This window comes from Podarcis tiliguerta (genome assembly GCF_965153285.1).
Source record: "Podarcis tiliguerta genome assembly, chromosome: 7".
Classification (NCBI taxonomy): Eukaryota; Metazoa; Chordata; class Lepidosauria; order Squamata; family Lacertidae; genus Podarcis; species Podarcis tiliguerta.
Window position 1 is genome coordinate 341726 of NC_139540.1, and position 138619 is coordinate 480344.

The 138619-nt window shown below is 57.7% G+C and overlaps 2 protein-coding genes across 27 annotated transcripts in view; both read right to left on the bottom strand.

Moving 5' to 3' along the window:
- Positions 1 to 2198: 2198 nt before the first annotated feature.
- On the bottom strand, positions 2199 to 117234 carry PLEC (plectin). 26 transcript variants are annotated; one of them, XM_083448893.1, is made up of 38 exons: positions 117072 to 117234; positions 114984 to 115024; positions 114311 to 114418; positions 105787 to 105988; positions 39322 to 39383; positions 38286 to 38300; positions 37687 to 37776; positions 35320 to 35397; positions 35102 to 35194; positions 33607 to 33773; positions 30993 to 31108; positions 30699 to 30805; positions 30490 to 30609; positions 29593 to 29688; positions 28851 to 28978; positions 28343 to 28436; positions 28069 to 28223; positions 27403 to 27712; positions 26764 to 26841; positions 25907 to 26068; positions 25713 to 25817; positions 25312 to 25407; positions 24971 to 25096; positions 23836 to 23988; positions 23579 to 23733; positions 23036 to 23162; positions 22724 to 22907; positions 21727 to 21884; positions 21404 to 21582; positions 20370 to 20508; positions 19221 to 19577; positions 18726 to 18809; positions 18515 to 18619; positions 17593 to 17691; positions 12651 to 16031; positions 4545 to 11622; positions 3790 to 3945; positions 2199 to 3296 (listed from the first exon to the last, which is right to left on the bottom strand). In XM_083448893.1, exons 1-36 carry the CDS (start codon positions 117217 to 117219, stop codon positions 5257 to 5259), a joined length of 14184 nt encoding a protein of 4727 aa, XP_083305019.1. In that variant the 5' UTR covers positions 117220 to 117234; the 3' UTR covers positions 2199 to 3296; positions 3790 to 3945; positions 4545 to 5256. The 26 variants fall into 26 exon arrangements, with proteins under 26 accessions (XP_083305019.1, XP_083305028.1, XP_083305026.1 ...); XM_083448902.1 differs by lacking the exon at positions 38286 to 38300; XM_083448900.1 differs by lacking the exons at positions 12651 to 16031; positions 38286 to 38300.
- A 9367-nt stretch (positions 117235 to 126601) lies between these two features.
- The window catches only part of PARP10 (poly(ADP-ribose) polymerase family member 10), a 16406-nt gene continuing 4388 nt past the window's right edge, over positions 126602 to 138619 (bottom strand). Inside the window, exons 4-10 of the mRNA XM_083448949.1 lie at positions 135954 to 136807; positions 134033 to 134245; positions 132864 to 132984; positions 130333 to 131292; positions 130050 to 130189; positions 128295 to 128469; positions 126602 to 127209 (exon numbers count right to left, since the gene is read on the bottom strand). Of these exons, the coding sequence (XP_083305075.1) occupies positions 126908 to 127209; positions 128295 to 128469; positions 130050 to 130189; positions 130333 to 131292; positions 132864 to 132984; positions 134033 to 134245; positions 135954 to 136807 (2765 nt within the window). The 3' untranslated portion in view covers positions 126602 to 126907. The remainder of the gene's footprint in view (positions 127210 to 128294; positions 128470 to 130049; positions 130190 to 130332; positions 131293 to 132863; positions 132985 to 134032; positions 134246 to 135953; positions 136808 to 138619) is intronic.

The following is a 138619-nucleotide window of genomic DNA, read 5'->3' on the forward strand; positions in this document are numbered from 1 at the left end:
GCCTAAGGAGAGCTGGACGGAGGGATAGACAAGAATCTAAAATAATGGTGCATGTTACTGTGGAGCCCACCTCAGGACCCGTGTTTTTGGGGCGTGTGCTTTCTACCTTGTTCATAAACGATCCAGAGTTAGACGTGAGCCGTGAGGTGGCCAACTTTGCTGATGACGCTCAATTATTCAGGGTTGATGGAAGAAAAAGGGTTTGGGCAGAGTTCCAAGAGGACCTCTCCAAAGGGTGCGAATGGGCGGTTTAATGGCAAATGCAGTTTGTGTTAAGCACCTGGGAAATGATGCACAGCAGGGCCCCATCCTGGTTCCCTAGATATAGAAGTGTATCTGTGTGGCTCTGCATTGGCAGGTCCTGCTGACCTTATACTCCTGCTCCACACCTCCATGGTGTGACCACACTGGGAATACGGTGAGAAGGAGCTCAGAAAAGGGCAGCCAAGATGAGTCAGGGGTGGAAGATGGTCACTCTTCACTTGGGCAGGATTTGGGCACTGGCGGAGGAAGAGAAGTGTGGGGAGAGCACACCGCCCCTGGCAGCGTGATCCCGGTGGGGTGCCATCGTGGCTGCCCCCCCCCCCGCCCATGCTGGGCACCACTCCCCAACAGAAGGCATATGACGCTCCCGGGACACATGCTAGCCCCGCCCCCACCTGCTCTCCACCCAGCCACCCACCCCGGTGCCGAAGCATGAAGCTCCGCCACTGGATACGGGCACAGCTTGGGGAAAAGGGTACTCAATGGGAAGGTGGATGGGGCAGATTTGGCCCATGCCAGGTTCCCCTGCAGCTCCTGCCAGGAAGGGGTACCTGGTGAAAGAATCAGCAGACCCTTTCTGGATGGCAGTGTATTACTACCCCTGCCTGGCTTTAGTACAGCACAAAACATTATTTGGCTTTGAGTTTCTTAAACAGTGAATTGAAAGGACTTTTTTCTTCTTCCAAAAATGTCTTCATTTGCTATCCTTTTCTAAGTTTGACCTTAGATGGCCACCCTTCTTTCATGAAATGTCTTAGGTGCCCCAGTTGAAGACCCCCAAATTAAGGAGGAATGGGTTTCTAGTACCATAGAACAACCCTCAGGCATGCCACCCACCTCTATGGGGTGGGCACAGCGCCAGGGATCCCTGCCAGCCTGAGTGCCCAGGAGCTGCCAGCTGCAGCAGAGCCTCCAAGCTCCTCGTTAAACCCGAAGAGGCCCGGCTGTGCTTCCAAACAGCTACATTAGTGTAGTTTGCTCAAGGGAAGGAAAACCTCTTTGCTTTCTCTTGCCTTTGGAAAGGGGCAATGCAAGGAGCCAGGCTCCTGGTCTGCTGCCATCTGCTCCAGAGGAGCTGAGAGAGCCGCCTTTTATATGCCCTGGGACAAAGAGCGAAACAGGAACAGACCCAGGGGGTGGGCAGGAGGGAGGCAGGTCTGCCGCGTTCTGAGCCTGGCAGCTCCAGCAACATTGACACGAATATTCAGGCTCCCCAAATCCCACTGAGACCCATCCTAACCAGAGACGGCTTCCGCCTGATCTGTTCCCAGAATTAAAACATACCTGCTTCATAATCCCTCTCTCTTTTTTCAGAGTTTCGGCATTATTCACGCAGAGATGCTTGGTAACAGTTCATGAGCTTCTATGGATACTGATGGGATCTAACTCTCAAGGTTAGGTGAACTACAGGTCTTGGGAAGAGGGTGGGTTGCCTTGTGACCCCCTTGCGGGCTGCAGGCACGGTGGGGTGGGAGCCTGGGGCAAAGGGACCTTCGCAGCAGAGCCCACAACTCCTGCATGGCTTGTAGCTCCAGCCCTGGCGTGACTTTGAGATGGACTGCTTTGTTCCAGAGCACCAGGCTGCAAAGACGTGTTGCGAGGAAGGCATGGGAAGCGTCAAAGCCTCTTCTCCATGCCCAACCAAGAGGTGACTTCTCTGGGGTCCTGGGGTCACCCTTGCAGAGCAGCCCCTGACTCCAGGCCCATGGGGGAAACCCGGTCACTTACTCACCGGAGGTCTGAAGTTACTTTGGGAAGCTCTTGTGGAGAACGCTCCTTCTGGAAGCACCGCAAAGACCCCACAGCCAACTCCCCCGGGCTGGGACCCACCCAGGGGCTTTGAAGCGAGGAGGGCAGGGAGTTTGGGGCGCTAGGGGGGGCTCAGTGTCCTTGGAAGAGGAGCGAGTTGTCGCGAACAAACCACACGGAAGCCGTTTCATAGAATCTTCTTTACTGCCCCCGGTGCAGAGGGCCTGGTTCCATACTGCATGTTTTTACAAACACTTCATGGTATTTACAAGTCGCGGTTTAGTGTTCTGCCTCCCGAAAAACAGAGATGAGCCTGAACAGTTTAGTCTGAGAAGAACAAGGGCCGCCTCCGCTGCTTTGAGCAGAAAGAGGCAGGAGGGGAGCCAGGGGAGCTGGGGGGGGCAGGGAGAGAAGGGGGGCACCCCCAGCCTGTGCCAATGGCCGACACAGAATATGGATACAGGCTTGCTCGAGTTAATACATCATGCAAAAGCAAGAAAAAAACCAACCAACTGCATAATGAGAGAAGAATATAACATCAACAAATGCCAAGGAATGGGATGGCTTGATTCACATGGAGCAAATAAGGATGGGCTGGCGGAGAAGGACCTTCCGATGCCGGGGGGGGCACAGCATCCTCTTGGCTTCCGCAGGCAGGAGTTGGGGAGACTGCCCAAGGACACCCCCCACCCCGCAGGGCTGTGGCTCCAGCAACAACCCCCCCCCTCAGGACTGAGACCACCTCTACTCTACTGCTGCCTTTGCATCTTTTATTGCTTTGAAAGGAGGGCAGGAATGCCCTGTGTGAGCCCGGGAAAAGCACCCTGGCAGAGGAAGACGTGCCCCTGACCCTACTTATGCTGGAGGGTGGGGGGCAGGTGGGGGGAGGCAGGAGGCAGCACCCTCTGAGTTGCAGCAGGCAGGGTGGCCTTCCCGACGGCCTTGCTCCCCTGCCCACAACTGCCTGGCTGCCTTCCTCCAGAGCACCCCAGGGCCAGGGGACCAGCTCATCCGCGATGGGCAGAGGACCACTCCAGCTTTGCCAGGCAGCTGTTCCCAGGCCTAGGAGGAGGGTTCTTTGCGGCTGCACCTGCCTCCCTGCCCCTGCCCCCGCCTCCCTGGCCCCTGACCGCCGGCCACGGCCCCTGCTAGCTGCTCCGCAGCGGCTGCAAAGGGAGGGGGAAGGGTCTGCCTGGGTCCTCAGTGCTGTCCCACTTGCCCCAACACTGGGGGACGAGATCCGCGGCAACTGGGAAGGAAGTTGAAATGGACATCCAGCAACGCTAAATAAAGTGAAGAAAAAGAACAGGATGGGATGAGAGAGAAGAAGTCACACGTGACAATGATGCCATCACATCAAGCCAGGAAGCCACTGCCATGCTCAGCCCCGCCGGCTCCGTTGACCCCCGCCTGCCTGCCTGCCACTCCCCGCACGCGACGGACCCTGAACACCCTTCCAAGGAGGAGAAGAGGCTGAGGCTGCCGGCCAGAGACCGGGGGAGGAGCAATGGCCCATCAGCCTCAGAGCCCCAGAGGTCCAGGAGGAGAGAATCAGTGGGGAAGGGGGTGGCTCTTCCCCAGAACAGGGGGCCACTGTTCTCATTCTCAAGATCCGTGGGCAGCACTCTTGGCACTTACATATTCTATTTCTAGCTTCTCTGGGTCTCCCTCTCTGCAGCTCTGCCCACCTTCCACTCAGCACCACCTCAGCCCCCGGAAGCCAGCGCAAGAAGCTCACAGCCCAAAGTGGAAGGAGATTTCGAGCCCCGCAGTTACCTTTGTAGGCGAGAGCAGCGGAGGGAAAGCTGCCGCATCTGCTGCCGCCTCAGGGCCTCCTGCTGAGCTCCTCCAGGACTTGCTGACCTCAGAAAACCAGCTCAGGAGTTCTCCCAGCGACAGGGGGGCTTCTTTGGTGGGACTAGGAGAAAACGTCTGAGAGAAAGAGCGCATGTTATTACGAAGGAACACAAAGCAGGTGGGAAGAAAAAGCACAAGGACGGTGCCCGTTTCAGGGCGTGGCTGCTTCCGTAAGCACCCATCCTGCCACTTGCCCTCGGTAAGAAGAAAAAGCAGGACTCTGAAAGCATAAGACCCAGAAGAAGACGTAACCTTGGTGGTACCCGTGAGCATTCCCCAGGGGAGACAGCTTTTAGCAAGAGGCCAGGGAACAGACCTCGCTGAGCTGCTGTGGCATCAAGGGAGACCGTCCAGTTCTAACCTTTGCCTGTCCATGTTTTCGTACAGGGCGCTTCCCAGATACACAGAACCAGACAGATAGATAGACAGACAGACGTGCAGAGGTCACAGCCAGCTAAGAGCAGCCCACAGCAGTGCAAAGCTCCCCGTGTGCTGAGCGCGGCAAGCAGAGCCCCACAGAAAGCGCCAGGAAGGATCTGCAGGTTGGAGGCGAGGGCAGGGAGAAGAGATGGGCAGAGGGGGAGGCGTGGAGAGAGGCAGGCAGGCCCATCCGCAAGGCGGCAGCAGCAGCAGCACGGAGGGAGGAGGCGGCAGCAGTGCCAGGGCACACTTACGGTCTGAGCGCAGAGTCCAGGCAGCAGAGGGGAAGCCAGCCAGAGAGCAGCCGCGGTGGAGTGCAGACAGCAGTGGTCTTGGTCGTCCGGCCGAGGGCCCGTGAGAAAGAGCAGTCCAGGCATGGCGTTGGAAGCTTGTGGCAGCCGAGGGGGGCTGTGGGGTGCCCAGGGGGCGGTGGGGGCTCTCTTCCTTCCTGACTGGAGGCGGAGGGTGCAGCTTGCATAGGCAGGAGGTCAGGAGGCTCCTTGGCACGAGGGTCATCCTCTCCTTTGACGGAGGGAGCTGGTGGGGCTCCGTGGAGGAAGTCGCTGGCTGGTGAGGAGAAGGACAGAGCGCAGCTTCTGCTCAAAGGGCGGCATCCGCAGGGCCCTGCCTGGGGTTATTCTACTCTGCAGATGGTACAAAGAGAAACAAGCTCCCGGGTGGCTAAACTGAGGGCGGGGAAAGGATGGTGGAGGATGACGACGGAAATGCTCTCTCTCTTTCTCTCGATATACAAATACTGTCAGAACAATCATATATATTAATATATTAGTCTAGTCTTTTTTGGTTAAACTTTAGGCACTGCTTTGGAAGGAGATTGTGTTTTTAAACATTACAAAATAATAATAATAAAAATGAGAAGGTTAGCCAGCAGCTTTTCCACATGCAGAGCAGGATAAATGCAAAAGTTATCTCAGGCTTTAAGGAGGCAGGAGGGCTGGGAGCTCGTTAGGCCACGGGAAGCTGCGGCTGCCCCTGCAGTCCAAGAGATCTCCTGCTGCTGCTGCTGCCGCCTTCTCCTCCTCCGCAGCTCACGCTGTGGGGGGCCGAGATGCCAGCAAGGCTGGGGGGGACATCCGTGCTGCCGCCGCTGCTGCTTGGACCTGATGTGTATCTTCGGCCGTAGTTGGAAGAACTGTAAGAGGCGGAAGAGAAGGACATGGAGAAACCGGAGCCCGTCGCGTCAAAGCTCCCTCGCCTGGAGCCCGACCGGGATCCCGTTCGTGAGCCGGATCGAGACCCCGAGGTGGAGCCGGAGCCGCTGACATTGTAGGGGCTGTAATAGCCTTTGCTGGACTGGGAAGAGGCTTCCAGGAGACGCAGGCCAGTGCCCTCCTCTGTCATGCTCCTGTCCATGGCATCCTTGTAGGAGATCTTGAGCTTGGTTTTGGGGCAGGTCAAGTACTTGGAATAGGTGTTCACGTCCCGGAGCTTCTGGGCCGTGCGGGCATCGATGGTGCCCTTCTGCAGTGCCTCATCCAGGGGGACCCGGCCAGTCACCTCCGGCTCAATCAGCCCTCCAGTCAGATACTGCACCTCCAGGAACCGCTGGCCGGCCTCGTAGTACAGCCAGCCCTTCTTCAGGGCTTGCGCCGCGGACATCTTGGTCTTGGTTCTGGGGTCCTCAAAGCCGTAGAAAGCCTTCTGGGCGAGGTTGATCCTGTCCACCATGATCTTGTCCACTAGGCCTTTGTTAACGGCATCGGCGACGGAGAACTTCTCCCCGGAGCTCGGGTCAATGATCCCACCGGTGCAGGCCTGAGCCTCCAGCAGTCTCTGGCCAGTGATGTTGTCCACCAGGTTGCGGTGCATGGCCTCTGTGATGGAGACCTTCTCCAGGGTGTCTGTGTCCAGGATGCCGGCCACTGGGCCGGTCTCCTCTGTGGGGTCACTCCAGGAGGTCAGCTGAGCTCTCCCGTGGGCTGGGCTTACGGGGTAGGAAGAGGAGGAGCCGACGGAGGAAGATCTGGATCGGAACCCGCTCATGTTGCCAGACAACATGTCTGCAAACTCTGTGATGGACAAAGTGCCCGAGCGGTACTGGTCGAGGGCAGACTGGTCAATCAGTCCCTTCGCAATGGCGTCGTCAATGTCGTACTGCCTCCCTGACCTCCGGTCAATGATCATGGATTTGACAACCCCGTCCGAGGAGGAAATGGTGATCTCTTCCCATTCGCACTCCTGCTCAGAGAGCTCCAGATAGGTCTGGTGGTCAATGAGGCCTTTGCGGTAGGCTTCGTACACGGACATCTCCTTCCCGGTCTCTGGGTCAACGATCACCACCCTGCGCTTGCGGACAGAGGACTTGGAGGAAGTCTTCCTCTCCCGCTTCTTCTCTTTCAAAGGCAGAAGGCAGAGCCCAGTCTCGGGGTCCGTCATGCACCTCTCCATCAGCTGCAGGTAGGTCAGGTTCTCCTCAGTGTTGGGGTCAAAGAACCCCTTTGTGTCATCGCTAGGATCCAGGAGGATCTCATTCATTTCCTCATCAAACAGGCCTCTCTTGTATGCCATTTCCACAGGCAGGCGATGGCTCTCCTCTGGATCAATGATGCCTCCTGTGGCAATCTGAGCTTCTAGCAAACGGATCCCATGGTCTTTCAGGATCAGGCCTTTCTTCATGGCTTGGAAGAGGGAGATCATCTTGCCAGAGTAGGGGTCCTTGTAGCCTGTCACAGCCCTCTCTGCCGAAAGCAGCTTGTCCTTGAACTCGGGGCCCACAATGCCCATGCGCACCGCCTCCTCCACAGTCAACTTGAGGCTCTTGATGGGGTCGATGACATACCCAGTAGCTGCCTGTGCTTCCAGCAGCTCAAAGGCTGTGCCAGGACGGATGATGCCTTTCTTCATGGCCTGGTACACGGACAGCCTCTCCTTGGAGGAGTCCACGTAGACGCCAGCAATGCAGCTGGTGCCCTCCAAGAACCTCTGCAGGTTTTTGGAGACTTCTTCCACAGAGGTCAAGCCCTCCTGGAGGCGCTGGGCAGTTGCTTCATCCATGACTTTGGAGCGCACCAGCTCTTCAACCGAGATCTGCTTCCTCAGGCCCCTGAAGGTCAGCTTCCGAGTGTCACAGAGGGGCAACAGCAGGCAGCCATTGTTCTCGTCCTTCCTGCATCGCTTGAGGAGCTGTGCATAGCTGAGCTTGTCATCGGTGGAGGGATCCACATAGCTGCGGACCTCGCTGGGCTCAGACAGCCGGTCGTGCGTCTCCCTGTTAAAGTAGCCACGCTGAATGGCAATTTCTAAGGGTAGGTGGAAGCCCAGGTGTGGGTCTATTATGCCTCCAGTGGCCAACTGGGCATCAAGCAGCCGGAGGGCTTCTTCAGAAGGGATGAGATCCTTCTTCATGGCCTGGAAAAGAGAGATTTTCTGCTCGCTGTAGGGGTCGCGGTAACCGGTCACAGCTCTCTCGGCAGACAGGAGGCGGTCGTGCATTTCTGGGCCCACAACCCCTTTCCTGACGGCCTCATCAACAGTCAACATGTCATTTTTGATGGGCTCCACAATGAAGCCAGTGGCAGCCTGAGCTTCCAGCAAGGGCCGAGCCACCTCTGGGCTGATCAGCCCTTTCTTCAGGGCCTGGTAGATGCTGATCTTCTGTTTGCTGGATGGAATGTAGATTCCAGCAACACAGCCGGAGCCGTACAGGTACCTCCAGATGGTCTCGATCTCCAGGATCTCACGGATGGTCTTGGAGCCCTGCTTCAGTGCATTGTATATTTCCAGGGAGATGATCCTGGCCTCATAGAGGTCCTCAGCAGTGATGCGGCGGCGGACATAGTCATAGGAGGTGAGGTCTTGCTGCCGGATGATCTCTGTCTTCTCAATGATCTCGATGATGATGATGATCATGCGCTCCTTCGTCACCTTGCCGGAGCGGAACTCATCCATCAGCCGATTGCGTTGCTCCTCGGGGATCAGGTCCGAGTTCATGATCTCCCACAAGGACATGGAGGAGCCGGCCCTGTCTCCCACCGGAATGTCAACCTGGGTCTCCTCAAACACCTGCTTGGTCTCGGCCTCAGTGTACACCTGGGTGGTCTCCACCACGGTGGGTCTCTCAGGTTGCTTCAAGGGCAGCAGATAGAGGCCGGTCTCGGGGTCTTCAATACACCTCTCCTTCAGCTGCAGGTAAGTAAGATTCTCCTTGGTGTTGGGGTCAAAGAAGCCCTTGGTGTCATCTGTGGGGTCCAAGAGGGTTCGGTTCAGCGCTTCATCAAAGTAACCTCGCTTGTAAGCCACCTCCACGGGGACACGGTGGCTGTGCACGGGGTCGATGATGCCTCCGGTAGCGACCTGAGCCTCCAGCAGGCGGATGGCATGTTCCCTGAGGATCAGCCCCTTCTTCATGGCCTCAAAGAGGGAGATGGTGTTCCCAGAGTAAGGGTCCTTGTACCCAGTCACCGCCTTCTCGGCGGACAGCAGTTTCTCATGGAGCTCTGGTCCCACAATGCCAGCCTTCACCGCCTCATTGACGTACAGCTTCTGGTTCCTGACTGGGTCCACCATGAACCCTGTGGCTGCCTGGGCCTCCAGGAGGACAACTGCTGTGCTGGGCAGGAGCAGGTTCTTCTTCATGGCCTCATAGATGCTCAACTTCTCCTTGGTTTCTTCCACATACACACCAGCAATGCAGTCGCTCCCTTGGAGGTACCTCTTCACGTCTCCAGTCTCAGAGAGGTCCCTCACGGTCTTCTTCCCTTCCTTCAGCTGCTCATACTGGGCCTTGCTGAGAATCTTGGACTCCCAGAGCTCGCTGGCAGGCACAGGGGCACGCAAGCCACTGAAGGTCAGCTTCTCTTGCTTTTTGGTCTCAGTCTCTTCAATGATGGTGACAATTATTTTGATGACCCTCTCGATGGTGACTTTGCCGGATTTGAACTGCCGTATCAGCTCCCGCCTCTGCTCTTCAGTGAAATATTCGGAATGAATCAGCTCCCAGATTGTGACCGTTTTGCCCTTCAAGCTGCCAGCTGGGACTTCCACCACTGCCTTGCCAAAGGATTCCTTAGCCTGGCTATCGGAGTAGACCTCCTCCTGCTGAAGCCGGATGGCCTGGTCAGAGAGGGAGAGCAGGCGAAGGCCCGTCGGCTTGTCAACGTGGCATTTCCTCTGCAGCTGAGCGTAAGTGACCTTCTCCTGGGCGTTGGGGTCGTAGTAGAGCTTGGCATCGTCCGCTGGAGCAGACAACGTCTTGTGCATCTCTTCGCTGAAGTAGCCTCGTTTGCAAGCAACGTCAAGAGGGAGGCGGTGGCTGTTCACGGGGTCAATGATGCCCCCGGTGGCAAGCTGCGCGTCCAGCAGATGGACCCCTGTCTCCTTGGCAAGGAGGCCTTTCTGCAGTGCTTGGAAAAGCGAGACCACCTGCCCCGTGTAAGGGTCCTTGTACCCTGTCACAGCCTTCTCTGCAGACAGCAGCTTCTCATGCAACTCAGGGCCAACTATTCCAGATTTGACGGCTTCATCCACAGGGAGATACTCATTCCTCACGGGGTCAATGATGTATCCACTTCCAGCCTGGGCCTCCAGGAGCATCAGGACCACCTCTGGCTTGAGGAGGTTTTTCTTCAAGGCATCATTGAGCAGTAACTTCTGGCCTGTTGACTCTACCAAGATGCCTGCGATGGCGCTCGAGCCTTTCAGATACTTCTTGATGGCCTCATCGTTGGCGACATCCTTCACGGACTTCTTCCCCTGGTGCAACTGGTTGTAAAGATCCTTGTCAATGATTTTGCTCTCCAGCAGCTCGGCAGCTGGGACAGGCGCCCGGAGCCCATCGAAACAGAGCTGGCTCTTCTTCTCGCTCTCCTCCACCACTGTGATGACGAGCCGGATTATCTTCTCCACGGTGATCTTTCCAGTCTTGTACTGGCGCAGAAGGTCCCGCCTCTGCTCCTCAGTGAAATACTCAGAGTTGATGATTTCCCAGATGGTCACGGTCTTCCCCTTGAATTGGCCGAAGGGAGCGGACACTGTGGCTTTCCTGAAGACGTCTTTTGCCTCTTGGTCGGTGTAGACCAGCTCTCTGCCTTTGGCTGCTTTGTCTGTCAGCGGCAGCAAAGTGAGGCCAGTCTCCGGGTCGGTCACACATCTCTCCATCAGCTGCAAGTAAGTCAGGTTCTCCTGGGTGTTGGGGTCGAAGAAGCCTTTGGTGTCATCCGTGGGGTCAGAGAGGATCTTCTGCATCTCTTCGTCGAAGAAGCCTCGCTTGTAGGCCACTTCCACGGGCAGGCGGTGACTATTGATGGGGTCGATGATGCCTCCTGTGGCAATCTGAGCCTCCAGCAGCCGGATCGCGTGGTCTTTCACAATGAGATCTTTTGTCATGGCTTGGAAGAGGGAGATCTTTTCCCCCGTGTAGGGGTCTTTGTAGCCGGTCACTGCTCTCTCAGCAGACAGCAATTTATTGTGCAGTTCAGGCCCCACAACTCCCTCTTTCACAGCCTCGTTGACGGACATCCGCTTGTTCTTTATGGGGTCGATGATGAAGCCAGAGGCAGCCTGCGCCTCCAGCAGGATGAGGGCTGTGCCTGGGCTGAGCAGCTGCTGCTTCATGGCCTGGTAGATGCTCACTTTCTCGTTGGTCGGCTTAAGCACCAGGCCGGCGATGCTGTTGGTGCCTTGCAGGTACCTCCTGACGTCATCCCTCTTGGAGAGCTCCTCCACCGTCACCTTCCCCTTGGTCAACTTGTCCAGGTTCTTTCGGCTCAGGATGCCAGCCTCCAGCAGCTTCTTGGCAGGCACTTTCTGACGGATTCCATCGAAAGCCAGTTCTGGCTCACCGTTCCGAGAGATGCCATCTACCATGTCTCGGCCGTTGGGCACAGCCTTCGACTGAGGTGCCTGCGTGGATGGGACAACCACCTCCTGGGGAAGGTCGTCCGTCTGGATCATGATCTCCCTGGTCTGAGCCAGGGCCACCCGCTGCTCCTCCTGCAGCTTCTCCAGCTTCTCCCTCAGCTTCTGGTTTTCCTCTGCAAGAAGCTTCTCCTGCTGCTTCCGCTGCTTTTCCAGCTGCTGGAGCTCCTCCTGCTTCCGGCGGACATTCTCCTCGGCCTCGGCCTGCTTCTTCTTGGCCTCCTCCAGGGTGGCCGCCAGCTGCTGCTTCTCCTGCTCCATCTGCTTCTGCTGGCGCTCCTGCTCCGCCTTGAGGCCCTGAGCCTTGTGGACCTCGTCCTGGAAGAGCTTCTCCAGCTTGGCCTTCTCCTCCTCCACGAACCTCTCCTTCTGCAAGAGGATGTCCTTCTCCGACAGGAAAGTCTGCTGGAGGATCTGCGTCTCCTGCAGCATCTGCTCCTTCTGAGCCATCTGCATCTGGGGGCGGAGGGAGACAAAAGGGAGGTCAGTTGCCTTACACACAATATGCACACAGTGCCCAAAGAACAGTCAATGGACGCCGACACAGCAGGTTACATTCAAAGCCAGCACTGGGGGGTGGGGGGCACATGTTAAGGGCCAACCTGGCTGGCCCTGAGAGGCAGCACATGAGGACGTTAGGGAGTTACCACAATTTCCACGTGAGTAAACAAGCAGCGGGAGAGGGCTGGGGGCACAGAGGGACATCTGTTTTTAGTAAGACACTGTAGCCCTTCCTTGAAAAGTGGGACCAGGACGTGCTGGAGCAAATGGTGCCTTCTCTGGGTTAAGCGAGTCTTGTGCACACATCTGGCCTCCAGCTGCTCTTGGGCCCCAGCACAGACAATGGCCAGGAATCCAGGGGTGCTGGGTGGGCCACCACTTGCCCCAGCAAGTTTCCAAGAGGAATGTAGACATGGGAGTTGCCCAAAGGCAGCCTTTTCTCTTGACAGGTCTCTCCATGAAGGAGCCTGAGTTCAACTGTTCTGAGGAACAACAGCAGAACCCCGGCCCTTCTCTGCACAACATCCAGAATTGGGCTACCACTCCTCTCTCCCACCCGCCTGTGACTCCTAGGTGGTCTCAGGTGCAACAGAAGGAGGGGGCAGAGTGGACTGTAAAACCATGTCAGAACGTAGGGGGGGGGTCACATTGTTCAGTGCTCCTCTATGCAAAATGAATAATAAAGTAATATAAACTATCACAGAATGGAGCGGACTTTTATCCTTGCAGTCCAGTTTCGTTTGATATGCAGAGATTGTTTACACAGAGGAACATCTACTATCTAGACTGTGTTTTCATAAAAGGCACACAACCCTCTAATCAGATGTACAAAAGCCTGAGCAAAAATGTGACCCCCCCACCTGCCCTCTGAAGTGGTACAGCCCACCCTGCCCCTGGGTTGCTGAGTGGGTGGAGCTTCCATGTGCCTTCCTCCCCATGGGGGGCCCTGGGGGTGGGGCCTGGGGGCCCAAGGAAAGGGGTACCTCCTCGGCCTGCTGCTGCAGCCGCTCCGCCTCGCGCTTCAGCCTCTCCTTCTCCTGCTCGAGCTCCGCGATGGCCTTCCGCAGCGCCTCGGCATCCTGGTCGCTCTTCTGCCTCTGGATCTCCAGCGTCTGCACCAGCGTCACCTTCTCCCGCGTGGCCAGCTCCGTGTCGTGCAGCTTGCGACTGATCTCCTCCGCCTGCTTCTTGAAGCGCTTGGCCTCCTCCTCAGCCTTGGCCTGGGCCAGGCTCAGCTCAGTCACCTGCACCTTCAGGCGCTCGGCGTCGGCCGTGATCTCCAGCTGCCGGCGGCGCTCCGCCTCCAGGGTCTTCTGGAAGCCCTCGGCCTCCTCGGCCAGCTGCATCTGCATCTGCTCCTTGTCCTCCTGCAGCTTCTTGGCCTGCTCCTGGGCCAGCTCCTTCTGCTTCTGCAGCATCTCCGCCTCGGCCTTCAGCCGCGTGGCCTCCTGCACCGCCTGCATCTTCTCCTTCAGGATCTTCTCCGCCAGCGCCCGCTGCTGCGCCAGGTCCTCCTCCGCCAGCTTGCGCATGCGCGCGGCCTCCTGCGCCTCCACGCTCAGCCGGGCGGCCTCCTCCGCCACCTGCTTCATCTTCTCCGCCTCCTCCGCCAGGAACTTCTGGGTGTTGTCCTTGTCCTTCATGATGAGGATCTTGTTCTCCTCCTCAATGCGCAGCTTCAGCTTGACCAGCTCCTCCATCTGGATCTTCACCTTGAAGAGCTCCTCCTCCACCTGCGCCTTCTGCTTCATGGCCTCCGTCACCTCATTCTTCAGCCGCTGCTGCTCCTCCTCCAGGATGTTCTTCTGGTGGTCCGTCTCCTCCAGCCGAAGCTTGACCTTGGTCAGCTCCTGCTCCACCTGGGCCTTCTGCCGCAGGGTCTGCTCCGCAAACTTCTTGTGCTTCTCCATCTCGGCGTCTGCCAGCTGCTTCTGCTTGAGGGCCGCCTGCTCCGCCTGGGCCCTCCTGGCCGCCTCCAGCTCAGCCTCCTTCCGGAGCTGCTCCGCATCCTCCTGGGCCTTGGCCTTGGCTTGGGCCTCCTCCTCCGCCCGCTGCTTCATGTGCTCAGCTTCCTCCACCAGCTGCCGGGACAGGGCTGCATCCTGCTCCGCCTTGACCCGCGCAAACTCTGCTTCCTCGGCCGCCTTCTTGGCCCTCAGAGCCTCCTCCCTCAGCTTGTCCAGGATGCTCTGCTCCTGTTGCCTGCTCTGCAGCAGCTCCTGCTCCTTCTGCTGCACGGCGGCCAAGTGGGCCTTCTCTTCTGCCGCAATCCTTTTCTGGGCAGCCTCCTGGGCCAGCTGGATCTGCCTCTCGGACTCCTTCTCCGCCACCTCCTTCTGCCTCTTGGCCTCCTCCACCTTCGCCTTCAGCCGCTCCACCTCCTCCAGGGCTGCCTTGCGCTGGCGGGCTGCATCCTGCTCAGCAGCCAGGATCTGCTTGACCTTGGCTTCGGCCTCCCGACGGCGGTTCTCCTCCTCCAGGGCCAGTTGCCGCAGCCTCTCAGCCTCATTCTCGGCCTGCTCCTTGCTGCGCTGGATCTCCTCAGCGTTCTGCTTGATCTTGCCCAGCTCCAGCTCCAGGTCCGTCTTCCCCACAGAGGCCTTCTCAAAGTTGATCTTGAGGATGCGGATCTCCTCCTCGATGATGCGCCGCTGCTTGAGCGTCTCGTCCACGATGGTCCTCTGCCTCTCCAGCTCACCTTCAGAGGACTTCTTCAGCTGCGTGATCTTCTCCTCAATGTCCTGCTTGTGCTGGGAGGCCTGCTCCTCCAGCAGCCTCCGCTGGTAGGCCTCGTCCTCCGCCAGCCGCCGCAGCCGCTCGTTCTCGGCCTCCTTCTCCTTCAGGGCAATCTCGGCCTCCGCCTTCAGCCGCGAGGCATCATTGATGGCCGCCAGTTTCTCCTTGAGGATTCGCTCGGCCTCTGCCCGCTGCCGGGCGGCTTCCTCCTCTGCCAGCTGCCGCTGCCGCTTGGCCTCCTCCGAGAGGGCACGCAGCCGGGCCGCCTCCTCCGCCAGCTCCCGCAGCTTGTTGGCCTCGGCCTCCAGGATCTGCTTGGACTTCTCACTGGTCGAGCGGGTCTCCTCTTCTGCTTTGGTCTTGCTCCGCAGCAGCAGCTCCATCTCGGCCCGCAGCTTGGCCAGCTCCTCCTCCAGCTCCTTGCGCTTCTGGATGGCTTCGCTCACCTCATTCTTGAGGCGGAAGAGCTCCTCCTCCAGCAGCAGCCGTTGCTGCTCCCCGTTCTCCATCTCGGCCTTCAGGCGGATGAGCTCCTGCTCCGCCAGGAACTTCTGCTGGGCGGTGCCCTCGGCCAGCTTCCTCTGCTTCTCCAGCTCCTCCTCAGCCAGCTCCTTCTGGCGCAGGGCGGACTCCTCGGCCTTCGACCGCTTCCGGGCCTCGCGCTCTGCGTCCTCCTTCTGCTTCTCAGCCTCTTCCTGCGCCAGGGCCTTCTTGTGGGCCACCTCCTCCGCCTGGAGCCGCAGGCGCAGCGCCTCGTTGGCCTTCTGGCGCCACTTCTCCACCTCCTTCTCGGCCTCCTCGCGAGACGCCTCCGCGTCCAGCTGCAGCTTCTTCAGCCTCTCGGCCTCCTCCTGCAGGTGGGTGACCGTGATGTGCTCCTGCTGGAGGGACATCTCCAGCTGCGCCGTCTTCTCGGCGAAGGAGAGGCGCCGGCTCTGCAGGTCTGCCTCGGCGCTCTTCTGCGCCATCTCCTGGGCCACCTGCACCTGCCGCGCCTTCTCCAGCTCGGCCTGCTTCATTCGGCGCTCGGCCTCCTCCGCCTGCAGGCGCAGCTTCTGCAGGTCCTCCAGGGCCTTCTGCTTCTCGCGGGCGGCCTGCTGCTCGGCCTGCACCTTGCGCTTCAGCTCGTCCTCCGCCTCCTTCTTCTTCTGGGCCTCGTCCTTGACCTGCTTGCGCAGGCGCTCGGCCTCCTCCTGGGCCAGGCGCTTCTGGCGCTCGGCCTCCTCGGCGCTGTCCCGCAGCGCCTGCAGCTCCCCCTCCGCGGCCGCCTTCTGCTTCTCGGTGGCGTGCAGCTGCAGGCGGATGATGTGGATCTCCTCCTCCACCTTCCGGCGGTTGATCTCGGCCTCCTCGATCACCTTGAGCTTGGACTGGATCTGCGCGTCCGAGCTGAGCTTCATCTGCTTCAGCTCCTGCTGGATGGTTTGCTGCTGCTGCACGGCGTCCACGGCCACCAGCTCCCTCCGGCTGACCTCCTCCTGCATGCGGCGCTGCAGCTCCTGGGCCTCCCGCTCGGCCTGCGCCTTGGCCTGCGCATGGGCCTCCGCCAGCTGCTTCTGCTTCTCCAGCTGCGCCTCCACCTCGGCCAGCCGCTTCCGCTCCTCCTCCTTCAGCTTCTCTGCGGTTTTCTGCGGGGGGGAAGGGAGCAGAGAGGGGGGGGGAGAGAAAGAAAGATCACACAAGAGAGAGATTGGAGCAGGGGGTGAGCGAGAGGGGCGGCAGGGGTGGGGGGCATGGTGTGGCGGCGGTGGCGGCTCTTCCCAGGAGGCTGCGGGGAGACGTGTGGCAGTCGGGAGAAGCTGGCGCTCACGTCTCTCACTTAGTACGACAGGCAAGAAAGCAGGGAAGACCCACAAACCAAGGAAGACGAATGGATGGATGGACGGATGGATGGATGAAGAGACGGACGCAAGACGATGGCAAAGACACACACAACGGAAGACAAAATGGCTGCAGGACGAAGAGAGCAGTTGGCACACCTCCACCAGGCTCACCAGGCAGCGAGAAGCAAGGTGCCGTCCAGGCAGAGACCCCACGGACAGCCCAACTGTGGCAACAGGGAAGACCCATCCGCTCAGCCAAGGTGGGGAGGAGGAGCCAGCCCAACGTGGGGTGTGAGGCGAGGAAGGGCGCGGCGAGAAGGTGGAAAGCCCCATGGCCCCCAGGCGGCCCCCTGCAGGCTCACAAAGGCTGCCAACTTCATCAGCAGGTCCCAGGCCTGCCCCCCAGATGCCCCAAGGAAGACCTGCAGGGGGAGGCCAGGGGAGAAGTGAAGAACGCTTCACCGGGAGGAAAGCCCAGGGGTCCACTCCCTTGCTCCGCTCCCCATGAGGCAGGGAGGGAGGGGAAACGGAGCATGCACAGAGCGCACCACAGAAGCCCCGAATTCTCAGCCCTGGGAAGTGCCAAGAGGCCGGCAACTCCTGGCTGGAGGACGCAGGCGGTGGCAGGAACGGCAGATGATCGCAGCAGGGCAGCGGCGATGGCAACCCCCTCTCCATTCTCCTCCAGGTGGTGGGCAGGACTAGGACCCCCCCCCCCATCCCACTCCCAAAAACTCTCCTTCTCAGTTGCATCTGAATTTCTGCCCTTCCTTCTCAATCTACGAGGAACCACAAAGGGTTCGGCCCACAGGAGTTGCAGGAGGGGGGGAGGGAGGGAGAAGCAAGGTGTGCGCAGGGAACAGGGTCCATGTGGGGGGGGGGGGTGTCGGCATGCGCACAGTGGAGTACCTGATGCAGAAAAGGCCCGGATCCTCCTGGTTTTTAACCCTCCATTAGATCCCCAACCAATACAAACATCCCCCAAGACAAAGCACTGGCAAAGCGGCTGGACTTCCAGAGGGCAGAAATCAAGAGTTAGAAAGGTTACAGAGGAGCATTTCAGAGCAGAAGAGGAGAGGAGAGGAGGACCGGGCGGGAAGGAGCCCCGGCCCAAGAAGCAGGTGCAGCTGTACTAAGTGTGTATCTGGGAAGTGCCTCTGGCAGGCAGGACAGGCCCAGCGGAAGAGCCCCCCCCCCCGGCGGGTTAGGGGGCCTCGCGGTCCAGCGTTAGTCATGCGGAAGAGGCAGTCAGGCAAGAGGGATGCTCTGGCCCAGGATGGACCGCGAGGGGGGGGGCAAGGGAAGAAGGATGCAGCCAAGGCATGCTGCCCCCCCCCATCCCTCCTCCCACGGGCGGCGCACTCACCTCCTCCTGCTCCAGCCGCCGAAGCGTCTCCGTGATGAACTTGATGTACTGGCTGCTCAGCGTGGTCAGCTCACTGTAGCGCGTCCGCAGGTCCACGTACTGGGAGACCACAAAGCAGCAAGGTCACGGCGGGGTGGGGGGCGAGACTACAGCCCCCCAGGCCTTCCCCAAGCCCCTGACTGGACTCGGCCAGAGGGAACCACCTCAGAAGGCCTCTCCTGCTCCCCAGGGACGTGGCTAGTCGCCACCCAGGAGCTTCTCCTCCTCCTCCTCTGTGCCTTTCTCTTTCCAAAGCCATCCAAACTGGCAGCCATCACTGCATATCCTGGTGCAGTGAGTTCCACAGTTCTAAATATGCCCTGAGCAAAGGAGCCTTTCCTTTTGTCTTTTCTTGATCTCCTGCCACTTCTTTTAACCATGCAAGGCAGAGTGAGAAAAACATCTCTCTAAAGGCAAATATCTAGCACATGGTCAGAAGCCCATTTCCACTCATCCATCTTCAAATACCTCAAGGGCTGTCACATGGAAGAGGGAGCAAGCTTGTTTTCTCCTGCTCTGGAGGGCAGAATCCAAGCCAATGGCTTCAAGTTACAAGAAAGGAGATTCCCAGTGAACAGCAGGGGAAATTTTCTGACAGTAAGAGCTGTTTGACAGGGGGACGGTCTCCCTTGGGAAGTTGTGGACTCTCCTTCCTCGGAGGTTTCTAAGCAGAGCTTGGCTGGCCATCTGTCATGGACACTTTAGCTGAGATTCCTGCATTGCAGGGGGCTGGACTAGAGGACCCTTGGAGTCCCCTCCAACTATGATTCCATGGTGGGAAAACTCAATCTGCCTTACGGGGCACATCTCCACTGTGCCTGCTGCCCAGGATGGCTCCAGGGTCCCCCTCCCCCCAGCCCCCACCCAAGGGTGCCCCTCTCACCTCCTGGATGATGCTGTCCGAGGCCGACTGAACTTTTGGCTTCTTGGCTGGAGAGGCCACTGGCTCCACCTGCGCCTTGTAGGTCACCAGCTGGAGCTCATAATCCTTGCAAGAAGGGGGAAGGGGCAGAGGCAGCGTCAGCACCTGGGAGCCCCAACTCCCCTCCTCCATTTGCATGGGACCCCAGCCTCTCTGCCCCCCAGCTGCTCACCTTGATGGCATCTATGTATTGCTTGGCAAAGCGTTGGCACTCCTCCACTTTCTCCCGGTTGCGCTCACATTCCTCCAGGAGTTTCTAGGGAGACAAAGACAGCTGTCAGTAGCCCCGCAGGGAGAGGATGGGCAGAGAAGGGACCACGCTCTGGGCTGAGGAACGGCCACTGCCATGCCAACCCAGGGGATTCTGTGGGGTGGGGGGCTGTGCTTTAGTTAGTGGGCCACCAAGAGCCCTTCAGACAGCTTCACCCAGAGGGAAGACCAGGAGCAGCTGCTCAGAGCTTTTGCTCGGCATCGGCCTCTCGGTAGAAACCCCTAGTGAGCCACCCCACCGGGCGACATTGGCAGCCTCCCCACAGACCCAAGAGGGCCCCCACCAAAGTCAGCAGAGGACAGGCCACCACCAGGGAGGCCTTCCCACGAACAACGACACAGGCCTGGAGAGCCTCCGCTTCCCTCCGCGGTGAGATAGAGCTGCAGGCCGCCTCACCTTCTCCTGCAGCAGCTGCTCCCGCACGCCCTTGCTGCTGGTGACGGGGACGGCCTGGAGGCTCTCCTGGCGCTGCCGGGCGTCCTGGATCCACTGGATGAGGCTGTCGTAGCTCTCGCGGTAGTAGCGCAGCTGGCGCCCCAGCTGGTCCAGCTCCCTCTGGCGCAGGTCGATCTGGGCCAGGATGGCCTGCCAGCGCTCCAGCAGCTGCTGCACCCGCTCCCGGTAGCGGTCCAGGTCAATGTCCCTCTCGCTGTGGCCCTGCACCATCCGCTCGTTCACCTCGCTGGCCTTGCCCAGGTCGGCCTCCAGGGTGCTGAAGATGGGCTGGTGCCCTTCCACCTGGCCGCGCAGCCTCTGAGGAGGGAGACGCAAAGGGTCAGGCCAGGCCGGGGCCCCTCCCGTCTCCCCACCCTCCTGGCCCAAGCAAGCGCCAGAGCTAAGAGGCTTGGGGTTTCCCCCACAGGTCCTGATAGCTAGAGCAATAATCTGCCAACAAATTTGGGGTGCGGAACTGCAATGCCACGTGAGCGAGATGAATAAACCCCCAGCAATAAAAGATAGTGGGAGAGGATTTACCCCAGCAAATTATTTGTCAAAATTACAAATACCTAAATACAGACGGCCATTTACCCTCGCTAGATTCAACGTGCTGCCATCTGACTTATTGCAGGGCAGATCTGAGGGTAAAGCATAGGTAGAACAAGTCTGCCCCTGTGGCTTGATGGAGGTAGAAACTGTCACTCATGCCTTGTTACACTGCCGTTTCTACGGGGATAGACGCTCGGTATTTATTACCCCCGCTATGCAAAAATCTCCAAATGAATCCAAACTTCAATGTCTAAAATCCCTGGTAGAGGACAAGGATCCTGAGGTCACATTAAGGGTAGACAAATTCTGTGCGATTGCCATAAAACTTAGGGAACAAGCTGTGCTATCATAATGATTAAGGCATTAAATGATAATTTTAGGTTATATGTTAGTGACTAAGTTTTAATTTATATATTTTTAAACTGTTGCTATATCTGTATTGCCCCTGTTATACCTAATTACAAATTCAAATGTATCCCTATCTTGTTTTATGACTTCTTTGATATCGTATGTGGGCTGGAACTGGTCTGGGACTGAAATAATAAATTCAGCAGGCACCTTCAGCTCCGCCTTGGTGGCCTCCAGGGCCTTGAGGTCAGAGGGCACGGCTTGCACATCCTTCAGCTGCTCCTCGTACTTGCGGACCAGCTCCTCCGCCCCTTGGGTGCTGCGGATCACCAGGTTGATGGTCTTCAGCCTGTGGGGCGAGAAGAGGGGAGCTGGGGGTTTGCGCCGGAAGGGAAGGAGAGCCCAAGCGGCCTCCCATTTGCTCCAGACACCCGATAGCAGCGGGCAAAAGTTGTGACATGGGTGGTCGCTTAATAATAACAGTAATTTTATTATTTGCACCCCAGCCACTCTGGGCGGCTTCCAGCAAATATAAAAGCAGAATAAACATCCAACATTTTTAGAAAGTCCCTTCCCAGGGCTGCTTTCAGACGCTGCGTTTATTTGTGATGCAAATGAATGGCTGAATAGGAGAATTTTATGGGTTTGGCACAAAAGAAGGCAGCGCCACGTCAATTCAAAACAGCAAGAGAGCAAAACCCAGCCAGAGCGAAACGCCATGCAAAAAGGCCTGGAGCAAGAAAAAGTGATTTGCCTGGCACCAAAATGACCTTCAGGCAGGTGCTGAGACGCCGCAAGGGGGGTTACTACTGAGAAGGTACCTCCTAGGCACCTGCCATCGCTCACCTGGCGAGGGCACCCACAGAAGGGCCGGGGGGGTTGCGAGGTCAAGGACCAGGTGGGTCCATGTGGATGAGGCAACCCGCTTCCCCTGCAGAAGAAGAGCCAAGAGGCTCTCACTCCCAACCCCACAAATATCCCTTCCTCACAGGTTCATCTCCCAATGTTTTCCCAGGTTGGGCGAACACAGACCAAGACCAGTGAAAGAGCCGGTGGAAGGAAGAAGGGAGACAGTGGATGGAGGAGGCAAAAGCAGCCCCCTCATCCGGGCAGCAGGGGCAGAGAAGGCCCCCGCCAGACCCAAGGGAAGAGGGCACCAAAGGCCTCGGGAAGCGGAAGCAGCTCCTGGCCCCTCCCAGCTGCCCAGGTCGGCGGACAGAGTCCCAGGCGAGAGGAGGACCTACTTTTCCAGGTAGATGCTGGAGAGGCTGTACACCTGGTCCATCTTCTGCAGGGTGATGTCCAGCTCCGAGTGGAGGGTGGGGGCCGAGCTGGCCTGCTCTGGTTGCGCCAACACCTCCTCCGTCTTGGCGCTCACTTTGCCCAGGTTCTTCTTGATGCCCTCCAGTTCCAGGTGGATTTGCTAGAGGGAGGAGAGAGGGAGCAGAATGAAGACCGCAGTGAAGCCACAAAGCGGGGTCAGGATCCGCACTGGCAGTAGCAGCGTCAGACTCGGCAGCAGCTGCTTTCCTGCAGGGGCAGGAAGGGACGCATGGGGGGGCAGTACCTGCTGGTCACTGATGCGCTGGGCACACTCCTTGGCAGGGTCCTTGTCCAGCGGAGAGCGGATCTTGTGGATGGTGCGGGACTCGCAGCCCTCCAGCTGCAGGCGGATGTCCTTCAGCTGAGAGATGAAGTTCCTGCAGAGAGACTCCTCCTGCTCCCCTGCGGCCCCAAAGAAACCAAGTCCAGGTGAGTGGAGGGAGGAGCAGGCAGGCACAGCTTCCGTTGTGGGGAAGGGGCACAAGGGGGGAGAGGGGTCTCCTGGGCCAGGCCTCCAAAGCCAGCCTGGGGGAGGAAAGGGGGCTGGCCGGGGTCCAGTTGAGCAGGGATGGAAGGACAGTTGGAGAAACACCCTCGGCCTGCAACACCTCCTACTTGGGGACTTCCCTGGCTTTTTTCTGGCCCATGTAGGACCAGTCTGGGCAGCTGGCCTTGGTGAAGACTGGATGTTTTCATCCCCCCAAAAGTTTTTGATTTGCGTTTCCATTGAAATGAGGCTGTATTTTAATATTTTAATGTTGTATTTTAATCTTGTTTTTAAGTTGTATTTCAATTAATTTGTTTTTATATATTGGGTGTTAGCCGCCATGAGCCGAGTCTTGGCTGGGGAGGGCGGGGTATAAATAAAATTTATTATTATTATTATTATTATTATTATTATTATTATTGTCATGGGGAGGCAATTCAGGCAGGAGGGAGGGCACACAGAATTGTAGACTTTGAAGGAACTCAAAGCAAGACGAAGCAGCCCCCCAGGAACCTGGGAAGCAGGCAGGCAGGCAGGCGGCCTCGGAAGATGGTGGGCTTTGAAGTAGTGGCTGCCTGGCTGCCTGTCTCCAGCTGCGCCTCCTGCATTGCAGGGATTGGACAGGGTACCACTTGGGGTCTCTTCCTCCTCTACAATCTGATTCTATGTCTCTGGGGACCCGGGAGATTTGTTTGGCTGCAGATGCCAGGGAGCTTCCCCCCCCCCCCCATGGAAGAGCCACAGGGCGCCTCACCTTTCTCCAGGCCGCGCAGCAGCATCTCATACTTCTGGGTGCAGAGGGTGTATTCGCGCTCCACGTGCAGCCGGTCATCCGGCAGGAAGTTCTGGGAGTCCTGGCTGTTGCGCAGGAACTCCTGGTAGTGGGTCTCCATGCTGCGCAAGGTCTTCCGGTAATCCTCGGGGGGCATCGTCCGGAACTGGGGGAGGGGGAGAGGCCAGGTCAGGAGGGGGCCCTTCCTCTCCCCCCTCGAGCCCACCTTGCGGGCCCAACCCACCCACCCCTCCCTCCCGCCCCCCAAGAGGTTCCCTAGCGCCCGGTCCTCACCATGAGCAGCGACCAGGACTGGATCTGCTGGATGTCCCTCTGCAGGTACTGCCAGGAGAGGAGGCTCTGCATGTCGATGTGCAGCTGGTGCCAGAAGGTCAGCAGGCTCTGGTGGCTGCCCTCCAACCTGCGGGCAAGGAGGAAAAGGAGGCTGCAGAACCATCCTCCTCAAGTGGGGCCGGGGGGGCAGGGCAGAGGCCCTGGGGGGTGGATGGCCACTAGCTGTCATGGCTCTGCTTTGCCCTCCAGAGCTGCAGGCAGCAGTGCTTCTGCACCCACTGCAGTTGGGGGGTGTCTCTTGTGCCCACATCCTGCTTGTGGCTTTCCCACTGAGGCATCTGGTTGGCCACTGTGAGAAGAGGAGGCTGAGCTGAGGGCCCCCTGTGGGCCTGATCCAGCTCTTTTGATGTTTGCGTGAGTTTGCGGCAGTGGAAGCTTCAGCGATATCTCTCTCTCCGAGGATTTAATCACGGTTTCGAATCTGCCCCCCACGCCCTCAAGGAGAAAGGAAAGCAAGGGGGTGGGGGGGTGAGGCTGACTCACCTGCTGACGGCCTCCAGGGCCTCCTTGTTGGGTGGGGGCACCAGGAAGACGATGGAGGGCACAGTGGCCTCGCTCCCAGCCACGTTGAGCACCTTCCACTTGTAGGGCTGGGCGTTGCTGAGGAGGGTGCAGGAATCGCCCTTGTGCACCGTGATCTGGGGAGGGGGGAGGAAGTGAGCAGCCTCAAAAGACGCACCCCAGACCCAGTTTGCCGCCCCCACCCGGTTTCCAGACACGTGACCCCCCACCCCGCTCACCTCCATCTGCTTGTAGTCGCAGACAGCCTGGAGAGGCAGTCGTCCCTTGAGGGCGGTGCTGGGGCTGCGGGGCTTCAGCTGGACAATGGCCTTGGCTCGCTTGGCCAGCCCAGCCAGCTGACCCTGGTACTCAGCCAGGTGCTCCTTCTCCTCCTGGCATGGGGGGCACAAAGAGGGGCGGCAGGAGAGGGAGAGAGTTAGACTCATAGGGGAGTAGAGCTGGAAGAGACCCATAGAGCCCCCTAATGCCTGCAGGGTACGGAGGTGTGACCAGAATTTATGTAAAAGTTGAAAGGAGGCTTTGCCCCTCCAGCAGACATCATACAGCGCCCCCCCCCCCCCACACGACCAGTATCAGCACAATCACTCCTGCAAATGTCCCCACAAAACACTTCATCACACAGTTTCCTCCTATCTCTTTTCAAAGGGCCTCAGCTGCACATTACCAAATGCAACAATTCACTGATAAATGTATCTATGTAAGGCTCAATGGGAAAACTTCAGAAATTCATATAAAATCACTCCAGTATCAGATTTGCACCATTCCATTGTTCAGGAAAGGAATGGCTAGCAAGGGGGGAGTCTGGGATGTGGGCAGCCATAATCCCTCCAGCCTGAGACCACATACTCCGCAGCCTCCTTGCCTGGGAGAAAATCACTGGCATCCTGGCAAACGGGTGCCAGACAGGTAGTCATCCCACAGACAACAGAAGACCCTCCAGGAATGGATTGAGTTCTCGGACCTGACCGGGAATACCAGGAACTTGTAAATATATTCCTGTTGTATCACTCGGTGGGTGGTGGGCAAGGAGGGTTGGGGGGAAACCTGATGAACCAATTTCTGCCAGAAACCCCTCCCAGTTTGTGCCATATGCATAATGTATCTATGATGTGTGCATGATGCTTCACCAAAGGTGTTTATAGGGAAAAGGGAAAACTTATAAAAGAGGAAGCATCCCTTTTTTGGGGGTTCTCCCAGGCCACCGCATGGAAGTCCTGTCGCAAGAGTCTTGAAGGCCTACAGGCTGCTGTTTTGCTTCTACACTCCCAGCTGGTGTCTTTGTTTGGCTATCCAAGTGAGCCCAGGAAACGTCCTTTGACAGTGCAAGGGTGGGGGCGCAGGGGGCGCACTCACGAGGGAGTCCTGCAGCAAGTCCTCCAGGCGCGTCACCGTGATGGAGCGGTCGCAGACAAACTTCTTCCGCATGGTCTCCTGGGTCTTGCGCAGGAATTCCTCCGCCTCCTTCACGTCGGAGAAGAACTTGGGGAGAGACAGAGGGAGCGGCGGGTGAGGAGATGCCCAGCTGCGTCTGGCAGGAGGAAAGCTACCCAGAGGTGCCCCCCTCCTCCCCAGGGACAATTGGGGCCCAAAAGCCTCCGCAGGAGGGCAGCTGGCTGGCTGCAGGGGAGAAGGGGAGCAGCCCAGCCCCAGAGGAGTAGCAGGAGTCCTGCCCGGCCAGCCCCCCACCCACTTACCTGGAAGTAGGCGGTGTTCTCCTTCAGGTGGGCCTCAATGCAGCAGCACAGCTGGAGCATCCAGCTCCACTGGGTTTGCAGGGCAGCCTGGAAGGCCTGGAAAAGAGGGGGGAGAGAAACTCAGCCATGGGGCAGGACCTGGGGGCAGGAAAGTGGGGTGGGGCACACCCACCCAGCTCAGCTCCCCTGTGTCTTGTGAGACATTGGGGGGGTGGGTTGTGTGGCAAGACCCCCCCCCCCCGGAGAGATAATGCCAGCATGTGGCTGCCCGCCGAGGCCTCGTGAGGCCCACGTGGCAGAGGCAACCACAGCCATCACAAGCTGCAGCCGTCATGGGACCCGCTGGCAAGCCCCGCTCCCCACCGGGCCCCGATCCTGCCTGGCCGTGCGCCCAGCCCCACCTCCACAGTCTGCTTGCCCGGGTGCTCCTCCCTCAGCAGCCGGTCTCCCGTGCTCTGGATCTCCTTGATCTTCCGCTCCCGCTGCTCCAGCTCCCGCATCAAGCCCTGGGGACGGGGCAGAAAAGGCACAGTCAGCGGGTAAAGGGCGGCAGCGCCCCCAACCACCCCCCACCCCCGAGAGGACGGGGCCTTACGGAGTAGCTCTCCTTCTTGGCGGCCATGTTGCTGTTGCGCTCGCTCCAGTCATAGTTGACCTCCTCCTCCTCCTTCTCGTTCAGCCACATCAGCTCCTTGGTGGCAGCCGCCACAAACGCCTGGAGGCTCTCGAGGTGGCGCAGGCGGGCCTTGGAGGAGTTCTGCAAGGGCACAGCGGGGACGGGGTCAAGCGCCCGGCCTCCCTCTGCACGCGCACAGGGGCACCCTCTCCTCCTCCTCCTCCCTCTGGGGTCCCAGCACCACAAGGGGGCAGCCTGCCCTCGCCAACCCATCCTCCAGGTTGGGAAGGACCACAAGCCCCATTTGGCTTCTCTTCTTAGTGCCAAGACTCACATTTTGGAGGACAGGCACACACAAGGAACCGTGTCTATTATTATTAGTATTATTATTATTATTATTATTATTATTATTATTCAAATGTATATACTGCTCTTTTTCCAAAGTCCACAGGGCAGTTGACATCATTAAAATGCAAAATGCACAATATATTTTTTTAAAAAATTAACCCCCCCCAACAACAATTTAAAAGGCCACGGACTGCTTATTTAGCCAAAGGCCTGGGAGAAGAGGAATGTCTTTGCCTGAGGTCTAAAGATATGCAATGAAGGTGCCTGGCAAGCATCCCTAGGGAGAGCATCCCACAAGTGGGGAGCCACTGCAGAAAAGGCCCTTTTGTACTGCCCTCCAGCTCTCTTGCGGAAGAGGCGCCTGAAGAAAAGCCTCAGGTGGTGATCATGCACAGGGTCCAGGAGGAGAAAGGAGATCCTGTTCATGCCCTGGAGAGACCGGGATCCAGCCCCTCCCCCTCCCTGCCCTCAGCCCACATGCTCCTCACCAGCAGCTTGGCATACTGCAAGTCCAGCTTGTTCAGGCAGTCCCGGTAGGCACTTCGTGGGCCGGGGGAGAGCTGGGCCTGGGGGGGGGGCAGAAGGAAGGAAGAAAAAGGCCGAGAGTTCCAGGACAGGCAGCAGACACAAGGGCAGGCCCATAGCACCACCCCACAACCCCCCTCCCCTTTGCATGTGAAATTGGGGGGGGCAATGTAGGGGGAGCTGCCTCTGCCTGGCACCTTGGGCACGGCATGCCCACCAAGTGGGGGGAGGCATGGGGGAACGATTTGGCTTCTCCTTAGACACCCCTGCCTCCAAGGCAGAGCTGAGGCAGAGGGCAAAAAGGATGCTGCCCCTAGAATTGGTTTGAGCAGTGGAACGGAGCTTACAGTCCTGGTGACCAAAAGGGAAAAACCCACATTTCAGAGGACCTCCTACCCCCCAAAAAACTTTCCTCCTTTCAGAGGGACAATTATGGTGGGTGCAATAATACTATTCCTGTTAACAATAGGCAACGGGGTCAGGGTCCCATTTGTGCGATTCTTGCATTGCAGAGGGCTGGACTAGTAGACCCTCGGGGTCCCTTTCAACTCTAAGGCCAGGCAGTGCCGCGGGGAGGGCAGCTGGCAATGGGGGGGCCTCACCTCATCCGCTCTTGCCCTCTCGATCTTGGCGCGGAACTCCTCGATGGACTGGTGGAGTCCGCGGTGGCTGCCCAGCTGAGACTCCACGGTGGGCAGGTCCACGCCCCACTCGGCCGCGTTCAGGCGCCGCTGGTTGTCCTCCACCCAGGCCAGCAGGTCCTGCAGGTAGCGCAGGGTGACGTCGTCCAGCTCCTGGCGCGGGCGCTGCGTGACGGGCACCGTGACCTGGGCGATGGGGGCCGACCCAGACTTCAGGCGCAGGTTGTATTCCGTGCGGATGGCCACCAGGCGCTCGTGCAGGCGGTAGACCCTGCGGGAGGAAGGGGGCGGTGAGTGGGGGCAGCGGGGGAGTCGCCTGGCAGGGGGCACCTCCTGGCAGCAGCAACAATGGGGTGCATTCAGCAGACTAGATGCTGGGTGTAAGTTGCCACAAGGGGGCGCTAAGCACCTGCCTTCCCATTCTGGGGATGGGACCCCCTGCACATGCCAGACACCCCTTGGCACATCACTGAGGAGCATTCACCCTGCACTACCACCTGCTGCCATCAGGCACAGGGGGGAGCTCTTGGCTTGTGCAGAGCAGCCCAGGCAAGCATGGGGTGAGCAGAGGCCCGTGGGGGCCACAGGAAGCCCCGCGGGGGCCGGAGGCGGAGCAGCGCTGCTGACCTGCGGTACATCTGCTCCCCTTGCGGGTGGCGTCCGTCCTTGAGCGCCTGCACATCGTTGAAGAGCAGGCGGATCATGGCATCGGCCTTGTCCAGGTCGCGCTCGATCTCGGCCGACTTCTGGGGCGCCTTCCCTGCAGCCAGCAGGCGGATGTCCTGCGGGGAGAAGGGAAGCAGCTCACCAGCCGGCCCTGCAGAGCAGACCGCCCCAAGGTCCGGGGCCCAAGCAGGGGCCCAGCCCACACGGGGGGGCCGGGAACAGAAGGGCCTCTCACCGACTGCAGGAGGGTGTCCGCCTGGTTGAGGTGCTCCTCACAGAGACCCGACTCCATCTGAAGTTTGCTGACAATGCGCTGGAGGCGCTCCAACCTGGGGGAGGGAAAGGCGACAGGTCAGTGCTGATCCGCTTGCGCCCCCACCTCTGGGCATCTCCCACCGGCCTCCCCAGCCCCACCCTCCCAGCAAAAGCGGAGCCCCGGGGCCCACCAGCAGCTGTTCCTGATGCTGCTCGCGGCTGCCTCCCCGGCCTGACTCTGCGGTTCAAGCTGTGCCGTTTCCTGAAGAGGTCGGCGCAGATGAGTCACCAACCGTGTGTTTCCCATTAAAGCTGGGCTGGGCTGGCAGCCGGTTGGGGCGGAGGGGGGAGAGGGAGGGAGGGAGGGAGGGGGAGGGACCCAGCCGGACTCTCGTGCTCCCTCCCCCCCCCCCACCAAGGAAGGAGGGAGTGGCACCCTCTCCCTGTGCCTCCGCCCCCCAGGCAGGCGGACTGCACAGCTGCCCCACCTCTCAAACTCGGAGCGCAGAAGCTTCTCTCGCTCCAGGATGGCCACGTGCAGCTTGCCCCACTCCTTCTCCACGTCCAGAGGGTGGTAGCCGGGAGGAACCTTCAGCTGCCCAGACTGGACAGACGGCTGCCATGGGGCAAGAGAAACAAGGAGACAGCGGTCACAGGAGAGGCAGATCAGCTGGGCGGCCTGCACTGCAGGGGCTGGACTATATGACACATGGGGTCCCTTCCTACAACTCTATGCTCCTATGAGCCCCAAGGGGCCTATACGTGTGTGGGGCACCTCTTCTTTCTGGCTCAAGGGGTGCTTCAAGGCTCACCCAAACTCCAGGCCAGGAGGGGCCCGGACCTTGTGCCCACATTCCTGGGCTGACCTCCCCTGCTGGCCAATGGCAGCCAGACCCCGCCTGGTGCAGCTCCAGAGCCAGGATCGCTCCACCTCCTCCAGACCCAAAGAGAGAGACGCTTGAGAGCGTTGAACTTGGGACCTTCTGCATGCCAAGCAGCTGTCCTGTCGCTGCGCTGGGGTCTGCAAACTGCCGGGGGGAGGGGACTGGCCTCTGAAGACCTGGACCTGCCCCCCCCCCACGGCCTAAACAAGCCCCCCGTTAAAGGATTAAGCAGCCATCAAAGGACATTGGCCAGATCGCAATGCAGCCCCCACCCAGCGCTACCCCACGCGTTTCCCCAAGCCTGCCCCATAGCAAGATGGGGCGGGGAGAGAAGAGTGGCCCTCACCTCCAGAGACTGGTAGATGGCCTTGGAGCGGTTCTTGTCGGCCTCCTTGGCGGGCAACTCCGTCTCCTTGAACTTCAGGAACTGGCGCCACAGGATCTGGGGTGGGGGGAGGAAACGGGGGTCAGCGGGGGGGAGGGCAGAGCGCGGGACTCTCCGGGGCTTGTGGGCAAAGGCTGGCACTGCCCCTCTCCGGCACAGGAAAGAGAATTAGGAGTGGGTCCGTGCCTTGGGGTCCCCTTAGCTCCCTATGGCCCACACAGACTGGCAGCCGTGGCTCTCGGGGGGTTCAGTCTGAGCCTGGGACCTCTTGCCTGGCCAGCCGCTGAGAGATACCCACAATCCTCCTGTTCTGCTTTTCTAGTGGCTTCCTAACCTGCAGCTCCTGCCTTGCAGGGGGGGTTGGACTAGATGACCCCCAGGCTCCCTTCCAACTCTCATGCCGTCCTTCGATTCTATGGCAGCCCAGGGCCAGAGAGGTACCCGGATGCTGTTGGGCGGCACTCAGTCTGGCCCCATGGACCTCTGCCAGAGCAGCCCGTAAAACTCGCACTCCTGGGCCTCCTTCCCCTGGGCACCCTGCCTGGGCACGCCTGCCCCAACGCTGGCAGCCGCCAGGATCCTCTCATGACCAAGGAGGAGGGAGCGCCCTGCCTGCCCTTTCATCCGGTGCCAGCCAGGGAAGGGGGGAGGGAGCCGAGGAGGGGCTGACTCAGGAGACCCAGCCTGGAGGGACAGGCTTGGAAGCAGGCGACTGGGGCAGGGGGAAAGGGGGAAAGGTCATGGGGGGTGTCCTGCCAGGGAGAGCCAGGTTGCGGGGCAGAGCAGTGGGGGGCTCAGGTGGGCCCAGTCTTGGTGGGAGAGGTGGGCTAGGGCCAAGATGGGGGGTGGATCTCTCACCTCGATCTCCTCGAAGCTGGAGGGGAACTTGCGCTCCTCAAAGATCACCGTGTGGTGCCGGATCCATTGCAGGAGCAGCGTCACCACCTCGTAGTACTCCTGCCAGCGCAGCTGCAGCTCCTGGAGGGGCGAGAGGGAGATGTCAGGAGGGTCCCAACCCCAAGCCCCCCCCAAGGCTTCTTCTGCCCCCCCAAATGCCCCCCACTCACGTTGGCCTTGACGCCGTCCACCACGTCGGGCACGCGAGGCATGGCGTCGTAGAGAGAGGAGACGTAGGTGATGATGGACTTCTCGTCAGGCTGAGGAACGTCAACGTCTGCAAGGGGCAGGAGAATGGCCGTCAGCCCCCAAACGCCCTCCACAGAGGGGCCAGGCTGTGCCCACTTGGCCACCCACACAGGCACCCACTCCCCTTGAGCTGCGACTCCTGCGGGGCAGGGGGTGAGTCTGGATGACCCTCGGGGTCCTCCCCAACCCCACGCTTGTCCTGCATCCCTACGCACCTTCCGGGTCCAGCAGCCGCGTCACTCCCAGCTCGTGGTCGGCCACGGAGAAGGCCTGCTCCAGGTTCTCCACGTTGGTCTGGCGATACACTTTGTTCATGTCAATCAGCATCGGCCTGTTGGGGGGAGAGGAGAGGGTTCAGAGCTGCCACCCCTGAATTGCCGGGGGGGGCACCAAATAGCCCTTCCAACCCTTTCAAGGGGCTTCCAACTTTGGGGGGGCCAGCAGCACATTTGGAAATCTAAGGGACAGCGATGAACACCAAAGCAAACCCATTTTGACAGCACTCAGGACTGCCCATCCCTAAGAGGCCAAACACCCATCGCCCACAAAAAATTGAAAAGGGTGGGGAGTGATCTATCTGACTGGGGAGAGCCTTGGTGGGCACCAGTGGGGCAGCGTCCCGGACGTCGGAAAGGCTGAAGAAGTCCCACAGGAAAACAGGCATTTGACCTCCGGGGGTGTATGTTTCTCCCTCTATCCTTGTGTCCAGCAGAAAACCCAAGGGATAATTAATAATAATAATAATAATAATAATAATAATAATAATAATAATAATAAATTTTATTTATACCCTGCCCTCCCAGGCCAGAGCCAGCCTTGGGGTGGCTCACAATAGTAAAATTACAGTAAAAACGTAATTGGGGGGGGGGACCAATTTAAAATACAGGTTGAAATGCACCTTCTTGAGTCCCCAAAGGTAGGGGTGTTCAGGGCAGGGGCATGGCATGCTGAATTTAGAAGCCTGGCCCAGCCCCCTCCCCACAAATTGTAGCAACAGGCTGCTCAGTGCCTGCTCAGCTCAGAAGCATCTCCTGGCAGCAAGCAGTGGCAGGCAAGCACCGGCAAGATGCAAGAGCCCAGCCCAAGGCAGGATCACACCTAGCTGCATCCTTCCAGGTAAGCCCCAACAATCCCAGCCAGGTGGCAAGGAGCAGGAGCTGCCACACGCCAGGCGGCAGAGCACAGAAAAAGCTTCCCGCGGTGCCCGGGTAAGTGAGCCAAGCCATGGGGCAAAGGGGAGGGCAAAAGAAAAAGAAAAAGAAAATCCTCCAACCCCCCCCCCCCTGCAGAGATGCTGCTCCTTCCCAGCCCCAGATGGGACCAACAGCCACAGAAGAAAGCTCAGCTATGGAATCCCATGGGAAGGACCCCCCCCAAAAAAAAACATCACAATTAGGAGAAGGGACCTCCTATTCCCCAGGGCCAGAGTCAGGGTGGGACTCAGCACAGACTGCCTCCCTTAAGCTGGCGAGGAAGCCCCCAACTGACACCCCCGTACGCAGTTACAGGAAGGAGAGGGGGGGCTCAGGGGAACGGGGGGGGGCTAGGAGACCCTCCTACATTTCCTGGAGCCGCAGCGTGGAATGGACGGAGTAGAGGGAGCCACTGACGTTCCGGCCTCCTGCCAGCGCCCATCCTTCTTCGCCAGCCCCGTTGGAGCGTGCCAGCGTCTGTGCCCGCAGCCCAGAGTCCACGGTGGGCACCTCCTCACAGACCATCACCACCCGCTCCTCCTTGGTCCGCAGGGATCCAGACCCCACCAGGCCCCGGCGCCCGGCCCGGCGCTTGCCACGCGAGTGCCCGCTCATGCCCACGCGCTCGGAGGAGGGAGCAGCAAAGGCGTCTGCTGCCTCTGGCCCCACTGCACTCCCTGCTCCGAATGGAGCGCGCCGGCAGGGTGGGCCGGATCCCCGCCCTGCTCCCAGCCACGTGTGGGAAGGTGGGGCAGGCGGGCGCCACGCTCAGACTTGTTGCAGCTTTGCAGATCCGCCATTGCCATCCGGCCCACCGCCAGGACTGCTCTGCCAACAACCTTCTCCCTGAAGGACCCACACTCTTCCAGGCTGGGGCTGGGGCAGGGGGAGAGATGTGCCCCACAGGTCTTGGGGACCTGGAGTGGGGGGAGAAGGGGAGCACAGAAGGTGCAGAAGGACAGCAGCCCACCCCCCACCCCCGCCTTCTCCCCTGCTGCAGGCCGCCTCTGAGCAAACAAGCCCAGCCAAGTGGGTGCAGGCAAGCTCTCATGGGGGGGGGAGAGGAAGGTGGGGGGCAGGAGGAAGAGATGGGGCAGAGCGGGAGAGCAGGGGCTGCAGTCCCGCAAGCAACACCTGCGCTGCTCTGCAGGGGGGCCCAGGGCTCACCCAGAGGGAGAAGCAGCGGAGGGGGCCATTCTGCCCCTGGCAGATCACCGAGAGCCAGAGTCAGGCCGGCTGAGACTCTACTTGCAGGAATGGAAGGGAATTGGGGGGCTACGAAAAATGCGTGCTAGCCCCCTCCTTTCTACTCTCAACCTTCAAGCACCTTTCTGAAGAGAAAGGAAATTTGGGGCAGCAGGAAATGTGTGGGGATTGCTTTCCCATTCCTCCGCTGCCTCCCCAGATCTCCGTCCCCATTTCGTCCCTCTGACCCCCCCCCCTTCAGGGCGTCTCACTTCCCCTCCTTTTCCGTCCCTCCACCAAGCCACAAACCCGCAGGGTCTCCCTCGAGGGCTGGGCTGCGCGTGAGTCATCGGACGAACAGCACTGAGAGGCTCGGCATCTATCCTGCTTTCCCTGCATCCAGATTTGCGTTTGATTTTTAAGAAAACCCTCCTGCAGACCCGCCCCTTACTTGTGGCGGTGGATGATGGCGTTGAAGAGGCGCCCGTCTCGCCAGCTGGTGGTGAAGTTGTCGCAGCGCAGGCCCTGGTAGCCCTCCACCATCCGCTGGGACCACAGCAGCAGCTTCTCCTTGGCGGTCATGTCCTCCGACTGGCCGCTCACCTGGATGTCCGAGATCTGCGGGCGAGGGAAGCCGAGGGGTGAGCCGGGCGGGCACCTACGGGGGGCACCCGGGCCAGCATCGTTCTGCAGCAAAACTCACGGCAGCCCCACTGCCCATGCCAAGGGGGCTGAGGAGGAGGAGGAGGAATGGATATGTGTGTTCTGGGCAGGGGCATCAAGAGCCAAACGGGCATCGGGCGGCCAAGCAGAGGGAGGGTGGGCACCTTCTCCCCTGGGCATCCTGCCTGCCTTCTGAGCCAGAAGGGCATCTGGTTGGCCCCTGTGGGGACAGGGGGCTGGGCTAGAGGGGGCCCCTCGGGTCTCATCCAGCAGGCTCTGCTGATGCCCTTATGTGGCTGGATCAAGGCAGCATCCTGTTCTCACAGTGGCTGCCATATACCAGATGCAGAGAGGGGTGCCCACTGGGTCCCCCAAGAGGCACGTGCCCCCCTCCCTTCTCCCCACGCCCCCCCTCTTCTCTGGGGCACAAGCCAAGGTGGTTGCATCAGCGCCTAGCGCTGGAAAATCTGTGTGTCCTGGAGCCAGGGGTGAGTCAGGCCCAGCCAGCCACAGACTCCTCTGCTGCTGCAACCGCAGCTCACAGCAGCGGCCCCACCCAGAGTGCTCCTGCCCAGCAGCACCTCAGGGTGCCCCCCCCCCACGAGGCAAGAGCCTCTCTCCTGGGTCTCCTTCTATGCACCCTCACTCTGCATAAAAGAATGGGGGGGAGGAGGCAGCGAGGGAGGGGGCCTTTACAGCAGAGCCCTCCGTTGCCCAGTGTGTTTTCTTACTTTCTCTATCCCTTGCAAAGACGTCTTTGATGTGTGGTCTGTTGGCAAACGGCACTGGTCAGTGAAAGCCTTTGATGTGTGGCCTGGCTTTTTGTCTTTGATGTAGAATACCTGGTAGCCAAACCTGTCCTGGTGCTAAGAGGGCACAGCATCTCTCAAATATCTAGTTTTTGAGCATGGCAGTGAGAAGCTGCGCAGGGACTCATGGCCAGAGGGTTGGGCAAAGGAAGACTATCGGGGGGCGGGGGAATCACTTTGCCACTTCTTTGAGCTTCCCAGTGGCAGATTGAAGTGCTGCTTGGTAATGTATATTTTACCTGCTGTTCAGAATAAAATCTGTAATCTTCTCACCCGCTTGCCTTTGTATTGCTTCTGAATCTAATTTTAAAAGAACCGTCTTGCATTTGACAAGACAGGTCGCTGGCTGGCAGGCCTCAAGGGCCACCATAAGGCAGGTGGCTCTGGCATAGCTGCGCCCAGGCTCATTTCCCATGCCGCGCTCAGCGTCCCCTCAGTGCCCCCCCCCCACAGCAGGCTCCCCTCCCCACTCACCTGGAAGTGGAGGATGATGGTCCAGATGAGGCCCAGAGTCAGCTTGGGGTTTCCGTCCGCAATGTCATCGTTCCGGATATTGACCAGCTTCACCTGGCAAATGGCACATCACGCCAATTATCGGGGGGGCTCCAGCCATCCCCGACCCCTCAAGGCAGGCCAGGCCGGACTCCCTCCCTCCCTGACCCCCAGCCCCTTCACCAGGTCCTGGGTCTCACCTGCCGGTGCTTCAGGTAATCCAGGGCAATCTGCACATTCTGGAGCTTGTGGAACCGCATCCGGCCCTTTTCGCGGGGCTGCGGGGAGAGCGGGAGGGAAGTCAGTGTCTCTGCCCTGCCAGGCTCCACATCTGGGCGCAGTGACCCCCCCCCCAAAAAAACAACAACCCTGCCCTGCTCCAAACAAGCCTCCCCAGCAGGAGGAAAGAAGGGGGAGGCCAGCCCCCAAATCCTTCCTGCCAGACGCACGTCAGAAAACAATGTCCAGGAAATGCTCTCCCCCCCCCCACCGGACACCTTCAGGCAGAGCCAGTGTAAAGGCTTCTGTCATCCGCCTCCTCCCGCCCCCCCTTCCTGGCTTTCTTCCTGCGCCACACACTGGCCCATCTGAGGAACCCCCTACCCTTGCCCAGCTATGGGGCTGGCACAAGGAGAAGAGGAAGGATGCAGATACAGAGAAGCCCTCTTCCCTCTTTGCAAGCGCAGATCCTGCCCCCGCCCCAGCCAAGGCCCGGCTGAAGCCAAACCCGGGGGGGGGCTGGTGAATGGCTTGCTGGGATCTTCACTGGCCCACCCCCTTCACTGGCCCTCCTCTCCCTCCCATTTAGCACCCGGATGCCCATAACCATGGGCACCAAGGGAGGCTAACTCCTTCAATAGCCACATGGCTGGAGGCCAGGAGACAATGTCCCCCCTCCATCCAGGCCTGGCATTAGCTAGCCATGGGCAGAGGCACCAACTTCCGAGGGAGAATGGAGGGGGCGCCACCATGCATGTGATGTCAGGATGTTGGGCGGAGCCAGGAGCAGAGATGAAGGGGGGGGCTGCATCGTTTCAATGGCCAAGAGCTCTTCCTCCGTCTTTGAGCATTGGGGAGCCCCCAAAATATTGGGGCCCCCCAAAGAGCTCAGCCCCTGGGAGGTGGCACCTCTGGCCGTCTGCCAGGCAGAGCTCGCCTTGGGAGAGGCGGGAGCAACAGCACTTCTGCGCCAGCAAGAGGAAGATGGGTTTCCTTGGCACCCACCCCAGCAGCTCAACCCAGGGCAGGCGGGTGGGTGGCGGGTGCAATGCCATGCAGAAAGCGACAAGGGAGGGGCGGAGCAGAACCACTCACCAACCGCAAGTTCCGGATCACGTCGCGTTCTCTGGGCTACGGGGCGGCGGCAGGTGGGAGCCGAGCAAAGAGGGGGGCAGAGGCCAAAGGGCAGCAGTCAGAAGGCAGAGTCCCGCCCGGAGGAGAGACAAACAGAGCGGGCAGCAGAGAGAGAGAGACAGAGAGAGAGAGACCCCCGTGCAGCGCACAAGAGTTACGGTGTTAGAGCGCATAGACAGAGGGGGGAGGCGGGGGGAGCAACCGAAGACGAGAGCAGCAGGTGAGCAGCTGTTATTCCCAGGCAGGGCAGGCACCCAGCGTTGCGCTGCAAAGTTCCTGGGCCAAAAGGTGGGCGACACCTCCTCAAACTAACTCTCTGCACCTCTGGAGGTGTGGAAGGTGGGGTGGGTGCTCTGAACCCCAAAGGGAGCTTGAGCAGGTCTGGGGGGGCCCATTCCTCTAAGGGGCTCCAGGGCTCTCTGCCTGCCTCTGCCCCACACTTGTTGCCACATGCCAAGGCTTCTCTAGGGCAACCCTCCACCCTGCAAGTGGGGCACAGACGGACTGTGGGCAGAGGACTGGAAGATTGGGGGGGCATATTTAGGAGACCCCTGCAAGCAGATGAAAACATTAGCAGGATTCTAACAACACTTGTAACGTAACAATTACTACGGACAATTGCAAAATATGGATTATGAAATAATACGCAGCTGAAAATGTTGCCCATAGAGCCCAGGATGGAGGCAAGTCTGGAGATTCCAAGAAATCTCTAAATATGGACATGTATTTGGTATTGTTGTATCTTTACATTTGTAAAATCAAATGCAGATTATGTTTTTTAAAAAGGAAGGTGGGGGGGAGCAGCTGGGCAAGAGCAAAGAAGCACCCTTCCTGCCCCCCCCCCAAATGCTCCTCTCATTTTTTAAAGAAAGAGCTGGACTGCAAAATGGAGTTGGCAGGCACAGAGCACTGGATGGGGGGACATTCCCCCCCCCAAAAAAAGTCTGCCCGGGAGCTGGCAACTCCAGGCTCAGCAGGGAGATGGACCCGGGGGGGGGGGTCTGGGAGGGGGAGCCCCAAGCAGGAGGGCAATGGGAAGGGGGGTGGGGAGCAGGCAGGAGAGGAGGGGGCTAAAACACTCCGGGGGGGGCAGCAGGAGCTGGGGGGCGGTGCAGCGTTCGGAGGGGGCCTTGTTGGCCAGACTTGCTTTCCTGCTATCTGGGGGTACAGGGGGGGCTGCCCGTCCCCCCCCCGGGGGTGAGGATTCTACGTACCAGAGTATCTCCTGAGAGCACCTCCAGGAGGGAGATGAGGTTGTGCCCATCGCGGAGGTCTTCGTAGAGGTCGTTGACGTGGCGATGGGCCTGGAAGGGGCAAAGAGAGAGTCAGGACCGGCGGGGGGGGGGAGCCAGCCAGCCCCCCTCCCACCCATTTACCACCAGCAAGCAAAGGGCAAGGCCTGAAACTAGGGGTCCCGGGCCCCGACCACACAAGGGGCACTGATCCCATCCTGAAAGGAGCCCCCACCCCCAGGCCTGGCCAGTCTTAAAATGTTTGACCCAAAAGGGATCCCCTCTCCACTCTTAGGTGCCTCCAAGCAGATCTCCAGTTCTGCAGACCCTCCTGGCAGCAGCCGCCACCTGGGGGGAGCACAGTGCAAGGGGTGGGGGCTGCAGTTCAGCAGCAGGGAAGCTGTGGGAGCCCCCCCCCCCAGGGAAACAGGGAAGTCCCCTGAAAGGCCAGGGAGTCACCGGCCAGCGGCCTGACTCTCCCCAAGGCACCTTTGGGTGTTTGGATGGACAGAGCAGAAGGAAATACGGAGAGAAAAGAGGAGAGAGCAAGACAGAGCCCTGGGCACTTCCTGGGCACCTACCTCTGCTCGCCAGTGCTGTTGCCAGGAAGGAGGAAGAAGAGGAGGAGGAGGAAGAGGAGGAGAGCAGGCAGGAAGAGAGAGAAAGAGGTTAGGAAGAAGAGGAAACAGCCCCAGAGAGAGCCCGGGGGGCACAGCATGCCAGGGGGCGGAACCTGCAGGGTGCCTGGCACTGGTGGGTTCACACTGGACATCCCAGCCCTTGACCCCACCAGGCCTGGCAGGGGCACCACATGGCCAGGGGCTTCAGGGTCCCACCGGGCAGGTGTCTACCTCTCATGAGGCTGCCGGTGGCGGAGAGAAGAGCCCCCACTCCTGATGAAGGCATTCAGCTTTTACTCAGAGGAGACCCATTGAAACTGATGGTCAGCTCAGCTGGTCAGAGCATGTTGCTGATATTGCCAAGGTTTCAAAGCAAAGGGGGGATGGGGCTGCCCCCCAGGTGCCACTGGCTGGCAAGACACTGGAGGATCTGGGTGTTGGGGGCCATGGGGCCTGCAGCCCCAAAGGAAGGAGAAGGACAGCCCACCCCCCAAGTGACTGTGATTCCTGCATTGCAAGGGGGCTGGACTAGATGAGCCTTGGGGTCCCTCCCAGTTTGACAATCCTACAGTTCTGTGGGCACCTCTGGCAACAGGAATCACAGGACTGGGCGGGGGGGGGGGGCAGACCATGCCCCACAACCACAGAGATAATAGACCCATTCAGAAGTGAAGCGGGTTGGGGGGGGGTGTTCTTTCCACCAGAGGGGAAGGAAATACGGGGTGTGTCAGATCCAGAATGGGATGGATGTCTGCCAGGGGAGTGGGGGAGGGAAGAGGCAACCTTCAACCCCCCCCCCCCCCATGTCCTTGGCAAAGCTGGGTCTTCACCCACCCAAAGCCCCCCCCCCCCCCGCCGCCAAAGTGTCCTCAGATTCATTTAGTGGGAATATATTTCTCTCTCGCTTGGCAGCCCTGAGAGGCTCTCAGCCTGGCCAGCCACCTCCCTGGGATTCTTTTTTTTGGGGGGTGCAGGGGAAGGTGCCCCCAGCCCTTACCTTGATAAGGTGTTTGTTGACCCATTTGGTGAAGGTTTTCTTCTGGACCCGATCCCGTTCGTCTGCAAGAGAGGAGAGGCGGACATGAGTCGAAGGGCTGGAGGGAGCAGCTCAGAGAGAGTTTGGGGGCAGCCCCCCCCCACCTCCAGGAAGGAAATTGCAGAGGGGGGAGGCGGCAGGAGTCGTAGCCAGAATCCCCACCAGGCGCAGGGAGGTGATTCACCCGATGCAACAGGAAGGAAATGCAAGAGTGACTCAGGCACCGGGTGGCAGCCCCTTGCACCATCACCCTTAGCAGGCCTGGCACAAAAGCCAAGGCCCCCAGCAAGAGAAAAAGAGGACCCCCAGCCCCGCCCACAAAGGCCTCCCCACCACGCTCACAGAGGAAGCTGCCCTCCCCTCAGACCATCAGGTCCACAGTTCAGGGTCATCTGCACCCCTGACCCCCAAGCTTTTGGGATCCACTGCCCCCTCAGTCCCATAAGCTCATGCCCAGTGCCCCCCCACTGCCCTACAAAAAGCATTATTCAGAATAGCAGTTTGCATGACCCGTGAAGGAAGATAATCACACAATAAAATGCAAAGCAACGACAATTAACTGCACGTGTATTCAAAATCCAATTAAAACTAATTAAGGCAACAAAACTGATGAACTTTATCCGGTGATACCAGCTTTCCAAAGTCCTGCTTTCGCCACCACAGCCCCTCCTCCTCCGGCCAGCTGCACACCGGGAGCCAGGCCTGAGGGGCTTTGCTGGGCCAGAGTCCCTCCCCCTGGTGATTGGGACGCCTCCAAACCAGCACCCCACGAGGGCACGGGGCCCAGAGGCATTTCCGGGGGTCCCAGTGAAGTGTCACCAACAGGTCCACCTCCCGTGGGTCTGGCTATAATCCCCGTCCAGTCACCTGAGTCCATGGCTAGGGCCACATTCGTGGGCCACAGGAAGCCCGGAGGCCATGACAACAATGGGGCACCCAGGGAGAAAGGAATCCAGCTGCACAGGTGGAAACGGAAGAGAGCACCCAAAAAAACCCCACCCTCCTGGAAAGACCCTGCCCTGTAAGAGGTGGCAAAAAAAGGCCTGGCGCCTCTGCCCAGACTTGGTGTGAGCACAGTCTGCCTCAACCCCACGGTGCCCTCGGACAGGGGGTTGGACTAGATGACCCCTGAGGTTCCTTGCTATTGAGGTTCCAGACAGGATTCCCTGGGGAGGGGGGGTCTTGCCAGGGAACAGGACGCCACCTGGGCCAGCAATCTAGCTAAGTGGTCACTGGGTGCCCCTCTTTGCCCCCAGGAGACCCCTCGGCCATCCCCTGCTGCCTGGGCCGGGCGCCTGGCTCAGCCCCCATGTGACCGGTTGCCATGGCTTCCGGGCCAGACCAGGGGCTGGCTTGTTGTGTCTCGCTCCCTTCCTCCTTCGCTGGCTCCTGCAGGCTGGGATTTGCCCAGCAGAAGCAGAGCAGCCAGGAGCCCTGGAAGCACAAGGCCGGCCCCTCCCCACCCCAACTGGGAATGTGCGGGGAGTGCCCACCCACCCCCAGGCCTCATGTGCTGCCCCCCACGCCTGGCTGGCAACCCACAGCCTCCTAAGGGGCTGGGCAAGGAAGCTCTCCTAGAATATCCCCCCACACCTGGATTTTCAGGGCTGGTGGAGAGTCAACAGGCGCAAATCTGCAGAGGGGCGGAAAGCCTAACTTGTTGAATTTCTGCCTGTTAAAGGCACAGGGGCCCCACTAAAAGGGGGCAAGCTCACCCAAGTCTGACAGCAAAAAAGCAGCCCCAGCCCCGACTCAAGGTGGGCACACACAGCACAGCCACCCCAGGAGACCCAGCTGTGCCAGGCTTAGGGGGCCTCAGAAAAAGCAGCCAACTGACTGAGACCGGGATCAGAGCCTTTCAGGAGCACCTCACCAGCACCCCAAGCCCCAGACCCGCTGGCAAGGTGAGGGCACGTGCAGGAGCAAAGCTGCCCCACCACGCGGTGCATCTGCAGGAACACACAAACACGCAGCCTGGCAGCAGCCACAACCCTTCTTGGACCTTCATCCTAGCCAGAGCCTCCCACTTCCCCATAGCGCAGGCCCTGCTGTGCCCAGAGGGAGGGCGGAAGGAAGGAAGGAAGGAAGCTGTGGGGAAACGCAAAATGCAAAACGCCCCACCCATCGCCATCTCTGTCCCAGGTGGGGCACCATTAACCCCTCAAGCACCCCCACCCAGTACCTTTCTTGCCCTCGGATGCCCTGAGGACGGCCTTGTACAGGTTCTCCTCCGAGTTGCTCTGGTCGGCCAGCCCTGGGGAGGTGGGGGGCCCATCGGCCGCCTCTCGGCTGCGCAGCCTCTGCCGGGACATGGTGGGGGCAGCAGCGGCTGTGGGCACAGGCTCCAGGCTCAAGGCGCTGAACCAAACAGACTCGGCTCCTGGCAGCATCTAGATGCTGCCGCCAGCAACTGCCTGAGCCCTGCCCCAGCCGGGATGGGCCCTCAGCGCCTCCCCTGAGCCCTGCCCACCACTCTCCGAGGGAGGGGACTGGGCTTCCCCTGCTCTGCCCAGCCCGGCAGGAAACCTCAGCTCTGCCCAGAGGGCTTCCTGAAAACTTAACCGCTTCCTGGCCAGCCTGCAGCAGAGGCCTGGAAGAAGAGCTCCCTTGCACCCAGCAAGGGGAGCAATAAAAGGGGGATCAGGCCCCCTCTGCCCCACTCCTAGTTGTGCTTCCGCAATCAACACAGAGGGGAAACACAGCGCTCCTGTTTCCTCCCAAAGTAGCCGCAAAGGAAGAACTTCTACCACCACTTTCATTCATGGTCCCTTCTAAGACTCCCAGCCAGCTCCACTCCCTGATCTGATGCAGGCAGGCCAGCAGAATCACAGAACTGTAGAGTTGGAAGGGAGCCCAGAGGCCATCTAGTCCAACCCCCTGCAATGCACAGAATCCAGGGCAGGTGGTCATCCCATCTAGTTCTGAAAGCCTCCAATGAAGGAAAGTCCAGCACCTCTCAAGGCTGAGGGCAGGAGCGGGGGAAAGGGTCATGGTGGGCAGCGTGCTGTGGTCTGGTTTCGAATCACCACTCGCTGGGTAGCCTTGGGGAAAACCCTTCTCTCTGGCTAGCCTACCTCACAGGGCTGGTGTGGAGATAAAATGAGATGCTGCCCCCAAGTGATTTGCAGAAGGGGCACCACGTGGGCCAGCCAGAGTCTGGGGTGTGGTCGGGTCTTCCTAGCACCAGGGAAGAAGGTTGCTGCCAGCAGACTCAGAGGAAGAAGGCAGGGCTCCCAATGCCCAGGAGGGAATAGCTGGCACCCCCACCCACCCTGCTGCTCTCTCCCAGGGCCCCTCAGCACAACCTTCAGGAGCAGCCATCCTGACAGGCCCAGAGTCTGGAAACGTGGGCACAGCATTGGAGCTTGCCCGGGGGGGGGGAGGCACCAGGCTGGCACGAGGCTGGGCTGTGACTCACCCTGCTGGCGGGGCAACGCCCAACTAATGGCCACAGGGCTGCGGGGGTGTTCGTGCGCCAACCCTCCCGAGGGCCCCTCCGCTCACGCCGGGAGGCGCCCTGTCAGGTGTGGGCAGGGAGGAGGGGGCAGGGCTGAACCTTGCAGAAGGTGAGAGGGAAGGAGCAGGAACCCCATGCACCTCAGGGGGTGGGGGGGCAGCACCTTCATCCTCCTGTTCCTATGGCTTCCCAGTGGTTCCTCAGATCCCCCCCCCTTGAGGGAAGTGTCTGGAGAAGGCCACTGGGGACCCCACCCCACCAACAGTGCAGCTGGGAGCAGAGAGACACCCTGGGCAAAGTCTGCAGCAGCGGCTGCTCCAGTGGCTGCCCCCCGCCTGCCCCGCCACGGCCCCAGGAGCACATTCCAGGGCAGCCAGGCCCAGGCCCCGCCTGGCTCCCCAGAAGCAGAACTGGGCTGGGTCCCAGCACACCAGAGGAATGTGCAGCACAACAGTTTCGAAACCACAGAGAAGTTCCAGCTGCTGCCGCCGCAGCCGACACATCTGGGCCAGCGGCCTGCGCTCTGACGCCAGAGGACGTGGGGGCGCTGCTCACATCCTGCCCTGGTGCCAAGGCCCACACTGAGTCACACCACCAGCAGCAGCAGCACCCCATAGGCAGGGGACACAGTGGCTAAGGAATTCGGGGGGGGGGAGAGAGAAAGGCTCTCCTGGGGGCAAAAAGAGGAAACGGGCAGGAGGAAACAGTTAGCTGTTTGCGCTGCTCCTCCCTGTGGCTCCCTCCACCCCACAGCCGCCCCTCCCTGGGCAAACCAGGAGAAGGAAGGGCAGAACAAACAAGGCCTCAGGGAGAGATGGGAACAGGCCCAGCCCCAAGCCGGGACTCGCCAGCCTCCAGCACCAAGGGGCACCAGCTCCTCCATCAGGACATTTCTGGGCCCCTCCTTCGCCCCCCTCCCCCAACCAAGTGTGGCACATGGAGAAATCAGGGGACTTTGGGCTCAAGGCCTTCATCCCCTTTGGACCAGCACTGGAAGCTTCCCTGGAAGACCATCAGAATCTGACCAGAGGCCCTGGAGGGAATCCAGAGTGGCAACAGATTCCCCAAAAGTCATCTATTCCAGCCTCCTGCAAATGCAGGAATCACAGATAAAGAACGTAAGCCCTCCAAGGAAGGCGAGTCTGGCCTGCAGCAGCCTCTCCCCCTCAGGAGCCCATTCTGCCCCTGGACCTGCAGGCAACGCCTTGCGGAGACAGCCTTATCTTCCTCCGCGAAATCTCTCAAAGCCACTGTGCCCGGAGGGAGCAGATTCCAGGGGGTTAACTATGCGCCTTGCAGGTGAGCTGACGCCAGGGTGACTCAGGGCTCCAGGTGAGGGCACCCCTTGCCGGATCCTTCCAGTGCCGAGCAGTTGCCGCACTTGTGGGGCAAATCTTGGCACGCAGCAGCCTTGCCCCACAGCCAGGCCCCTCTGAAAAGAGAGGCTTGGGAGCAGGGCCGGACTCGGGGTGGGGGGTGGGGGGACCCTCCTGGCCTGCATCTGCGTTGGGAGTAGAGGGAGCTTGAGTCCAACCCCCGCAGGGCCTGTGCAGGTGAGCCAGCCCTGGCACAGCAGCAGGTCCCTGCCCCGAGGAGCTTACATTCTAAACGGAAAGAATGGTGCTTCCTCCTGTTGCAGGAATTGCCCCTCCAGCAGATATCATGCACATGCAGCCCACTACCAAAATCAGCACAATCCCTTTTGTGATTTGTCCTCACAAAACACTTCATCACAGTTTCTTCCTATCTATTCAAAGGGCCTCTGCTGCACGACACCAAATGTAAGAATTCACTGATCAATGTATCTCTGTAATGGCTCACTGGGAAAACTTCATCTAGACCTGTGAGCTCAGCTCCTCAGCAGCCCCTCTGCCTGAGTGATAATCCCTGGCCTCCTGATACCTGAGTGCCAGACAGGTAGCCATGCCAGAAATAACAAACCCAGATGAAGACAAAAGGGTGGGGTGAATTTGGCTGGGAAACAGGGAAATGTAAATATCATTTTTGTTACCCTTGATGGGTGTTTGGTGGAGGGCAAGGAGAACCATGGGGCAGGGTCCAGGATGCTCAGATTACAGCCCCCAGACCTCCCCTTTCATGATGTCACCGTGATGTATGAGTGATGTAGTTTGGGGGGTGTAACATGGGGATTAGCAGCTAATAAAAGTTTGGGTTCTCTTTTGTTTGGGGCTCCCATCTTGTTCCACCTGGTGGCAGGTGGGAGTCCTGTCACAAGACAGTCTTCAATAAAGACCAAGCCTACTGGCTCCTGTTTTGCTCTGGTATTTCTGGCTGGTTTCCTTGTTTTTTGTCCAAGGGAGCCCTCAGATTTCTCCATTCACACTCCCCCTTGCCTCTCCATTCTCTGCTCCCTCCTGTGTGTTTTGGATCTCAGGCTCCTCAGGGCAGGAAGGATGCAAAGTGCTGACTGTACGACTACATTTCTTTCTGCAACCAAGCTCCTAGTGCTGAGGACGTCCACACCCAGCCATGAGCAGAAACTGAGGAATTTATGCAAATTTGCCAAAGGACTGGGGTGCTGTTGGCAGGGATCCCGGGGCTCCTCCTTCCCCTTGCTGCCAGGTGAGCCTGCCAAGGGCGGGAGGGGCTCCCTCCTCCTCCCCAGCCGACAGAAGCCCGACCAGGAACATTTTCCAGGCAGGACACCAGGCCGGCAGCCGCTGCTTCCTCTGGGCTCCCTGCCCACCAGAAGGAAGGGGAAACTTTGATTCACAGTCTTCTAATGCAGCCTTGTAATTAAAAATGGTTCCCAGGAGCTGAGCCCCCGCCCCCGCCCCCCCCCCCCCCAGAGACCACCCCAAAGGCATGGAGGACTTGGGAGAGAAGGAGCGGCGTTTGCTTCGAGGAGCTCAAGAATGGCCAGTTTGTTTTGCTGTTCGCTGCATTGTGAAAAACAACAAACACACTCGCATATAGAGATGTATTTTAAGACTTCCATTCTCCCGCGGCGCCTCTGCCTCCTACCCGCGTGGCAAGGGCCCCTTATTGGGTGCCAGTCCAGGCACAGAGATGGGGCAGCCCCACCAGAGCCGGCTCCAGCCGAGGAGACTCTAGTCAACCGCGCTCCCTGGGCTCTGGCCGGCAGCGGCGCTGGCAAAGGGCTCTGAAGGGTCGGGAGCGCGCGCCCAGCCAGGACTCCCTCCCTTGCGAGGGAGCGCGCGTGCGCGGGCTGGTTGCTACGGGGACGGGAGGCGGAGACAGCTCGTTCCGCGCCCCCTTTAACCCTCGGCTCGCCGCGGCTGAGGACGAGGAGGACCGAGCCTGGACGGCGCGCACCCTTGGCAGGAGGGAGAGGTGCAGCTGCTGCCTGGCAGTGCCCGCCTCCCATCGCCCGCTCGCTCGAGCAGCCACGCACCCACCTACCTACGCAGCAGAGCTGGCTGTAGAGAAGGCGCTGGCGGTAGCGCTCGGGGGCGCTGAGCCACTCCGAGGCGCCCAGGAGCACCTCCCGCTTGTAGGCGAAGTAGGCGCTCACCGACGGCTCCGCGCTCCCGCCGAGGGTGCTGCTGCTGCTGCTGCTACGGGAAGCCATGGCGACGCGCTCTGGCTCCCTCCCGCCCGGCCGGCTCGACGGCTCCGCCAGCAGGAAGCGCCCCGCCCCGCGCCCGCCCCTCGCCACCAGGCCCGGCGGCTGCCAGAGATGCGCACCGCCGACGGGCCAGGCCTGGGTGGGACTGAGAAAGGGGAGCCCAGAGGCCGTCTAGTCTAACCCTAACCGCGATCTAGGCCACTGCGCACACAGAGAAACGCCCCCAGCCAGCAGCAGACGGCGCACCAGTGCCGCGGGATGCGCAAAACTAACACCACAGGCTCTGGGGAAAGGGCGCGCCTGTTCCAGTGCTGTTTTCAGTGTGCATTTGATACCTGACTTCCTCTAGTAATCATCGTCATAGAATCACAGAGTTGGGAAGAACCACGGGGGTCATCTAGCCCAACCCCTCGCAAGGCAGGAAACGTTTTTGCGCAACGTGGGGCTCGAAGCCACGACCCTACAGACTGTGCTATCCCAAGCCCGTCCCGTTCAAAGAATTTTTTGCTCTTAACTTTGCAGCATTAAATGTGTGTTCGACACTTTATCTTCCTCTGTAGGGTCTTGTTGCGAAATTATTAAAATAATGTCTTAGTTTCCTGTTAATTGTGTTGCTCTGCAGGGATACAGTCTATTTGTTTTCCTTCTGGTTTTGTTTCCACGCAGCTTGTAAACCGCTTTGAGGTTTGCCGCCGACTTGAAAACACAAAGCGATACAGAAACGAAACGAACGACAAAAAAATAATCATTAACCAGCCGCCTTCCGCAGCCTGGCGGGAAATGCCAGGCGGGCACCAGGCCAGGAGTGGCCTCCGAGAGGGGAGCGGGCCGCCTTTCCGGCCCTCGGAGGATGCAGACGAGCGACAAGCGCCACCAGAGCCACCCTCGGGCGCGGCGAGAAGCCCCCGGCAGAGGCAGCTCCGGCCCGCTGGGCGCTGCGGGACTCGAGCCAGCCGGTCCCCGAGGGAGCGAGCGAGGGAAGCCCCGCTGGAGCCGCGCGGGGACTCCGCACGTCGCCCTCTCGTCACCAGCGCCTTGGCCGGGCGCCTGGCGAGGGAGCCGACGACGCCCGAGCCTCCCTCCCTCCCTGGCGGCGCAGTCAGCCGGCCCCACCAAAGTCCCGTCCAGACGCCTCTGCCCTTCTCCCGCTCTCCAGAGCCGGGCAGGGGGCCGGGCTGGGCAACCTCTGGTGCCCCGACTACCCCGTGGGCCTCCCTGCGCAGGGAAAGGCCTGCCAGCCTGGCTATCTGGCCTCGCTCCCCCCGCATGACCCCCGCTCCCACGTGCGCGTCTGCGCGAGACAGATAAGGCCGCGCGCGGCTGCGAAAGGGCGCGATAAGCGTAGCGGGGGGAGAGAGAGGGGTGCTTTTCCCCCTGCAGGCATCCGGCCCCCAGGGGGCTCCCTGGCCCCTGAGTCACGCTGGGAAATTCTCAGGGCCAGCCTGGTTCCCAGGGTCTGGGCGGGGTAGGGGGCAGCAGCAGGATCCCGCCCCACGGAGCAGAGGGACAATTGAGTCACTTGGCATAATCAGAACCAGATTCCTGCACCAGAACAGCATCCGCCCCCCCCCTTTCTGGCACAGCAGGGCGGGAAGCTGGAAAAAGTGAATAAGGACTTTGGGGGGGGGGGTGCTGCGTCCGGGACAGGAAGAGCACGCAGGCGGCCTTTCCCGCTCACCAAAGCAGCGCCACACACCGCCCCGCCAAGGCCCGCGCTCTGCACATGCTCAGAGGTGCCCCTTATGCTGCACACGCAGCAACACGGCTCACTGCCGCAACGCGGCACCGACTGTCCCAGCCTTGAGGTCTGACTTCCTTCGCCCGCCCCCCAACAAAAAGCACCCCCCTCAAAGAGAGAGAAAGACCTGGGGGGCGTGGAAGTTGGGGGGAGGAGATGGGTGCTGCTCCTGAAACTGCGGAGGAAAAGCGGGAACCCCTCCTAGCAGGAAGGGCGTGAGAAGAGCCCCCACAGCAGCACCAGCTCAGGGGGCGCGGCTGCCCACTCTGCTCCCACCCCATAGGAAAGAGGGGCTCTCCGGGTAAGAGACCCACAAGCGGAGGGGCTCATCATTATCCCCGAGGTGGCCGCTAGGGGGCTCCACAACCCCTCCAGCCAGGACGCCCCACTAGTCCACCTGCCTTTACTCATATCATCTGCCAGCGTCTAGGGCATGGGCAGGCAAACTAAGGCCCGGGGGCCGGATCCGGCCCAATCGCCTTCTAAATCCAGCCGGCGGAGGGTCCGGGAATCAGCGTGGTTTTACATGAGTAGAATGTGTGCTTTTACTTAAAATGCATCTCTGGGTTATTTGCGGGGCATAGGAATTCGTTCATATTTCTTTTCAAAATATAGTCCGGCCCCCCACAAGGTCTGAGGGACAGTGGACCGGCCCCCTGCTGAAAAAGTTTGCTGCCCCCTGGTCTAGGTTGTTTGTGCCCTTGTTTTCATTCTCGCTTTTTTCGGTTTTCTCCCCCCCCCCCCAATGCTTTTTATTGAGTTTTCTTTAACATAAACAAACAAAATAAATACTCTAAAATTCAACAGTCATATGTCCACTTATTTCGTTTTTAATGTTTGTTTTCTGGCAGGAGAAGGCCACTAATAAATATTATTAATAATCCCATGTCACCAGCCTAGAGAAAAGTGGGTGTCCCCCCCCCTGGGGTCAGAGAGCACAAGGGAGCAAAGCACCAGCCTCAGGACCAATGAATATCAGGATATGGGCCCCACTCAGCCCCTGGGAGAAGGGGGTGCTGGACTAGAAGGGCCTTTGGCAGGTCTTAATGGTCAGGGGTCCCTTTACCTTTACCAGTCACCTGTGGGGAAACCAGCAAGCAGGAATCCCCTCCATGGGTCCCAGGGCAGAGCAGAGCCATCAGGGCAAATAGCCATCATAGCCCTCTCTAGGTATTGCTCTCATCCTCTCTTAAGGCCATCCCAGTGGGGGCCATCCCTGCCTCCTGGGGAGCAAATGCCACACTTTAACTCGTCGCTGATTCTCCCCCCACTCAGCTTCACTGAAGGCCCACAAGTCCCCAGGTATGTCCAGAGGGAGAGTGGAACCCCAGAGGCTGTGAAGAGCTCCCACTGCTTGGCCTGAGGCCAGTCCCTCTCCCCCCCCCCACCTGCCTCTTCCCCACAGCAGTCTGGTCTGTGGTCTGGTGAGGGAGAAACAGCCCCATTAGCAGCAGCAGCCACAGTAACCAGGCCTCTTATTTGGTTTCCAGGATAAACAGCCTCCCTCGCCGCTCACCAGCTTGCAGACAGAAGCTGCGCCATCTAAAAATAGACCCAAGCCAGAACTGGGTGGGGCAGCCCCTCCCAGATTGCCTTGCCCCACAGGGCCCCCACCGGCACAGGGGCCAGGCACCCCCTGGAAAGCCAGCAGCCCTGTGCGGAGTCCAGAGGTGACCTCCACGGCAGTCAAGAATCTGGACACACCCTGGAAGCTGATGCGTCCTGGCAGGTGCGACCTTGACGGGGTGGGGGGAGGGCAGCGGCAGCCCCCCCCCCCCCCGCAGGCCTGGCAAGGGGCCAAGGACAGCCACATAGGGAGGCAGGCAGGCAGGCAGGTGGCAAACAGCAAAAAGCGGAAGTTTCTGCCCAGAAACAGGCTGCAGCCCAACAGGGATTAGCAGAATCAGCAGGGAGCAGCCGGAGAGGAGAATCTCTGTCAGATGGCTCAGCTGCACCCCCACCTGACAGCAGCAGGAGGAGCTGGAAGTCCCTCTACGTCCCCTGCCTATTCCACATACACACACCCCAAAGACCTCCATCCACACTGGTCAGAGTCCATGTCAATTCTGCACTGTGTAGAACATCCAGCACAGACCGCCAGCAGGCTGAGCTTTGGGGCAGCAGCGGACAGGAACCCAGAGGCACCCCACACACTCACCCCTCCCCAGGCCCGCCTGCTGCATTGCCCAAGCTGTCCTTTGCCCTCCACCTGCCAAAAAAACCCCATTCCCTCCCCTGCTCTGTCAGCTCCTGATCATAGCTGTCAACTTTTCCCTTTTTTAAAAGGGAAATTCCCTTATTCCGAATAGGATTCCTCGCAAGAAAAGGGAAAAAGTTGACAGCTATGCTCCTGATCCGCCAAAATGATCAGGGGGCTGAAGCAGAAACACAGAGAGGGACCCAAAACGCTCTCTCCCTCTGCACACACTGAGACACAAAGCCCTCAAGTGCTGTAAGTAGATGCCACCACGCATTTAAGTCCATGGAACAACAACACAATGCACACACTTTAGTATGTAGTATTTAACATTAGCAACCACGGGGGTCAATTCACTGGAGGGGCAAAGCTTGCAGTGGGTGTTGGGGCCCAGGCGACCCCCCCCCCCACTCCGGGCTGTTGCTTGCAACAACTTACAGTCCTGGGGCAAGGACAGGCTCCAGCTCACCCACGAGGAGGCCGGGGCAGAGAGGACTCTGTGAGCCATTGCCCTGGAGGTCAAAGGCAAAAGGTTAGACAAGCGCAGGAGCCGCCGTGGTCCAGAGAGACAGCAGGAGGCGTCGGGGTCCCCCACTTTGGGGGAGCCGGACAGCGCCCCACTCCCCACTGGCACAGCAGCTTCCATGGGCAGGAAGGCTACAATTCGGGGTTTGTATTCTAGAGAAAAGGCAAGTAAGAGGTGGAACTCTATAAAATTATGCACAATGTGGAGAGAGTGGATGGAGACGGGTTTTTCTCCCTCTCTCACAGCACCAGAACATGTGGACTTCCAGGGAAGCTGAACGTTGGAGGGTTCAGGGCAGCGCCAAAGGAAGGAGAAGGGAAGAAGGCTGCGATGGTCACCAACCGAAATGGCTTTAAAAGAGGCCTGGGCAAGTTGATACAGGAAAAGGCTAGCCAAGGCTCCTGGCCGCAGTGACTACGCTCTCCCTCCACCCTTGGGGAGCTGCTGCAGGGAATCAGGTGAGAGAGCCGCTCTCAGGAGAGACCCACATCATGCTGGTGGGTTTATTATTACTAGTAGTACCAGTAGTAAAGGTAAAAGACCCCTGGACAGTTAAGTCCAGTCAAAGGCAACTCTGGGGTTGTGGAGCTCATCTCGCTTTCAGGCCGAGGGAGCCGGCGTTTGTCCGCAGACAGCTTTCCGGGTCATGTGGCCAGCAGGACTAAACTGCTTCTGGCACAACGGGACACTGTGATGGAAACCAGAGCGCACGGAAGTGCCATTTACCTTCCTGTCACAGCAGTACCTGTTTATCTGCTTGCACTGTTTGGCGTGCTTTCGAACTGCTAGGCTGGCAGGAGCTGGGAGACAGCAATGGGAGCTCACCCCATCATTGCGGGGATTCGAACCACAAGTCCAAGAGGCTCAGTGGTTGCTCTCCTAGTAACAGTAGCAATAATACCCCACCCATCTTGACTAGGTTGCCCCAACCACACTGGGCAGTTTCCAACACACATAAAAACGTAATAAAATGTTAAAAGGCTTCCCCTATATAGGGCTGCCTTCAGATGTCTTCTAAAAGTCAGGTAGTTGTTTATTTTCTTGACATCTGGTAGGAGGGTGTTCCACAGGGAGGGTGCCACCACCGAGAAGGCCCTCTGCCTGGTTCCCTGTAGCTTCACTTCTCGCAGTGAGGGAAGGAGCTGGACCTCCATGTCCGGGCTGGACGATGGGGGTGGAGATGCTCCTTCAGGTCTACAGGGCCATTTGATTGGATGAACAGGATGCTGAGTGGGCTTTTTGCCTAATTCAGGAGCTTAGCTCACCTGCCAGGCCAGGGACTGTTTCCTTGAGCACTGAACCACTACAAGTGATGCAGCAAAATAGTATATATATAAAGAGAAGCCTAGCCCTGCCATTCTGTTGTGCCTCCCCACCAGGGTGGATAAAAATCAATGACTTTTTCTTTTTTGTTGTTGTTGTTTTTGTATTTAAATCATTTTTGTATTTAAATTGGATTTTTAAAATAAAATGCTTGGGGGGGATCTTTCCACATTACAGTCGAAAGGTAATTCATCAGGAAATAAGGATTTGTTTTAAGTTTTTCATGTGTGCTAAAACTCAGTCTAAGTTTTTTTTTAAAAAAATTGTTTAACCACATCAGTTAACAAACATGGATACATATGCTATAATGTTACTGTTTTAGTTAAATAAATGGTTTAAATCGTTATTAAGGAAGTGATTATTTTTCTCCTTCCAATAAAGTATAGCAGAAAAGATGAAACCTTCATCTGGTTCCCCACCCTGCCAGCCTCCCTCCCACGTGGCTCCCCAACCGCCACCGGCAGTTTCAACGCAAGGAAGCTCCAATTTCACTGTGCTCGACCAGACTGCGGTTTCCTGATCGCTTGATGTGTGTTTTTTGGGGGGAGGCTGCCATGGCAATGGGGGAAGGCCCCACCCACACTGGTGCCCGGAATGAGTGGCAGAGTGGCAGAGATTCCGAGAAAACCACCAGCTCAGCTTCTGACAGAAGGGGCAGAGGCAAAACAGGAGTTGTGGGCAGCCATAGGAACCTCCTCATTTGTGTCACGAACGTCAGGACCCATGGGTGGGGCACCAAGGCCTGCGCCAGACATGGGACCTGCAGATGTGAAGCCACAGAAGGGGATCTCCCACACACAATATTTGTTTGTTTATTAAAGTATAGCAGCCTCTTGCAAAACAGCAGAGCATTGCACAGAAACCCACAAAAAAACCTTTAAAAGCAGGAATAGAACCACCATGAAGACGGCACAGTTTTCCTGAGCTGAAAACCCTGTGGCACCCGAAGTCCAAGCTTAAGGGTGGGCTTTGGTTCTGCAGCACCAAGGAAAGATGCACTCTGCACATGCTCAGAGAAAGTCCCAGACTGAGCCCTGGACTCCTGCTTTGTCTGGGCACAGCACTGCTTGCCAAACGGCACCACAGAACCGGGCCTATGGGAGGGGGAGGGCAGCTGTGAAATCAGAGCTGAATGCAGCATGACTGGGCAGCATGGCGGGCTGGGCTGGGCCCAAGAGAAGCAGGGAAGGCGGGGGGGCTCTCTCCAGGCTCCCCCACTCTGGGAAACAGCTGGGGGCAGCAGCAGCTGGCAGGGGGAACAGAGCCCAACAAGGATGCCAGCTCAAAAGGCTGGCTGGCACATGATCCCCGTGAGAAGGATGGGGGGGGAGAGAGAGCACCCAGTGGTGACACTGCTATGCAACTCCAGCCTTTAGCTGGGGGGGGGAGAGAAAGCACAGCAAGTACAGAAACCTTTGCCCCAGAGACCCTGCAGGACAACAGAGGAGGAAGCCAGGAGCACAGTCCTTCCCCCTCCTGCCCCAAAGCGCAGCCAGAGAAGCAGCCTGGCTCCTCCCCACCCTTTTGAAAACATGCTCAGAGGCTGCCACCTGCGCTGTCTGGCACAGCCCCACCCAAGCTGAGGCACAGGTGCTGCTAAGAGGTGACCATGCCCAGCTGGCATCAAAAGGAGAAGGCTGCTGGTGCCCCAAGGAGCGTGTGGCAGAGGGGTGGGGCTGGCATGTTTTTATGTGAGCCATGATGCCACTTCCCTTGCCAGTCCGCTGTTCCCTGGGACCCTCAAGGGAAAGATGTGCTGTGCCTGCGAGAACAGAATGAACAAGGCGGCGCTGCTGCTGCCGCGGGGTTTGCTAAAGGCCAAAAAAAAGACATTACGCATGTGGAGCCCTGGGCAGCTGGCAGGAGAGGGTTAAACTCTCCCTCATCCCCCCTCCCCAATTTCCCACTGAAAATCACCCCTCCCCAAAGTGCTTTCGCCACCAGAACAAACTGTGCCATTTCAATGCATTCTCCTGCTCCCCCAGCAAAGAGCTCTGATGCCCAGTGCCCCACACATTTGTGTGGGATCAAAACAGAACTGCCAAATGCCACATTCCTTCATCTGAAAGGTCACAGGCACATGTGAGGGCGGCATCCTAGGGTGGCCCCAGAAGTGAGATCTGGGGGTCTGACAGACAGACACTGACCCCCTTGCAGAAGGCCAGGCAGCATCCCAAACAGAAAACTAAAACAGGAATGTTTGGCCAAAGATCCTGCCTCCCCAATGCCCCCCCCCCAAGGAAGGAAGTGTCCTCTCCGGGATGGTCAGATGGCATCAGAAGTGGCACTGGAAAATATTCCAGGGGAGGCAATCACGTCATCAACCAGGAACACCACTTTCACTATCCAGAACTTAACCTCCTCCTTCCCTGCGCTTCCAACAGAAATTCAATCCTACTGATCTTTAGGCAAAGCTTTGCTGCTCCCATTTAAAAGCCAGAGAAGCAGCAGCAGCAGCTGCCACCCTCCTTCCTGGGGGGACACCTGCTCATTCTCTCCCCCCCCATACCTACAACTAAACCTGCCCTTTGTCCCACTCCTCTTGCCCCCACCCAAGTGGGCAGCTGCTGCTGCTGCTGAAACACGCAGTGAAGCCCCCCCCACACACACACACCAGTCATTCCTTGTGGGTTCTGGCAGACCCCCAAGGGCAGTGGAGACAGCCTTGCGGGGTCAGCACCCAGAGAGCAGCAACTCCCCAAGAGAGACCCTCTCCAGCCCCACAAGCAGCTGGCCCAGTGCTGTGCCTGCATTCCCCCATCTCATGGGGGGGGGGCATTGCCTCAGCAGAGGTAATTCCAGAGTCCAGTGCAGGACACAGCTTGACGTCACGGGTCTCCGAAGGGAACTAATTCCGCAGACCTCATTCTGCTACTATCTAGAAGATGCTCCAGCTTGGAGTCACGGAGAAGAGCCACTCCGACTTGGGCGGCATCCAGTGGGGCAGTTTGAGAGGCCAGTTGGTGGAGCCCCGAAAGGAGGCGAGTGTAGCGTCTCACCCCAGCTACTCTCGCTGAGGAGGAAGACTCTGTGAGACTCCCATCGCCCTGGAGAGCCAGTGGAAGCGGAGGAATGGGCTTCCGAGCCAGGCGGGCTGCGCTGCATCAGGTCAGCAGCAGGAGGCGCCCCTGCCCCCCCCCTCATCACAACAGCCTTGTAAGGTAGGTCGCCTTGAGCGCGGCCCCCGACAAGCTCAGCCAGCGGCACTGAAGGCAGCGAAGGGACTCAAAGAGCTTTCGACCTGAAGGCGCCACCCAAAAGCCGCCACGCAGGGATCCACGGAATCGGAGACCAGGAGGGTCACCTAGTCCAGCCCCCTGCAATGCAGGACTCTTTTGCCCAGCGTGGGGCTCCGACCCACAACTCTGCGGTCCAGAGTCCCCCACTCTGCCGACCGGATCATTATCCCTTCGTTGCACAAGACGCCGCCGACTGACAACCGACGGAGCGGCTCTCCTGGAAAAGGCCGGCTTCTCGGCACGCGGGCGCGCCTTGCAGCCACGCAGGGGTTAATGGGCGCGCGCCCACGTGTCAGTGTTTGGTTGCCGGGGGGGGGGGAGAGGGAGCTCGGTCGCCTCGCCCCGCCCCTCGGCGCGCGCCCGCCCGCCCGCCTGTCCTCGGGGCCCCAGCGCCGCCCGCGCGCCCTCTCGCCACTCACCGTCCTCGCCGGGGCTCCCCGCGCGGCGCCGGTACCAGACGAGGGCCAGCGTGAGCGCGTGGCCGGCCACCACCAGCGACGGAAAGAGGTTGCCGCCGCCGGGATCCATGGCGGAGGCCGCGGGCGACGCCGAGCAGGGCACGGAGGTGCTCCGACGGCAGCAGCAGCCGCTACGCCGAGTCCCTGGCGCTGAGCGAGCGGCCGCCCCGCCCGAGCTGCCAGCGCAGGATCCTCCTCCTCCTCCCGGGGCAGCCCGCAGGCCCGCCCCCCTCGGCCTGCCGCCCGCACTGCGGAGCCGCCGGAGCCCGGCCTAGCCCGGCGCAGCCTCGACGGCGCGAGCCGGCCCCGCCGCTGTCCCTGCGCAGGCAGCGCTCAAGGTTACCCGCGCGCCTTGACCACTCCCTTCGCCCTCGCCAGGGCAGAGCCCAGCGCCTTGGCACGCCCTCCCCCTCCGCTTAGCTCTGCCCCCCCCTTCGATCCAACCATTAGGCAGCGCAGCCACAAGACCGAGGGAGGCAAGGAAGGAGAATCGCGGGCTTCGCTCGCGCCAGGCCTGATGCCCAACCTGCCAAGTGCGCTTCGCATTCCCCGGAGCCAAGCGGGAGGGCGAGCGCGGCGCTGCCCGGGTGGGCAGAGCAAATACCCCCTCCCCCCCTCCATCAATCACGGCCGGCAGCGGCCAAGCTTTTTATAACTGCCAGGAACTCGCCCGGCCGGCGCCAAAGCCTCCCCGCTCGGCCGTCCGAGACCCACGGCTTACCCGGCACGATCTTCATGGGAGAGCCGCTGTCCCGGAGGGCACCCCCCGGCCGCGCAAGAGGAGCAGCTACAGGACGCGGCAGCGGCAGCCCCCGAGTGAGGGTCCGGAGCTGCGGGCTTCACGACACCGCCAGCCCCCGCGGGTCCCCCGTAGCTGTTGGGGAGGGGGCAGTGGCGCAGGCGGGCCTATAAATAGCCCGGCGACGGCGAGGACGGGCCTTGTCACGGCTCTCGAGTTAGAACATTACACCGGAGCGAGGAGGAGGAGGAGGAGCCAGGCTGCGCTCGGCCAGGGACCCCACAGCGCAGCTGCCCCCTCCCCGGCGCGGCAGGCACCTGTGCGCGCCCCCTCGGACAAAGCGCCGCCGGGCGCGCCTGCCTCAGCCGGGCCTCCGCCGCAGTTTCTCCTCCTGCCTGACCCTCCCCCTCTAGGGGCGAGGGGTGCTCTCCGCAAGCGTCTTCCTTCAGTGGGGTTGGTAGGGGGCTTCCACCCCCAACCCAGGGCCTGCCCCGCTGGCGGGAGAGATCCTCTCCCTGGGGCCAGCGGCGAGGCTGCTTAGGAGGAATTGGCGCATAAGGAGCAGCGGGCCGAGTGTTAGAATGTCAGGTTTGGGGGTGACGGGGTATGCTCCGTACCCACCTCAAACACACTTCATGTTACCCCACCCATCGCCCTCCAGCAGGGCTTGGCCTTTGGGCCAGGAGAGGACGCTCCGTCCGGCCTCTCCCCGGGGAGAATTCCAGGCCGGGGCATCGAAGCAACGGGAGGCAAGACCCGCTTCCAACAGCCTTGAAAGGCAAGGAGTGGCCGCTTGGAAAGGGGAAAGGTTGCACCATCAGCGTCGTAAAAATGCTATAAATGTATCTGCGGGGCTGGCATGTAACCTTTGCTGCCCTTCAGCAGCACCCCACAGCCAGCGGGGGGTTAATCCTGACGCCACAGGGCGGTCAAGCACCTGAGTCCACCCTGGAGGTGGTTCTGATGTAGGAGAGAGATGATGAGCTGCCCGCGAAGGTTCTGCTCTGTGCGAAAGAATCGGAGTCGATTAGTTGAGAACAATGAAGGCGGCAGCATTGCAAGTTCGGTAAAAGAGGTGGGGGGGGGGGGAGAGGTCAGGGAGACCATTCAAGGGTAGTTCGTCATTCATTGGAATCAAAGGGCAGGTGGAGGATTCCTAAGCCAGCCCCAGGGCACCCCAAAGGCTGGTGGGTGTCCAGCCTCTGTGCTCCAGTAAGGAAGAGCCCACCAGCTCCCTGGGTAGTTGGGACAAAGGAAGAGCCTGCAGGATCAGGCCAGTGGCCCCTCTGGTCCAGCATCCTCCTCTCACAGTGCTCAACAAGATGCCAAGCTGCGAAGTCTGCAAGCTGGATCTGCTCACCGGAGATTCCCAGCACAAGCTGCCTTCTCCTCCCCCCCTGAAAGCTCAAGAAGTTCCCGGGAAACCTTTCCTCTCCCTCTTGTGAACAGAGCCCCTTAGATCTGGCCTCTCCTTGCCTTCTGGGGCTGAGAAAATGAGCCTGGACCCTCCTCCATGAACCAGCCCTTGAAGTAGCTATTGAGCCCCCCCCCCCCCCCCCGAGGTTTCTCTGCCCAAGGCTAGATGCACAATAATTCCTTCAACATTTCCTTTCAAGTTAAATTACAGTTTTCTCTCTCCTTTCCTTTGAGGAGCCTGGTGGGTGCCTGTCAAATGTAAGCGATCCTCCTCACACCTTCCACTTCTGGCAGGGATCTAAAGTGCTTGCCTGGAGTCCTAGCTGCTTGATTTGTGTGGAGGGGAGGGGTACATCTGCACCCCCTTTGCTGGCAGTGGGCCTTCCTTCCAAGTAAACATAAATGAACAGGATTAGGTTGCAACCCACAAACAAGTTCTGTGATTGGCTAGACATTTTGGCTACAAGTCCTGACTTTCTACTGAGAAGGACCTCATTCAGAAGTACCAGCACTCTCTATGGTAAGTCCCAGAGGCTGGAGTCTGCACAGACGGGTCTCCAGAAACAAGCCAACCTTCATCAGGATGCAAACTTATAATAGACAAAATTATAAACTAACAAATCACCAGGACCAGATGAAATGAGCAAGCATACAGTAGAACAAGCCTTGCTAAAGAAAAGCCAGCGTGGCTTCTGGAAGGACATGTCCTGTCTCACAAACCTAGTAGAGGTCTTAGAGAGTGTCAACAAACATCGACATACACTTGGGACTTTTAAACAGCTTTCAGGTGAATAAGAATAAGAGGAGATATCCTCTTGTGGATCAGGAATTGTTTAAGTAAAAGGAAGCAACAGCAGTAAACAGAGCAGCAATAAATGTGACAGTTCTCTGAATGGAGAGATGTAGGCAGTGGTGGAGCTTCATGCTCTGGCAGGGGGTGGGGGGGCAGGGCTGGGGTGCGCCCTGGGGGCATGACACACCACCTGTGGGGGCATGGCACCCTGCGCAGGCAGAGGGACAGCCACAATGGCACCCCACCAGGATTGCACTGCAGGGGGCAATGTGCTCCCCCCCCCCCCCCGCATACCTCTTCCTCTGCCGCTGGATGTAGGAAGTAGAGTTCCTCAAGCATCAGTATTGGGGCCTGTGCTTTCAACATGTTCATAAACATTCTAGAGTTAGGTGGTCAGGTTTGCTAACAATAATAATCCAAGGTCATTAAAACAAAGAGATTTGGTCCTTAAAACAAAGGCCCTCCAAACTGAGTAAATGGATGGTAAAATGGCCAATGCAATTCAATATGAATAAGTGTAAAGTATTGGCGCAAAAAAAAATCTTCATTTCACTTAATATGCTCATGGGATCTGAACTGGGTCACAACTGACCATTAGTGTGACCTTGGGGTCAGTGGATCGCTCAATGAAGACTTTGCCCTGGGAGCAGCAGCTGTGAAAAAGGTGGATTCCATGCTCAGGATCAATAGGGAAGGATGGGAAAATAAAGCTGCCAATATCACCAGGCTATTAAAGAAATCTATGGTGCAACTGCGCTTGGGATACTGTCTACAGTTCTGGTTGCATTACCTCAAAAAGGACCCTGCAGACCTGGATAAGGAGAAGTTCTTCTCCATCTCTCATGACACTGAGGAAGCTGATGTTGAGAGCCACAGACAAAGTCCTTCTTCCCACCTCAAGAGCACAAGCTCCAGAGTGACTCAGCCAGACTGGCTCTCCAGAGGACCCATTCAGGCTCTCTTGCCTTGCATGTTTAGAACACACCCGCAGACTATGGTAAGCTTGAAACCAGGCCCAGGTGAGGGAGCCGCCATCCAGCATTTTAAAGTACCCACCTTAGCCTGAAGGGAAGAGGAGAAAGTGAGAGCTCCCCCATGCCAGGAGGAGACCCAGGTATGTAACTGAAGCTCCGCCACTCCTAGTGGCTTCTTAACTTTTTAAATTATTGCTGTTAGTAGTCTTACTGCTGCTACTACCTTGAGACCCCACCTTTTCTTCAACGCACTCAAGGTGTCTTGGGTGCTTCTCCATCTCCCCAATGAAGAAGGCCCTGCGCTCAGACCCCAGCAGCATCTCCAGGCAGGCCTGGGACAGATTCTCATCTGAAAATCCTGGAAAACGGCTGCCAGTCAGTGTTGACAATACTGAATGGCAGTTGCCTATGTGCCTATGGGATGGATCTGAACCCAGGTCTCCCAGACCCTAGGCCAACTCTCTGACCCCACCACCCTGGCTCTCAGAAAGCCAGCTTCACAGGAAAACTGAAAACAACCCTGCCAAGCAATGAAGTCCAGGTGCAGGCCAAGCACTTGTGGGTCAAAGGGGAAGGAGGTCTGGGGGTCAAGACCCCACCCCTGTTGCCCTGGAGAGCAGCTGATGATTAGGCTTGGCAGGGGTGGGCTAGACTGCAAGGACACTTTGTGGCTGGAAAAAGGACTTGAGTAACAACCATCTCATTGCAGCAGGTTCCACAGAACAAAGTAGAAAAATCCTCACCAGCCCCTTAGGGAGAGGCTGGCTGGTGGGTTTTATTTGCTCACTACATGTCACTCCATTGGAAGAGCAGCTCCTCTCTGACACCTTCCTCAGCTTCCAGCTCCCCCCCCCCCTTGCCCCTGCCAGGCTCTCCAGGGGCAGCCAATGGGGTCCGCCTGCCTGTGGGGAATTGCTCTGGCCCAGCTCCTGCACAGCCAACGTAGAGTTGCCCAGGAAGCTGCTACAGGGACTTGGAGACCAAACCTCCAGCAACTGCACCCACAGCTTGCAGTCACCCAAACCAGTCTTGCCTGCAGGGGGCGCCCTGTGCTCTCGCAACATCTGCCAAGGGGGCAGCCCCTGAAGCCCTTCCCCAGCGGGTGAATGGCAGGCAGGGAGCATTTACATCTGTTCACCCCCTGCGGAGGGAAACCGCAGAGGCCTCAAATCAGGGCCAGTTTGGGAGAAGCAGCTGCAGAAGGAAGCCAGATGGGGCGGAGGGAGGGAGGGAGGGAGGGGTGGCCACGCCCTAAAGGAGCAGGAAGAGGCTGACTCTCCAAAGGGGGGACACTCCACCCCCCTCTCCTGTTCCGGCCCAATTGTGGCTGCAGGGTCCTTCTCCAAAGCATGGCCTGTCCCGGAGCTTTCCTTGGAGGCATATAATGCCCCCCCCCCATACACCTGGCTCTCTTAAGGGAGACGCAGGGCATTATCTCCTTGTGCTCCTTCACAGAACTGGCGCCAGCTGTTGGCAGCTGGGGAAAAGTGAGGCAGCCTGGAAAAGGAGTCCCTTAGGCCACCCAGGGGCTGGGAGCTGGGGCTCTTTGGCAGGAGCCGAGGGGTTTGCCTTGAAGGGGGGAAGTGTCCGCGCAGACCATCTCCCTGGAGAGCTCGCCCAGCAGACTCGGGAGCCCCTCCTGAACACCACAGAGAGGCGCTCAGGGCTCCATCCTGTGCCAAGAGGATGCCTGTGGCACCTGGGTTCTGGGCGATCAGACCTGGCATCGGATGTTCTGCCTTGCAGCTCAGGAGGCGGCTACACTTCCTGTCCTCCTCCGCTGCCTCTTTCCCAGAGACCTGCCTCTCAGTCAAGCGGCTCCAGGCGCCAACTCCCCCCCCCCCAATGCCACAGGACGGCCGCTCTGCCCTACCTTGCCCCTGCTGGATCAGGTCTTCCATAAAGTAGCGGCCGTCCTCCCAGTCCAAGGCTGGAGCTGCCATCCTGCTGCTGCGGCTGCTGCTGCTGCTCGGAGAGTGCAGAGCGCACCTTCCCTTCCCGCCAGATGCTGCCTCCCCGCCCCAGCCAGGACAAGCCCGTGCAGAGCCCCACAGCCGCCGCCGCCGCCGCGGAAGCCCCTCTTTGCCCGCCCCAGCAGCAGCAGCAGCAGCCACACCCCACAGGCCTCGCCTGCCCGCCCGCTCCCTCCAGCTCCCCAAATGCGCTCCAGCTGCCCTCCGGGAGCCGCCAGGATTCCTGCGGGGGAGCCTTCGGTCCGAGGCTTTGCCTGGGAAAGGGAACTCAAGAGGCAGATGTTGGGACGAGGAGGGGGCGAGGGGGGGCACGCAGACTCCTGCAGGAACTGGTGGCCAAAAGAAGCTGGCAGGACTCTGCTCTGGGGAGGGGGTTTGGGGCGCAGTCCCATTCCGCCCTCCTTCTCCCTCCCACTGCCCTGTCTCGCCCCTTCTTTGCACCGGGGAAAAGCAGCCACAGGAGGTGCCCCCCCCCCAGGCCTGTGCTGCAGAAGAGCCCCCCCCTCCCGCTTCCTTGATTTTGACTCCCCCAGGCAAAGGGGGCGGCAGGGGGCGGGCTTATTGAAGCAAGTTCTCTAGCAATGGCAGACATCCACCTGGGGGTCCCCACTACAGCGCCACCAAAATAGCTGCTTGGGGCGGCGGGGGGGGGGGGATGTTCGGGCCTCCCTCTCTCCCAGGACCAAAGCAACCAAACTCTCCCGGGAGGGCCAGAGGAGGGGGGGGGAGGAGCCGCCGCCGGTGACTCACGCTGCTGGAATACTGGGCGGGTGCGCGACGCATTTCCTTCCGCGCGCAACGGAAAGTTGGAGCCCCCACATGACCGGCGGGGGGCGGCTGATGCCCGGCCCCTCCGCCTCCTCGTAGCGGCAAAGGCAGGGCCGACACGTTGCAGCCCTGCCCGGCAAGCGAGCGGCCAGCTGGGGTGGGGAGGGTCGCCAGCAGGACAGCGCCCTGCGCGCCTGGCGCGGGCATCATGGGGGGGGGGGTATTATTGCAGAAACGCTCTTCCTTCCCGCACACTCCTCACGAGGAGTGCCCTCCAGAGACCTCCCCACCCCAGCTGAAACCAGCAGCCCGGAGGCCCAGAAGATGGGCGAGGCAGCCCCACAGGCTGCGCGCGGAGCGACGTGGAGGGCGGGATGCCGCGGAGCCAGGTCTCACCCACGCCCTGGGCACAAATGGGCACCCCCACCCCATCACGCGCAGAGGACCCCCCATCCAACCTGCTCTATCCAGCGCAGGGGCCGCGGGCAGAAGCAGCCAGGCCGGTCTAGGCGAGCGCACCTGCTGCCCCCTTGCCCCCACGCTCGTGCCCCCTTGCCCCGCATCCCAACCGCTAAGATACCTTCGTCCGACTTGCCCCCTTTCCTGCGGCGCCCCCTGCGCCGCTTCTTCCGGGGCTCTTCCCCCGCAGCAGGGTCCATGGGCAGCCCAGGGGCCTCGCTCTGACCTTGGCAGGCAGAAAGACGAGGCGCCGCCACCGGGAGTGGCCGCGAAGAAACGGCTAAGGATAGCCCGGCGCAGCAGCTGCTGCCCACCTGTCAGCGCGGCGGCGGCGGCGCCCCCTCCCTCAGGCACGCCGGATCTCTGGACTTACCCCCCACCCGACACGCGCGCAGGGCAGGGGGCCTCCTGCCCACAGCTCACACCCACGTGGCACAGGTGCCGGCGGCAAAAGGGCGCCCCAGAAAGCGCCGACTCCCCAACTTCCAGCTAAGCCCGGGGCAAAGGCCTCCCCTTCGCCGCTGCCGCCTTCCACCCCCACCCCCTCCTTCCTTCCAGCTCATCCCAGGCACGTGGGAGCGCGGGAGGGGGTCGCGTTACTGGGCCAGCATCAATGAATGGGTGGAAGAATGAATGGAGAAGCCCGCCCTCATGCAACCTCTGACCCCAGATTTTGCGGGGGATGTGGGGCAAATGATCTGGACAGCCCCCCAAGTTCTCCTCCTCCTGAGCCCACAATCACGGAGCAACACAAGCAGCACCAAGGATCAAGAAAGCACCCAAGGGTGCTAGCTAAAAGGTAAGAGGGGGAACAGCCCTGAGCTTTCGGCCCCAAACTGCATCTGCCCCCCCCCCACCGCCCAGACATCATGCCCAATTCCTGGCACACCCACCTTTCTCCACTCACCCACCAGCTCTGCCCTCACCCAGCTGCAGCTCACTTCCCCCACAGCAGCTCCTGCCCCATAGCTCCCAGGCCTCCCCCACGTGGAGGGCGTCTGACCTTCAGCAGGAGGGGCAGCAGAGGCCACCTGTGGCACTGCCCGGGCGGCAACCAGCTCCACGTGCCCAGCAGGCTCCTCCTTCCGGCGGTACTCCTGGCGTGAGCCCTCCTGGGGCTTCGGGGGGCAGGCCAGCGGGCCTGGCACGGTCTGGGTGCGAGGCGGGCGTGGGCGCGGGGCGGGCCTTGCCATGGCCACGGGCCGGCGGACGCGCTGCAAGGTGGCGGGCACAATCTCTGGCGGCAGGCGCAGGTACTGGCGCAGGTGCGCGATGCCCTCGTCCGTCAGGTACCAGTAGCAGTGGCGCCAGGCAAAGCTCTCGCGCACCAGGCCGCGGGCGTGCAGGGAGCCCATGGCCCGCTGGACTTGCAGGTGGGTGATGCCCGGCAGCTGGGGGTGGTAGCTGTGGGGGCGCCGGTCCTTCTGGGCCACCATGACCCCATCGCGGAAGAGCAGCTCATAGATGGAGCGCAGCTGCTCCAAGGGCATCAGCATGCCAGCCACCATGGCGAAGGCGGCAGCAGAGGAGGCCTAGCCTGGCTCTCCAGAGGGGCAGAAAAGTGTCTGGCCGGCCGGCTGGCTGCCTTCAACAGGAAGCAAGGAGGAAAGGATCCGACCGACCGCCCTCCCCAGGAACCTCAGCCTGGCAAGCTCACAGAAGGCAGCTGAAGCTCCCTGCAAACTCCTCCTCCCCCAGCAGCTGAGAGCGGGAGGGGCAAGAGCACATGCCGGCTGCTACTACAACCTCTGCGCCTGCCTTGGAGCTCCCCCACCCACTGGGGGTGGGCACTGCCAGGCCTGACTCAGCAGCAAGAGCAGCAGGGGAGGGAGGGAGGGGAGCAGGGCTGGCCAGCCCACAGACTCGTCATCCAGAGCCCCAGGGAGCAAGCAGGAGCCGCCACTGCTGTCATCAAAGTTTCCTTCAAGTTGGCAGCAGAGGGGTGGGGTGGGGGTGCCTTCCCTGCCCACAGAGCTCCCACTGGCCAAGCGAGAAACAACCACTCCAACCAGGGTGGGGTGGGGTGGGGGAGGCCAGCCTGGGAAGAGACGAGGGCAGCTGCCATGGCAGAAGTGGGGGAGAACAGCTGGGACTCCTTCTGCCCCTTGGTGGACACCTCCTGACTGAGGGAGGGAGGGAGGCAGGGTGCCCAGAGAAAGCCCAGCCCAGCAGGGTTAACCCTTGGCACCCAAGTAGGCAGAAGAGATCCCTCCCAGCATACTCCCCAATTCCCAGGGATGAAAACTGAGGCACAGGAAAGCTCAATCAATGGGGGGAGGGGAGAGAAGAGAGAGCTATTTATTTGCTGGCTTGCTTGTTGTATAAAAGATATGCACTGTTTGATCGTTTTTCAAAAAAACCTCAAAGTGGTTTATGAATAGAATGACGTGATCAAGTAACAACTCCTAAAACATTCAAAAGAGAGAGAAAACAGATTGAAAACATACACCAAAATCCTACATATCTGGGGACACTTGCAGAAACAAGAATGGTTTTAGCAGGCCCCAAAAAGATTACAGTGAAGGTGCCAGTCTGATGTCAACAGGCAAGGAATTCCAAAGTGTAGATGATGTCACATTAAATGATCAGTTTTTTACACATATGGAATTGGCATCACCTGCAGCAGTGCCAGTTCTTCTGAGTCAAGTGATCAAGTGGGCATATATGGGGTTAAGGTGATATTACGGGTACATTGGCTAGTAACACTTTGAACCTGGTCAGGTGGAAATCACCTATAATATTACAGGGCTCCTCACTAGAGCTGGGCAGAAAGGCTTTGCCCCTCCTTGCCCCTCAGCTGCCCACTCTCCTCACTCCCCTGGGGCTATTTCTGGTACAAGACATGGATGCTATTTCTATGACTGAATGAGGCTTGCAATGCCCGCCCCCCAGGCCTCCAATTATAGCCTCAGGCCCAGGCTGTATCAAGCCCTCCCCAACACACACACGAACGGCACCCCCTCCCCAATTCAAAGCCTGCCTGGCTTCTTCTCTTCCTATGAGCCACCTCAGCACCCAACTCCCTCTCCTTGTGCAGAGGAGAGGGACCAAGATGGTCAAGGGGCTGGAAACCAAACCTGATGAGGAATGGTTGAAGGAGCCGGGTCTTTTTAGCCTGAAGAGACGACATGAGATCCATCTTCCAATATCTCAAGGGCTGCCACAGGGAAGAGGGAACATGCTTGTTTCTCCTGCTCTGGAAGGTAGGACTCGAACCCAGGGCTTCAAGTGACAAGAAAGGAGATTCCCACTAAACATCAGGAAGAACTTTCTGACAGTAAGAGCTGTTCCGTCACTGGACCGCTCTCCCTCCAGATGTTGGGGATTATTCTTTCTTGGAGGTTTTTAAGCAGAGGTTGGACAACCATCTGTCACAGACGCTACAGCTGAGATTCCTGCATTTCAGGGGATTGGGCTAGATGACTCTTGGGGGGGGGCATAGCTTTCAACTTTTCCCTTTTCTTGCGAGGAATCCTATTCAGAATAAGGGAATTTCCTTTTTAAAAAGGGGAAAGTTGGCAGCTATTGGGGGGGGGGTCCCTTCCAACTCTAAAGTTCTAAGATTTCTCCGCAGGGGGCCCAGAGGATCTGCCCCTAGATAGTCCGCCCCCCCCCCCCCGGCCAGAGTGATACGTGCAGGTGGCAGAGCTTAGAGCCATCTGCACTTGAAGGATTAACCAGGAAACAAAGCCCCCCACCCAGAAACAGGACCTGCCCCCCCCCCAGCAAGTGAGCTTTATTTGGAACTGTGTGAAAAATGAAAGGCAGCCCAGCTCTGTTTCAGGAGGGAAGCTGAGCTGGATTTGCCCAGGGCCACACCTGGCGTCCAGGGCAGAGGCGAGGCCACACCTTAGCTCTCATCTCCATCAACACACAGACACAGGCGCACACATCCTTCTCAACGCCAACTCAGGGCTGGTGGAAACCCCCCCCCCAAGACACGTTCCCAGCCCATCCCTCCAGCCAGTTGGCGCCCATTCTCTCCCCCCCCCCATCACTGGGTGAGGAGGGTATGACAGCAGGAAAAGCCAGCTCCTTTCCCAGGCTCTCCTGCCCTCCCCCCCCCCCCCAGGGCAGGTTCCTGAGCTACCAGCCAAGGTCAATATTTGTCCAGGATTTGCCTCTGGCTGCTGCTTCCCCCAAGACACGGGGAGCCCCACCCAAGGCAGGCAAAGCAGATGCTGACTGCCCTCTGGCGATGAGAGAGAATCTACTGCAGGCATCCTTGCCCTCATGGGGGGGGGGAGAGGGAAAGCACTCTGCATATGCTCAGGGGGCACAACCATGTTTTCACCGCAAACGCTGCAGTGCTGTCTTCTGGCTCTGGGGCAGAGTCCTGCAGCTCTCCTGCCTTTTGGCCCCGGGGGCTTGAGACAGGGCACAGGGCGGGGGGGGGGCAGGGTGTAAAGAGAGAAACAACCCAGATCTGGAGAGGAGCCTCCCTCTTCCTGCTTCTTAGCAGCCGTGGAGAAGGAGGGTCGTCAGCCTTTCTGGGGTTGCACGCTCATCTCGCTTTATTGGTCGAGGGAGCCAGCGTACAACTTCTGGGTCATGTGGCCAGCAGGACTAAGCCGCTTCTGGCGAACCAGAGCAGCGCATGGAAACGCTGTTTACCTTCCCGCCGGAGCGGTACCTATTTATCTACTTGCACTTGCTAGGTGGACAGGAGCAGGGACCGAGCAACGGGGGCTCACCCCGTCACAGGGATTCGAACCGCCGACCTTCTGATAGGCAAGCCCTAGGCTCTGTGGTTTAACACACAGTCCCACCCATGTCTCTCGCCTGACTGGGTGGAGGGCTGCAAAACTCCCTTGGATAAAGAGTGCTGCTCCCCCCCCCACACACACACCAGAGTTTACCTGTCCCCCAGCAGGAGATGCCTGTTATTCGGAGTCCACACCTGCACCCCTATACTCCAAATGGGTACCCCAGAAAAACAGGCAAGCGGCAGCAGTGGCAGCTAGGCCTCAACAAGAGCAGTGCCAGTGCCCTCCAGGAGGGGGTGCCAGCAACTCAGACTGGACAGGCAAAGAGCCTCCTGCCATCGCCCCCCCCCCCTTTGGCCTCTGGCCCAGAAGCCGGCAGGAAAGAGGCTGCATTGTTCCAAGGAGCTAATCATTAGCCAGAAGCGTCTTGGGGGGCCGGCCAGGAGCGCCTGAGAAAGGGAGGCCGAAAGCCAGAGAACCTGGGAAGAATCCGCCAAAGTCCAAGGGGCCAGAGAGGGGGCACCAAGGAAGCAGAAGCCGACACCCAGGGGGCAGGCGCCTTGGACATTCTGGATGCCAAGGCCTGTGTCCAACTCTCTGCCCCACCTGAGCCACACATGCAGAGACTCAGACCCAGAAGGAGGAGCCACACCAGCGTTCACGGAGAAATCTGGGGGCTCCCTTGGACAAAAAACAAGGAAACCAGCCAGGAATACCAGAGCAAAACAGGAGCCACTAGGCTGGGTCTTTATTGAAGACTGTCACGACAGGACACTCACCTGCCTCAAGGTGGAACAAGATGGAAGCCCCGAACAAAAGAAAACCCCAATTTTTTTTTAGCTGCTAATCCCCATGTTATACACCCCCAACTACATCACTCATACATCACGGTATCATCATGAAAGGGGAGGTCTGGTGGCCGTAATCTGAGCATCCTGGACCCTGCCCCATGGTTCCCCTTGCCCTCCACCAAACACCCATCATCTGGAACAAGAGAGATATTTACATTTCCCTCTTTCCCAGCCAAGTTAATCACACCCTTTTGTCTTCATCTGGGTTTGTTATTTCTGGAATGGCTACCTGTCTGGCACTCAGGTATCAGGAGGCCAGGGATTATCACTCAGGCAGAGGGGCTGCTGAGGAGCTGAGGGTTTCCCAGTGAGTCAGTACATAGACACATTTATCAGTGAATTGTTACATTTGGTATTGTGCAGCAGAGGCCCTTTGAATAGATAGGAAGAAACTGTGATGAAGTGTTTTGTGGGGACAAATTACAAGCGTCACAAAAGCGATTGTGCTGATTTTGGTAGTGGGCTGCATGTGCCCAATATCTGCTGGAGGGGCACCCCCCCCAAACCTATACATAAATTCCTGCAACACCAGGCAGAGGCAACTTGGAACCTGCTCTGGGCAGGAGGAAATGGCTCCAGCAAGTGAGCCAAGCAGCAGGAGGCCAAGGGAACTGTCCCTGTATAGTTGGAAGGGACCCCTAAGGGGTATCTAGTCCAACCCTCTGCAGTGAAGGACTCCCTACTAAATTATGGCGGAAGCTTCCTTTATGGCAGTTCGTTCATTCATTTCAAATCATACACACTTCCTGCACAGTAAGACACCAGCGGATCTAAACAGATGGCAGGAGAGAGCCAGGCTGCAGAGCAGCTCACATAACTGGCACCCAGTCAGGCGAGGAGCCTCAGCCCAAGAGAAAGACAAACAGGATTTCTCAATGAAAACATTGACTGACCCATCTGCAGCAGACGATTCCATGCAAGGGATTGTGAGGAGGGGGCTGGCTTGAGAAGGGAAAGGGATGGTGCAAATGCACTTGGGGTACTGGGGGGGGGCTGCTTGCCGCACCCGGAATCAGAAAAAATGGTGCCAGGAAAATGCACCCTGAACACCCCCTCCTGCGGGGCCTCCTGAGGTATGCATAGAGGATTAGGAAAAGGATCAGAGGCTCTGGGGAACTTGGCCCCACACCACCAACACCCAGGCCCCACGGAGGGCGGCCTCCCCCCCCCAGCACCTCCCCTGAGAAGCATGTTGCACCTGCTCCTACCATTGCTGGGAAGTGCTGAGGAAAGGGCGGTTGTTAAAGGGGGAGCAGGGAAGAACAAGCACTGGCAGGGAGAAAGGGGAGAGGAAAGTTTTCCTCCCTCTCTCATCCTAAGACTAGAACTCGCGGGAACCCAAGGAAGCTTGGAAGATTCAGAACAGATAAAAGAAAGGACTGGTTCAGCCAGTGCAGGGTTAACCTGTGGAACTCCCTCCCCAGGAGGCAGTGAAGGCCACTGTTAAAATCAGGAATGGGGGGCAGTATAAAGACTCCCCAAAAATCCCAAGGCCCCACCACAGCCTCTAAGGCCAGGACAATGACCGTTGACACAAGCACCAGACAACAGCAAAGAGGCTCAGATAAGCAGTCTATAAAACTGTCGCAATAAGCAGATACCATGTATCAGTACTCTTTCCTCTGACTATCCAATACCGTCACACCTCTTGTTACTTTTGCTTCAGGTTAAGTCTTTTCATGATGTCACACGCATGCACAGAAGCTGTGAATTGTGACCCGTGCATGCGCAGACACGGGTTGCGTTCTGCTCGTGTTGAGAATGGGGCTCCGGAATGGATCCCTGTTCACAACCAGAGGTACCACTGTATAGAAAACTGTGGAAACTTCAAATAATTTCCAAAACTCAACGGTTTGACGGATTTCCTAGGTTCCAACAGCTAATGACTCCTCTGAAAGAGGGGAATCAAGGTCTCCCCTGACTCCATAGTCCCTTAAGCATAGGGTCACATACTCCTTGCCTCTCCACAAGGTCTGAACTTAGGCACACAACAGGAGGCGGATCAGCACATACCCCAGGCAGAAACCCATCAGGATGGTGGGCTGAATCCTGATAATTTCAAACGAGATGGGCAAGAAAGTCTTGCGGGGGGGGGGGTGCGTCAATACTTCTGTTAATTGGGGAAGAGGGGAGTTAAAAGGTGTGGGTTCCTGGGGATATTGACAGGGGTGGGGGATGTCTCCACATGCCAAACACTCCTACTTTGTGACATATTTGTGATGTATCGATGATGCTGTTGAAAAATGTATTATGGGAAATGGGGAAAGGTCTTAAAAGTCCACGCAAGCCCCTGCTCAGGGTTCCTACTCTTTGTGTATTTGAACTTTGTTGCAACAAATAATGGCCAGGTCTACTGACTGCTGATTTGCTTCTTGAACTTGGCTGGCGACTCCTCCTTTTGCTGACCAGAGGGACTCACAGGGAGTGGCACCCGGAGGAGCTGGGCAGCGGAGTAAATCCACACCCAAGGATTTTTCTTTTATCACAACTTTTGCCTGAAATTCGGATTGTGGGATAAAATATAACTGACAGAATTCTACAGGATGTGGTGAAAACAGTCAAGCTCCAAGGATCCCCAGGCAGGCAGCTTTAGATGGGGGAGAAGTCAGGCTCCCCCACGTTCCCCAACTGCCCTGCAAAGCACCCCCCTCCTCCAGTGATGGGGCAGCAAGGCATCTGCTCCGAGAGGTCCTGGGGATGCCTGGTTTCACAGGCCTCCTCCACCGACAGGCGCAGCTCCCAGCCCACCCCACGCAACACACACCAAAATATGTCACCGCTGCAGCTGCAGGAAAGCGCAGCGTCAGCAAAGCTCAGTGGCTGAAAGCAAGTCAGCCAGTGACAGGCAGGCGCCCGGATCTCTGCCTCCAGCCAGTCCCGCCTGCCAGGGAGACACATGGACGGACGCACACACACACACACACATGCCAAAGCGCCACTGGACATCAGGCCATGGCAACCACAAGCAGCTCTACGGGCCCCACGGAGAGAGAGAGAAAGACAAGCCAGGCCAAGCAAGGAGAGGAGGGGCCCCACAACTGTGGAAACCCCAAAGTGCCAGCTTCACAAACCCCGCTCAGCCCCCCAGAGCCCTGGCCCAGCTCCATCCTTTCTCTGCTCTAGGAAACTGTTTTCTGACAACCTGGGGAAGTTGCTCTCTCACCCTCCGGCTCCCAGGCCTCTCAGAGGGGCAGCCCACTGGATACAGGCAGGCAGGTGTTTCTGCTAGGGGAATAGACCCCCCCCCCAGTCCCACCCCCTGAGGGGTCTGTTGCTTTGGCTGGACACAATTTGCACCCAGGGTTCAGTGGAGGAGCCAACTGTGCAGCTTATGAAAACTGAAATCAAACCCCCAAAGGAGCTTGGTGGGGGGCAAATGAACACAGATATGTCACAGGGGGGGGGGGGGGGCTTCCCAAATTATGCTTTCTTCTCTCCAACCAAATCATCACACCTGGTGCAGTTTGGAGTGCAGTTCAGGGGGGAGGACAGGCAGAGCATAAGGAGACCCCCCCACACACAATTTCTGTGCTCTCCAAAGGCCCCTTGAAGAGCACAAGGTGTGGGGTGTCCTGAGAGGGAGGTGGGGGCACCAGAGATGTCATCGGGCCTCTTGGAGCCCCCACCGTCCTCCCCATCTCCTCCTCCTCCTCTTCTGCCCCACACCATGGGGAAAGCCTCTGCAGAAGAGGGGCAGGACAGAGGCTCTGACCCCCTCCTTACCCCAGCCCCCATCACTGCCCAAAGTGGGGCTGCCCAGGGATCTCCGCTCTGAGCCAGGGAACAAAGAGGCGGCTGTTTGCAAGGGGTGCCTGGCAGGCTGTGCCAAGCGAGGAGGGCCTGGCGGGGGCAGGGGCCGGATTAATAATCAGGCCGGGGGAGGGGGCAGCCTGTTCTCATGGTAAATCAGGCAGGCTGGCACAAAGGCACCTCTGCAGTGCCTTGGCAGCCCAAGTGGCACACACTCAAACCACCCTGGCAATGCACGCAGGGCCCCTCCCAGCCCACTCCGCAAGGCACAACCCCCCCCCCCAATCCCAAGAGACCAAGGGCAGCCCGAGGATGCCCACCTCTGCACAGCAGCAGCCCTTCCCTCCTGCAAGCAGGCCAAGCCAGCCTGGATTGCCCCCCAACTGCTCCCAATGGGGCTCCTGTGCAGTAAAACCAGTCTAACTGGGAAGAAGGAACCTCCTCTGAATATAGGAGATCAATCAAACATAGGAAGAGGGTGAAGGGCACTGACTTAGGGGCATGTTTGACTGCCACATGCTGCATTGGGGAGAGAGGGGGGGTGTTGCTGTACCTATTTTTATATTATAGAATTGTAGAGTTGGAAGGATCCCAGAGGTCATCTAGCCCAACCCACTGCAATGCAGGAATTATATATAAAATGCACGTTGTGAGCCACCTTGAGGTGTGTGGATGAAGGGCAGTATACAAATTTAAGAATTAAATAAGAGAGCCTCACTATGGACTAGTGTGCCTCAAAGGCTGCCAAGGATTCAGTGAGCACCACTCAGGGCTGGGTGCCCTCCTGGACTCTCACCTGAGCCCCCCACCCACAAGGCACCTAGAAGATGCCTTGCCCGCCCCCTTGCTGAAGCTCTCCCTGGGTTTCCTCCCCGGCTGCCCCCCCCCCCGGCCAGCCCCAGGGCCTGGGCTGGTGGGTTACTGTTAAGCCAAGTCCCAAGCAGAGCCAGGCCAAGTGGCCAGGCCTTGGGGGTGCTGCTTTTGGAGTGTGCACCCCCCCACACACCCCATGGCATTTCAAGGGCTGTGGGGCAGAAGGCAATGCCTGTAGGCCAGTCCCTAGCTCAGGGCAGGCGCCTCAACTCTCACCTCACCCACTCTCAACAGGCCCACCCTGACCCCGTCAACCAACAGGGTAAACAAGATGGGTGCCCCCCCCCCCCGCCGAAAACGGAATAATAGAATAGAATAATAGAGTTGGAAGGAACCATGAGGACCGTCTAGTCCAATTTCCTGTGTAAGGCAGGGATCTTTCATCCAAGGTGGGACCTCTCATGGCTTACTCATCGCAGGAGCCCACTCCTGGGGCAGAGGGGACCAGCCCCCAAGGTTGATGGCACTGCCATTCAAATGGGTGTGTGACCACATATTGTGATCGATTAGATGGGACAGGGCTTATCTGCCGCCACCCCCCAATATTTTATTCAAGTTGGCATCCAGCCAGCTCCTACGCCAGGGACCCCACCAGATATGAAGAGTCTTCTCTGGAGCCACGTCTCGCCCGAGCGGCACAGCGGCAAGAGAGCCCCACTGACGCTTTGCAGGATCAGACCCGTGTGGGGACATCTAGCCCAGGTGGCTGGGCACAATCAGGACAGAAGGCAGCATCCGGCAGATGGGGCTAAACTGCCTCGGACCCCCTGGAGCAGAGAGTCTACACAACCACCAGGCGGGTGACTCTCTGCTGACTCTGCCTGTGTGTACTTTGCAAAGCTCCACTCCCAGGTGAAGGGTCAGACCCAACCCTCGGCTGGAGGTCACGGTGCCTCTCAGCTGCTCCCCTACCAAAAACACACACTCCAGCCTGGCCTTCACGGCTCTCTGCACATGGCCCGGTGCCTCTTATCTTCCCACCCCTTTGCAGATTCCCCAGCACAGGTTTCGCTGCCTGCAGGTCTCCGGTGCAATCCGACAGCTCCGCCCGCTCTCCCTTACTGCCCCTGATCCGGGGAGGGGGGGCAGATCAGGATACCACCCGCACCCTATTTCCCTTCCTTCCTCTACCCCTCCAGGAAACCCCTCGGCTGAGCAACGCCTTCACCCCCTTCCTGCCCCATGCCGGATTTCAGACTGTAGCCTCCCGGGGCAGAGACCTGCTTCCTGCAAAGCCACAAGCGGCGGCGGCGGCGCTTTCAAAAGCAGGCGGCTCCCCGGGGACCTTCCCCAGCCCCACGGAGGGGCTGACCGCGAGACCGACTCCCCACCCAGGAAACCAGGGCGTCTCTAACCTCCGTCTGAATGCAGCCCCACGAAAAGGTGCCCCCTTCTCCCCGCCAAGCTCAAGCTGAGCAGCGGCCGCCGAGGAATCGCGAACAGGGGCTTCCCTCCGAACGGGGGGCGGCCCGGAGTCGCAACCCCGCCCGCACCGGAAGGGCGGCTGCCCCGCAGAGAGCGGAGGAGCGCGGGGTTCCCGGGGGCGAGTTGGCCGGAGAAAGGGCCAAAGGTCAGCGGTGGCCGGAGCCCCGCAGGCCTCCCGGATCGATCTCGAAGGTGCCCGCGCTCCTCGGAGCGCCCCTCGACGGGACGGGCCTCCGGAGGGCCCGGCATCTGAGCCCCCGCCCCAGGCCTGCCGCCGTCCCTCACCTGGCCGGGCGGAGGTGCTGCGCCGCAGCCGAGGGATGGGGGGCGGCCTGCCCCACCCAGGCGCGCGCCCCGGACCCCTCCGTCGCGCCGCAGTCCTGGCAGGGGCCGCCCCGCTTCTGGCCCCCCCCTCTCTCCCGCAGCGCGTCTCCCGGGGGCGCAGGCGGGCGGCCGTCGGGTACCTTTGAGCGAGCTGATCTCGTGCTGGATGGAGCGCGCCGAGTCCATGGCGGCGGCGGCGGCGCTGTCGGGGCGTCCTGCTCGGCCGTCGCCCCCCGGGGGCTCTGTCGGCGGAGGGGGCCGGGCCCACCGGCAGCGTGGCAGCCAATCAGCGCGCGGGGCTCCGCCGGTCCCGTCCAGCAGCGAGCGGGAAGCCGCGCGGTCCTGCCGCGGCCACTGCGGCACTTTGGAGGGGGGGGGGGGAGGCGCGTCGCGCAGGACCCGCCCCGCGGCCAGCAATGCCCGCCCCTCGCCCCGCACGTGCGCCCCGGCTGCACTCAGCCAAGCCTCACCTCTGCACACACTTTAGTGACACCCCCCCCCCCAAAAAAAAAACAACCCAAGTCCGCAGCAGCCGGACGCAGCTTTTGCAAAGAACCGCGACCTCGAGAGTTGGAGGCCGTGAGCGGCGGCTGCAGCAACCCAGCCCCCGCCAAGGCTCCAGATGGGGGGGGGGAGGCTGCAGCACCAGGAGGCCTTGGCAAGGCAAGAGCGGCTCCCTTGCAACACACCAGCGGGGGCTCCTTCTGCCAAGCCCCCTCCCCGCGTGGGCAGGGAACTTTCACTTGCTGGCACATCTAAGCGCTGCCTCAGCTACTGGCGGGGTGAAGTATAAATGGCACAGGAGGGGCAAGTCGTAAATCCTGCAGAACGGGGGGTGGTGCCTCACAAATCCAAAATATGTTGCTCTCGGACTTGGGGAGTGCTTGGAGGCCCCACGAAGCCTTCAATGTGGGTTCCGCAGGGCTCAATCCTATTCCCTAGGCAGTTTAACATCTACATGAAACTGCTGGGTGGGGTTATCCGGAGGTTTGGAGTCAGTTGTCAGCAGGATGCTGGTGACACTCAGCTCTATTTCTTCTCTACATCTGCAGGTGAGGCAGTGGAAGTGCTGGACCAGTGCCTTGCCTCAGTAATGGACTGGATGAGAGCCAACAAACTGAGGCTCAATCCAGATTAAGACTGAGGCACTGTTAGTGGGTGGTTCCCTAGACCAGATGGGTGAGAGGCCGCCTGCTCTTGAGGTTACACTTCCTCTGAAGGAGCAGGATCGTAGCCTAGGGTTACTCCTGGATCCTTTGCTGTCGCTTGACACTCAGTGGCCTCAGTGGCCCGGAGTGCGCTCCATCAGCTTCGGCTGGTGGCCCAGCTACACCCCTATCTGGACAGGGATAGCCCAACTACTGTTGTCTAAGCTCTGGTAACCCCAAGGTTAGATTACTGCAATGCGTTATACGCAGGGCTGCCTCTGAAGATGGTTTGGAAACTTCAGCTGGTGTGAAATTCAGTGGCCAGGTTGCTCCCTGGAGAAGATGGTTTGAGCATATGACACCTGGTCCAACTGCCTACCAATTAGTTTCCGAGTCCAATTCAAATAGATAAAGGGCAGTAATAATAATATTAATAGAAGGAGAGGAGAGCATGAGAGGGGTGTGTCCTGTGCCCTCCGGAAGGGGTGGGGTGAGGCCCATGGCTGGTGCAGGAACACCAGGCCAGCAGACAGCTGGGGCTACTGGACCCTGGGAGGGAGGGAGGGAGGATCCTGCTCCTCTTTCTCCTGCTGCTGCTTGATGGGAGGTGGCTCTAACAGGCTGTCGGAAGAGCTCTGCTGGATCAGGGCCATGGGCCACCTCACCCAGATGCCTGTGGGGAACCAGGGAGCAGAACATGAGCCGAGGAGCCCTCTCCTCTCCCGTGGGGTCCAGCAATGGGTCTCAGAAGCATCGCTGCCTCCAACTGTCAAGGCAGAGGGTAGCCATCATGGCTGCAAGCCAAGAGCCTTCCAGAGGCACCTTTTCCATGAATTTGTCTATGCCTTGCCCACAGGGAGGACGAGGGAGAAGGACTGAAGTCACAGGGACTGGAAGTGTGGCCTTTGTGATCAAGAGGAGCGGGGCAGAGGTCAGGTGGAATCTCCCCCCATCTGTGCAGGTCGTAGCATGGTAGAGTTGGAAGGGACCCCGAGGGTCATCCAGTCCAACCCCCTGCAATGCAGGAATCTCAGCTAAAGCATCCCTGACAGAGGGCCAGCCAACTTCTGCATAAAGATCTCCAAGGAAGGAGACCTTCTCAGGGAGTCCGTTCCACTGTTGAGCAGCTCTTACTGCCAATAAAGTTCTTCCTGATCTTCAGTCAGAATCTCCTTTCTTGTAACTTGAAGCCCCTGTCTGCCCCCACTTCACTCTGAGCCTCCCACCGTCAGCCTGGTGCCAGGGGATGCCCAGTGGGCACAAGGCTGCAGAGGTTGCAAGCTGGCCCAGGCTCTTCATGGTCTCCCCTGCCCCCTGGCAGAAATGCCAGCTGAGATGTGCACTCCCCAAAATAATAATAAAAATCTAGCTCCTGCCTCTGTGTCAAATGTGCAGAATTCCTGGTTCACTGTGGGGCTTGGGACTGGAAATGGGGGGGGGGGCAGAGGGGAAGGGAGAGGAAGTGACTCAGCACCAGCAGCTGTGGTTCCCAGGCCCCCAGCAGCAGCCAGCACAGGGTCCTAGTGCCTGACAGGCCCATCTGAGGGCACTTTTAGTGTGGTTTCACAACGCAAAGCAACAGCTCACAAGCCATGGGGACAGGCAGCGGGCAGCACCTGGTGCGCTGATGTTCCACAAGGTTGCTATTTGTGTAAAAGCAAAAGGGGCAGAGCACAAGGCCTGGCCCCAATCCCAACCTCAGCGCTCCTCCACTGAGCCAGAATGACTCCTCCCCAGCCCTGGAACCAGAGATCTGCTGAGCTGAAACTAGCAGGGGCTTCTCCCGCCCCAGCCCCATTTAGAGTCCCAGGGGGTCCTAGGGGTGAGGTGCCCCTCATGTTGCAAATCAAGACCTGCCTGAGTGATGAGGTTCTGAGAAAGTAAGAAAATATTTCTTTACGCTACAGGGGCTGCGAGAACACTAATTGCCAAAAATTGGGAAAAAAGAAATAATACCGACAAAAAAGAATGGCAAGATAAATTATTGGATTATATAGAATTGGCTACAATGACTCATGTATTTAGGGGTCAGCCCAAACAAAAATCTAAAAAAGATTGGGGAAAATATAGAGATTACCTTAAAAAGCAGTGCCCTCAAATTAATACTTGGACTTGTTTTGATTAACTTCTGCAAATAAATTATGGTGTAAAAGCTAAAGATGGAAAGAAAAGGGGGTAAAAACGAAATAAGAAGGAAACAGAGTGATGAGGTTCTGTGGAAGAGACAGTCTACCTTCTGGCCAGCAGCTGCTGAGACCATCACCAGAAGAGAGCCAACGAGGAAACGGTGTCCCATTTTGGGTGAAGGTGCAAGGCAAGAAGACTCCAGGGCAGGCGTCCCCAAACTCGGCCCTCCAGAAGTTTTGGAACTACAATTCCCATCATCCCTGACCATTGGGCCTATTAGCTAGGGATGGTGGGAGTTGTAGTCCCAAAACAGCTGGAGGGCTGAGTTTGAGGAAGCCTGAATTCTAGGAGGCAGCAGGTGGAATCCCAGAACTAGATTCTGCAAGATCACACCCTCCAGAACTTGCTTGCAGGAGGAAGTGGCCAGAGAGCCCCCTCCCTGGGCTGTTTTGCCAGCCCCTGGGTCCCAGGCTGCTCTGCACCAGCCCCAAGGCAGAACACACACCGAGTGGCTCTGGGCTCGAATACTTCAGAACCCGCGCAGATTGCAACAGAAGTGGCAATCTGAAGCAGGCAGCTCAGAAGTATCAGCTCCTTCTGGCGTCTCTCCTGGAGAAAAGGAAAGGAACGTGGCTGGATCCTGCCTGTGGTGCAGAGAAGGCCGCTCAGTCACACCTCTTGGAAGGGACAAGAACCCCTATAGGGCCCTCCTCCCCAGAAGGGTCCAGAGAAACCCCTCTCTGTCCACTATCAGAGAACCTAAGGAGAGCCTGCAGGATCAGGCCAATGCCCATCTAGTCCTGTTCTCACAGTGGCCAACCAGATGCCCCAGTGGGAGACTCCCGAACACAGAGCAGCCCTCTCCCCGCCCGTGTCTTCCAGCAACGGGGGTTTGGAATCACTGCTGCCTCCTAGAACATGGGGCCCATTGTGTAACGCGACCCACAGAAAAAGGAAGGCAGAGTCTGCACTGGGAGGAGATCCTGAAAACCCCTGCTTTCATTTTATTCTTTCTCTAGTCAGTTTGTAGCCCTTAAGATGACAGAGCAGACAGCTTTAAAATGTGTGGGAAGTCGTAACTCTTGAAATCCCAGAAACTGGAGGAGGAGGAGGAGGAGGAGGAGGAGGGAGCTGGCTAAGGTCCCCTGGGGTCGGCAAGATGGACATGAGACGCCTCCTTGCAAGGCCTGTGCTGACTCGCTCTCCTCGCTTCTCAGGCGGGGGGGGGGGAGTTTCTTTTCTTTCAAACGGGGGACTGAAACTGGCGACTTCTGCAAGCCAAGCCAAGCCTGGGATGAGGCTCCAGCGAGTCTCCTTCTCCCTAACCAGGATTAGCAGAAGCAGAATTTTGCAAGCAGTAAGAAAGAAGCGCAGAATAAATTATGCCTCCCCCTCAGAACTGATTTGGGGAGTTTTATTGAATAAAGGTGAAAGGAATGCCTAATGAACACGGTGAGAGACAAGGCGGCTGCATTTGCAGGACTTAGAAAAAGGCACAGAATTTATGGGTTACTTTGGACCTAAGAGCCCCCCTGCTTGGATCAGGCTGAAGGGAGCAACCCCGGATCAGCACCCTCTTTCTACGGGGGCCAAGCAGACGCCTCTTCTGGAAGCCCACAAGGGAGCAGGTCGTGAGGGCAATGCAGGGCTCTCCTGCCCGTTGCTGGCCAACAACTGTCACTCAGAAGCATCACCTCCTCCAGCTGTGGAGGCCCAGCAGAGCCATCAGAGTCAAGAGCAGGGCCATTTTCCTAGGAAAAGAGGTGCCAGAACTCATCTTGAACACCTCCCTTGTTCTCTTACGATGGCAAAGGTGCCCACCTGAGCAGTGCCAGAACTGAGTTCTGGCTAAAACAAAGCCCTGGTCAGGAGCCACGGAGAGCCTCCATGAATTTCTCCAATCCTCTTTTAAAACCACCCTGAGTTTGTGTCCATCACTACATCTTGTGGGCAGGAGTTCCACAGTCTAACTATGCACTGCATGCAGAGCTTACTTTCTGCTTCACTACATGGCCCCGTTGGGTTCCAAAATTATTCAAGAGAGGGAGAGAAGCTTCTTGCTGTCTGCTTTCTCCACAGCTTTTAATGCACCTCCATTCTTTATTCCCTGTTTTTCTAAACAAAAAAAGGCCCAAATGTCGTCAGCTTTCCTCCTAGGCAAGTTGCTCCAGCCCTTTGGTCAATTTGGCTGCCCTGGTCTTTCCTAGCTCTGTGGGCTCCCTTTTGAGGCACGGCAAGCAGAACTGCCCATGGCACTCCAAGCTGTGCCATAGATCCGCATAAAGGGATGTTGATTCTGTGCAGAGCAGCAGAGCTCCCACTGAGCCCTCACCCCCCCTTGCTCCTGGGCCAGGTGCCCCCCTCCCTGCTTCAAGCAGGCAGAGGAAGGTGCATGGGGGCACCCAGAGGTCTGGGCCCCCTGCATGGCCACTTGGCTGGGGCAGGGCAGAGCTGCCTGGCTCCGTCTCTCTGCTTACAGCAATCCCTGGCGTGCGGGTTACCATTTGGAGGAACTCCAGAGCCCATGCTCTATCCTTGCCCACCCCCACGTGGGTCGGAACCAGCAGGAACATAAAGGGGGTCTCCCTAGGCAGAGCACCCTGTCCTTTGCACCATGCAGCTGCCACAGGAATGCCTGCCAGGCCACCTGCCAGAAGCAGCCACAGCAGCAATTCCAGCCGCACTGCAGCCTTGCAGGGCCATAAATCCTGGTGCATCAGCAAGGAGGACGAGTCTGGCCAGCCGGCCGGCCCTCCGGCATCTCCCAGTCTTGCGCTTGGGGGCCTGGCTCTCTCGCTAGTATCTCCATTGCTCCTCACCCCACCCACCGCCCCTTCCACACCAGCTCCAAACAGGACCAGTGACAGGCAGGAGCTACACTGGCCCCCCAGGCAGGCACAGGTGGCTGCTGCTCCTGCTCCAGCAGGTGCTCCCCCCCCCCCAGGCTAGAAGGAGCAAGACGGGGATGGGCGTGACTCACAGGAGCCCCCGCTGAGTGCCCCAGACAGCCAGGATTGGAAGAAGGCCCTCACACAAAACTATGGCAGGACCACAGTATTCTGGTCCCCTCACCTCAAAAGGGATATATCAGAGTGGGAAAAGGTTCAGAAAAGGGTCACTGAAACGGATCAGGAGGGGGAGCGACGGAACAACTCCCCTTGGAAAAAAAGCTGCAGAATTGGGGACTTTTTAGCTTAGGAAAAAGTTAAGTCAGAGGCAGCAGGAGAGAAGTTTATAAGAGGATGCATGACCTGGAGGAAAATAGAGAGAATTTTGTCTCCTTCTCCCACATAACACCAATTAAGTCCTTCTTCACACAGTGCCGTTAACCTGTGGAACTCCCTCCCACAGGAGGCAGTGATGGCTTTCAAAGAGGATAGATAAATTCATGGAGGATTGGGGGTGGGGTATCAGGGGCTATTAGCCAGGATGGCTGTGTTTGCCTTCACTGCTGGAAACCCACAGGAGGGGAGAGGGCTCTGGGACTGGAATTCTGCCTGTGGACTCCCACGGGCAACCGCTTGGACTTCTGCCGCAGCAAGTTCTGGGAAGGCAGAGCAAAGCGGAGGATGCTAAGCCGCCACCCCCCATGTGCCCCCCCCAAAGCATACCTGGCTTCTTTATTAGATGTTCAGACCACCTTTTATCCCATAGAATCCTGGGGCAGTGTTCAAAAAGCAAAGGACTTTGTTGGCCCAAAACTGGAAATCACAAGAAGTTCCCACCATTGCAGAGCAGCAGACGAAAATGATGGACTCTGCGGAGCTAGCCAAACTGACCAGCAGGATTTGGGATCAGGACGATCAGAGATTCCAGGAAAATTGGAGTAAATTTATTGTATGCTTAAAGGATAACTGTAAAAACTTAAAAGACACTAGCAGGATTGAAGTAATTCCTACAATGTAGATAAGATAGAGAAGATGTAAAAAGTTAAAATACGCAGCTGGATTTGATAAGAGATACCAACTGAAGGAGGGGACGCGGGTGGCGCTGTGGGTAAAACCTCAGTGCCTAGGGCTTGCTGATCGCATGGTCGGCGGTTTGGATCCCCGCGGCGGGGTGAGCTCCCGTCTTTCGGTCCCAGCTCCTGCCCACCTAGCAGTTCGAAAGCACCCCTAAGTGCAAGTAGATAAATAGGTACAGCTCCGGCGGGAAGGTAAACGGCGTTTCCGTGTGCTGCGCTGGTGCTGGCTTGCCAGAGCAGCTTCATCACGCTGGCCACGTGACCCGGAAGTGTCTCCGGACAGCGCTGGCCCCCGGCCTCTTAAGTGAGATGGGCGCACAACCCTAGAGTCGGACACGACTGGCCTGTACGGGCAGGGGTACCTTTAACCTTTTTACCAACTGAAGGGAAGGAGGGAAGTTGCAAGCTCAGCAGAGCACAAAGGTTTATATGTTGATTAATGTATTGTAAGAATGAACATGTAAAGAAAATAATACAAATTTACAGGGCGGGGGACAAAAAGGAAAGTCAAACCAGACCACATAAGTAGCTGGCATCCGCCTGTCTCGGGAGACAAAGGAAGAGTGTGCCTTGGGGTGAATTCCACCCTTGGCAAGTTCAGCGCCTGCTTCTGCACTGGGCAAAAACTAATTAAAACCAGGACACGCCACCAGAAGAAGCAAATAGTAGCAGACATGTTGTTTTTAAAATGCCCAGATCTAGGCTGACAAGTCTTCCACAACCATTTGCACAAAACAATCCAGGTTTTGACACTCTGGCCTTTAGGAGCCCAGCCCCCCCCCCCTCCAATGCTGGGCTCTGGAAATATTACTGAGGGCCTCCCCAGACCCTCCCAAACTCTCGCCTTGCATGCAAAGGAACAGGTGACGCAGCTCTGGTTGCGCCTGCAAAGGGAGAGGCGTGGCAACTGCGGGGAGGGGGTTGTGGAAGCATTTCTCAAGAGGCAACAGACACTCAGCAATTCCACCCCCCCCCCTCAAAAGTGAGCTCTGCAGCTACCAGCAGCACCCCTTTGAACCACTCAGTGCAATGGCCCACGTTGGTCAAAACAGCTGCCCTACTTGGAACAACCACACATATCAGGGGCAGACCTAGGCTGGCATCACCCACAAGTCGCTGCCAGATGGGGGGGGGGCATGGCAAGGAAGATGCAACTCCCAGATGGAGAAGAGCCTGGTGGGGGCTGAACTTTGCCTGCCACTTTCAAGTCATGCATCCTGCATTGCAGGGGGTTGGACTAGATGTCCACAGGATCACTTTCAACTCTGCAAGTCTAGGATTCCACCTGGTGGGAGGAACATGTCAGACAACCGTTGTCTCGTAGCCGCAGAGCCACAACGCAATGCCACACACGCTTCTGCCTTGCACAAGAGCGGGAGGCACCAGGGCTTCCCCACCTAGTCCCACCTGGAAACCTGCCCCCCAGCAATCGCAGTGGGGGCAGCAGCCAGCGGCTGAAGCAAGCCACACTCCGCTCTCCAGGGGGCTAAGAGAGCCTGGGCTGCCAAGCTGGTTTGGGGGGAAGCCAGAGCCATGCAGGGGCCCCTCCCTCTCCAAGAAGCCCCTGGTTCAGCTGCAGGGACCGGGACCAGGCGGCAGAGGCCCAGCCGTCTCTCTCAAAGGCACCCATCCCTGGCTGGCAAGTGGCATGTGCCAAAGCCAGAGTGGGCGAGAGCAGCCTTTGCCCACCTGGTAGCTTCCTGAGTCTTTGGACCACAAATACCACATGCTGAACAGGTTGAGACGGAGGGGAATCGTAGTCCAAAGCCTCTGAAAGGCACCAGGTGGGGGGAGACTGGGCAGCAGTGCCAGGCCAAGGGGGCCCAGGGGCTGCTCCCCACTCAGCATCACCCAGGAGGTCACAGAACTTTAGAACTGCAGCGTTGGAAGCCCCCCCCCCCCCCGCCTCAGGGTGACCCATTGCAAGAATCCCTGACAGGTCTAACCTCTGCTTGCAAACCTCAAAGGAAGGGGAGCCCCCCCCCTTTCTGAGGGAGAAGATTCCACTTTCAAACAGCCCTCACAGTCAGAAAGTTCTTCCTTAACGTTCCTACTCCGCCATCCTGACTGCTGCGAGGATTTTTTTAAAAAGGGAAAGGAGAGAGGGAAACTGCAATGGAACAAATGAACTGCAGATTTCTAGGGTTCCCAAATGAACCCCCAATTCCCAGCCTTAAGAGCTGAACTGGGCACAGCCCCACCCACCTGCTGTCAGTCAGGAGAAGGGGAGGGCAGCCTGCCTGTCCTTTGAAGGGCAGCTGAGAAGCATGGAGGCAGCTCCATGGGACTCCTGGGGGGCAGGGTACCCCCACTCCATGCCCATCATCCCTGAGAGAAATCAAGGAGGGCTGTGGCAACAAGGGCAGCCTATGGGGGGGTGCAGAGTAAGGTGGGCCAGAGTAAAGGGGGGAGGGGCCCCAGGAAGCTTCTAAATAGCTCCCAGGTCCCTCTCCCACCACAAGCAGGCAATTATCTCCCTTTGAGAGGGACACTCTCCTTCCCCTCCTTCCCCTCCCACCCAGCAACCGCTGCCCAGCATCCTGCCCAGGGGACCCACTGCCCACCCCCAGCCCAGCATTCACATGTTCTTCAATCAGAAAATGTCTGGAAATTAGGGGGGGGGGTGCAATGCCAAAGACTGACAGAGAGAAGCTGCTCTCAGGGGTAATAAATAAATCAGCGTGTGCAGAATGCCTTTGTCTAAGTGGCCACAACCAGCCTGAGCTAAAAGGGGAGGGGTTCGGGTCAAAGGGCAACGGCATCCCACCTCCCCAAAGTGGGAGCTAATGTGAAGAGATGTGCATTAGGAACGGAGCATAGAGCATCTCCAGATCAAAAGGGTTCCTGCTTTCTCAGCTCTCAGGGGGCCAAAAAATGTGCCCTGGCTAGTTTGAAGCCCTCAAGGCGTTGTCCTTGGCCCAGGAAGGCAGAGCAGGGGGGGGGGCTCTCCTCCCCAGCTCCCCTCAGTCACTGGCAGAACCCAGGAGGGGGAGGCAGAGGAAGTGACCCCAGGCGAAGTCCGCCCATGGCTCCATCTGGCTCAGCATTATGCCCACTGACTGGCACCAACTTTCCAGGATTTCAGATTTCGTGCATGAAACTTCCAAGGAGAGAAGGGGGTGAGGGGGCACCCAGAGTGAGCCCCCATCCTTGGCACACACAGCCCAGCACCTGCTCCCCAAGGGGCAACCCTGGTCCGCTTTTCCCTACTTCTGTCAGTGCACAGCACCTTGTGGCATGTGGGGCCCCTTCCTCAGGACTCTGCCCCACCCCCTGCCAACTTCTGCCCCCCCCCCCCCCGCACAGAGCAGCCCCAGACCCCAAAGCCTCCCCCCTTAATCGACAGCAGCTGCAGAGGGAGGGAGGCAACCAACCCCCCAGCTCAGCTTCTCCTCGGAGGGACTGAAGTTGGAGCGACCCGGACAGTTGCAGCTTCTGCTTCCAATATGGTCCATTTTTATTCCCTTTTCGCTTCACCAAAAACAAAACCTTCCCCCCAACAGAAGCGAGCCTGCCCCGCTGTTCTAAAGAGCAACGCGCTTCTCGCGTTTCATCCGACTTAAAAGGACAGGAAGGCGGAATATCGACATGTTAATTGATTTTACTAATTGGCCCCGCGGTCCCCAAGCCTCCCTGCCCACTGCAGCGCGCGGGGGGTTTCTCTGCTAACGGAGCGCATTCCTGGAGCCCCGAAGGGAAAGGGCAGCCGGGCTCGGCCAGGACCCTTCCTCTCCCGCAGCGCCCCGGGGTCTCGCCCGCCTGCCCGGCTCCCCTTCGTGGGCCAGACGGCGCGGCCTCGCTCCCCGGCGCCCGGGGCTCCGCAACAGGTCCGGCCCGACGCAAACTTATGCCCTATTAAGGGAAGGCGGCGGCGGCGGCGGTGCGTGGCGCCCATCGGGCACCGGGAGCTCCCTGGGCCGCCCGCCCGCGCCACGTGGGGCGCACCGCCCGCCTAGCTGCCCGCCCGGCTGCCTACCTTTGTACTTCTCGCGCACGTCCTCGTAGGCTTGGATGAAGTCCTTCTCCTCGGGGTTGGGGGGCAGCAGGCTGAGGTTGAAGGTGGCCATGGCGCGGGGCGGACTGGCCGGCGGGGGGGCGCGCCCGGCCTGCCTGCCTGCCTGCCTCTCGGGGGCGGGGAAGCGCGACGGGGAGGGAGGCGGCTCGGCCGGGGAGCCAAGCCCTGCAAGGACATTCCAGCTGCCGGCCGGGCCCGACCCTTTAAAGGCGCCGCCGCCCACGCCGCCCAACCCCGGCCGGGGCGGAGGAGCGACGGGGCGGGCCGGCCGACCGACTGCGGAGCACCTGCCACCTCGGACCTCGGGGGCAGGCCTGGCAAGCGAGGTAGCGTCTGGTGCGGGCTGCGCCGCCAGGGACCCCGCCGTCCCCTTCGGAAGGAGGCGACGCAGGGCCACTTCCAGACTCCTCGCAAGAGGCCAGCCCTCGAGGGACGAGGCCACGGGGAGATCCCCGCTAGCCGGGTCTCCTGTCCTCCCGGGGCCCACGGGGGTCTCTTCCGGGCCTGAGCGCAACTGCAGCTGCTCTCCCCACCTGCAGCTCCCCACAGCTGGCCCTCAGACGGGGAAGGGAGGCGGTAGCCAGTGTGGCTAGTCGCCTGCAATAGCCTGGTCCTCCAGGAATTTTCCCCGGTCCCTTTCAAAGTCTCAGCCATGCCACCTCTAGTGGAAGAGAGTTCCATAGGGCAAAGGTCAGGGCAAACGGGCCCATCTGGCCCAGCATCCTATTCTCACAGTGGCGGTAAATCAGGATCAGAGAGCAAGGGCCCACTCTGCCTCCTCTCTGGAGGCAGAACAGAGCCCTCCTGGCTACAACCACAGCCCTCCGTCTCCTCCATGAATTTGTCTAAGCCTCTTTCTAGGTGGGTGGCCTCTCCATCACTGCCACCAGAGGTGGTGGGTGGCCATGCCTTGTTTCTTCCTTCTGTGACTGGTATGGGGAGGGTCTGTGCCTGGGGACCCTGGAACCCCAAGAAGGGGACCCCGACCTGAAGACTCTCTGGTTGGCTGCAGAAGGATTTCCAGGGCAAGAGTCCTCCTCCTGTGGATTTCTCCTCCATGCCCCCCCCCCCAAGTCGTTCTGCCTGAGCCTCTGGCCCGGCCATCTTCTCTTGGTAGCAGGAGTGTAACTCGAGCGGGTGGGTGGGTGGGCAGGCGGGCTCCCCCTCCCACAAAGCCTAGCAGGACAGACAGAGGGAGAGAGACGGGGCCATGTGTCGTTTTATTGCGCCAACCCGCCTGCCCCACCCCCTGCAAGCTATGAGGCCAACAGGTATTTATAAAGCACCCGCTCTGACTCCAGCAGGTTCCAGGGATTTTTCCAGCAGAGGAATTCTTTCTCTCTCCAAACCCCCCCCCCCAACTCCGCAATGGCCAATTATCCCTCGTCTTCCCGCAGCTGGCACATGTGCCCCACCACTGACGTCAGCGGCAACAAAATAGCCCCATGGCTGCACCAAAAGTCCTGGGAAGAGTCCACAGATGGGGGGGGGGGAGGAGTGAGAACCCCCAGTGGGATTATTTGTGCTGCAGAACTCAGAGTGCCCCAGCCTGGCCCAAGTATGCGCTATGAAGTCAATGTGCCCTCTTCGGGAATGACAATCGCCTCGTGTTCCTAAGCCTGCAGGACAGAGCGCGGTGGCACCAGAAAGGGCGGCCAGGGAGCCAGGGGGTGGGGGCAAAGCAGGGGGCACAATTCAGCTGGGGAGGGGGCCACCCAGGGCATTAATTCAGGCAGGGCTTGGAGGACCAGCTGGCATAGGCGGGGCTGCCCACCCACTCATCCCGCTCCCCACCTGGGCTTGGGTTTGGGGGTCCTCCTCTGCACCTGGTTTGCCAAGGTCTCCAGTATGATGGGGAGAGAGGAAAGGTCAAAGGTCGGGCTGGCTCCTGCAGGTGTTGAGAGCCAGCCTGAACCCCCTGCTCCAGCCCCAAAAGTCATGCTCAGACTTCTGGCGTTGGCCCCCTGGTGGTGTGCCAGGAGCTGCTGTGACTCAGCCCTGGGGCAGAAGAAGGGAGTGGTGCCAGGTGGACTCTGGGCAGGCTGTGGCCATGCCAGGCTGATCACTGGCCTTTGACGAGAGCAGGCGTGCCAGAAATCAGCCGGGGAACTCCCCTGGGGTGCCCCGCCTGGGTTACCCAATGCAGCGCCACGGAGGGCATCTGGAGGGGCCAAGAGGGAGCCTCTGCCACTGGTCTGGCCAGCTGCTGGTGGCCTGAAGGCAGCCAGTAAATGGGTTGCTCAGGAAGACCCCATAAAAGCTCCTTGCCAGCCGCCAACTGCTCGGCTCAGCTGCTCCGGCTGCGAAGAAGCAAAGGCAACCTGGCTGGCCCTTTGGAAGCAGCCCCAGCAAGAACTGAAAGAAGCACCTCTGGGCTGGAGGGAACCCAAAGGCCATCCAATCCAGCCCCTCCCCACCCCCACTCCCCCATTCCCAAGACCGAAGATTCAGAAGAGATCAGAGGAAGGACTTCTGCATTCAGGCAGAGTTGAACTGTGGAACTCCCTCCCACAGGAGGCCACCAGCCTAGAGGGAGGTATACAAATTCATGGCAGAGGGGGCCAGGGAGGGCTCTGCTCTGCCCCCACAGCGGGGGGCAACAATGTTTCGGGATACCAGATACTGGAAACCACAGGAAGGTTTTCCACAGGTCTCTGGACAGGAGGCTGGACTAGATGTGCCACTGGCCTGATCCTGCAGGCGCTTGTAATGTGCACATGATCCTTTTTACGCACAAGAACCGGCCTGGGTTGCCAGCGCCTTAATGCAGGATGGCAGCAGGAAGAAGAAGAAGAAGAAGAAGAAGAAGAAGAAGAAGAAGAAGAAGAAGAAGAAGAAGAAGAAGAACTTGTTATTATTTATACGCCGCTGCCCATCTGGCTGGGCTTCCCCAGCCACTCTGGGCGGCTTCCAACAAAATATTAAAATACTGTAATACATCAAACATTAAAAGCTTCCCGAAACAGGGCTGCCTTCAGATGTCTTCTAAAAGTCTGGTAGTTGTTGTTCTCTTTGACATCTGGTGGGAGGGTGTTCCACAGGGAAGGCGCCACTACCGAGAAGGCCCTCTGCCTGGTTCCCTGTAACTTGGCTTCTTGCAGGGAGGGAACCACCAGAAGGCCCTCGGTGCTGGACCTCAGTGTCTGGGCTGTACGATGGGGGTGGAGATGCTCCTTCAGATATACTGGACCGAGGCCGTTTAGGGCTTTCAAGGTCAGCACCAACACTTTGAATTGTGCTCGGAAACGTACTGGAAGTCAATGCAGATCTCTCAGGACCGGTGTTATGTGGTCTCGGCAGCCACTCCCAGTCACCAGTCTAGCTGCCGCATTCTGGATTAGTTGTAGTTTCCGGGTCACCTTCAAAGGTAGCCCCACGTAGAGCGCATTGCAGTAGTCCAAGCGGCAGATAACTAGAGCATGCCCCACTCTGGAGAGACAGTCCGTGGGCAAGGAGGGTCTCATCCTGTGTACCAGGTGGAGCTGGTAGACAGCTGCCCTGGACACAGAATTGACCTGTGCCTCCATGGACAGCTGTGAGTCCAAAATGACTCCCAGGCTGCGCACCTGGTCCTTCAGGGGCACAGTTGCCCCATTCAGGACCAGGGAGTCCCCCACACCCGCCCTAGAGGTAATTCAGGGCACACCCTCTTTCTTACAAGCTAGGCTCAGAGTGTTGGGGGTCACCATCAGTGGTCCCTCCTAACCAGCAAAGGGACACACACACACACGCAGCACCCCAGAGGCCTCTGCCCAGATGACTCATACCAGGCCGCCTGCCTGATTCCTTTCCCAAGCATCATCGCTTCCCAGCTCTTCCCAGTGTCCCTTGTGGGTTTGGGTTAACCCCGTGGGAGCTGAGCTGCATCCCACACATCCAACCATCACGAGAACGACAACTTAGCTCACAGAAAAACCTAGTCACGACTAAGGCAAAGGAGAGTCCACAGTCTCCCAGGAGAGACTGTTCCACTGTCAAACCGCTCGTGTGTTGACTCTTAGGTTTGCAGGAAGTGCACCAGTTTGCAGGAAGCGCACCCTAAGGGCAGAATTGGACCACAACATTTCCCTGGACCTCGGTAGGGAGAAGCTGCATGTGGCAGAATTACACACACGCACACACACACGCACACACACACACACCCCTCCCCCAAGGAAAGAGGCTCAAAAGTGCTTAATTGTGCCTGGATCACTGCCCTCTAGTTTTCATGCCCCCAGCTTGGGATGAGAAGAAAAGGGAGCTCTCTTTGGTTGCCAGGATACCTCCTTCCATGGGAAGAGCAGCTGCCTTCTGGGAGCTGAGGGGCCTCCTGACATCCACCCCCCCCCCCCGGATTCCTAGAGCCAGGGGCAAACATTTCAGCCACAAGGTCACAAACTCTGCTTTGCCAGGCTAGCCTGGATCCCTGCTAGGAAGAGGAGGAGAGGAGGACTTGGGTCCACTTCCACGCTGGCTGGGCCTGGCAGGAAACTCTGGACTCCACAGGCCGGTGATCAAAGGGCTCCTAAGTATGAATAATGACCCCCCCACCTGCATTCCAGAGCAGGGATCGCCTCTGAACCTTTGGCAGGAGGAGGGGAGGAGATGAAGACTTGCCAGACGAGAGGGCTTTGCTGGCAGTGATCTAGGGGTCAAGCACATTCCTCTCCCAGGAGGGGAATCCCACAGCCCTTCCGGCTCCTCTTGGAATCACAGAATTATTGAGTTGGAAGGAACGCCAGGGGTCATCTAGCCCAACCCCCAGCAACGCAAGAACCAGAGTTCAAGTGTCCCTGACAGGGGCTTGCTCGATTTGACCCTTAAACACCTGGTGCCTTTTGCCTCTTTGGGGCACACCTCTTCCTGGCGACAGGTCTCCTGGCAGACAGGGCAGCATTTCACAATACAGCCGGGGTTGCACCTGGGCAAGCAAAAGTCCCTTCGTTTCCCTGAAAACAGGGCTGGGCCTTTCAGGGCTCCCCCCCCCCCCCCGGGGATGGCTGGAGGGAGGAAACTGGCTCTCTTACTGGTAATCAGCCTCTACCCAGAGTGCAGGAGCAGGATGACGCCCTTCCAGGCTGGCCCCCAGCCTCTGCCCAAGATTGCTTAAGGCAGGTGAGTGACCTGCGTGGGGGGGGGGGAGGGAGGGCAAAGTGTCTGTCCAGGGTGGGTGATGTCATCTCCCCAGGTGGGTGCTGTTTGCCGAACCTCTGCACACCAAATAAATAAGCTTTTCAGAGAGATAAACCCACTAAACAAGCCCAGCCAAGAGGAAGGCCACACCTGTGTGCAGGGCGAAGGGTTAAGCCGCCACTGCCCTGGGATTGCAGCTACCCAAAAGAAAGACAAGTGAGGCTTCTCCGGAATCCCCCCTCAGGCTGGAGGGAAGCAAAGCAGGAGGTTTGAAGAAGAAGAAATTGGAAGAAGAAATTCCGACGAAAGAAGAATGGCAGACGAAATTAATGGGCTATGCAGAATTGGACAAAATGACGGGAAGGATTCGAAACCTGCAGGACCAGAGATTTACACAAGATTGGAAGAAGTATATGAATTATCTGAAGAGCAACTGTAATCAACAAATTATGCCAGTAGGACTACGAGAAGTTTTGTGAGGAGAAATATACGAGGTGTTACAAAGTAGAAAAAGATAGAGAGATATTGGTTATGTGTTTGAAATGTACCGTATTTTTCGCCCTATAGGACACACTTTTCCCCCTCCAAAAATGAAGGGGAAATGTGTGTGCATCCTATGGGGCGAATGCAGGCTTTCGCTGAAGCCTGGAGAGCGAGAGGGGTCGATGCGCACCAACCCCTCTCGCTCTCCAGGCTTCAGGAGAGCCCCACCGCCAGCCCCACAAGCTCAGGGGACAGCGGGGAGGCGGAACGCTGGCATCCCGCTGTCCCCCGACTTGGTTAGAAGGCTGGCGGGGGGGGGGGGGGAGAAGCCTGCTCCTCCCTGTCGCCAGCCCCGCAAACTTGGGGGACAGCAGGGAGGCGCAGCGTGCCATCCCGCTGTCTCCCGACCTGGTTTGGAGGCTGGCGGAGGGCTTCCCCCTCCCCCAGTCCCGCAAGCTCCTAGAGCAATGCCAAAGCTGCACACAGCTTCGGCATGGCTCTGGGTCCCATTCTGGGGGCTGGGGTTGGGGGAAGCTCGGGCTTCCCCTGCCCCAGCCCCGTGCCTGGGGGGGGGGAATAATTTTCCCCCCTTTATTTCCCCCCCCCCAAAATCTAGGTGCGTCCTATGGGCCGGTGCGCCCTATAGGGTGAAAAATACGGTAATAGGGAAAATAAGAAATGCATACTAAGAGATTAGATTGGAAAATTTTCAGACAGGACTCATGGAAGTAAAAAAAAAATTGAATAAGATGTAAAAGTATGTTTAATTATTGTTGAAAATGGTACGTTAAAAAACTAATAAAAATTTATATTAAAAAAAAAGGTAGCAAAGCAGGAGGACCACAGAATGGCAGAGTTGGAAGGGATCCTGATCTAGTCCTAGTCAATCTAGTCATTTGAGAGCCAGTGTGGTATAGTGGTAGTCTTGCAATCTGGGGAACCGGGTTCGCGTCTCCGCTCTTCCACATGCAGCTGCTGGGTGACCTTGGGCCAGTCCCACTTCTCTCAAGTCTCTCAGCCCCACTCACCTCACAGAGTGTTTGTTGTGGGGGAGGAAGGGAAAGGAGAATATCAGCCTCTTTGAGACTCCTGAAGGGGAGTGAAAGGCGGGATATCAAATCCAAACTCTTCTTCTTCTTCCAGCTGAAGAATCCCTGAGGGATGGCCACCCAACCTCTGCCCTGAAACCCCCAAGGAAGGAGAGCCCACCGCCTTCCCAGGGAGTCCGTTCCATTGCTGAGAAGCTCTCATTCGCCCGGAGCAGAGAGAGAGTCACCCACAGCTTCCTCCCTTCAGCTGCCCCAGGGCGGTTTCAGAGGCTCCCCTGGGACTCAGATGTTTCTCAGAACTGGGGGGTCATAGCATGTCCCTTGCAGAATAGAATGCATCTCTCAAGCTCCCCATGGCCTGCCAGAACTGCAAGTTAAAAGTCCAGAAGATCCCTTGGATAAGATGAGGGAAATATACACCTTTTTGCGCCCTCCAGGGGTGTCCACCCATCACTAGTGACAGATAGACAGGAACGAAGTTGCTTTCAAAGCAGTGACTTGAACAGTCAAACCTCAGCTGTCGATCATAATCCATTACGGAAGCCCCTTCAGCTTCCAAAGTGTTCAACAACCAAGGCGCGGGTTCCGATTTGCTGCAGGAGCTTCCTGCACTCAGCAGAAGCCGCTTCGGACATTCGGCTTCTGAAAAACAGAACATTTACTTCCAGGTTTTCGGCGTTCGGGAGCCGAAACATTCCGAAACGGAGGCGTTTGGGATCCGAGGTTTGACTGTACATAAAATAGGTGGGTTGTTTAGTACTGCTGGGCCCTGAACCAGGGGGAGGGGGGCTTCTCCCCGTCACCCACTGTGCCCTCCAGAGACGCACCTGCCTTTGCCATCTGATCCAAAGCGCCACCAAAATAGCTGGAGAACGAGGAGCCCTGCCAGGCATTGTGCAGGGGGCACGGCAGGCGGGGAGAAAACCCTTTTCAAGGACAACGGGTGCTGGGAAGCAAAGGGAGCCTTGCTTGGCCACTGCCTCGCCCCACTCCGTCTGAGACCACTGAGCAATGCTGCCCTCCTTTCTGGCAGCAGTTCAATGGATGCCGGAAACTGAACCCAGGACCTTCTGCAGGTAAAGATGATGTTCTCTGGCCCCATTCCCGAAAAAATCGCCAATGGGAGCGTCTCACAGAGCTGCTCTGGCTGCCCATCTGCTACCCAGCCAGGTTCAAAGTCCTTCTATTAATTGACAATGCCCTGAAGAACTTGGGTCCAGGGCACCTCAGGAATCGCCTGAAGCCTTCTGATCCTGCTCAATCACTGAAGGAAGCTCGTTTTACAACATCTGCCTCATTGACCCGGTCCTGTGGAACTCCCTGCCAATGGAGATTCAGCGGGCGCCTTCTGTGCCAACTTTTAAAAGCCTGCTGAAAACTTTACTCTTCCATCTAAGGCCCAAGCAGGCAGTTAATACATCCCTTCCACAATCGTCTACTGATGTTTGTTTTTAATTCTTTTGCTTTGAACTTGTTTCTAAGTTTTTCTTATTTTACTGTGTGGCTTTGTATTATTGTAAACCACTGTGATAGAAATGATACAGTGGGACAGAAATATTTTTTATATAAATAAAGAGTCGCACCCCTTCCACTCCCCCTGGCAGGTAGCCAGACCTCTTTCCTCATGAGCAAAGGCCCACAGCCAGAAAAGGCTCCCATGTGATGAGTGCGCAGGCCAGAGAACTCCTCCAGGGAAGACCATCTCACCTGCAGGCCAGGAGAGGCTCCGCAGCCTCCATGCGCTGGCAGCAAGGCAGCCAAAGCCGGGAACCTGAGCCAGGTGAAGCCAAGGACACAGAGGGAGGGCCAGAGCGGGCAGGACTGGGCGCTCCAGGCCCCTTCCTCTCTGCTCCCTCAGGCATCCCTGGCATGCCACCCAGGCCCAAGTCCTTCAGCATGCAGAAGTGGCACCTGGGCAAAGTGCCAGGAGGGGCACAAAGACAGGCAGAGGAAACTAAGCGCCCTCAAGCCTGTGGCTGGAGCTTGGAGGGCAGGGGCAGCCAGAGAGAAGCTGAAGGGGAAAGGGGCGTCTCTATGGGATTCAGAGCTCAGCCTCAATGAAAAGAACTGCAGCCCCTGTTCTTTTCTCCTCCTCCTCCCAGGGGCTAAGTGTCCCCCTCAGAGCAGAAGGAAAAGACTTCGGGGGAAGCCAGTGAGAGAGAACCAGGGAGCTGGAAGGGAGAGGCCAAGGGCGCCCCCCACCCTCCACAAGGCCAGGCCAGACCCCAGCCCTCAACCAGCCAGTGCAAGGCAGAGCACACCACAGGGCTGTAACTCATCAGCACAACACCTGGGTTCAGTTCTCCGCACCTCAGTACCTGATGGACCTCCTCTCCCCATAGACCCCCCCCCCCTGCACGTGTCCTTTGAGGCCCTTCTCTGGGTGCCCCCTGCCTGAGAGGTCCAGAGGGCAGCAACACGAGAACAGGCCTTTTCTGTGGTGGCTCCCCATCTGTGGTTGGCTCTCCCCAGGGAGCCTCGCCTGGTGCCAGCATCACATGTCTTCAGGCGCCAGGCAAAAACATTCCTCTTTACCCTTCGGCCATTAAACACTCAATGTGCAGTGGGGTCCAAACTTTTTTCAAAGAGGGCCAGATTTGATGAAGTGAAGGGCTGTGGGGGCCGACCGAAGGGCCAGCCAATGTTGTTGAGCTTCTCGTAGGATTGAAGTTGTTGAGGTTTTTTTAGGATTTTACCCCAGGAAATAGACAGGCGCCGGCGGGCCAGATTAGGCCCCTAAAATAGACTTTGGACATGCCTGGTCTATGTATTTTAGATGTGGGGGGACTATTATCATGATTATTCTATTATTAAGCTGCGTATTATTCTTTATTTTTAGGCTGCACAAATTAAGTTCTCAGTGTTGTACACTGTCTGTCCCGGACTGAGCAAGTGAGCCAGGCCAGGAGGGGGTGGACTCTCCTTCCTTGGAGGATGGGGGGGGGGTAATAAATATATTATTATTATTAGCAGTGGTTGGATGGCCATCTGTCATGGATCCTTTAGCTGAGACCCCTGCATTGCAGGGGGTTGGACTAGATGACCCTGGGGTCCCTCCCAACTGCCATTCTGTGGTTCTGTGGTTCCAATCCCTCCTCAGCCATGGCGCTCACGGGGTGACCTGGGCCCAGGAGCTGCTTCTCAGCCTAACCTACCTCACAGGGTTGTTGCAGGGATAAAAATACGGAGGGGAGAACTACGCACATGACCGTGAGAACCTTGGAGGAGAAGGTGGGATCACGGAATCATAGACAGAAATGCAAGAAGTAGATACAGTGGACGCTCGGGTTGCAAACGTGATCCGTGGAGGAGGCACATTCGCAACCCACAGCGTCCCAAACCCGCAGCTTCTGCACACGAGCAGGTTGCAATTTGGTGCTTCTGTGCATGTGCAAAGCGCAATTTAGTGCTTTTGTGCATGCACGAGTGCCAAAACCCAGAAGTAACCCATTCCGGTACTTCCGGGTTTTGGCGTGTCCGTAACCCAAAAATGTGCAACCTGAAGCGTCTGTAACCCGAGGTATGACTGTAAATAAATGGGCTGTCCGTGGGTCCAGTGCCAGGCCTTGCCCTCCCTCCTGTGGGGCCGAGGAAGGTGCAGAGAAGCTGGACTGGACACTGCCCAGCCTGAGATCAGGGGAAGGACCCAGCCGGGAGCGCTGGCCTAAGGGAGGAAGAGAGGGTGACACCGTGGCCCCCGCTCTCTGCCCAGGCGGCTCCTGAGTCTCTGCTTGGCTCCTCTGGGGGCTCCTTTGCTGCCAATGGACAAGGAGGAGCTTGGGGGGGGGTGAAGGGACCTGTGTTGCAGGGCCCCCTGCTGGAGGCTGCTCTCACTGCAGGGCAGGACCAAGGCAAGGGGCATCTCTGCCCACACAGCCACTGCTGCATCACACACACACACCCCACACACCCAGGAGACTAGGCAAGAGGGGCCCAGGCCCCCATGGTCCCAAACGGCATAGGAGAGAAACAGTCCCCCCACTAAGGACAGAGAGAAACTGGTGGGTGAATCTGTCCCTTTCAGGTCCTCTCCGTTTCTTCCCCTTCTGCTCTTCAGTTCTCCAGGCCAGTTTGCAAATTATTATTTTTTTAAGTCTCCATGAAGATCCAGCAGCATGTTCATGCAAATGTCTCTCCCAATATACAATGCAGTTTTCCCTAATAAGCACCTTTCTGCACACAAGGTTATGCACACTTTATCCCTGTACAGTTGTACCTTGGTTCTCGAACTTAATCCTTCCAGGAGTCCGTTCGACTCCCGAAACCATTCGAAAACCAAGGCACAGCTTCTGATTGGCTGCAAGAGCTTCCTGCACTCAATAGGAAGCTGAGTCGGACGTTCGGCTTCTGAAAAACGTTTGAAAACCAGAACACTTACTTCCGGGTTTTCGGTGTCCGGCAGCCAAAACGTCCAAGTGCCAAGGCGTTTGAGAACCAAGGTACAACTGTATATGCAGAGCTGCAGTTACCGTACTTGGCTGAGGAACTGCCCTGCAAAATCAGGAGCATTTCAAAGGCCGCAGGGGTCCAGTCTAGTCCTTCCTTGCTTGGAAAAGTGGGCATTCGGCTGGGCCAGGGATAGATTGGGGAATGGAGTCAGTTCACGTTTCCTTGGATTTCTCTCCCCCATCCTTACCTGCGGCCAAAGGGAGAGCAGGTGACTCTCAAGGTGTGTGGGGGGGAGACCTTGAGCTGCTGGAGCACAGGCCAGACCCCAGGCAGACCCAAGGAGAGTGCCCACCCAGAGCGTGCCCACTTAATTTACAACAAAGTGGCAGTGCAGAAGGATTTTTTAAATCATATAGTTCGAAACTCATTATATAAGGTCTGGGACAGGTATCACAGATTATTAGAGCCTAAGATACCCTGGTGGGTATCCCCAGTGGAGACGATATCGGTAAAAAAGAATAATATGGGTACAAATTGGGTAACCAACCAGCAACTGATAAAAATAGAACAGGGCCAACAGGTTACCAGGTTTTGTTTTCAATGAATGCAGGGACACTTTTCAACTTCAATGGATTTTGTATGGGGGCTGATTTGTAAATCTGGGGGCTATCCCTGGGAAATGGGAAGATCTGGTAACCTTACAATGCACATATGTGTAAACCTTTTTTTTTTCTTTCTGTTATTTTGTAGAGATAAAAACCTCAATAAAAATTAATTATTATTTTTTAAAAGGAGAGTGACCCAGAGGTGCTGAATGGAGCAGGATGACACCCCCCCCCTCGCAGGCAGAGGGCCAAGCAGAGCAGCAGCAGAGGCAGAGGCTGGAGGCCTCAGCGTCAACAGAGCAAGCAAACAAGACCTGCCCACGCCCTGCCGGCTATGGCAGGTGGTGGCTGGCTGTGCCCCTCCCTCTGGCAACAGGAAAGGAGCTGTGGGGGCCATGCACCTGGAGAGCGCAAGGGTGGGGGGGGGTCTGGAGTCTGCAGGGTCTCTCATTCTCACACCAACAAGCCTCAGGGGTTGCTGTGCTGTAGTGATCAGATGGGATTACCATGAGGAATTATAAAATATACATCAAGCCACTGTGTCCACAATGAATGCATTGAGTTGACTGGGTTTAACGTATTGACCATAATTTGTGATTAAATCCCATAAGCTTCTACATTTATGCCATATTTCCTCTACTGTCCATTTCTCTTGCTTGACAAGTCACACACACACACACACACACACACACACACAATTTCTGATATGTTAATCTTAGGATGTTAATCTTAGGGCCAAGAAAGAGATCTCACCTGAAGGTGATACTGATCGCTGTCCTCCTGGCCACCCTTCTTATCATGTATATTGCTTGTTTATCACCTCCTAGGGTTGCCAGACGGCACTCCTTTGTAGTTCTGTTCTTTGTAGTTCTGTCCTTTATTTACCCCAGAAGTGCATGCTTAATTAGCTTTTGTAGTTTAACTTTGTCCCCACGTGGGGTTTGTTGAAATGCTCAAAAGAAATCTGATTGGTTCTTACAAACACTCTATAAAAGGTTCTTGTGAATAAAAGGACCTGGGCCGCAGGGTGGAGAGAGAGATTATTATATGCACCCTTCCCAGAGTCATAGAATCATAGTTGGAAGAGACCACAAGGGCCATCGAGTCCAACCCCCTGCCAAGCAGGAACCACCATCAGAGCACTCCTGACATATGGTTGTCAAGCCTCTGCTTAAAGACCTCCAAAGAAGGAGACTCCACCACACTCCTTGGCAGCAGTCTTGCTGGTTCAAGCCTCTGTGTGTATTCTTATTAATCAGAGTTCATTCCTTCCTTTGCTTTGGGAACGCCTCACTGTGCAAAACCAGCAACTGGCTTTGCCAACAGCCAGGAAGAATGAAGGCCAAGGGGGAGCTCTTTGCCCTCCCCTCCAACCAAAAAGAAATCCCTTTACAGCACATCACAGAAATGGCCAAAAGGCTCTGGAGGCCAAAACCCAAGACCTCCAACCCACCTGACTGACCAACTGTGGTCAGACTGCTCCTGTGAGGCCAGCTGGAAGGAGTTTCAGGTTTGGGGGAAAGGGCTTTCTGTTTGCCCAAGGCTTGCAGCTTTTAGTTTTTCAGTTTTGCATTTGCTTCTGAGTTTCATTGTTTTCCATCTGCAAATCGTTTGGTTCTTTCTATCTTTGGCTTCTTTTAATATTGCTTTTGTTGTTCTTGTGAAATTGTTAAATTGGAAGCCTCCTGGTAGATTCATGAAACCGAAAAGCAAAACAGATTTTTTTTAAAAAGCTGAATATAATAACTAGAGAGAGCAGGTGCCAGCCAGCTGCTTAGCAGGAAGGTGCCAGTCAAAAGGAGAGGCCAGGATGCTCTGCGAGGCGCCAAGGTCTTGTCCACATTGGAGCATCATTCAGCTGCTATTCCACCCACCCCCCATTCAAATTAGATGCAGAGCAGTGCACACCTGCACATATTTGAATTTATATATGAGGAGCAACTTCCTCTTTCCTGTTCCCTTTTGGATCTGTCCCTGCCATCCGATGGGTTGCGCATGAGCACAGACAGCGGAGCATGAGCCTTGCTTTTTAAAATAAAATTCCCCACCCAAGAAGTGTGCAAAAGCACGGAGCCAGCCTATTGTAACTTACTTGTGCAAGTCTGAGTGATACAAAAAATATATGTGCACACACATGATGTGATTATATATAAATGGCTGAGCTCCTGAAGTGCTCTTACTAGCAAACCGGGGGCGGAAAAGAATGAAAGCAATTATAAATTTTCAGCAAACGCTTTTCAGAACGCTGCTCAGTATATCGGGTGTATAGATTTTCAATGTGGTTTGCTTCTGCAGTTTTCTGGTTTTGATCTGAGGGATCAAACAAAAAAGAATATTCCTTCCTTCCGGAAAGCACTGGAAATAGTTAAGAGCACAGCTGGAAAAGTCATGGGGAAGCAGCAGGCATGGAAAGGGGAGGAGCAGAACCGCCCACCCAGAAACACTGAAACAAATCACTGGCGACTCCCAGCAGAGAGGTCTGGAGCCCAGTTTCCCCCTGACTTGCTGCATCTTCCCCATAAGCAAGCACGGAGAACCTTGGGCCCCCCAGATGGTACCCAACTAGAGCAAGTACGGCCAATAGCCAGGGCTACTGAATGGAGTTGCTGGCCTCCATCTAACTCGAGAGACAATGGAGTCTGCCTCCAGGGGTGAAGTCCAACCGCTGTGTTAGCAGCACTGAAGTGCCTTCCCTGGGGTGCAAGCCTGGGCTGTGTGTCTGGAGGTCCTGGGCTGCCCAGAGGACAAGACCCCCCTCTTGGCATTGCAAAGGAAAGCAGAGCGAGACTTTGGCACCAACTTGGCTGCAGGAATTGCGTGGAGGAGGCATACCAGGCACCACCCAACCGCCTTAGGGACTCCCATTTGGTTTGCTCCTGAGCCTTTTCTTCTCCCAAAGAGATCCTGCAAGGCAGGGGGGGTTTAGGACCAGAGTTTTCCTTCTCCTAGGTGGGCTTCCTTCCCAGGTAGACAGATGAGCCCCACCTGCCCCTCACATCCCTCTTTAGTTCATGCAGAAACTGCCTTCTTGACCACTGGACCCCCTCCTGGTCTTGTTGATGGGAGCTGCAGTTCAGCAACATCTGGGGGGCCAAAGGTTCCCTATTCCTGCCGTTTTAGGTAAACCCAAATTTCCAAGGGGAAAGCATTAAGCCTGGTGTTGTTTGGCAGTAACCTCATGCGAAGGACGCAAATTAAAGGGGGACACATGCAGCTGCAAGCGCAGTGAGGAGCAGCCCCATGTGAGCCCCGCAAAGTCACAACGCACCGCATGCCTATTAGGCCGGCTGCTAGAAGCAGTTTTGCCGTCCACCACAGCTGTCTTCCCTGCAGGCAGGCAACATGGATTCCACATCCATTCAGAGCCCTCCCCAGGTATTTCCTGAGAGGTGCCAACCCAGACCAGGTGCCTCCCCAAGTCTGCCACCTGCTGATGACTCTGTGCCCTTAAAAAAAGAAATATACCTCCAGCCACATTTTCTCTGCACTCCTGAGCCACGCATGACAACGGCACAAGGAATCTTTCTGCATGAAGTGAGGTCTCTCTCTCTCAGAAAAAAAAGGGGGTTGGGGATCCCCTGGGCATCACATGCTAACTTGTTCTACTTATAATGCTTGTTTTTCCATCTCTGAAATCGCCTGAAGCCTAAACTGGAATGCACTTTTGTCGTTTCGGGGTTTTGTTTTGTTTTCATTAACTTGGGTTTAGGTTCTGTTTGTTCCTGAACATTTGCGCCTCTTGCTTCAGGTCACTCCTGCAGCTGCCTTGGGGATTCCCAGGATCTGGCCCAGACCAGCCTCTGTGCTGCCCCTGCCGGGATCTTTGGGAGGAAAAACAAGTGCGGCACATGAAAGGCAAAGCCCCAGCGCACAGGCTCCACACTGGTTTGGAACGTGTGCGTGGCTCTGCCGGATAAGCCCTGGCTTTGCGGCTGGCTCCCCTCACGTAGGAGGCGAAGACCGGTTGGACAGCTTTCAGGTTTACAGAATCGTAGCTAAGCTTTGTGCAAAAGCTTATTGTGGCCCAGAAACACACCTGGAGCCAGGTGAGGAGGACAGAAACCAGTTAAGGTGCAGAAGGGAACTTCCCTGCTCTTGGCTGTGAAGCTGAAGTTGGACAAAGTTGGCAGGCTGGTCTGCGCCCGAGTTTGGTGGAGGGGCCGCCCTGGAACTCTGGCTCCCCTGCTCAGAATGGGCCACATGATCAGAATGAAAATTTACTCCCGCCACACTGATTTTTCTTTTTTCCTGATAAGCAATACATTGGAAAACAAAAAGAAAACAACTCCTGGCACTGCTCGACTTATAACACAGAACACAACTGCTTTATATTATGACTAAGGGACATCCAGGGACGCGGGTGGCACTGTGGTCTAAACCACAGAGCCTAGGGCTTGCCGATCAGAAGGTTGGCAGTTCGAATCCCTGCAAGGAGGTGAGCTCCCGTTGCTCGGTCCCTGCTCCTGCCAACCTAGCAGTTCGAAAGCACGTCAAAGTGCAAGTAGATAAATAGGTACCGCTCTGGTGGGAAGGTAAACGGCGTTTCTGTGCGCTGCTCTGGTTTGCCAGAAGCAGCTTGGTCCTGCTGGCCACATGACCCGGAAGCTGTACGCCGGCTCCCTCGGCCAATAAAGAGAGATGAGCGCCGCAACCCCAAAGTCGGCCACAACTGGACCTAATGGTCAGGGGTCCCTTTACTGTTAAGGGACATCCAGGAAATATAAAACAATGCAGCTACATAAGAACACAAATTGTTCCAAAATACAATATTGGTTGTTCTTGACTCTTCCTGCCCCACTCACGCTCCTCTCTTGCCACACCCTTGGAGAACCACTGGTGCCCGCCTGAGGGAGACGTGCCCCTTTCTGTCCCATAATAAACAAACCTCTGAGGGCACCGGGTTGGGGAGAACTCGTCTGGCCTTCAGCCATGCAGGTTTTATTTGTTTGCATACAACTCCTGTCCGCCCAGGCCAAGGGGTCTAACACCACAATGTTGCTTGTTTGTCTTGTAAAGCTCCAGCAAACATTCAAAAGCAGCAGCCCTGTGATCCCTGCATTGCAGGGGGTTGGACTAGATGACCCTTGGGGTCCCTTCCAATGGCTCCAGGACTCATTCTCCAACAGCAGCAAAAGGCAAAAATTCCAGATCCCTTTGCCTGCCCCTAGGCGCCCCCCTTCTCTCTCAAGGGCAGCATAAGAGCAGAGGGCAGGCCAGGTGGGCTTCTTCTTTCCCTATGGAGGGGCCTCCACTGAAGAGGCCCTGCTGCCCCCCTTGTGCTCATTCACCCACTGCCCCTCAAGGACCTCTGATGTGGACCACAGCGCATGGGAAGGGGCAGAGAGGAAAAAGCGGTCCTTGGGCTGCCCATTAGGTGCCAATTCACTAAAGGGAAGAACCAGCACCTTCAGTTGAGCCCCAAAATAAGCAGGGAATCAACAAAGAACAAACAGGATCTTCAAACAGGACCAGCTGTTTCCCAGCAAATGTGTAGCTGCGGTATTTGAACCTTTTTGCAGTTTCCAGAGGTGTTCAAGGGCTGCCCCATGGAGAGCAGATTACAGGAGTCTAGTCTGAAAGTAGTTGATGCAGCATAACACCTGCTTGCTGTGTGTGTGTCTTTAGCAAGATCCGTTCACGTGGCCTGTCCTGCTTCCAGCTTCTTAGACTGGACTCTCCTAGCAGAGAAAGATAAGGGGCCAGGCTTACAAGGGGGGCGTGTGTGGGGAGCAGGATGCTGCCATGGCCTGGCCTGCAAACCGAGCTGGGCCCCCTCTGTCATCTCCAGGCTCTGTCACTTGGCGCTGGGCTCCTTCCACGACCCTAACGAGGGCCTCACGGGAGAGGGGGTTGTCACCAAATAAGCTTTACTCAGAGTAGGCCCACTGAAATGAACAAACATGTCTGCCCTGAACAACCCTTCCCTAGGAGGCGAGGCTCAGCTGATGGCCTCTGGGATGCTTTATTGCCTGTGAGATCCCAGCCGAGGTCCCTAATAATGCTCTGCTAATGAGATTTCATCCTCAGCCAGGCAGAAGAGCTTCCTGCATTTCAGGCCCAGGAGGAAACGAGAGGAAGGAATATCACCCACCCCCACCTGTCCTGCCCCCCCCCCCACTTGCATTCGCTAGGGTGGTTGTTAGGTGGTAATTTTCTGAAGCACCAACATTTTTGGTATACAAAAAGCTTATTTATACAGTGAGTGTTTTCTCCTAACTTCAGAAGAATGGAGGCGACTTGAAAGAGAAAGGAGATTCGGGGCTTCAAGTCCCCCCCACTGCCCCCCTCCCCCGCTCCCTGCAGCTGCAGCAGCACCCTGAGCTGGGGAGTTGGGACTGTGAGGAGGAAGGTCTTTCCCCCTTTCACGGGGGTCCTGTCACCCCCACTGCCCTGGCCAGGGAGGTCGGAGCAGCAAGGAGAGCAGGGAGCCCCACCCCCACCCCCCATTTCTGACCATAACCGGCCTGCAGGCTTCCTGGCCCCCAGCACACCTCCCCCCCCCCCAGGCAGAAGGCAGCTCCCCCTGGGCCAGAGGATGATAATTCCACAAAATAAGCAGACCGTGGGGAGGGAGGACAGTTAAACGCTGCAACTGTTGATGACACAGCGAATGCAAAAAATAAGGGCTCATCAGAAATGTCCCAACTCAGTTGTAGCAGAAGCTGTCAAGGAGGAGGAAACGCAGCGGGTTAAGAGGCACTTTTGGAAAATCTCCGGGTTCCTTGCCAAAATCTCCTGAGCAAACTGAGCAGTCACAGGTTGAGAGGGGAGAACCATCCCTCCCCCCACCTATCTGCTTTTATTTATTAAACTTCCACATATATATTTCAAGGCAATGCACAATCGGCAATAAAAGCAACTCAAAATCAGCAGGCGAAACGCAATGCAATGTGGCCGCCCCCCTCCGTCCTTCTCTGGATGCAAGGTCACCCATCAAGGCAAGCAAGGCTGATTCAGATCCAACCCTGATCTCAACCCAGATCAAAATGAGCCAAGGAGGTCTGTTTCCTCCACAAATATCTGTCTTTGTGCCCCACACCCATCTCAAGTGCTTTGCCCCCAAAGGGGGTATTTGCAACAGGGTGGGAGTTGCTAAGACCATCGGGCGCAGGGCGGGTTTCCTCCAAGGAGGGGCCACCCTACCACCTCCTTCGGGGCAACAGGCACCCCACCCCCACCCCTCAAGACGGAAAGGCTCATCAACCCCAGTGATGTAAATCAATATGTGAGAATATGCAGGAAGGGTGGGAAAATTAAAGGGAAGGGAAGATGCTGAATATTTTTGTTAAAAGAAAGATATTGATGGTGGAAATATATTTTTGAAAGCGAATGTGATTTTGGAAATGGTAATAATGAAAAATGTAAACAAAAGTTACAAAAAGAAAGAGAGGGTCTCCAACCTGTGACCCTCCATCACCCCCAGCAGCAGCCAGGCCAGCTTCCATCAGCCGGGAAGGGCAGCGGTCAAGAGGGCACCTCGCTGGGCACAGACGCACAAGCACCCTCTCAAGGGTGGCGAAAGCAGATCCCACAAACCGTGTCTGGATGGAGCTGCATCAAATGTGGCATCCATTTCCCTGAGGAGGCAAACCACTTTGCCCCCCAAGTGCCCCGTGAGCAACTCCCAAGGGGTCTCTGAGGCGCCCCAGACTCCCTCCACCAACGTGGATCTCAAGCGCCTACAGACCATCCTACAGAGCTCTGCTGGGCAATTACTCAAGAGACGTGACGCAAGCCCCCGACACAACACCCAGCCCAGACGCAGCTGCAACGGGAGACCCCAAAGCACCCCTGGCAAGTGGCCCCCAGAGGGACCCCTGGGTGCACAACAACACGGTGCCACAACACGGCGCAAGGAGGGGCAGGGCCAGGGATGGTGGCTCACAGAAGCTCCTGGTGGCCTCGCCAGGGTCAGCTCAGGAGAGCCACTCGCCCTCAGGGCCCCAATCCAGCAAGACCCCCTGATCTGGGCCTCCCAGCCTCAGCCCCCTCTACCTGCAATGCGGATGACCGCTCTCTCCGCAGGGTCCAGGACCGTCCCGTTGCCGGACGACGCCTTGGTCCTCTTGGTCCGCTGGTGCTTGGGGAGGTTCCAGGGCAGGGTGTCCCCCGGACTAGGAGAGCCCCCGCTGCTGCCGCTGGAGCTCTCCTCCGCCATCTTCGGCTTCTCCTTCCGGCGGGAAGAAGACATCACCTCCTGCAGGGCGGGGAGGAGCAGCGTCAGAGATGCAGAGACAGGGAGCAGCCTGGCCCACCCTGGGCCCCCATTCTGCAGGATGGGGGGTCCCTGTGGCCAGAGCAAAGCAGCTTGTCCTGCAGGGAAGGCCTAGGAGCCCCCTCCCCCCCCCCCCGTTGAGGAGCAGCTCTGCAGCCCAGACAATGGCCTCTGAGGATCTGCCTGTGGAGCCAGGTAGCTCAAGCCAGCCAGCCAAGCCGCATCCTGCAGCAGGGAGGGGAGCAAAGTCCTCATCCCAAGGGGGTCACTTGGCAACCTGGCGGGAGGGAGGGGGAATTCCTGGCCAGCCTCAGAAGCCTCCATCCGGAGACCCCCAGTGGGAGTCAAGTCCTCAGCCTCAACTCCCTGCTGCCTGTCCTGGCTCCCGGTGGGGCTGCTCAGGGGGAGCTCCCAGGAGGACAGCTAGCACCATCCTGCCCCACTACTTGGGGGTCACGATCCTGCAGGATAATCCTGACGCTCACCCAGAATCTCCCTGGCCTGAGAAGACATATGACACCAGAGGGCCAATCCTGTGCTATGACCAGCTATGAAAGCTCTGCTTTTTGGGGGGCGATATAGACACCCCACCCCCAGGCAATCCCAAGCAGCTGACCTTCAGGACCCGAGGGGAAGCCGGGGGTGTCTGCATTCCTGGTGGGGTTCCAGGTTAGGGGGAAGTGCCTGGAGGTGGGGGGCGGGAGGGAGAACGTCTACCAGGTTGAAGGAGAAGCACTTGCCCCAAACAGCCCCCTGGGGACTATGAGGATTCAGAGCTGGGCCACCCAAGGCACTAACCACTGAACAGCACTGCCAAAGGCTGAGGAAGCCCTGCCAAGGCCCGGTCTGCTGCACCCCCACCTCCAGCCTTGAGGAATTCCTGGGGCTCACCTGGGCACGATGGGGGCCAGGAGCAAAAGCCCCCACCCTGAATGCCTCAGCACAACAAGCAGTGGAGGGAGGTGGACCCCCACCGTTTTTCAAATGGTTCTTTATGACCCTCCTAACTAGAGGCAAAAGTTGCTCCAGGGCCAGAAATGGTCTTCTGAAACATCCCCAGGTATCTTAAGCAAGCCAGCCAAGCCACACATTCCAGAAGAGGAGGGGAGAAAGGCAGGCTTTTTTACACCCTTCCTTACCAGGAAGAGAAATGATAATTAGTCAGGCTCCAGGCATTAAACAAACCCTCCCCCCCTCCTCAGTCTTTCCTCCCTATCTCAGAAGAGAGATAAAAGTGAAACCACAACTCTCTCTGTAAAAAAAAACGAGAACTCATGGAGCTCCAAGGAAGATGAGCTTGAGAAGAGTCCTGGCCTAGAAAAGAAAGCAGCATCAGGTTAAACTGTGGAACTCCCTGCCACAGGAGGCAGCCATAGCCACCAACCCAGATGCCTTAAAAGAGGACAGGTTTATGGAGGGGAGGGCTATCCCTGCCTCCAAACCTCATTGCTGGGAAGGGCAGCTGAGCAGAGGAGGCTTGTGAGCTTCTTCCTGTCTGGGCATCTGAGCTGCCCCTGGGAGAACAGGATGCTGGGCTCCGTGGGGCCCCGGCCTCATCCAGCACAGGAAGCCCTCTCTCTTTCCCAACCCAAGAGGCTCTCGTGGCCTCAAGCAAAGCAGCTGAGGTGCAAGCCCACCCAAGACCCCACGCCCCTTACGCACATGCACACACCCACCCTCTGCACATAGACACTGGCACCCATGCATTCACAGGCACCCTCCCCCTTCGGAGCGCTCCCACCTGCATCCTTCCCCTGGCACAGCCCTGGTACAGGCTGGCCCGGGTGTGGGTGTGGGTGTGTGCCTCTATGGTCCTGCCACACAGCCAGGGGTTAGACTAGACAGCCCCTGGAGGACCCAAACTTTGGCTGCTGCAGGAGCACTTTGCTCTCCACCACCTGCCCCACCAGAGCTAGGAGCCCAGCCCCACCTGCCTCCATGCTGACTCACCCCCTGCTCTGGGGCAGGGGGCACACAGGGCCCAGAGCCCCTGAAGGACAGCTGCCGCCAGCCGGGTTCCGTTTTGGCCCAATGAAGGGGCACAGGCAGGGCCTGGCAGAGAGATGGGCAGAGGCCCCTGGCTCAGGGCTGGAGCATCCTCAAGGACAGCTCTTCCAGGTCAGGGTGAGGGAAAGACCCCCCCCCCATGGGTCCCCTGCTGCCGCCCCTCAGTGTGGGGCCAGTTGCGGCCTGACTCTGTGCCCAAGGGAGCTCCTTCTGTCCCCAGGAGCCCAAGAGGCTCCCCCCATGTCCTGGTGGAGAGAGGAGGAGGCAGGGAGACCTGGAGCCCCCCCCCACCCATTACAGGGAAAGCGTGGCTAAGCCCTCTGGACCCTGTGAGACTCTGCTGCCTGCCTTCATCTCAGCAGCCAATTCTAGGCCCCTGAGGCCCCCCTCCCCCCCCAGGACAGAATGCAGCCCCCTCTCAGGCGCACCCCCTCCGCCCCCAATTGCCTCTTGACTGGGGAGCCTGACGTCAGGCTGCTTCTGCCAGGAAGTGTGTGTGTGGGGGGGGGTGATTTTGCATCCTCCAGGGCGGCTGGGGGCTGAAGTGCCAGTGCCAGCTCTGCCTCCTACTTGGCACTTTGTGGTTGCCATGGACACAGCTTCCTGGGCACCAATAGGAAGCTGGGGGGGGGGACACAAGCCCAGGTGAAATCAGGAGGCGCCCCACCCCCTGCCCCACACACCCCTCCTGCACAGGGGCTTCTCTGGGCCCAAAGGGCCTCTCTCAGCAAACTGGCCCCTTTCTGGTCAGCCTGTCCCCTGTGGATCCCACAGCCCCACTCACCCTTTCTCTGGGTCGCAAGAAGCTGCACGCTGCCCTAGAGAAAAGGACTGGAGGAGGGCAGGAGGCTCCAGATCGCAGCTGGACTGCGTGGCCTCGGGGCCAGGAACCAGCCCAGCAGGGGAGAGCCCAGGCCCAGCTCCCCTAACCGGTTCCCGCCCCCGGGGGCCTGGCTTCTCCACCTTCTTCTCCCCACCCCCAACTCCAGCACCCCCGGAGGCCTGGGAAGAAACCGCAGGGTGGGGGTGGGGTTCCAGGGTGCCCATGCCCCACAGCAGCACCCTCCCCCTGCCCAAGGGGCTCTGTTTGGAGAATGCAAAGCGCCCCGTGGCTTCCCCTTTGCTTTGCCCACACAGCAGGGCCCGGAGTCTGCAGGGGGCGCCCAGCTCTGCCCCACTCTGCTCTCTGGGGACATCTGCTGCAGGCCAGGCCAGCAGAGAACACAGACCGGCTCCCCACGACACCCACGGACAGGGAACAGTGGAAGCAGCAGCAGAAGCCGGCCAGGGGAGGGAGGCGCCGTCCTGGCATCCCTCGGCCCCTGAGCCTGGCCCTCTCCTGACGCATCCTAGGAAGGAAGGAGGGCAGGCGGGCGGGCAAGCCGGCAGACCCCCCACCCGCGACCACTCACCGTCTCCGGGTGCGCGGGTGCGTCCTGCCCCTCTCCTGCCCACGAAGCATGTCTGCCTACCTTGCCAAGGCAGCCAGGAAAGCGGGCCGGGCATGGGCAGGGCGCAGATGGCAGGCGGCAGGCGGCATGGGGAAGGGGCGACCCTGGCGGGGGCTCAGCGCCTGGCAGGCGTCACGCGGAGCCCGGCAGCAGCAGCGCCGGCAGCGATAAGTTGGGCTCGCCTTAGCAACATGCAGCCGTTTTTTGCAGCGCAGGCTCCGCCTCCCGCTCTGCTGAGCACTGCAGCTCCCGCAGGGTGTGTGTGTGCATGCGTGTGCGCGTGTGCGTGCGCGACAGAGCCGGCGAGTGTCTATCTCGCCTCCGCACCCGCCCAGCGCCGAGCGGCCGGGCCGGCTGAATTATTAACCAGGGCACAGGCTGGCAGCAGAACAGAGCCCATTCAGAGCCGGACAATGGACGGAGCCCATCCGCTGCCAGCCTCGCAAACACAGAGCGCCCTGGCAGCCGGACCCACGCCGGGGCCTGCCAAGCAGGGGGGCACAGCGCCCTTCCCTCCTCGCCTGCCCACCCCGAGGCAATGATCCTGCCCCCAGGGTCCCTGGCCTGCTGGCAGGGGGGCACTGGGCGAGCCCCGCAGGCCTCCCCACCGGGACCCCCATCTCCCCCCGGGTGGGGCAGGCAAGGGATTCTGCACCTCTGCCAGGCAAGGGCAGCTCTCTGACCTCGGCTGGCCTGACCCACAAGCACAGGGATATCCGGGGCCTCCGAACACACAATCCGGGGCAATGTCGCCTTCCACGGGGAAACAAAAGGAATAAATAGAGCGCGCACTTAGGGGAAGATCGAGAGCCCCCTTTTGCCCCCTCCACCTTCAGCCCCTGCTCATCCCGCCGGAAGATGTGGTTAGAGAAAAGTGGCAGCAGCCCTGAGGGGGGGCCACGGAAAACAAAAGGAGGTTGGGGGTCCCGCACCCCGTTTCCTCTGCCCTTGGGGAGCCCCACTCAGATCACACCACGCGGCTTCATTTGCACCCCAACCACAGCCCCCCCCGGCCTTCCTGCTGTCCAATTCCTGATTCCCCTTTTGCCTGCCCTCCCACTGTGGGGCTGGGGGCACAGGACCCCCACCCTGGCTGCTAGGCCCCGCTCTGAAGAGAGAAGCCCAGCCTCGCCCGCACCCCATACAAACACGCCCCACTGCGACCCCCACATCTCCTGGTCGCCTTCCGCCAGGCGGAGACTGCGGGCAGCTGGGAGCCCCACCCTCGTTCCCCACAAGCCCGAGGAAGCTCCGAGCCCCACCCAGGAGGAGCTCGGGCGAAGCCAAGAAGGCGCCGCTGCTCTCTGCCCCCCCCAGCAATCCTCAAAACGGAGCCGAGCCTCTCCCCCTGCGCGAAGCTTCTGCCGCTTTGAGAGACCGTCCGCTTGACCCTGTTCTTCGTGGGTAACATGGGGAGATGGGGGGGGGGTGACACTTGTGTTTTCCAAAGCCCGATTCACCCCCTGAGACACAATGTGCCACGTAGGCCGGGGAGCGGGGTTCTCTGCAAAGTGGCCCCTTCCCTTCTCGGAGGGGGTGCCCAAAACGAAAGGAAGCCACCCATGGGAGTCACCTAGGGCAAAAAGGACCCAATCTTCCAGGCGCAGGACCCCCCTCCCAGGGCAGCTACAGACCCCCAGCCCCTGGCGCCCCAGTGCTATTAAGAGCCGCGCAACAGTCAGGCATTCAACTGGTGCAGCCTCCAAAAGCCAGGAGACACACTGGTGGGGAAACAGCTGCTTAGTGCCGTAGTGCTAAAAGTTCAGGAGCCCAACACACCCCCCCCAGTAATAAATAAAAGTGGCGGAAGAGACTGCGAGGTCTTGGGCCTCTGCTTGTGAGCTGCTGGTCCAGGCTGTGCTAGAGTCCTTCCTGGGCACTCCACAAGCAGGTGGCAGGGAGTCCCGCAGGCCATAACAGCAAGCCCTGAAGCCTAGAGATGGGCAGAGGTCTTGGAAGCAGGCACTTTAGCCTAGTCCTACCTGGAGATGCCACGGGGGGGGGGGTAGCTACTTTCCTCCCCTTATTTGTGGCCCTTATAAGAGCTGGTAAAGCCCAGAGGCAGGCAGGGGCCTGTTACTGATGCAAAAGGGCTCCATGCAGCCAGGCAAGAGCTGGCCCTGGGAGCAGAGGAGCCCATTCCATTGGAAGAAGGTGGCACCCACAGCTCCCCCCACCCACAGCCCCCATTGCGCTACCTACAGGCCTCCTGCAGCAGCAGCAGCAGCAGGAAGAGAACGCCAGGCAGCGGCGGCGGGTGGAGGTCGGCTGCATGTGAGCCCCCAGGATGGAGCCAGGGCCCCCAAGTGGCTCTTCGTGGGCAGCGTGGGTCTTGCCGAACGCAGCAAGCGGCCCAGGCTTAAATGGCAGGGGGCAGCGGGGGCGGAGCAGAGGAAAGGCCTCTTCCTGCCCACCCACCCGCGTGGTGCCTTGTTGATCTGGCACAGAGAACAAGGCCAGGCTGTCCGGAGCCACAGCAGCCCCACCCAAGGCCCCGGGGCAGGCGCTCAGCAAGGCTTCCTGGCGGACATTGCTTCATAGAACCAGAGAAGGGTAGAGCTGGGCGGGACCCCAGTGGTCATCTAGTCCACCCCCTGCAAGGCAGGACTCGCAATGGAAGCATCCCTGGCAGAGGGCCACCCAAACTCTGCTTAAAAGGAGGTTCCCCACAGCAGGGGAATGGCAGGCAGAAGGTCCCAGGTTCAGTCCCAAACAGCATCTCACCTACATTGTGGGGTTGGACTAGATGACCCTCAGGTCCCTTCCACCTACGGTTCTGTGATTCTTTTGTCTCTGAGTCGGGCTGGGAATGCCCCCTGCCCAAGACCCCGGAGAGCCATTTCTGCAGACAAAACTGAGCAAGGCAGACCAGTGGCAGCTTCCAGGCCCCCTGCCTGAATCCCTGGACTAGACAGACCAGCGGCCTGACTCTGTGTAAGGCACCTTCTTCCTACGCTCCAGGGACAGAGTCGGAGAAGGGCTGTTGGGAAATGGCAGCACCCACAGACGAATCCATGAAAGGATGAGTCCTAGGCAGGCGTCATCCTGCGGCACTCACTGCCACAAGGCGGCTCCAGGGACTCAGCTACGTTAATAAGGAAACAACAATTCGGATGCGCTATAAACATGCAACACCAGATGTCGCCAGAGAGCAGGAAATTTTTATACCCATTTTTATATAGGGGTTTGTTTGTTTGTTGTTATAACCATCTAATGTCTGACTTATTTATAGCAGGGTTTTCCCCCTGTGTGTAGATCCACATCAGGAACTGTGCACATTGACCTATAGAGTTTCACAACTGGCCAAACAGCCCCAGCCCAGAGGAAGGGGGCAAAGTGTTCAGGCTCCTCTGCCAAACCCCCATGGCTTGCGCATGGGACAATTGTGGTGGGTCCCCCAGGAGAGTCTCCTTAGGGAGCCAGGAGCATCTGTGCTCACCATCATCCCCTCAGATCACAAGCCTCTTTGCATGCCTGTCTCTCAGAGGCAAGAGTGAGGTAGAAAAAGGAGCCTATGCAAGATCTGGCCTCTTGGGCCCCTCTTCTCCACCCTGGGATGCCCGGGGTCCTCAGTGTGGCACAGGTGGGCACCTGGCGCCTTCAAACATCCTTCTTGGCATCTGCCAAGCCACTCTGTCCCTCCCAGGTGTTTTATTATTATTATTATTATTATTATTATTATTATTGAAGGTGGCTTTCGCATTCTTCACATTTATTTGTTTGGTTAGGGGGAGTTGCCTGCTTCGTTTGTTTGCTCTGAGTTGTGTTTTATTCGTTAGAGAATAAATATTAGGAGACCTTTTCCCTGTTCTGCTTTTCTGGAGGGGAATTCTGAGCACCAGATTCTCTTCTTTGAAATGAGAATTTTGCAGTATCCATGAAAGTTGCGTAGATTTCCAAATATGTCCAGAAAATTTTGAGGACCCCTCTGGTTTGCTCTGGTGCCCTGTTCTCCCCCCCCCCCCCCGGCCTCTTGCCTCTCCAGGGATCGTAAACTCCCTGGGAGAAACGGGGGGGGGGGGGGCTCCCTCTCCCTTGGCACAGGTTGGAAAAGTGCTGCATGCATCCTTCACCCTCCGGCCATTGATTGGTTGATTGACAGCATTTGTTCATTTTGCCCAGAAGCTCAAGGCGGCATATTCATGGTTCTCCCCCTCCTCGTTGAATCTGCACAACAACAACCCTGTGAGGTAGAGCAAGGCGAGAGGCAGTGACTGGCCCAAGGTGGGCTTCATGGCTGAGTGGGGAGGACTTGAACCCAGGTCTCTCCCAACCCAACATGCCAACCATCGCACCACCACTGGCTCTCAAACAGGGTTTTGGAAGGGCTCATCCTGCAAGCCTCTCCCATCACACGCCTCATCTTCAGAGCTTGAGTATTTTGCAATAGGCAGGCCAGTGGGAGAGGCCTCTTCTGCCCCTGGGCTACCTTTGCATCCCAAATGTTCAAAGTGGTTTGCAAATAACATTCAGCAATAAGTAACATATCCACCCACAATAAGCCCTTGAGCTGGATCACATAAAACACACCTCTTCCTTCTCCTCCTGGGAAAGAAGCAAGTCGAGGAGGAAGGAAGCTGAGCAGAATCTCTCCACCTGCCCCCTGAGGGCCCACGGCTCCCAGGTGCCCCCCCCCCCAGGAGAAGTCCCCTTGGGAGTTCATGGTGGTGGTGGCAGCAGCAGCAGAGGCTCCTCAGAGTAGCCAACCAGCTCCTCCCATGCCAGGTGCAAGGCGGGTGGCACTGGGGGCGAGGGGCAGCTGAGCTGGGCCTGAGCAGCAGGTGCAAAGCGGGGAGAGGCACCCTCTGGGCTTCCACCTAGCCGGGCACACCCTGATCATCCTCACCTGCTGCTTTGTTGCTGCCAGGGGCACAGAGTCCGGCCCAGAGGATGCTGCCTGCTCCTTCCTCTGACTGGGTGGCGGCTTTCCCTTGGCACTCTTCTTCCGGCGCTTCTGGAGGTGGCAGACAAAAAGAGGGAGGTCTGGGGACCTGCAGGCAGCCCTGAGACACAGGCACACACACCCCTGCCCTCCAGTGCCCCCAGGGGGCAGAGGCCGGAAGGGGCGCAGGGTGGCTGCGTGCCAGCCTGCCGTGGACGTCTTTCTCTTCCCTCTCCTCCTCCTCCTTCCGCAACCAAGAGCCTTCTGTTCTCGCTGGCATGGTGAGGAGGCGAAGTGAGTGCCCTTGTCAAGTGCCCAGACAATGGGGGCCTTGAGGGCTCCCTGCCTGCCCCCTATCACGTGAAGGAGGACCCTCCCCTGCCCCGCCTGCAGCCCCCACAGCAGGGCAGCATGCTTCGGGGAAGGTTTGGGGCTGGCAGGAGAGGCCACTGCCAACAGGGCCAGTGTGGGGGCCAGAAGGCAAGATTATGCTTATGACCCCGTCCATCTGGCTGGGTAAGGTGTGGGGCCCAGGGGTCTGCAGGAGAGGCGGCAAAGCCTGGGGGTCAGGGGAGCCCCTGCAGGGAGCTCTAGGGTGGGCTGGGGGAGCGCAAAACAGACCCAGGCCGGGACTCACCTCGGAGGTTGTCTGGGACTTGCTTCCTCCCAGCTGCTGACCTGGGGGGAGAGAGTGGGGGGCAGAGAGTTAGGCCAGCAGTGGAGAGAAAAGAGAACACCCCACTCCAAGCCAGAGGGCAGGATGGAAACCAGAGCAGGCTGGATCAGGCCCGTGGCCCAGCAAGCCCAGTATCCTGTTCTCACAGTGGCTGTGCAGTTGCCCATAATGGGAAGCGGGGCAAGCAGGATTGGAACCCAGACCCCGCTGTTTCCAGCAACGGAGATTCAGAAGCAACATTTCCTCCAGATGTGAAGAAAGAGGAGGGGGCTCAGGACACTTTCGGGGGGGGGGGGGCTTTCCTTGGCTCCTTGTCTTGGCTTCGTGGCTGTTGCCCTGCGCCCAGTTCACAGGAGGCCCAAATAGCAGACACGGGAAAAGGAGAGGGACAAGGTGCTACCTGATTATCCACCAGACAAAGCAGCCTGTGGAACAGAAGGCCACAGGAAATCACCTGCCAGTTCAGGAAGGCCTCAGAAATGGGGCCAAGGCAGTTGCTCTTCTGGATTCTGCTCCAGAATGCTTTCTCCGAAACCGACACACCTCGTTTGCTCCTGTGCTCCACCATGAACCACCCCAGATATCTTTAATAAAGGTCAGTAGAAATTGCCTAGAGGGCCCATCTAGTCCGGCATCCTGTTCCCACAGCAGCCAACAAGATTCCCCACAGGCAGCGGGGGATGGTGGCACCCTCAAGATGGGTGGGGGCTCAGCCCCCTGCCCCCAAATATTGAAGGGACTGAAGCCCCTTCTGCCCCCATCACCAGCACCCTGCTAGTAGCCTTCAATAGCCCTCTCCTCCATGAATTTGTCTCATAATCCTTTAGCGCCCCGTTAAACTATGGAACTCACTCCCACTTGAGCGCTTGTGCTTGAATCCTGCTTGCATCGGTGAGAACAGGAGGCTGGACAAGATGGGACATTGGCCTGATCCAGCCGGCTCTTGTGATGTTCTTACGGGTCCAGAGGGCCATTCCCCACGACCCCAAGGTCTCGTTCCTGGTCGATCACCCCCTTCAGAGCCCGTGAGGGTATTTGAATTCTCCTGTGCCTCACTTTACACTTTCTTGCATGGACTCTTGCTTGGCAGGGGGTTGGACTCGATGGCCCTTGTGGTCTCTTCCAACTCTATGATTCTATGACTCACATTTGCCGTTTGGATGACCATTCTGTCTCTGTGTTGCTCTGCATCAACATCGAGTTTTGACCTTGGATGAACTAACCCCAAATTCCTTCCCAATTGCAATGTTGGGGGGGGAGGCAGGAGGTGGAGAGGAACTAAGACAAGCCCTTCCACATCCGGGACAGAGGTCCACTGGGCGCAGCCTCGGGTTCCCACAGGGGCCTCTTCTGCCTCTCGCTCGTCAGAAATCATCTTAAACCGGCTGCATGCTTTAAGCCAGCAAATAATGGGAATAATAATCATAATAATAATAATAATAATAATAATAATAATAAGCCACAGCCCTTATTTTCCTGAAGCAGAGACACTGGCAAAAGGTCAAAGGAGGGAGAAGATTTCTGCATTAGCTGGGGCATTGTGGGACGGCAGCGTGGTCCAGTGAGGTGAGCCAGTGAGGTGAAAAGTTGTGGCTAAAGACATGTCTGTGAAATGGGCGCAGCAGCAATGCTATATGTTAGACCAGCGCAGGGAGCCAAGCCTCCAAGCCCTTTGGAGTCAGGAAGGCCTGGAGGAGAACCTTGCTCACAGGGACTGCCTTGCAGGGGCAAAGGGAGGGCAGAGGGAGTGTGCCCCATATTGCTCACCCCCCAGTTCACTTTGAAGGGAGATAAATAAATGCATCGCATCCAAGTATTAAGATAAATAACACCCCCTCCAAAGCTGCAACAGGCACCCCAAGAAATGGGCTCAAGGCCCCGCAGCCCTCTGCCTCCTGCTGCCCCTCCATCTGCCCCCCTGCAAGCGAGAGGAGGGGGTCAGGCCCAGAGCATCTCCCTCCCTCCTGCAGCCCCTTGGAAGGGCTCCCCTGCCTGGTGAGGATGCCCTGCGTGCCCACAGGGGGCTGGATGGGTGGCCCCGGCACCTACCTGCCCAGAGACTGGGGGGCTGGCGTCCCCGCAGGGAGCAGAGCAGGAAGAGAGCCCACACTCCCAGGGAGCCCAGCACCAGGGAAGCTACCCAGGCCACGCGCAGCCAGGCAGGATCGCTCAGTGCCCACGGGCTCAGGGAGGCCATACTCAGCCTGCCGTGCCACGCCAGCCGCTGCCTTTGGTGCGAGAGGGAGGGAGGAAGGAAGGAGGGTGTGCCGGCAGCAGCAGCAGCGCCCCGTTAACCCTCGCCGGCCTGTCCGCAGCCCAGATGGGTTCCAGATGTCCGCTGCCTCCCTCCCCACAGCTGGGCCGCTCCTGGTGAGTCAGACGGGCAGGGCGGGCTCTTAACCCTCAGTGGGAACACAGGCCCTGCCAGGGCTGACAGGGCCAGAGGAGTCCTGAGGGGGCACAGAGGACCCCCTTGTCCTCCCCACACTCCTGGAAGTGGAGGACAACAACTTCAGGGCTTTGTGCTGTCAATCAAAGGGCTTTCGAGGACGAGGAAAGCGGGTCTCTGGCCCCAGGCCTGCTGGCTCATGTACAAGCGTGGCTTGTTGCCCCCTTGTCTAGTTGCTCCAGTGCCCCCCTCCCCCAGCAGGGGGCAGTGCCAAGAAGGGCCTGGGCGTCTCAGAGCCCCCTCCGGGGCAAGACTTTCAGCTCCAGCTGAGGGCCAAGGAGGCATTTTGTGCTCCTTTTGAGGTGGAGAGGCCACCTTTCAGGGATGCTTTAGTTGCGGTTCCTGCATTGCCGGGGGTTGGGCTAGATGACCTCTGGAACCCCTTCCAGCTCTACAGTTCTGTGATTCTATGATTTATTCTGATCGTCCTCCTCCTCCCCGCTTTCTTTTCAGCTGCCTCTAAATTCAGCTTTTAAAACTAAAGCAAGATGTATTTTTGGAAATGATGGGTGGGCTGACTCATCTTGCCTCTGACGCTCCGTTCTGCCTTCACCCAGAAAGAGGGGCAGCCCCAGCCCCACGGAGGCCCCTGTGGCTTCCCCTGCTTGGACATCCCGGAGGCAGGAGGGGCTGTGGGGCACCCCCAAGGGAAGGGCAGCCTTTGCCACATGGCATCATGCACACACGGACACCAGGAGAGGCTGCTGGATCAGGCCCAATGGGCCCCAGCCAGAAGCAGCAGGATCCGAGCACAAGAGCAGCCGCAGCTGGGATTCAGAAGCAGGGCTGCCTCCAGCCGTGGAAGCGGAGGAGAGCCATCAGGGCTGGACGGCATCCTTGGTAGCCCCCCCCCCCCGAAAGGAGAGGGTGGCATGATCAGCACAGCCTCTCTGCAGAGGGAAAAACAGCCTGTCAAGGAAAATGCTCAGCTCAAGTTCCCTTCTGGACATTTCTGCATGCAGGATTTGCCCCCTGCCTTTTGAGGGCTCCAACTTGCCAGTGCAAACTGGGCCCCTTGATTCTGCAGCACACCTATTATTATTATTATTATTATTATTATTATTATTATTATTACCGTATATATTATTATTACTGTATTATTATTATTATTATTATTATTATTATTACCATCTTGTACCCCACCCAGCCTCTCTTCACTTCACTAGTAGCCCAGGGGCCCCATAGTGGGTCCAAAAGAAAAGGCTTCCCTGTTTAGGGAAGTTTTTAATGTTTGAAGTTTTATTCTGCCTTTAATCCTCTGTTGGGAGGTGTTCAGAGTGGCTGGAGAAACTCAGTCAGGTGGGCGGGGTATTAATAATAATAATAATAAATAATAATAATAATAATAGTAATAATAATAGTAATAATAATAATAGTAATAATAATAATTAGCTCCCTGCCTCGCCCTTCCGTGAACCACTTCCCATTTCACCAAAATCAATTGGATCCCTGAGCCAGGACTCCTTGTGGGCAACTGAGGCCGGCCAAGATCTATAGCTGGAGGGCAGCATCCCGTCCCCTGGCTGGAAGCAGCTGCCCTGGGGGGGGGGGAAGGAGTCCAGCAGCAGCAAGCAAGCAGCCCAGTTTCACCAGCTGAGCTGCTCCCGCCCCCCCCCCCAGAAGCCGCCAGTGCTCCCTACCCTGGGAGGAAGAGGAGTCGAGATGCAAGGCGGTCTTCTTGGACTTTGCTCGCACCCAGATTTGAACTGTGAGGTGCCTCACAGCAGGAGACTTGTCTGCTTGGGAGTGGGAGTCATTGTGTGCCTTCTCCTCCCTCCCCACCCTTTTTCCTTTTGTGCTGTGTCTTTTAGACTGTAGGCATAAGGGGGGGGACAGGACTGCCTTTTTACCGATCTCTGGGGGCTGCTCTGGGAGCCTTAATTGCTTCAATAAATAAAACTTCAAAAATACCTTCAGCTGAGGATGTCACAACGTGAAAACCAGCACCAGCGGCTGTTATGCAAGCTCTCTGGTGACGCAGAAGTCTTTGGGGGAAAATGAGGAAGGAGAATGGAAGAGGCCTCTGAGCGAACAGCCAGCCTTGCTCTGCTGAGCGCCGCTCTCTTCTGCCCGGAGAGAACCTCCAGAGCTTTGCTGGATGCAGCAGGGATGGCCTGGCCAGGATCCAGAGCAAGCGGACAGGCTCAGGCAGCACATGCCAAGTGTGGGGAGGGCAGAGGGGCCCCCAGCCCCCATTCCCTCTCAGTTCACCAGCCCCTGCCCTCTGCTGCAGGACAGGCAGGCCGGGGGGGGGGGCACGGTTGTGTTGGTGACTCTACATGGACTGGGGGGGGGGGCTTTGCCTCCAAAGTGGGTCCAGCTAGCACAGCCTCTTCTGGGAAGCTCCAAGCAGAACCTGGGTGCAACAGGTCAACCTGTCCTTGCGATTCCCAGGATCCGATATTCAGAGGCCTCCTGCAACTGCCCTTGTGGCCCTTGGCTAGGGACAGCCTCATCACCCCTTAATTTAGGACATGCTGGCACCAGCCCCGTTGGCAGACCTGTTCTGTGTTCCAAAGATGTCTGCAAAGCTGACATGAAGGCTGGCAATGTCCACCCCACTGTGTGGGAACCCCTTCCAGACAGCAGTGACCAGAGGAGCAACGGCTGCTGGGGGGAGCGGAGAGAGAAGAAAGGCCCCCTGGCATCTGAAGCAGCACAACTGGATGCCCTGGTCTGCCCCGGCTGCAGCAGAACATGTCTCCTCGGTCTCTACAGCCCCAGCAACCTTCCAGCAGTCGGACTTCACCCCCAAAGGCGCCTCCTCCGCTGTTTCCCAAAACAGACAGATACCAACCAACTTTTAAAATGCCACCCAAGTCATTGGCCATCTCTGCCTCCTTCCTGCAGGAGCAAGAAGGCCTTTTCTTTTATGTGTCCCCACGAAGTTCTAGTGCTGTGAGAGAGGGAGAAAAACTTGCCTCCCTCCACTTTCTCCAGGCTAAGGAATAGGTTGAAACTTCTGCCTCTAACGCCTCTTTCCTCTAAACTAAAAAGTCTCCAGTGCTGCAACTTTCTTCATAGCGGAGCTGCTCCCAAACCCTGGAACATTTTGGCTGCCCTTTGCTGAACCTTTTCCAATTCTTCAATATCCTTTTTGAGGTGAGGCGCCCGGAACGGGACACAATGTTCCAAATGCGCTCTAGATTTGTATAGCAGAATTACCAGACGGACAGTTTTGTTTTCGGATCCTCGCAAAGAATTCGCCTTCCCTTTGAGGTCCACCCACTCCTGGTGCTCAGCCCTGGCTAGAAGGGGCAGCCGCTGCTTGGCGAAAGAAGCCCCCACCCTGCTGGGCTGCGGGGGGGGGGGGAGAAAGGCTGGAGGGCCCGAGGAGGGAGAGGCGGGGGCTGCCCCACGTGGCTGGGGGGCATGAAAGATCTCCTGGCAGCTTCTGAAAAAAGCTAAAGTGCCAAACTGAGGGAGGGGCTGATTATATTCCCCTGTGACGCAGCGATTAACAGGGACTGCTGTGGGCAGGCTCCCTGCATTGCCCGGGGTTGGACTAGATGACCCGCGGGTCCCTTCCCACTCTCCAGTCCTCCGAGTCTCGGATTCCTGGCTCCTTTCCCCATCCGGCTCCCGGCCCGCCCTTCTCGCTGGGTGGGCGGCGCTGCCGGGAAAGTGCGGGGGGGGGGGCCATTCGGAAAGCGAAAGTGATCCTGGCCTCCCGCGGCGCGGCTGCTGCTGCCACCTAGAGGCCGAGCCAGGAAGCGCAGCCGCCCGCCAGGAGGAGCCGCCTCCGGCCCGGGGTGGCCCGACTGGCCCCCGCTCGGCTCCCAGGGCGGGGAGGGGGCAAAAGGGAGCAAGTGGAGGAGGATCGCGACGGGGGGGGGGCGCTTTCTGGGATGGGAGGGGCCTTGGGGTGCCCCGTAGCCTGATGCCCGCTGGTGGTGCGCCAGGGTACGCCCACCCTGGACGGGCAAGCCTGGGGCGACGTGGGCCGAGGAGCCTCGCGGCGGAGGAAGGGATCGCGCGCAAGCAGCAGGGGAGGCGGAGCGGGGCTTCGAGGGCGCGCCCTTGGCGAAGGGAGGCGGGGAGCCCCGGAGCTGCCTGCCAGAGCCAGGCGCTTTGGAAAGAGTCCAGGAGCCCTCCGCCAAACGCGGCTTTGCTTCAGCCCCTTCTCACCACGGGTGGGGGGCTGCCTGTCTTGGGGGTGGCGTGGGCCGCGAGGGCCATTTGCACCTGCGGGAGGTGAGAGAGACGAGTTAGGGCCCTCCCATTTTGGTCCAGTCTCTTGCACACTTGGGCGGGGGCTGCGCTGCCTGGACACCTCCGTGAGTATCACAAAAGTGAGATAAAGTTGTACAGTACATGTAATAAAAACAACTTAAAAAGCAGAGACATCACCTTGCCAACAAAGGTCCGTATAGTTCAAGCCCTGGTTTCCCCAGTAGTGATGTATGGAAGTGAGAGCTGGACCATAAAGAAGGCTGATCGCCGAAGAATGGATGCTTCTGAATTCTGGTGCTGGAGGAGACTCTTGAGAGTCCCATGGACTGCAAGAAGATCAAACCTGTATCCATTCTTAAGGAAATCAGCTCTGAGTGCTCACTGGAAGGACAGATCCTGAAGCTGAGGCTCCAAGACTTTGGCCACCTCATGAGAAGAGGACTCCCTTGAAAGGACCCTGGTGTTGGGAAAGATGGAGGGCACAAGGAGAAGGGGACGACAGAGGACGAGATGGTGGGACAGTGTTCTCGAAGCTACCAGCATGAGTCTGACCAAACTGCGGGAGGCAGTGGAAGACAGGAGTGCCTGGCGTGCTCTGGTCCAGGGGGGCACAAAGAGGCGGACACGACTAAACAACAACAGCAACAACATGTAGTAAAGCAGTCCAGAAGCTTCAGCCACAAGGAACCACAATGGACAGGTGTGCATTGCTGCAAAGGCATCTTTCCATCTGCTCCCCGTTTGCCTCCGGCCCCATATCAAGGTTGCAGACCCTTCAAGCAGCGGCTGAGAAGCCTTCAGCCCATCCACGATGGCTGGACTTCAAGTCCTATGACCCCAGACCATTGGGCATGCTGGCTGCGAGAGTCCAGGAACATCTGGAGGACCCCCCCCACTTGGAAGTTTTCCGGGGGTCTGGTGTGTCTCAGGGGTCTCTTTCTGCCCCTCCACATCCAGGGCCCAAAGACCAGGAGAGGCAAAAGGGCTTTCCTGAGAAAGTCCCCTCCCCTTTTCAGAAAAAGGAAACAAAAGAGGGGTCTTTTTAGGGCAGAAGGCCTTCAGCTTACTGGAATCAAATGGAGGCAATTCTCAAATTTCTTTACTGGCCCTTACATTGCAATGCTTTGCAGATTATTGTCATTGATTTATATTTTGACTGCAGACGAAGATGGCTGGAATTGGACGTTTCCACAGTAGCAAAGGCCTGATATCCCTGCAGAAGGGGGGGAGATGTGGAAGCTGAGAAACAGCTGGGCATGAACTGGAAGCCTGGCCGCCCAAGGGGGGGCTCTCCTCCCAAACTCTGCTGCCTCCACAGGGCTTTGTTGTGCTCCCCACCTTCTGTTCCCTCCTGCTTGGAGTTAAGTTGGCAGCCACTAAGTTTGTAGGTAGCAGTGCCCCCCACTCAGAGGCTGGCATGGTTGGCCCCTGTCAAGGGCGCAGGCCCAGAGGGTTTGCCAAGGGAACAAGGGAGCCGACGTACGTCTATGCTTAAGGTTGAGGCGCCTCTCCTGGACCCCATCTTTTCAGGCTCAGAACCCGGGGGGGGGGGGGAGTTTCACAGAGACTCCTGGAGACAACCACTCACCCCCTTTTGGGTGTTCCATTCGGGGGGGGCATTTCAGAGCAGCAGAGGCGCTGGGAGCCAAGTTCATCTGGGGCAAAGAATGAGCACAGCTCCCCCTGCATCCCCCCCCCCCCCGTTTCGGACATGCTGTGCTTGGGGGGTGGGGAGAGGCCTTTGCATCCAAGACTTGGGGCACCATCAGAGGCCAAGTTGTTAACAAGCTCCCATTGTCCTTTCTTCCTATAAGAAGTTGGCGTGTGGAGCTGCCTGGCAAGAAAGTGAAACCGCATTGGCTTAGGTGCCCCTTCCCCCCAGTGCCCAGCCGCTGCCAGTTGGCTCAGGAGGGGCCCTGAGCAAGTGGCCCCCTCGTGGGCTCTGCAAGGCCACAGCAGAACAGACCGGCCAGCCCCAAAGCCCAAGCCTGGCTGGACTGAGGGTGAGCATTTCTGCCATGTGGGGAGAAGCTGCCCTAGCTGGTTTGGTACCTTATTCTGCATATATTCGAGGGCAAAACAGTGCTTGGCGGCATCAGGTGTCAGTTGCAAAATCCTGGGGCTGAATATTCAGCCGCAGAAGTGGGCATTTTTGCAAAGCTCTGCTTTTCGCACCCTATGAAGGCTCCCACCACCCAGTGACCTGGCGTGCGCATGAGGCATCGGGAGCACCATTGAGCCAGGGCCACCCCGATCTGCCTGGCACAACTTCTGCTACAGCACAGGGTGGGGGGCACACTCCTTGCCCCCCCCCCATAGCAGCGCCACCAGCCCTGGCTGGCTGAGGAAGGGCTGCAGCACGCAAAGGGTTAAGCCCCAGGCTCCCGGCCGCTCCCTCCTCTGCATGGAAAAACTGCCTCAAACAAACCCTTTTCATTACATGAAAAGCAGCTTCTGCTCCCAAACCGCAGCCCTGGCACCGCCCCATAGCGCCCCTTTGATCTGGTGGGGCTGCAGCTTCCAGGGAACAGGGGGGGGCAGGACCCCCCAGGGAGGGAGAAACGGGCCCTTATCCGCACCCCCCCCAACGTGCATTGAATTGGAGGGAGAGGCAGCTGAAAGATTTTTTGCAGGGGTAGCGTTGCACTCAAGCTGAAGTGCCCCCCCAAGAGGCCTTTGGCCCACCATCATGGGTCTCCCCCCCCAAGTTTGTGATGCCCCTCCTCTCCCCACAGCACCCATAAAAAGCCACAGGTCACCCTGTGAGCCCATCACTAAGCTGGTGGGGGGGGATTCCTCTGCCTCATAAACACCTGGGAAATGCTTCCTTTGCACTGGGGGCAACAGGGCCCTATTGCCCCCCCCCCACAAGGCTCTCTCCTCCCATTGCCTCCAAGGCTCAGATCCATTTTCTCCGGAGAGAAAAAACTCAAAACATCTGATCTGTCAGAGCAAACACACAATACACACAGAGAGAATTTCACCACCAACACAGTTGTTTTTCTCCTGTTTGGAACATTCTCTCCCCCCCCCCCCCCCGCATGTTCCCCAAGTAATGAGCAATCGGGGAAGAATGGGCCCCAGGGAACGGCGCTTCCTGAAGCAGCCACACAAAGGGCCGGAAATGCCTCTTGTGCAGGCACTGCCAGCTTCCCTGCCAGCCCTGCCCCAAAGCAGCCAGCTTCCTCACACCCCTCTCTGGCATCAACTGGCCAAGGTGGGCGCGACAAGAGCACCCCCTTGTGGTGCGCGAAGTTCAGCTCTGCAGCGCCAGGAGGGAGGGACCCTCTGCCCCACAGCTTAAGCAGGTGTTGCCCCAGGCCCAGGAGGAAGCAGCGCCTGCTGGATCAGGCCCACGGCCCATCAAGTCCAGCCTCCTCTTCTCATGGGGGCCAAGCAGATGACCAGGATGGGGAGCCTGCAAGCAGGATTCGAACACAGAGCCCCCTCTCATCCTGTGGCTTTTATCTCCCTCTAAAACCATCCACGTTGGGGCCATCACTCGTCTCCTGGGAGGGCAAGTTCCCTGGTTTGAGTTCTTCTGTTCACACTCTGCAATGAAAGGAAAAAGCTTCCTCTGTTTCCGCGGTCTCTGTCCGAGGCCAAGCAGAGCCAGGAAGAGACCCGTCCCTGGACAGATTACGCTCCCGGAAAACCAAAACTGATGAGGAACAGCTGAGGGAAGTTTGGGGTCTTTAGCCTGAAGAAGAAGAGATGATGGAGATGGAGCCAGCGTGTTTTCTTTTGTTCTGGAGTGTTACGGAAATTACGGGGGGGGGGCACATCTTTAAAGTTGTTAAATGTTACAAATATTATGCATAAATGCATCCTTTTGACTTGACAGCTCAGGGAAGTTACCTAGCTTTAAAAATCATATAAAACCAACTCCTTTGCCAGTTTCCTCCATTCCACCGCCAATTTGCTTCACTGGCCAAGGACTTGGAAACCACTCGGTCCCCACCATAATCCCTCAAGCGGGAGGTCACCTACGCAAAGGAAGGTGCTCATAGGTGTCAATCGCTGGGCAAAGGCACTCCTCCGGACTTGCCCAGGTGGCAGACTAGGCAGACCCAAGTTCTATTGTCCCTTTGTAGCAGGTGCTTAGAATGTACTTCCCAACACATATCCTGAATCCGCCTGTCCCTCCTATGTTAATCGTGTATAACCCTTTCCTTTTCTGACGTGTCAATGATGCTGTACGAACTGTATTCTGGGATATGGTGGGAAAGTTTTAAAAGTCCTTGTCACCCCATCCTCGGGGTTCAAAATTCCTCTTTGAACCTGTTGCGCAATGAACTTTGGTCTACAGCTATTTGCTCCGGTTGGTGGCTGGACTCCTTCCTTTATTCCACAGGGACCCGTGGGCTCTGCGTGACGAGCTGGGGGGCTGAGCAGCCTCGCACCTAGATTTTTCCGTAACAGGAGGGAAGGACTCGAACCCATGGCTTCAAATGACAAGAAAGGAGATCCTGACTGAACGTCTGAAAGGACTTTCTGAGGACAAGAGCTGTTCAGCAGCAGAGACTCTCCTTCCTTGGAGGTTTCTAAACAGAGATGGGCTGCCATCAGTCAGGGGGCTGGACTAGATGGGCCCTGGGGTCCCTTCGAGCTCCACAGTTCTCCGATTCCTCTCCCCTCCAGGCTACTCTCAGGCTGCAGGAGGGAGGGAAGCCAGATTCAAAGGCGGGAACAAGAGTCGAAGAAGAGAGACCATGCGCCAACGTGGCAAAGTTGCCTGCAGGGCGCTGGGCTTCTTGGGGGACAGGCAGCCTGGGGCAAAGGCACAGAGGCAGCCCATCTCCCCTGCCCCCCAGCCCCACCCAACCGGCCCTTGGATCCTACCCAGACCTGCAGAGCCTCTCCCAGCCAGGCTGGTCTCTGCTGCTCTTGCCAAGCCAAGGAGCAAAGGAAGGGGGGTGGAGGAGAACCCCCCCCAAGCAAGACAGGCCCTGCTCTGACTTTTCCTTGTGTGCCTTTTAATGCATGGCTTCTCCATCCTTCAAACCACCCCCAAAGTGATGCCCCACGTAGGCAGCAGCAGAATCAGCAGCCCCCCCCCCCCCCAAAAAAGAGGTAATATGTTGAAAGCAGGGTCCTAGGAGATCCAGTCTGAACAAAGGCTGGTGCCCAGTGGAGTCTCACCAGCTCTGCTCCCTCAGGACCAGTCTGGCCAAGGGCATCCTTGCCCACCCCCCTTGCTGTTTCTCCTGGCAGCCCTGGGGGAGAGGGGAACAGCAGCCCTCGCAGGCCCCCCCTTGCCCCCTCAGGGCTGCTTGGACCAGCGGCAGGTGATGAGGTACTGAGGATATGCCTGAGTGTCGTTGAAGATGACAAAGACGCCTGGGTTGCGGAGGTTGTCCACGGTGCTGTCGTAGCGCCGTGGCACGGCGTCCCCTTCCCGCAGAGGCGGCGCCCGCATGCTGGGGTTACCCAGCGCATAGTCCCCGGTCAGCGTCCGCGTCACAAAGATGTACTTGTTGCCGTCGCTGCTGGAGGGGGAGTACATCTCCTGCACGGAAACGACGGCCTTGACAGCAAAGTAGACCCCGTGGCCGTAGCGTGTGGCTGGAGGGACAAAGAGGGAAGGAGAGGGGGCTGGGGTCAGGAAATGGGACCCAGGCAGTGTAGGCTCTTCCTGAGGTCTCCCCCAGCCCCAAAGCACCTCCCGCAAGCCTGCCTAACCCCTGCCAGGCTTGGGGGAGTTCCACCTGCAGTTCCCCATGGGTCCACCTGGGGGCTCTGCTCAGAACAATTCTCCAAGGAGGGACAAGCCTGGCTGTTTTCCAAAGCATGGCTGCTGAAGAAACTTCACCTGCTGGGTCAGTCCAAAAGCCTGTTGGATGAGTCCAAAAGTCACCAGGATAGCAATGTTCTCACAGGGGCCCATCAGATGCCCCTTAGAGGAAACCTTCCAGCAGGATACGTGCCAAGAGGAACTTTCCCCTCCTGCGGTTCCCAGCAAGCATTGCTGCCTCCAGCCGTGGAGACAGAGCAGATCCGTCCTGGTCAGCAGCCATTGCGAGCCCCTCCTCTGTGAATCTGTCAAACCCTCTTGCAATGCCAAACTTTAAAAGCTAAACCTTCCCTCTGTTTATTATATACAGTATTTTTTGCTCTATAAGATGCCCGTTTTCCCTCCTAAAAAGTAAGGGGAAATGTGTGTGCATCTTATCGAGCAAATGCAGGCAGGAGGCTCTGCTCAGCGCTCCCTTTAAAGAGCCGCACACACACTCCACACGCTCTTTAAAGGGAGCGCGGCTCTTGGGGGAGCCTTAGCCGTGTGCAGCCTCTGCCGGGCAGGGAATGATGGCTCCCCTTGCCTGGGGGAGGCTGTGCGCGGCTATCCCATAAGCCAGGACAGCCAGATGGATCACTGCGCTGTGATCCCGCTTGCTGTCCTGGCTTCTGGGATCCAGAATATTTTTTTCTTGTTTTCCTCTTCTAAAAACTGGTCTGGTGCATCTTACAAAGCGAAAAATATGGCACTTAGTTTATTTCTTCTTCTTCATAGTCCATGTTTTTTTCAACATAGTCCATGTTTTTTCAACCCTCAGATCTGGAATCTGCTAGATCTGGGCTGGGGCCCTCCTGGTAGCCCTCCTGGGTGCTCCAGGCACCCCACATACAGCCCCCTCCCACCCCTGGCTCACCGTTCTTTCCGCAGAAGCTGCGGTTGAAGCCGTGCAGGCAGATCTCACGGCTGGACTCCTCCGTGGTGCCGTGGAAGAGGAGGCGCTCCACATCCCGACGCCCACAAACGTTCAGCAGGGCCACCTTCTTCAGCTGGTACTGCTGGTAGAGAAGAGGGTGCAGCAGCTTCTCCACCTGCCAGGCACGGAAGGGAAAGGAGGGACCATGAAGGCAGCGGTGGTGCAGTGGTTAGAGTGCCGGACGAGGACCTGGGCCAGACCTCAGCCATGAAGTTGTGCCAGGCTTTGGAGAAATGCAGCCATTCTCATAGCGCAGGTGCTCCCAATTAAGCTTCCCTCCTACTCCTACCCCCCCCCCCCAATTATCTCCATCACTTCCCCCTTCTTGCAACCTGATCTTGCAACCACTAAGCCTTCTGTGTGGCAACCTTATCAGCACTCCTTGGAGAGAGAGGCTGGACACTTTCTAGCGAAGGGGAATCACTTCTCTCCCTCTCTTCCTCTTCTGCTTCTCCTGGCTGTTCCCCACTCAGTTCTGCCCAGCTGTTGTTTTCCAAACTATGCCCTTCTGCAAACCAGTTCTCTAAATCTATGCTGCTCCACACTTCCTGGGCAGCTTCAGGATCCTGGTCAGGAGCAGGAAGAGGGGGAGGTTCCCACCGTTCCTCATCAGAGCTGTAATCCTCAGTCGGGTCTCTGACAATTTGTGACCCTGCACCAAACAACTCACTGCTGCCCGGTCTGCTTGCTAGTCAAGGCATCGTGAACATCCAGAAAAGATTGAAAGGTGGCTCAAACAACCGTGTCAGCCCCCACCGCTGTACCCAATAATGAGTAATGAATTTTAAGGAGGACGTTGACAAGCTGGAATGTGTGCAGTAGAGGGCAACCAAGATGATCAAGGATCTAGAAGCCAAGCCTTATAAGGAACGGTTGAAGGAGCTGGGGATGTTTAGCCCAGAAAAGAGGAGACTTTGAGGAGGTAGGAGAGCCATCTTCAGATGTCTCAGGGGCTGTCACAGGGAAGAGGGAACATGATTATCTTCGCCTGCTCTGGATGATAGGACTCGAACCCATGGCCTGGAAACGATGCCTTATGAGGAACGGCTAAGGGAGCTGGGCATGTTTAGCCTGGAGAAGAGGAGGTTAAGGGGTGATATGATAGCCATGTTCAAATATATAAAAGGATGTCACATAGAGGAGGGAGAAAGGTTGTTTTCTGCTGCTCCAGAGAAGCGGACACGGAGCAATGGATCCAAACTACAAGAAAGAAGATTCCACCTAAACATTAGGAAGAACTTCCTGACAGTAAGAGCTGTTCGACAGTGGAATTTGCTGCCATGGAGTGTGGTGGAGTCTCCTTCTTTGGAGGTCTTTAAGCAGAGGCTTGACAACCATGTGTCAGGAGTGCTCTGATGGTGTTTCCTGCTTGGCTCGATGGCCCTTGTGGTCTCTTCCAACTCTAGGATTCTATGATTCTATGAAATTGACAAGAGATTCCCACTAAACATACAGAAAAACTTTCTCACAGTAAGAGCTGTTCAGCAGAGGAACAGACTCCCAAAAGAAATGCTGGACTCTCCTTCCTTGGAGGTTTCAAAGCAGAGGTTGGACGGCCATTTGTCAGGTCAAGCTTCTTGCCAGTCTAATTCCAGCAGGGGCACATGAGTGCCCACGGGCGCCACGCTGGCTCCCCTTGCTCCGCAGCATCATGCCCCCGGCTGTTCCAGACCAGCGCCCCCCCCCCGCCAATACCTTGACGATGCGGATCTTGTTGTGCATCTCCTCCAGGGTGTCGTAGAAATGGCGCACCGTCTCCCGGAACTCCTCTGTTCCCTCCACAAGCTGCACCAGCCTCGCCTCCCCATCATCCAGCCCCACAGGGACAGAAGGACCTGCAGAGGGGGCACTGCCCATCAGGAGGGGGGCGTGGGCTCAGAGGGGCCCTCCCCCCACGCCACAGCCGCTCTTGGGCCAAGAGGCAGCCCATTCAGCCCTGGAGAGGAAGATCACACCTGAATTGGGTGGCAGAGCCTACCTGGGAGGCGGCCAATGGGCACAGTGCGGGCACTGCCCAGGTCGTACTCTTCCATGCGCTCGAAGTCGATGGCGAAGGGGCGCCCATCAAAGAAGACGTCCAGGCGCTTGAGCCCCCGACCCCACGCCTGCTCCAGAAGGGCGCTGGCCTGCGCCGAGTATGGGGTGGAAGATCCCTGGGGGTCCCAGTGCACCCAGCAGGCGTCGCCAGGGTCCCCCACGGCCTCCGTGCGCAGCAGCCGGGTTAGTAGCAGCGCCAGGTCCCGCGTGGCGGCCACGGGGTAGTCGGCGAAGCCTCGCACCACGGCCACCTCCCCGTCCAGCCAGATGCGCACCGCGTGCTTGCGCTCCAGGTGGGCCAGGTAGGCGAGGCAGGGCGGCGCCAGGGAGCGCAGGGCGGCGTGGGGCACCCTCTCCTCCCGCAGCTGATCCCGCAGGGCGTCCTGCAGCTCCTGCGCCAGGGGGGCTGCGTCCTCCTCCGCCCCCAGGAAGACGGCCACCTGGGCCGAGTCGGCCGCCTGCCTGGCGTCCTCCAGGGAGATGTGGAGGGCTGAGAGGAGGGTGGCGTCCGCGCTTGGCGCCTGCTCCTGCGCCCAGCTGGTGAGGGAGAGCTCCATGGCGCGACGCAGCTCCTCCTCCTCGCACCGAGCGCTGTCCATCGACTGCTGGATGGCCAGCAGCAGCTGAGCCTCCTCTTCCTCCTCGGCCGCGCTGCTCCGCAGGGCCAGGGGTCCTTCTTCCAGCACCCCCTCCTCCTCCTCCTCCGTGGCATCAGTGCCCTCCGCCCTAGCAGCTGCAGGGGCTGTCTCTGCCCCCTGCGAGGGCTGCTCAGGGTCAGTGTACAGGTCCTCCGGCTCTTCCTCCTCCACCCTGACGTTCTCCAAGGACCAGGACCCCCGTCCGGAGGCTGGGGAAGCCCCCCTGGGAGGCTGGAGGGCCGCCAGCAGGCCCTTGATCTCTTCTGTGGAGGGAGAGGGGGCTGTCAGGGGGCAGAAGGGGGGCGGGGAGGGGGGCTCACTCCCCTCGCAGTCCCACAAGCACACCCACGCTCCCCCCCCCAAGCCGGCCTCTCTGAACAGGGGCCTTCAAGGGAGGGGGCACGGAGGAGAACCCCCATCGTAGAATCGTAATTATAATAATAAATTTTTATTTATACCCCGCCCTTCCCGGTTCGAAAACCAGGCTCAGGGCGGCTAACAAACACTTCAAAACACTTAATTATAAAAGCAGCATAATACACAGCATAAAAACATGAATAACAATAAAATTCAAAAATCGATTAGATAATCCCCAGGGCTAGCTGGCTGAAGTGATCCTACTTGGGCCAGTGAAGAGACCAGGGGAGAATTAGCTGTGGGATCCCAGAGCGGGTAATCTTCATAAAAAGGGGAGAAGGAGGGAAGGAAGGGGAATAAAAGATCAGGTTAAATTCAAATCAAAGTCCAGGCGGAATAGCTGTGTCTTACAGGCCCTGCGGAAGGTGGTTAAATCCTGCAGGGCCCTGGTCTCTGGGACACCTGGGACAGAGCATTCCACCAGGTCGGAGCCACCACTGAGAAGGCCCTGGCCCTGGTGGAGGATAGTCTGACTTCCTTAGGGCCTGGGACCTCTAAACTATGGTTGTTCATAGACCTTAAGGTCCTCTGCAGGGCAGACCAGGAGAGGCGGTCCCGTAAATATGAGTTGGAAATAGAGTTGGAAGGGGTCTTCAGGGCCAGTCCAACCCCCTGCAATGCAGGAATCCGAATAGAGATTTTATGATTTATTCCTCTGGGTCTCTGGCAGGGTGGATAAAAATCAATGATTTAAAATAAGAATAATAATCAGATTTTTTAAAATTTAAATCAGATTCTTTAAATTTAAATTGGATTTTTAAAACAATATGCTTTCGGAGGAAAAATCTTTCTAAACACAGTTTTCTATTTAAGTTACATTATAGTCCAAAGGCTGTTCATCAGGAAATAAGGGTTTGTTTTAAGTTTTTCATGTGTGCTAAAACTCAGTCTAAGTTTTCTGTTAAAAAAATCATTTAACCACATCAGTTAACAAACATGGATACATATGCTAGAACATTATTGCTTTAATTAAATAAATTGTTTAAATTGTTATAAAGGAAATGAAAATTTTTCTCCTTCCAATAAAGTACAGCTGAAAAGTTGTCCAAATATAAATAGTTAACTTATTAAACCTCATAATAATTTCATAATTATCTGTCTTTGTATTTCTAATAGTATAACCAAATCAGTGATTTTTGATATAACTGTAAAAACTACTCTGAAAATTTATTATTCCAAAAATGAAACCTTCATCTGGTTGTAAATATTAAGGTTATACCAGCAAGAATGAGTCTTTCTGTAAAAAAGTGATTTAAATCAAGTCTTGCCGGGGGGGGGGGGGGAATCTCCAGAGCCCCTCCCAGGGGCAAGAAAGGGCAGGGAGCTCCACCCCCCTCCATCACGCCAGCCCCACAGCGCCCCTCTCCTCTCCGTCCCCGGAGGAGCAGGCAGGCGGGAGAAGGGGGCAGGATCTTACCCAGGTTGGCGTCACTCGGCTCTCCAGCTGCGCCCACTGGGGCTCCCAGCCCCTCCTGCCCATGGGGGGCATCTCGCGGGCAGCTCACCGCCAGCGGCTCCTGAGACGTCTCCAGTTCGTGCTGGGGAGAAATTGGGGGAAGGAAAGTCAGGGGGGCATTCGCAGAGCCAAGCAGAGTCCGGTCTCCTCGTTTCAGAGTGGGGGGCGGGGGCACACGTTGAGATTCTTGCATTGCAGGGGGCTGGAGCACATGATTCACAGGGCCCCTCCCAACGGTGCAATTCTAGGATTCTATGCACCGTGCCAGAAAATAAAAGGCACATAGCATATAATAATAAAAATAATAATTTTATTATTTCTACCCCAGTCATGAAAGTAAAAATAAAATAAAATAAAATAAAATAATAATAATAATAATAATAATAATAATAATAATAATAATAATAAATTATTTCTACCCTGCCCTCTCCAGCCAAGACCGGGCTCAGGGCGGCTAACAACCAATAATAAAAACAAGTTGTTTGAAATACAACTTAAAAAACAAGATTAAAATACAACATTAAGACATTAAAATTCAGCCTCATCACAGGAGGAGAAAGGAAAAAAGAAAGAGGGGGAGGGAATCAAATTGATTCCAAGTCAAAGGCCAGGCGGAACAACTCTTGTCTTACAGGCCCTGCGGAAAGAAATCAGGCCCTGAGGAAAGTAAACCATGAAAGTATAAAGGGAAAAGGGGGAGGCGCTGGAAACCCACCTTCACCTGGAATATGGTTTCACCCCCAGGGAAAATTATTGTTGTTGTATGTTAAATATATACACCACCTTACACCCAAAAGTCACAAGGCGGTTTAAGGCACAAGAACATAAAGTGCAGAATGTAAGAATACCAAAAAAAATCTGCCCCCAAGGTGCATTTAGAAGGTGGCCACAGACTGTTTTTCATGACCAAAGGCCTGGCAAAAGAGGGAGAATTTGTCTGGCCCCTAGTGGAGGCCGCAGGTGAGCCTCCCCAGGGAGTCCCATCAAAGGGGAGCCACTGCAGAAAAGGCCCCACCACTGAGCCGCTTGGCCCTCACACTCACAGGGGGTGTCTCCTTCCCGCTTTCCTCCTGAGCTCCCCTTTTCCAGGGCATCCCCCCCCCCCCCGGAAAAAGTGCACCTGAACCCACCTGCGTCTCTGGGGGGCTCCAGCGGACCCTCTCCAGGCCGATGGTGCAACGAAAGCGCCTCTCCAGTTCCTGCAGGGCCTCCTGGCCCCGTTTCTCCAGCAGGAAGCGGCTGATGCCCGGCAGCTCCAGCGTCACCGTCTGGGTGTGGATGGCGCTGAGCAGACTCTGCAGGAGCTCAGCGGCCGCCTGGCAGGCTCCGGCCTCCCCACTCAGCTGTGCAGCAGGAGGAGAGCAGAGGCAACTGAGACACCGGAATCCCACAAAGGTCCAGCTCAAAGAAGATTGCTAGAATCACAACAGCGTCACAGAACAAGAAGCCTGGCAATCACCAGGCAGTTCAGTCTTGCGCAGGGGCCATGTTCCAGGAGGGGCGCACATATGAAAAAACACACACAGTGGAACCTTGGTTCTCGAACTCAATCCATTCCGGAAGTCAGTTCGACTCCCGAAACCGTTCGGAAATCAAGGCGCAACTTCCGATTGGCTGCAGGAGTTCCTGCACTCAAGTGGAAGCTGCGTCAGACGTTTGGCTTCCGAAAAACGTTCGAAAACCGGAACACTTACTTCCACGTTTTTGGCATTCAAGAACCAAGGTACGACTGTACTCAAATTGCATCCTTGGGGGAAAAACAAAAGCCATGCATGAGTTGCAAAAAAGAGCTTTAAGGCTCTCTGTCTTGCTGGCCGCTCAACACATTGGCTCTGGAAAACTAGGGATGCTCCTGATGTGGGAGCGCAGAAGCCCTGCCGGATCTTGTGAGGGCAGCTCAGAATGGGTGCGCCCCAGACAGCCTGGCCCCCTCCCCAAGCAAGGCAGGGAGAGCTTAGAAGCGCTTTCTGCACCAGGTGTTTCCAGCGCGAAAAGAGCTTCTAAGCTCTCTGTCTTTCTCACAGTTTACTTGCAGGATCTCAACCAGGTGCGTTTGAAATCACACAGGTTCGGATGCAATGGTACTGGAGTCTCAAAAGGGGAGCAAATTTTTTTAGCAAAAACGTTAATACAATTCAGGAGGCACGGTAATTCAAAATAATTGGAAAGGGCTTCTGAGTGCCAGACGACATGGGAGGGGGTGGGAATTGAAAAAAGGGGGGGCATGACGTGGCAGCTGCATTTCCCTCTCGGGGGTCCCTCCCCACTCTGCAGTTCCATGGCTCTGGGGGTCCACCTTGCTGCCTTGCTGGGGATATCATCATCATCATCATTTTTCGATTTGTATACCATCTTTCTATCTTACAATACTCAAGGTGGTTTACAAGCTGAAGAAACAAAAAATGTACATCTTATAACAATCTAATGCATTGCAAAAATGTGATAGTAAAACTTTAAAATAGGCAACCTACATTCAAAAAGTAACATTCAGCAATCATTACAATAATATTAAATAATACTAATAATAACATATAAAACATATACCATATTTTTCACTCCATAAGATGCACCTGACCATAAGAGGCACCTAGTTTTTAGAGGGGGAATGCAAGAAAAAAAATATTCTTTAAAGGGAGCGCTGAGCAGAGCCTGTATGCATCCCAGGCTCTGCTCAGCGCTCCCTTTCACAAGCCGCGTGGAGCGTGTGTGCGGCGCTTGCAGGCTCTTCCCCGAGGGAGAAGGGCAGCAAGAGCCACGCACACGCTCCGCGCGGCTCATGAAAAAGAGCGCTGAGCAGAGCCTCCCGTCTGCATTTGCTCCATAAGAAGCACACACATTTCCCCTTACTTTTTAGGAGGGGAAAGGTGTGTCTTATAGAGTGAAAAATAACATATAATAACATATAATAGTTAAACAGAAATCCACTCTACAGTTACAATAAATAATTTCTAAACTATGATCAATAAAACAATGGCAAGCCACAGTACACAAAATAATACGAGACGAACTGAGAAGCAGGAGGCCCTCAGGCCCCGGCAGCCCCTCTCTTACCCGCAAGCCTGTGACGTCGTCTCCTTCCAGGGGCAGGAGGGTGACGCTGCCAATGCCCGCCAGCACCTCCTGGTAGTACCTCTGGAGGTAGCGCAGGGCTCCCGGCTCCATGGCCACCAGGGCCTCGTCCGGCATGCTCTCCTGCAGGCAGGCCGCCAGCCGTGCCCGGTTCTCGGCCTCCATCCCGGCCAGGGTCAGGCCCTCCAGCCGCTCCCCGCCCTCCTCCAGCCGCACCCGGCAGCAGGGGAGGGTCTCCTGCAGCTGGGCCCAGCGGGGGGAGGCCAGGGCCGGCAGGTGCCTCTCCGACAAGGGCAGGGCAAAGTGGCCCAGGGAGGCGCCCAGCAGCTCGGTGGCCAGGCGGGCCGTCTCGGGCCTCAGGGCCGCCACCAGCACCTCGTCCGCAGCGGGGAGGAAGCAGGCGCCCAGCCCCCGCTCGGCCAGCCGCTCCGCCAGGTGACGCCCCACGTCCTCCTGCCGAAGGAAGTCCAGGACCCAGGCGGAGAAGGGCAGGCGCTCAGGGGTCACGTTCTGCAGGACCCCCTGGACGTGCTCCAGCAGCCACTTTTGGCGCAGTGGGTCGCCCCCAGAGACGCGCAGGCCGCCTTCGTCCAGGGCGATCACGCATTCCGGGTCAGGGGCGTTCAGCTCCCGGAGGACCAGGTCCACCTGCAGCAGCTGCCGGGGGAAGGCTTCCGGGAGGGGCAGGAGGGCGAAGGGTGTCTCTGTGTCCCCCGGAGGGGCTCCGTCCACCTCAGCCCCTTCTTGCTCTGGGGGCTCCAGGAAGTCATAGTGGGGGGAGACAGCCAAGCTGTGGTCCTGGAGGCGGTGGGTCTTCTGGAGCACATTCTCCACCACTGCAAGGGAAGAGGGGGAGGAGACAGGGTGAAGTGCCATCGCTGCAACTGCGGGGAAACTCCAAATTCTGAGCCATAGAATCACAGAATGGTAGTGCTGGAAGGGGTCCAAGGGTCATCCAGCTCCACCCCCTGAAATGCAGGACTCTAAAGCACCAGGCAGGTGGCTGTGGAGACTTGGAAAGAGAGGGATCTGGAGATGCAAAGAGGTTGAGGATATGCTTTATCATATGCGGTGGACTTTAGCTAAATGGGTAAGGGGTTTTGGGAAACGATATATAATGAATTGAGGAAAAACGTTATCCTTTTTGTTGGGGATAATTCAGAGGGAAATTCCCAGTTATCAGAAAGGACTTTTTATGTACACTACTACTGCGGCCCATATTCTGTTAGCCCAAAAATGGGAAACGAGTGAGGTCTCAACCAAAGAAGAACGGCAACTTAAGTTGACAGAATATGCACAGAATATGAATTTAACATATACAGGTGAAACTCAAAAAATTAGAATATTGTGGAAAAGTTCATTTATTTCAGTAATTCAACTTAAAAGGTGAAACTAATATATGAGATAGACTCATGATATGCAAAGCGAGATATGCCAAGCCTTTAATTTGTTATAATTGTGATGATTATTTCGTACAGCTGATGAAAACCTCAAATTAACAATCTCAGAAAACTAGAATATTCAATGAAACCAGCAAAACAAGGACTGCAAATAGAGCAATACTGGACCTCTGAGAAGTAGAAGCATGCATATGTACTCAGTACTCGGTTTGGGCCCCTTTTGCATCAATTACTGCCTCAATACAGCGTGGCATGGATGCTATCAGCCTGTGGCACTGCTGAGGTGTTATGGAAGACCAGGAAGCTTCAATAGCAGCCTTCAGCTCTTCTGCATTGCTCAGTCTCATGTCTCTCATCTTTCTCTTGCCAATGCCCCATAGATTCTCTATGGGGTTCAGGTCAGGCGAGTTTGCTGGCCAATCAAGCACAGTAATCCCATGGGCATTGAACCAGGTTTTGGTACTTTTGGCAGTGTGGGCAGGTGCCAAAGTCCTGCTGGAAAATGAAGTCAGCATCCCCATAAAGCTCGTCTGCGGAGGAAGCATGATGTTCTCCAAAATCTCTTGGTAGACGGCTGCGTTGACCCTGGACTTAATGAAGCACAGTGGACCAACACCAGCTGATGACATGGCTCCCCAAATCAACACAGACTGTGGAAACGTCACATCTGGCATTGTGTGCCTCCCCATTCTTCCTCCAGACTCTGGGTCCTTGGTTTCCAAATGAGATGCAAAAGCTGCTCTCATCAGAAAAGAGATTTGGGGAGCCCTGTCATCAGCTGGTGTTGGTCCACTGCGTTTCATTAAGTCCAGGGTCAAAGCAACCGTCTACCAGGAGATTTTGGAGCACTTCGTGCTTCCTTCCGCAGACGAGCTTTATGGGGATGCTGACTTCATTTTCCAGCAGGACTTTGGCACCTGCCCACAGTAATCCATGGGATTACTGTGCTTGATTGGCCAGCAAACCTGCCTGACCTGAACCCCATAGAGAATCTATGGGGCATTGCCAAGAGAAAGATGAGAGACATGAGGCCGAGCAATGCAGAAGAGCTGAAGGCTGCTATTGAAGCTTCCTGGTCTTCCATAACACCTCAGCAGTGCCACAGGCTGATAGCATCCATGCCACGCCGCATTGAGGCAGTAATTGATGCAAAAGGGGCCCAAACCAAATACTGAGTACATATGCATGCTTCTACTTTTCATCAGCTGTACGAAATAATCATCACAATTATAACAAATAAAGGCTTGG

What these genes read in the sequence shown, in the direction of transcription:
- PLEC (XM_083448882.1), bottom strand. Translation starts at nt 64,478, where the DNA reads ATGGTGGCTGGCATGCTGATGCCCTTGGAGCAGCTGCGCTCCATCTAT. An exon ending in AGAACACCGCCTACTTCCAG is followed by an intron (nt 25,097 to 25,311) that starts GTAAGTGGGTGG and finishes TCTCTCCCCAAG; the next exon opens with TTCTTCTCCGACGTGAAGGA. An exon ending in CGGACAGCATCATCCAGGAG is followed by an intron (nt 17,692 to 18,514) that starts GTGAGAGGGGCA and finishes GTGGTCTCCCAG; the next exon opens with TACGTGGACCTGCGGACGCG.